This window comes from Dendropsophus ebraccatus, chromosome 10 (genome assembly GCF_027789765.1).
Source record: "Dendropsophus ebraccatus isolate aDenEbr1 chromosome 10, aDenEbr1.pat, whole genome shotgun sequence".
In the NCBI taxonomy this organism is placed as follows: Eukaryota; Metazoa; Chordata; class Amphibia; order Anura; family Hylidae; genus Dendropsophus; species Dendropsophus ebraccatus.
The window spans coordinates 11,101,913-11,218,946 of NC_091463.1; the positions used below are offsets into that span (position 1 = coordinate 11,101,913).

The following is a 117,034-nucleotide window of genomic DNA, read 5'->3' on the forward strand; positions in this document are numbered from 1 at the left end:
AGGGTCTTAGGAGGATTATAAAACTTTTTGGACAGAAGATACAGCACAGAAGTCAACAATATAGCAAACATTTTAACAGCTACAATGAATTTGCCCTTAGTACTGAGATAGGCGGGGATGAAGGTCAACCAAACACTAAAGAAGGTCAACATGCTGAAGGTAATGTACTTGGCCTCGTTGAAGCTGTCCAGTAAGTTCCTGGCCAAAAAGGTAACAACACAACTTACTACCAGGTTTGGTGGCCTTGAAAGCAATGACTACTATGATGGTTTTGGCTAAAATGCAGGAGATACATAGAGAGAATATAATCCCAAAGAGAAATTGTCTAACTGAGCAGGTCATCTTGACCGGGCAGTCAATGAATACCAAAGAGCAAAGGATGCAGAACATTAGAGACAGCAGGAGGACATAGCTGAGTTTACGGACACGGAAAGAAAGAGTTGCTGCACCTCACATCTATGGCTGACACTAATGCCTCTTGGCTGCATTTAATAGCCAATGCCAGGATGTTGGTATATAATTTGATCTAACCATATTGCCTCATGTACCACGTGCAGGCCCCCTGGTTCACAGTCCCTAAATCAACACTGTGTCGGTCAGCGACCGCTAACCCCGCAAAGCGAGCGTAAGCAAGGAAGAGAGGCCACAGAATGGCCCTGCAACCCCACTGTCACAGGACCAAACCCCAAGGGCCCCACCAAACCCAGCAGGCGCCACCGGCGAAAAAAGCGTCTACCAAGCAACACAAGTGTAAACAAGATCTTTCCACTCACCACTGCACCGGAGGTAAAATGGGAGAAACAGGAGGTACCATGTGTGAAGAGGTGTCTCCTGCTGATTGGGGTCACATGGGTCTTACAAGGAGGAGTGCTAGCCACTCAGAGGTAACAGCTTGTTCACACTTGTGTTGCATGGTGGCCACTTTCTCTACCGATGTTGCCTGCAGGGTTTGGTCCTGTGACATTGGGGTTGCGGGCCGTTCAGTGGCCCCCTTTCCTGCTTGAGCACGCTTTGCGGGGTTGGCGGTCGCTGACACAGTGTCACTGGCACCGTGTTGTTTGGTTAAGGGCTCATGTGTATCAGAGACCTGCACGTGGTACATGAGGCAATATGGTTTGATCAAGTTATATACTAACTTCTGATAATGGTTTTCAGTGTAGCTGAACAAGCTTTCGTATCGACTATGGGTGCGATGTACAGCCATTTCTGTCTCTCCAGGTTCATAGCTGAGGTTACGGTTGTTGGCTTTCACCACTGTCGTATTCCGAAATCTGATGAATACAATAAGCACTATCATGGTGGTGATGGAGAACATAATGGATAATAATGCCATAACTAGTCCTAAAGGCTCCTTATAGGAAAGGAACTCCACAACTTTTGGGACACATTTGGTTCTTTTGCTGTTTGGGCAGAAATCTTGTGGACAAGTGAAACAACGAGCAGAATCTGAACGATAAAGAGAAATTCAAGAACATTAGTTATTGAGAACAAGAAAATTATAGTAGAATGATAAAGGGGTTGTCTAACTGCATCTATTGGCCATAATGCTTTAAGTTTTATAAATTTCAATCAGATCAGGAGGATTATCCAAAGCAGAGAGATTCTTTATGGGGTAATATATGGTAGACACAACAAGCCTTGTGCTAAGCTGGCTATACAGTATATATAAGATAGAGGTCACCCTATGTGCATCTCCCCCGATTTACCCATTAATATGTATGCTCAACTGAATGTGTCAGGATTGAGCCTTTGCGCTCCTTGGTTCAGGCTGTGCAGTGGAGAAGGTGCTGAACATTGTCTGAATAGGGATCGTGTCATTGGCTGATCAAGTATTTAGGTTCAAACCTAAATTCATCGGGCACCGACCGCGCATCGCTGTGTGGAATAGCGATGCGCTGCGGGCGACTGACAATTTCACAAGAACCATGCTTTACCTAAGCATGTTGCAGGTCTTCTCTTGCGCTCCTTCTTCCTCACGGTCCCACACGCAGCAGCTTCAGTGCGGCCTGTCTTAGCTGACAGATCACTCAACCAATCACTGGCCAGGACCGCCACGGCCAGTGATTGGCTGAGCGGTCTGTCAGCTGAGACAGGCCACACTGAAGCTGCTGCTGCATGCGAGGCCGGGAGGAAGAAGGAGCGCAGGAGAAGACCTGCAACATGTTTAGGTAAAGTATTGTGTTTAAACAAAGGCTGCAAGGACATCGGTAACAATGTTTCTGCAGCCCTCGCTATACTATTATCGGGCTGTGTAAAAAGCACAGTAAACGAGTGCCGATCTAGCAGATCGGCGCTCGTTTACATTTATTGATAGGGCCCCCATCGGCGCGTGGAATAGGACCCTTAGGGTACTATTACATGGAACGATAATCGTCCGAATCGGCCCTATCTGGCCGATTATCGTTCCATGTAATAAAGACAACGATCAGCCGACGAACGTTGTCATCGGCTGTTAAAGTGAATGGGACATGAAAAGTCTGCTGGTGCACTTGCGCACCAGCAGCCTTTTCATTGGCTGGACCGCATCACATGGCTTCCAGCTTGCTTAGCCCTGATTCACTTCACTCACACTCGGAAGTGAGGGAGTTCCGAAGACCCGGGCTGGAGGTGACGATTCAAGTGGCGATCGTCACCGGAGGGATAGTGAGTATGAAGTGTGTGTCTGTATTTTTTATTTTTTTTTAGGTCCCGCTGGAGTTGTCCTTTAAGGTTACCTGGCCTCCAGCCCAGAAGATGGCGCTGTCATTGATCGAGAGCTTGCGATCTAAGTAATCATTAAAAACCCAGACTTTTGAAAATTGACGCCTGTTGTCTTCAAAATGCCAATTCATTATGTCAAAGTCTCCATAAATGTCTCCATTGGTGTCGAATAACACGTCTTCTCCAGCTGTATTCACAAAGTGAACCTTTCTCAAGTAATGAAGAAGCTGTTATTGGATTAAATAATTGTATTTTTTGATATGGAGTGCGCCAATGGAGTCTGCATAGGCTTGTATATGATAACATATTGTCAGCTAAAATCCAACATGAAATATGATGTTGGGGGTGCACAATGTATAAGGTAGGTACATATATCTCTATGGCCTATTTTGTAGCTTTTTTGTTCCCCTTCCTTTAGAAGGGACAATGGATTTAAGGTGTCTATACATTTCAACAACTGGACAATGCCACCGTCGATCCGTTAAAGTAAAAAAAACAAAGAGATGTACCTGATGGTAAATTTGCTTTAATAATTGCCTATTACTATTTCTAATTATGATACATGCTGCAAACAATCCTCATGGGCTCCCCATGTCAGCAATAGCTTTCACCCCCCAGATATCTATTGGAACCACCCAGGAAAGGTATCTCCTGTGTACACCGCTCTTATATCCTTTAGGTTCAGTTACGGAAATTTTACCGACTAGAATAGGCTGGGAAGGGGATCCAGGTCTTTTTACAGAGAAATTGTCTCGTTCTATAAAAACCTAGTAATATATCACCTAAACACGCAGAAGTATCCCCCACATATACAGCTCCACTGAGCATAACACATGAGCTCTTATTTCTGTTATTTCAGACCAGATTATCCTGATATGGGTCCAAAATGTGGGAGATCTTTGGGGTCTTCTTCCATCTCAGGCTTTTGGTTTGCAGTAAATGACCATTTCTAAAATATAAGTGGGCGTTCCACCTGACGTCCAAGAACAATTATTGGACAACCTATCGAAGAAGAAGAGGGTTGGGAAGGTGGGAGATGCAGCCTGTTGTATAACAGATAGCGCTGCCCAGTGGTAGGTGACCTGACCTGGTGCAGCCTTCAGAACATGCTGACCAAGGATTCTGCAGAAGTAGGAATTAGTCATTCATCTATATGTGTGATTTACCAGAATGAGGTTAGACCTTATATATGGATAACAAGCCGGGATGGAATTTCATGTCCATGCAATAATAAATTAAGAACCTGTTTGATATCTTTTTATTTCTTGAATTCTAAAATATTATACAATACTTAGGTGAATGTATGTCTACAATATAGGTCCAATTTACCAGGGAGCGGAGTCTAAGTGGGCCAGTGCCCACAGCAAGGTGAATTGGACTTTCTGCGGCCGGCTGGGACATGTAGGCAGGAACACAGCAGGACTCATGGCTGGAACCAGGACAGCAGTCATGGGCAGCAACCAAAGACAGCAGGAACCACAGACAGCAGGAACCACGGGCAACAGGAACTACGTGCAGCAGGAACTACATGCAGCAGGAACCACAGACAGCAGGAACCACGGGCAACAGGAACTACGTGCAGCAGGAACCACAGGCAGCAGGAACCACAGGCAGGCATCACAGGCTAAGCTGGGACCACACACTGGGAAATATGCAAAGGCTCCAAAAAGGGGGCCTTGTGCAAGCCCCCTTTTATAGGAGCAAGGCTGCAGCCAATCAAGGGCATATTGTCTCTTTAAATTCTGCAGAGCTGTTGCGTGTGCGCCCTAGGAGGCAGGGACACATGCACCGGTGAGAGAAGGAAGAACCAGGAGCGCGGGGAGGAGCCCTGCGAGGCCGAAGATAGGACAGCGCCAGGCACGTGGGCTCCAGCGCCGAAGATAACCAGGGAGCCGTGCCAACTTTGTGCATAGTGCGACTGCCCAGTTGACTGTCGATTTCCTGATTAGTATATCAGATACTTTTACTAAAGGAAGGAAAAAAATACAGAAGTCTGAATTATCAGGCTTTTATTTTTTTAACAAGCCTCAGGTCCTTTAGGGGAGGTTTAACAAGAGTCACACAAGGACAATCGGAGCAGTTGGCCATAGCAACCAATCAGGTTTTAGCTCTGATTTTTAAAACCCTTTAGAAAAAAAGTGCTTAAAGTGGTTATTAAATTTACAAAATCTATTATCAAATATAGTATTAAGGACTTAATGTAATAAAGGAGAGTCCCTTCATCTAATAAGCAGAGCATCTATAAAGAGTGTTTCCTCATCTGGAGGACATCCCATCGACACACTTCATAGGTTGTCCATTCATTCTAATGTAGACCATGTTGTACTCCAGATGGGCTGAAGAGAAAGTGAACAATGGCAGCAGGAACTATCTAACAAAACAGAATAGTTCAGACTGGCTGATCACTTGTGAATAGTCCCTATGGGTCCATTGCTCCTTTTTTTCCCTTGCACTTTACAGTTTTCTATCAGTCATCTACTATAAATATCCATCTGTAACTTGGGTATTTATTTATTATTATGTTTTATGTCTTTGACTTTAAATACTGTTTTGTGTTCATTGATGGCCTCAGGAGGATTATATAACATTTTGGGCCAAATATACAGCACAGGAGTCCAAAACTAGACAATAATATAGCAAAAATCTCAACAGCTACAATGTATTTGCCCTTAGTACTGAGATAGGCCGGGATGAAGGTTGACCAGACACTAAGGAAGGTCAACATGCTGAAGGTAATGTACTTGGCCTCGTTGAAGCTGTCCGGTAGGTTCCTGGCCAAAAAGGAAACAACAAAACTTATTGTAGCCAAGAAGGCCAAGTATCCTATAGTGCAGTAGAACATAACAACCCATCCCTCATTGCAGTCTAATAGGATGACACCACTAAGAACCTCAAAATTATGTTCTGGAAATGGAGGAAACCCTATCTGCCACACCAGGATAATAAACACTTGGACACTGGTGGATGTAGACACAACGAGGATGGCCGTCTTGGACCCAACCCACATCCTTAGGTTACTACCAGGTTTGGTGGCTTTGAAAGCAACGACTACTATGATGGTTTTGGCTAAAATGCAGGAAATACATAGAGAGAATATAATCCCAAAGAGAGATTGTCTAACTGAGCAGGTCAGCTTGACCGGGCAGCCAATGAATACCAAGGAGCAAAGGAGGCAGAATATTAGGGACAGCAGGAGGACGTAGCTGAGGTTACGGTTGTTGGCTTTCACCACCGGGGTATTCCGAAACCTGATGAATACAATAAGCACCATCATAGTGGTGATGGAGAACGCTATGGATAATGATGCCAGTACTAGTCCCAAAGGCTCCTCATAGGAGAGGAACTCCACAGATTTTGGGACACATTCGGTCCTGTTGTTGTTTGGCCAGAAATCGTGTGGACAACTGAAACATTGAGCAGAATCTGAAACGGAAAGAGTAATTAAAGAGAATTAGTCATTGAGAACAAGGAAACTATTGTAGACTAATAAAGGGGTTGTCTAGAGGTGGTCCCTGAGCTGCAGTAGATTTTAGCACTTGAACTGACACTGGAGGACCAGATGAGAGGGACATCTACATTACAGCTGGAGTGTTTGGGTCTTGGGTTCAAATCCAACCAAAGGTAACATGTGCAAGGGGTTTGTATGTTCTCCCCATGCGTGTTTGTGTGGGTTTCCTCTGGGTACTCCAGTTTCTTTCCACATCCAAAAATACTTAGATGGGTGAATTTAGATTGTGAGCCCTAAAGGGGACAGGGACCAAATTAATAAAAAAAATGTATGTGAAGTGCTGTGGAATCAGTTAGCGATATATAAATATATCAATTATTATCATACTATATGATCCTAAATTTTCTGTTAAACTTGCCATACATATAAGATAGCTATCAGCCTATATGTAAATGTATCATTCTTGATTTCCCGGTACACAACTGAATGTGCATGTGGTCTCAAAAGGGAGCGGGGAGAAAGAACCAACCAGACACCTCAACAAAAGTATTGGGCATAAAGAAACCCAACATGCTCGAGCGTTCTCTGATCTGTTCTCAGGAAAGTGTCAGTTGGCCAATGGTTGTCCAATCCACTGGAAATCACTGACTTTAATGTTTATGTCCATTATTATTGGTGGGATTAGTCAACAGACAGATGACAAATGGATGATATCATAATGGACTCACTTGTCTCAGTGGAAATCATTGACTCTGGGCACAGAACGCAGTCATAACAGCAGACGGGTTGACCTCTCCGGGGCATTTTCCAGTATCCTGGAGAACAAACATCACTGTAGACTGATACTGGTAACTGGAATAATATATCATAGTGTCTTTAATATCTTTTTAAAATATTATTATTTTAGAATGTGAAATATAGAAAATGTAAGTTACCTGTCCTCCAGCCCAGAAGATGGCGCTGTCATTGACTGAGAGCTTGTGATCTAAGTATTCATTAAAGATCCCAACTTTTGAAAATTGCCGCCTGTTGTCCTCAAAATGCCAGTTCATTATGTCAAAGTCTCCATAAATGTCTCCATTGGCGTCGAATGACACGTCTTCTCCGGCCGTATTCACAAAATGAACCCTTCTCAAGTAATGAAGAAGCTGTTATTGGAATAAATGGATATATTTTTGAGTTATGGAGTTTGTCAATGGAGTCTACATCGGTTTGTAAATGTGACTAAATTTACAAAATGTATAAAGATCTATATGTGACATATAAATATATTTAAATTTATATGATAATTTACCTGCCATGGTTGTAGGTCCTGTTTATTGGCACAAGATCCTCCATGGAAGGGTCCTTCACCAGGCCTGCAGTGCAGTAAGTGGTGGAGAGCGTGAGCAATGGCGTATACAGCATTGTGAGCCATGAACACAGATTGTGATGTTGGGTCATTGAATTCTGCCACGTCATTGGTCACCACCTTCTCCAGTCCATTACAGGTCTCATTAAAGTGACCTATTAAGGAGAAGATATTGACCTCAGACTCAGGCCACTTGCAGGTAAACAGCACCTCCCAAAAAGTTTTAACAAATGGCATCCTTGGGTATTTACTGGGATGGAAAGTCTGTAGGAAATTGGAAAAATTGGGAGGAATCTTTCTACTCCTTGCAATTCCTATGGTGCCATTAAGTATGGTCCACAACTGTTTCTCGATAGCATTTGTAGTATACCAAGCTTCGGTACCTATCCAGACTTTTTCAATGGGACTTTGTTGAAGGATGTAACGAAATATCAAGAAAATCTCTGGATTACTACAGTAGAGGATGACCACTCTGGCCGTGGATTGGCTGACAATTTCTACTGCCTTTGGAATGTTATTGTTTATGGAACTCATAAAGATTGTTTCCAAGAATTCAATGCAGATTCCACTCTTGATGGCTTCTTTCCTGAACTCCACAACTCCTTGTATAAAGTAATCTGCTGAAGAAGCAATAACTCCTATCCACGTCCACCTGAATTTCTTGCACAGTTCAATCAAAGCTTGAGGCTGGCTCCTGGTACTTGCAGTAGTCCTTGTAAATGATGGGAACTCAATTTTGTTACTCAAGGCTGGTAGAATGGCTACGTAACTGACCTGAGAATTTTTGTAGAAAGAAAAAACATGTATTATTGTGTGCTACTCAGGCAGGATACACACCAGGATTTGTGTTGAGAAGGCACGGATATGGGCCTTATTCAAGTGTTCAGTTCCCCTGCAGTGCCACCACAGGTGAATTGAAGTATAACCAGTAAACTAGTGACTTTAGTTATGAACATATCTCACAAGACAATCATTGATATCGCTATATCACAGTTTATCTTGCAGATATATTAGGTTGGCTGTTCACCTACTTGAGGAAACCTCCATAGACCGAGCACCCTCGCTATTGCCACTGATGAGCTTGAAACGTCTCCAATGATTGCGGGTACATCGGGCTCTGATCCACACTTGTAATTCGGGGTTTGGTTCTCATTACATGATCTAGTCTGAAACATGGCCTGAAGGGAAGCTGATTCAGAATAGCAAGTATCAAACATCTGGAACCCCAATGTGATATTGGGTAGGAGATTTGGGTTTTCATTCACTTCTTCAACAGCAAAAAGTAAAGCCAAGATGGACTTGTAGAAGTCTGCGCTGAACCTGAAATAGACATGTTTAGTTTAGTTGTGTACTCATTATATACCTGGGCATACTAGTATATATGGAGCATTGGTGTAGCACCCATAGATCTATATGGGGCATAAAGGCCTCTTTGCCACAAAAGAAGACGCTAGTATTAAATCTTCACTTGGGGCCCCTGAGCGGTGACCCACGTCACCAGTGTTTGGCCAAGCGAGGGGTATTTGCGTGTCAGAGAGCTGGCTGTACCTCTTAGCCAGGATCCCACCCTATCACGTTATTTTATTCTGCGTGACAAAAACACAGAACAATAATGGGGGGCTGCATTATTCTTTGTTGTGGGACCCTCTCTACCATGTACATCTCTGACTTTCTTTGAATAGATGAAGACCGGTACTCACGAATCACATGGAAGTGGAGGAGGTTGTATGGAGAAGGTGACCTCAGGCCGAGTAAATGATGCACTTGTAGGGGTGAGCATTCCCAGTATGATATCTCCTTTCTCTGTGTAATCGTCCATAGCTCGGATGGAGAGAGAACAGCCGGACGCGAATGTCCCAACAGAGGGAAACATCAGGGTCATAGCATAGAGGTGAAAATAGAAACGCATTGTGGACCTGGCAAGACAAACCATTTACAGCTATCAAAAAGTTGGAGAATCCGACACATTATCAGTATACGTTAGGGGACCACAGGCTCAGGACACGGGTGGAATGGGGGATAGTTTTTCAACTGCAGGAAAGTCATAGATTGGAGGAACAGATGGTTCTTGCACCCTCAAAAATTTTTTTTTGTTAACTTGCTTCTCACATCTTGAGCTCAAGAGGAAGTGGACAGTTGGTGTAAAACACCTTCTGATCACCTTCCGATCATCACTGACGGCAGCAGATCCTTGCTATATGAGTCATTTGCCTTTCAACATGTTGAAAGACAAACGACTGCAACGTGATCCTTGCCTTCTATTACACGGAACGATTATCGGGCGTATAATCGTTTCGTTTTAAGATTACTTGGCTAGCTTAAGACTTGTTTTAAATTAGCTAGTCTGTAGGGTCTTATCTCTCTTAAAAGAAACAAATATTGGTTAGAGGTGGGCTTGTTTTTTTAAAAAATTTTTTTATCTTTGCTTCTCCTATCAGATGCAAATTTTAAACAGAGGCTCTGCTGACCATGACTGGTCACAGGGTCAGACTGGGGCTCCTCAGCCACACAGGTGCATACAAAACAAAGTACATCTGTGCTCAAAAATTTCCAACTTTTTAAAGGACAAGTCCGGCCAAAAGTATTTTTTAATATGTTATTACATAAGGAAAGTTAGACAAATTCCTAATATACACTTATTACGGGAAATGCATGGAGTAAACAATGCCGCCAGTTCTAACCGTCACCCAGTTACCCACTGCTATCTAGGGCAGTGTGAGGTAGTAAGGCAGGGATATGGGTGGGGCTCCAGTCAGGGTCAATACATAACAATTACAGGTTCAACTCGTAATATATTCTCATGTGCTACATGTTTGTTTGTTTTTTTCAAATTTACGATCCCAACAAAAAGATATAAAAATATAACTGTAAATAACAAATCTATTATATATATATATACACATACACACTACGTACACTCACCAGCCACTTTATTAGGTACACCATGCTAGTAACGGGTTGGACCCCCTTTTGCCTTCAGAACTGCCTCAATTCTTGGTGGCATAGATACAACACGGTGCTGGAAGCGTCCTCAGAGATTTTGGTCCATATTGACATGATGGCATCACACAGTTACAGCAGATTTGTCGGCTGCACATCCATGATGCCAATCTCCCGTTCCACCACATCCCAAAGATGCTCTATTGGATTGAGATCTGGTGACTGTGGAGGCCATTGGAGTACAGTGAACTCATTGTCATGTTCAAGAAACCAGTCTGAGATGATTCTAGCTTTATGACATGGCGCATTATCCTGCTGAAAGTAGCCATCAGATGTTGGGTACATTGTGGTCATAAAGGGATGGACATGGTCAGCAACAATACTCAGGTAGGCTGTGGCGTTGCAACGATGCTTAATTGGTACCAAGGGGCCCAAAGAGTGCCAAGAAAATATTCCCCACACCATGACACCACCACCACCAGCCTGAACCGTTGATACAAGGCAGGATGGATCCAGGCTTTTATGTTGTTGACGCCAAATTCTGACCCTACCATCCGAATGTCGCAGCAGAAATCGAGACTCATCAGACCAGGCAACGTTTTTCCAATCTTCTACTGTCCAATTTCGATGAGCTTGTGCAAATTGTAGCCTCAGTTTCCTGTTCTTAGCTGAGCGGAGTGGCACCCGGTGTGGTCTTCTGCTGCTGTAGCCCATCTGCCTCAAAGTTGGAGGTACTGTGCGTTCAGAGATGCTCTTCTGCCTACCTTGGTTGTAACGGTTGGCTATTTGAGTCACTTGCCTTTCTATCAGCTCGAACCAGTCTGCCCATTCTCCTCTGACCTTTATCATCAACAAGGCATTTCCGCCCACAGAACTGCCGCTCACTGGATGTTTTTTCTTTTTCGGACCATTCTCTGTAAACCCTAGAGATGGTTGTGCGTAAAAATCCCAGTAGATCAGAAGTTTCTGAAATACTCAGACCAGCCCTTCTGGCACCAACAACCATGCCACGTTCAAAGGCACTCAAATCACCTTTCTTCCCCATACTGATGCTCGGTTTGAACTGCAGGAGATTGTCTTGACCATGTCTACATGCCTAAATGCACTGAGTTGCCGCCATGTGATTGGCTGATTAGAAATTAAGTGGTATCGTGCAGTTGGACAAGTGTACCTAATAAAGTGGCCGGTGAGTGTATATGTGTGTGTGTATATACAGTGGTGCCTTGGATTACGAGCATAATTCATTCCGGGATTGTGCTTGTAATCCAAATCCACTCTTAAACCAAAGCAAATTTTCCCATAAGAAATCATAGAAATGTAGACAATTGGTTCCGCACCCCAAAAATAATGATTTATTATTCTGAATAACATGTCAAACAGATGAAACAAACATTCAGAAACAGCAGAATCTGTGATATTATAAGTTACTGTACAGTAATGGAGAGGATGGGAAACACAAGGACTGACAGACACTGCAGGGAGCATGAAGGAATAAGCAGGGCAGATGTGGGCACATACATGCAGCACTCTCTGTCTGGGGAGAGAGAGGTTACGGCTATGGAGAGATTACCTCCACAGTCCTGTCCCCTGATGCAAGCCCCAGCCTGAAGTGGATCTGCTATGATTTGGAAGGTGAGGGAGATTTCCTGGGTCAGAGTACCGTGCTGTAGACGCCGCTATGCAGGCCATGCCCCTCCTCCACTCTCCCTCCCACCCAGTATAGGGAGCTCTTAAACCAAAGCAATGCTCTTAAACCAAGTCACAATTTTGAAAAACTGTGAGCTCTTAAACCAAAACGCTCTTAAACCAAGTTACTCTTAAACCAAGGTAGCACTGTATCCCTAAATATATATTGGAAAAAATTTGAGAGAACTTACAAGCAGGAAACTGAGGTGAGCCTGGAGCGCAGCCTGTGATGTCTTGATGCAATTCGCCCACAGTCCTGATATAGAGCGATTTAAAGGATCTAAGATCAGTAGGGAAAGTTGATCGTCGTCCTCAAGGAATTTTCCACCATATACTTAATATTCACAACAATTATAATTTCCAACATATAATCATGTCATTCAGCGTAATGGTTTAGAATATAATATAATTATTGCTGATGCCGAAATATCGTCCGGAACAAAGGATAATTTATCAAATATGTCTAAGAAATCATTCATCCCCCCTCCCAACAAAAAATATTTAAAAAAATAAAATAATAATAACAGTAAAGATAATATTTTTATTTAAAAATATTGTAATTATTAAATAAAAAATAGAAAATAATGCAGCCATGAAGGTGAACTGCTCCTCATTTAATAAGATATAAGATGTTGTTAGAAATATTAGAATTATATGAGAGGATACAGAAATGTATAGGCAGTAAATAGGGGACATATTCCTGTATCCTCTCACATAATACTAATATTTCTAATAACATCTTACATCATATTAAATGAGGAGCCGTTGACCTTCGTGGTTGCATTTTTTTGTATTTTTTTATTTAATAATTACAATATATTTCTATAAAAATATAATCTTTACCGTTATCATTATTTTATTATTTAAAACATTTTTTGTTGGGGGGGGGGGGGGGTTAAATAATTTCTTAGAAATGTGTAAATGGCGACTTCTGGTGCCGGCTAAAGTCGATCTTGTGTGCTTCACTCCCCGGCCCGATTCTCTTTTGGCTTCTATCATAGGTAGCTCACCATTCTTTTATTCCTTTACTTTTCTCTCTTAATGTTTTAAATGTTGATGATATGAAGAATATTTGATTCTTTTGCTCTTTAACGTGTGATGCGATGGATATGTAACATCTGAAGTAGAGATGAGCGAAAAGTCAAAAATTAGTTTTGTGAGACTCGTGAATATCTGGTCGAATTTGTGAACATTCGCGAATCACATGCAAACAAATCTCATTAAAACAGCCAAAATATAGTAGCTACAATAGTGGGACTATTATAGAGTCATGTTTTGTTCAACGGAAGTTGCTGTGACAGTGTCAAAAATCGAATTATGACAATTTTAACCCCTTCCCGTACGAGGACGTAACTGTACGTCCTCACGCGGGTGGGGGAGTTCAGAGCGACCCTGCTCTGAACCGCCGCGGTCCCGGGCTTAATGCCGCATCCGATCGCCGTGCCCACTAATTAAGTCTTTAGATGCAGCTGTCAAAGTAGACAGCTGCATCTGAAGACTTACTGCAGCTGTTCCCTGGTGTCTAGTGGGGAGATCGCCCCCCCCCCCCCCCAGTGACGTTGTCGCGGAGGAGCGATCTCCGCGTCTGGTGGCGGCCAGGGTCTGCGCCACAATGGCGCTGATCCCGACTCGGCATTCTATCCCTTTTGGCTGCAGCAGCCAAAAGCAATAGAACACTGATCTCATCGATCTATGCTGTATATCCTATACAGCATAGATCAGTGTGCATACACTAGAAGTCCCCCAGGGGGAATAACCCTAACCCCAGGGGGAATAACCCTAACCCCAGGGGGGAATAACCCTAACCCCAGGGGGACTTCTAGTATATGTATAAAAAAAAAAAAGTGTTATTATTAAGAAAAAGCCCCCTCCCCTAATAAAAGTTTGAATCACCCCCCCCCCCCCTTTTGCCAGGAGCTCTCTTGCTGATTGCCCTGGCAAGCAGAACTGGATCTGGGACACCACAGGAGATGGGGCAGAGAAAACATCCTGTCCTTGCCATTGAATGGAGGTGGCACTACCCTGGTATGACCCTTTAGATCATTGGCTACTGGGATTGGCTACTGCCTGCCGTGGAGCTGGAACTTTGAAGGATCCAGTCAACAATTCCAGCCTGGCTGGTATTCACCTGTCCACTTGGTGTAAGGGGCCTATTTCACGGAGAGATAATCGGCCCGATTCGGCTGATTATCGCTTGGTGGAACAGAGAAAACGATCAGCCGATGATCGTGTCATCAGCTGATCGTTTATTTAGGCCCAAACCTAAAATCATCGGTCACCCACCGCGCATTGCTGCTCAGACAATCACAGGCCGGGACCACCGCAGCCAGTTATTGGCTGAGCGGTCTGACAGCTCAGTCAGGCCGCTCCGGAGTTGATGCTGCGAGCGGGACCGGGATGAAAGCGGGGCAGAGGAGAAGCCCTGCTAGGTAATGTATGCTGCAAGGGCTGCAAGGACATCGGTAACGATGTCCCTGCAGCCCTCGCTAAACGATCATCGGGCCCTGGAATAGGCCCAGTCAACAAGCGCCGATCTAGCAGATCGTCGCTCCTTTACATTGTTGATCGGCCCATGGAATAGGGCCCTAACAGGGAGCTTAAATCTTCCTTCAGTCTGGTTTGGATCACCACTCCCACATGTCTGTGTTCCACTGGGACCACCTTGTGTGCCTCTTTGCCCACTGACAATGGCAATAGCCTTAAGAGGGCCAGATTTTTTTTAGCACACTTGGACGTATTGATGTTTTTGGTAATTTTAGGGAGAGCAAAAGAATTATTTTAATATGGGGGATAGTTCCACCACTTTTGCCTCACTAGATGAGACAGGCCACAGATGTAACCTAATGCGGAAGGGGGGGATAGAAGGGGTTGGAACGGATTTGATGGGGACTTGTTTGTGTTTTATGAGATTTTTGTGTTTTTACACTACAGCAGAAACTCCACTGAGCAGAAACTTCACCCTTAGCACCCACTGGTTTAATTGGACACTGGATTTAAGACAATCACACTCAGATACCAATGGGTTAACTTCACCTGCAGCATCGACAGACTTGTTGAATTGGACACTGGCTTTACAGCACCCACAGTAGGATACCAATGGGTCAACTTCACCCACACACCGACAGACTGGTTGAATTGGACACTTGCTTTACAGCAACCACACTAGGATACCAATGGGTTAACTTCACCTACAGCACCCACAGCCTGGATTAAATGGACGCTGACCATTTTCCCCACACACTGGAATAACTGGACCCACAGCACCCATTCACAATGGACTCTCTAATCTTATCCTCTCTCCCCTATTGCCGTGGCCCGGGGTTGCTAGGTGGTAACAGGAGGTGGGCTTCTGGTGTTTCAGCTGGGGCATGTGTCATGGTGGCCAGGCGTGGTGATGCCCACCCCTGCACACACTGGCACTGGGCTTTGTTAAGGATAGCACAAGTATGGGTGCAGGTGCAGGGGAGAAAAAAGTATTGAGTCCCGCACTTAAATAGAAGATAACTTTACTGTAGTTGATAACTTCAGTGCAATACAGGTGAATAACTTTACTTGGTGCAGGTACAATTGTTGGTAGTGCTTGAGGGAGTAGCTGAAAGTGGTAGTAAGAAGTAGAAGAAGTGTTGCTTGACTTAGAATAGGTTCAGGGACTGTCTTGCGGACCTTGCCTTTTTAGTGCTGTACTCTGCCGATATAGTGTGTAGAATAACTTGGTCTAGAAAAAGAAGTCCTCCTACTCATAGTTAGAACAAGTAGAGAATAAGACCGCCTTTTGCCAAACAAGTCCAGCGAGTGTCAGGTTTCTTAGCAGGCAGGCTTGAACTATGCGAAGCTAACTCCTCAAGATTACCCAAGAAGGCCGAGCTTGTATCAGTGGAATACGTCAACTTAGGCCCTTCCACGGTGCATCAATTTCTGACTCTGTAGATTGTCCTGAGTTTTAGAAGGATCCCCGGCGTAGGCAAGGTTAAACCCAGGTGACAATTACCCCACCTTTGGGCTTAGCACTGCATTCTAACTTTTATACAATTTCTACATATGTGTATGTCTATAGGTGCAATTTACCAATAGGGGTGAGACACATTGAGGAAGACCTTACCCGTCATGTGGCCCCAATGCATCACAGATTCTACATTGTACTACATAGATTCTCCATTGATTTCAAAGTACACCATGTTGTACTCCAGAGGTGCTGCAGAGGAAGTGAACACTGGCGGCCAACAGGGAACCTTCTAACAGAACAAAATTGTTAAAATTGCACAACCCCTTGTGACTGGAATGGTTCCTATGGGTCCATTGCTCCATTTTTCTCTTGTACTTTACAGTTTTCTATTATCAACCAACAATGAATACTAATACTCATCTGTTCCTTTAATATATTATTTGGCATTATGTTTTATGTCAGATTATACTGGTGTGGGACAAAGCATGGCAGACACAGGAGAATCATGGAGTGTGTCTGGTGCACCTAGTTTTAAATTAAGATTTAATAGTGGGGGTCCCTCCATTTAATATTATGTCTTTAAATACTGTTTTGTGTTCATCGACGGCCTCAGCAGGATTATATAACATTTAGGGCCGAATATACAGCACAGAAGTCCAAAACTAGACAAAAATATAGCAAAAATCTCCACAGCTACAATATATTTGCCCTTAGTACTGAGATAGGCCGGGATGAAGGTCGACCAGACACTAAGGAAGGTCAACATACTGAAGGTAATGTACTTGGCCTCGTTGAAGCTGTCCGGTAGGTTCCTGGCTAAAAAGGCAACAACAAAACTTATTGTAGCCAAGAAGGCCAAGTATCCTATAGTGCAGTAGAACATAACAACCCATCCCTCATTGCACTCTAACAGAATAACACCAAGTAGGACGCCATAATTACGTTCTAGATACGGAGTGAACTCTATCTGCCACACCAGAATAATAAGTACTTGGACACTGGTGGACATAGACACAACGAGGATGGCTGTCTTGGAACCGATCCACACCCTGAGGTTACTTCCAGGTTTGGTGGCTTTGAAAGCAATGACCACTATGATGGTTTTGGCTAAAATGCAGGAAATACATAGAGAAAATATAATACCAAAGAGCGATTGTCTAACTGAGCAGGTCAGCTTGACTGGGCAACCGATGAATACAAAGGAGCAGAGGAAACAGAATATTAGGGACAGCAGGAGGACGTAGCTGAGGTTACGGTTGTTGGCTTTCACCACTGTGGTATTTCGAAACCTGATGAATACAATAAGCACCATCATGGTGGTGATGGAGAACGCTATGGATAATGATGCCAGTACTAGTCCCAAAGGCTCCTCATAGGAGAGGAACTCCACAACTTTCGGGACACATTTGATCCTTTTGTTGTTTGGCCAAAAGTCTTGTGGACAACTGAAACAGCGAGCAGAATCTAAAAGATAAAGAGAAATTCAAGAGTATTAGCCGTTTAGGATTAGGAAACATTAGTGGAATGGTTGCTTAAAGGTGGCCCCCCATTCACTACCCTTGCTAATTGCCAGAGTGGAAAGTAACTAGAAAGCCAATCTTGTGCCTATGAATTTCCACCTCCTGGCGACATTTGAATAGGATGGGTGCATGCTCAGGGGCTATGGAGGGGGCTCATGAGCTAAGTCTGCTTCATACACAGTGGTTGCTTTCTGCTATCTGCAGCCAATGCTCATTGTCAGTATCCAGTATAAGAGTTATCTTTGATGTCATTTATTTGATCCCTTAGATGCCAAATTAAATATACACCATATTCAGATGGTTAGATGACAGCTCCTGGTCCTACCATATTTCCAGTTGCAGCCCCCACCTCCCCTCAGCAGTGCAATCATTGAGTGATGATTAGTTCCATGGAGCCAGGGGCTTCCCGAAGGTCTCTGTGTCTGCTATGTTAGATCAATGATCAATATAATACGTAAGTACTGCAGTGTACTGTATAAGCGATCAAGAAATTACATATGTAAGTCCCTTAAAAATAGGAAAGCCTAGTAAAAACATTCAAAACACCCTTCCCTTTTAATTTTTGAAGTAAAAAAAAAAAAAAAAACAATACCGTGGAAATATTTTAGCCAGAAATCAGAGGCAGATGCATTTTTGGTTGGACCTTTGCCTTTCGCCTTCAGTATCAGAGCTTTACTTCCACATGGTGTATGAAGGAGCTCGGCAAGGAGGTTGTTTGACTACCTCAAAGGACTAAGCAGAATAAATTTGGAGCCAATCAGCCTCTCTAGTAGCGTTACTTCATGGATAACTGTCTGTATTTGTCAGCATTGAGGACACAAGTAATCCTGATCAAATCCCCAACTCCATTTGCTGAAATGGAGCCTCCACCATTCTTTACTGTTGCCTTCAGACTCTCATTACTGTCCCGATCTCCAGCCTCTTAATGCACAACCTTCCATAAGTTTTCCTGCATAGTTTATTCCCTTGAAGGTATGGCTTATTGGCTATAATTAGAGATGAGCGAACCTGGAGCATGCTCGAGTCGATCCGAACCCGAACTTTCGGCATTTGATTAGCGGTGGCTGCTAAACTTGGATAAAGCCCTAAGGCTATGTGGAAAACATGGATATAGTCATTGGCTGTATCCATGTTTTCCAGACAACCTTAGAGCTTTATCCAAGTTCAGCAGCCATCGCTAATCAAATACCAAACGCTCAGGTTCAGATCGACTCGAACCCGAGGACCGCCTGAAAAACTAGGATACAGCCTATGGCTATGGCTTTATCCCAGTTTTCCAGGTTGTCCTCCAGCTGTATCCACCCTCTCCACGGAGCGGGCAGACAGCGGCAGTCAGAAGCAGAGAGTTCAGGTTCATACGAATCCGAACCTCGGCAGGTTTGCTCATGTCTAATCGCTACCTGTCCCGTCGGCACGTCCCACTGCTGATGCCCTCTTGTGAGTATTCCGGGGAAATGTCTTATTTTTCAGCGGAAAGGCTGCTCAGCCAATCACAGGTTGTGGCTTACTGCCTGATAATTGGGCCATCTAATAGGTCCAGTAAACGAGCAGATAGCGCTCATTTACTAAAATAATCAGCCCGTATTCGGCCAGTGTATTAGGACCCTAAGGGTCTGGTCTCGGCCAGTGTAATAGGACCCTAAGGGTCTGGGCTGTGAGAAATGGGCGGATTCTGGAAATTTTTTATTTTTTTTTAAGTGGAGGTGACAGGATTATGCAAGACCTTGGATATAGGGAGTAAAAGATTGATCAGAGTCTAGCATAACCCCCAGACATTGAGCGTGATGCCCAGGAACTATGCTAGTACCACAGACTAAGAGGGAGATGTCAGGTTGAGGTTGGTAATAGGGAGGGAATATGAGATGTTCAGTTTTAGAAAGGTTGCCACCACATTTCTCCAGTGTTGGCGCTGCAGTGTAACTGAGCACTTGTTGCCCAATTTATACAACTGATTACTAAGGTACCAAGCAGTGCCACATCCAGATTATTGTTGGAGATCCCTACCATCACACAGATATTGTCCCAAGCAGATGGCGTCTCTTATGCTGCCCCTGTGTTTTGCTCCCATAGACACATGCCTATACATTAGACATAACCCTACATTTTTAGCTGGTGGGATTAGAGAACAGACAGATAACGCATGAACATATGATAATGGACTCACTTGCTTCATTGGAAACCATTGACTCTGGGCACAGAACGCAGTCATAACAGCAGACGGGTTGACCTCTCCGGGGCATTTTCCAGTATCCTGGAGGACAAACGTCACTGCAGACTGATACTGGTAACTGGAATCATATATCATAGTGTCTTTGAGTTTTTTATTTTTTTATTTTATTATTTTAGAATGTTAAATGTAGGCAATTTGAGTTACCTGTCCTCCAGCCCAGAAGATGGCGCTCTCATTGATTGAAAGTTTTTGATCTAAGTATTCATTAAAGATTCCAACTTTTAGAAATTGCCGCCCGTTGTCTTCAGACTGCCAATTCATTATGTCAAAGTGTCCATAAATGTCTCCATTGGCGTTGAATGACACATCTTCTCCGGCTGTATTCACAAAGTGAACTCTTCTCAAGTAATGAAGAAGCTATTATTGGATAAATGGATGTATTTTTAGGTTAAGGAGTGTGCAAAACTGGAGTCCGTGGAGCCTCGGTTGCGAGTCTCAAAACACGGGATAGCCAGATATCTCTAGCCTGTTGCCACGGGGTGCCTCCATGATAGGGAGAGCACCACACCACCCTGATAAATAGCCCCTTAAGTCCCACTCGGTTGCGAGTATTGGAACATAAATAGGGAAACACCAGGGTGGCCCCTTTTTGTCAATGTCAAACTCAAGGTGCGAGTATTGCGATCATGACAAGGGCTTGCCAAGGCAGGCTTCCATCTACAGACAGCCGTTTCGGGGTTTTTGCCCCTCGTCAGTGTGGAGTAGGATTCTGGCTAGTTGGGGCAATATCAAATCGACCAACAAAACACAGTTATCACTGAACTCAAGGAGAACAGTGAAAAAAATTTCAATGAAGTACTCAATCAAGAGTCTCCACTGATGCCCCCGAAACGGCTGTCTGTGGGTGGAAGCCTGCCTTTGCAAGCCCTTGTCATGATCGCAATACTCGCACCTTGAGTTTGACATTGACAAAAAGGGGCCACCCTGGTGTTTCCCTATTTATGTTCCAATACTCGCAACCGAGTGGGACTTAAGGGGCTATTTATCAGGGTGGTGTGGTGCTCTCCCTATCATGGAGGCACCCCGTGGCAACAGGCTAGAGATATCTGGCTATCCCGTGTTTTGAGACTCGCAACCGAGGCTCCACGGACTCCTGTTTTGCATATTTAAATTTTTGGGGGCATCAGTGGAGACTCTTGATTGAGTACTTCATTGGAATTTTTTTCACTGTTCTCCTTGAGTTCAGTGATAACTGTGTTTTGTAGGTTAAGGAGTGGGTTGAAATGTATGAGGTAGGTATATAGATCTCTATGGCCTTATCTGTATTTCTTCCCTTTTGTAGAATGGAAAGGCAACAAGCTTACTCAAGCCTCACACAGCCCTGCGCTGTCCACCCAAATTGCCCCTCCCTCAGTGCTTACTGATGTGGGACCTTAGAGCGACATATTCATACACATAAGTGCCTCCTCTGTGCATCCCCCGTGTAGTAGACGGCCCCCTGTATAGGTTCTATACATGACATGTGGAGCGAGCATGAGTTATCGATGCACTAAATTCACAAGGTGCTATGTGAGCACAGAGGAAAACTAAATGAAGGAGATTGTTCTGCAGCACTGTGGACATATAGCTGTAGGAACACGTGTTTAGCAGAGACAGCTGCCCTGAGCTTTATGGGGAAAGCCATGATTTACCTTTCATGCACTGCAAAGATCATCTTTAGCAGGAAGACAGGCTCAGCTTGCATGCATACAGCTCAGGCTTTGTCTCGGGTTCTTAGCTTCCATACTGCACATAGCTCATGCTAAGCCCTGCACCCACTTTCTGTAATTTTCCTAGATGTTCCTAGCTGTTACTAAAGACAAATTTGCCCTAACAATAGGCAGTGGATAGCAGAGTGCTGAGAACACAAGTATGTTTGCTTACCTTATCAAGTAAATTGACATTTATGTTTTCTCAAATTACTTCCTCAACTGTGATGTTAGAATAAAAAATATTGGGGGGGGGGGGGAGGGGGAGGGCGGGGTTTAATATACCTGCCATGGTTGTATGTCCTGTTTGTTGGCACAAGATCCTCCATGGAAGGGTCCTTCACCAGGACTGCAGTGCAGTAGGTTGTGGAGAGCATGAGCAATGGCATAAACAGCATTGTGGGCCATGTACACAAATAGTGATGTTGGGTCATTGAGTTCTGCCACGTCATTGGTCACCACCTTCTCCAGTCCTGTACAGGTTTTATTGACGTGACCTAAATTTATGAAGTGGGTATTGACCTCAGGCTCCGGCCACCTGCAGTTAAACATCACCTCCCAAAAAGTTTTAACAAATATCATTCTTGGATATTTACTGGGATTTAAAGTCTGTAGGAAACTGGAAAAATTGGGTGAAATATTTCTACTCCTTGCAATTCCTATGGTGCCGTTAAGTACAGTCCAAAACTGTATGTCGATAGGAGGTATCGTGTACCAAGCTTCTGTACCTATCCAGACTTTCCCATTAACGTTTTCTTGAAGGATCTTATGAAATAGTAATAAAATTTCTGCAATAGTAGAGTAAAGGATGACCACTCTGGCCGTCGATCGGCTGATAATGTCTACCGTCTTTGGGATTCTGTTGTTGATGGGATTAAAAGTGACTATTTCAAAAAATTCTATGCAAATTCCATTCTTGATGGCTTCTTTCCTGAACTCTACAACACCTTGTATATAACTATCTGCTGAAGACGCAACAACCCCTATCCACGTCCACTCAAATTTCTTGCACAGTTCTATCAAAGCTTGAGGCTGGCTCCTGGTACTTACAGTAGTCCGTGTAAATGATGGGAACTCAAATTTGTTACTCAAGGTTGGTAAAGCGGCCACATAACTGACCTAAGAATTGTTGTAGAAAGAAAAATATATTATTGTGTGTTACTTATAGATATATGGACAGAGACAGCCGACCTGTTATGTTGATAAGAGGTAAAACCAATGGGACTGGGGAATGCGTCATATACTAATTTACTTACTCCTAACTTTTCCTCTAAACTTTAAGGTAAAAAGAAACAAAAGAACAAAAGAGTAATGTTGAAGGTAACAGGAAAAGGAAAAAGGATTAAAGTAGTCATCTAGATTTGGCGTATATCTGTAACGAAACACTGTTAAGGGGTTAAAGGACAGAACTATGAAACTTCATCACGGGATGTCTTGCTGCTATGACCTCCATTGGGGCAGAACCTAAGGCAAATGTTCAGCAACCCTGCACTGCCACCACAGATGGAATTAAGTATTTCATGGTGCATACTGAAATCAGTGGGCCACCCCTAATGCATAACAGATCATCTAGAGGTAGGGTGATGCTCTTTCTAACATACAGTGGGGAAAAAGTATTTAGTCAGTCACCAATAGTGCAAGTTCTCCCACCTAAAAAGATGAGAGGCGTCTGTAATTGACACCATAGGTGGACCTCAACTATGGGAGACAAAATGAGAAAACAAATCCAGAAAATTACATTGTCTGATTTTGTAAGAATTTATTTGCAAATTATGGTGGAAAATAAGTATTTGGTCAGTAACAAAATTTAATCTCAATCCTTTGTTATATATCCTTTGTTGGCAATGACAGAGGTCAAACGTTTTCTGTAAGTTTTCCCAAGGTTGGCACACGCTGTTGTTGGTATGTTGGCCCATTCCTCCATGCAGATCTCCTCTAGAGCAGTGATGTTTTGGGGCTGTCGCTTGGCAACACAGACTTTCACCTCCCTCCAAAGGTTTTCTATAGGGTTGAGATCTGGAGACTGGCTAGGCCACTCCAGGACCTTGAAATGCTTCTTACGAAGCCACTCCTTCGTTGCCCTGGCGGTGTGCTTTGGATCATAGTCATGTTGAAAGACCCAGCCACGTTTCATCTTCAATGCCCTTGCTGATGGAAGGAGGTTTGCACTCAAAATCTCACGATACATGGCCCCATTCATTCTTTCATGTACCTGGATCAGTCGTCCTGGCCCCTTTGCAGAGAAACAGCCCCAAAGCATGATGTTTTTACCCCCATGCTTTACAGTAGGTATGGTGTTTGATGGATGCAACTCAGTATTCTTTTTCCTCCAAACACGACAGGTTGTGTTTCTACCAAACAGTTCCACTTTGGTTTCATCAGACCATAGGACATTCTCCCAATACTCTTCTGGATCATCCAAATGCTCTCTAGCAAACCTCAGACTGGCCTGGACATGTACTGGCTTAAGCAGTGGGACACGTCTGGCACTGCAGGATCTGAGTCCCTGGCACTGGCGTAGTGTCTTACTGATGGTAGGCTTTGTTACATTGGTCCCAGCTCTCTGCAGTTCATTCACTAGGTCCCCCCGCGTGGTTCTGGGATTTTTGCTCACCGTTCTTGTGATCATTATGACCCCACGGGGTTAGATTTTGCATGGAGCCCCAGATCAAGGGAGATTATCAGTGGTCTTGTATGTCTTCCATTTTCTAATTATTGCTCAAACAGTTTATTTCTTCACTCCAAGCTGGTTGCTTATTGCAGATTCAGTCTTCCCAGCCTGGTGCATGGCTACAATTTTGTTTCTGGTGTCCTTTGACAGCTCTTTGGTCTTCACCATAGTGGAGTTTGGAGTCTGACTGTTTGAGGGTGTGCACAGGTGTCTTTTTATACTGATAACAAGTTTAAACAGGTGCCATTACTACAGGTAATGAGTGGAGGAAAGAGGAGACTCTTAAAGAAGAAGTTACAGGTCTGTGAGAGCCAGAAATCTTGATTGTTTGTAGGTGACCAAATACTTTTTCCACCATAATTTGCAAATAAATTCTTACAAAATCAGACAATGTGATTTTCAAGATTTGTTTTCTCATTTTGTCTCTCATAGTTGAGGTCCACCTATGATGTAAATTACAGACTCCTCTCATCTTTTAAGTGGGAGAACTTGCACTATTGGTGACTGAATAAATACTTTTTTCCCCACTGTATCTCCTCTCTAGCTACCTGAATCCCTGGCAGTTAGTTGAAATAGGAAACCCCATCACTGCCAACTGGTTGGATGACCCTTAATGCAAGCCCGCAATATCACAGTTCATCTTATACAATAGAAAAAATAATAATATTAATAATATGAGGTTGGCTGTCCACCTACTTGAGGAAACCTCCATAGGCCGAGCATCCTCGCTATAGCTACCGATGACGTTGAAACATCTCCAATGATAGCGGGTACAATGGGCTCGGATCCACACTTGTAATTTGGGGGTTGGTTCCCATTACTTGACATAGTCTGGAAAACTGCCTGAAGGGAAGCTGATTCTAAGAAGCAAGAGTCAAACATCTGGAACCCCAGCGTGATGTTGGGTAGAAGATCTGGGTTCTCATTCACTTCTTCAACAGCAAAAATTAAAGCCAGAATGGACTTGAATGAATCGGTGTTGAACCTAAAATATATAAATTTCTTGTTCTCATGTAGTCATCATATTCCTGGACATACAAGTAGCATGTGCTTAGGATTTATGGGGGAGATTTATCAAGACCAGCGTACTCGTAAGCTGGTCTTAAATAGAGTTCAGCCCCTATGTAGTCTGGCGGGACCTGTGCCTGCCGCACTCCGAAATAGGTGTAGACTTCTGCCATTATTTCCGTCTTGTCCCAGACTCACCGGGTCTCCATCAGGTGAGTGGGCTTATGCCACCGAAAATATGCAGACTTTGTGCAAACTGGGTGGTTGTTCTGTGGTGAACATCAGGGGTGCAGTTTATAAGTATACCCCTATATCTACCGTACAGATCTTAACATAAATACTCCTTCATACATAGTCCCAGACAAGCCAGGATAGGCAGAAACTTCAGAGCAAAATCAGGGACTAGAATAGCAGACCAGGTGGAGATGAAAGGGCCTCTGTATACATCAATCATTGAATAGAAAAAAAAAATGGTACTCACCAGTCACATGGACATGGAGGTGGCTGTTTAGTAAAGGTGGCCACTGGTTGAGTATATGATGCAGTAATATAGTGCATAGTGTTTGGTCCCTTGCTGCTACCCACAGTAAGCATTGTCCACCCCACCTCCACTGCCCCCAATAAACATATTGCCACCTGGTTTCCTGCTGTTGACCCCCCCCCCCCCCCCCCCCCCCAAGATCACAGCTGCACAGGGGTTGTCAGGAGAGGAGAGGGCTGATCTTATAGGGGAGGTCACAGGGTCACAGCAGCACAGAGGATGCCAGGAGAGGAGGATGCTGATCTTATAGGGGAGATCACAGGGTCACAGCAGCACAGAGGATGCCAGGAGAGGAAGATGCTGATCTTATAGGGGAGGTCACAGCAGCACAGAGGATGTCAGGAGAGGAGGTTGCTGATCTATAGGAGAGGTCCGAGCAGCACAGAGGATGTCAGGAGAGGAGGGCGCTGATCTTATAGCTGAGGTTGCAGGGTCCCAGCAGCACATAGGATGTCAGGAGAGGAGGGTGCTGATCTTATAGGGGAAGTCGCAGGGTCCCAGCAGCACAGAGGATGTCAGGAGAGGAGGGTGCTGATCTTACAGGGGAGGTCGCAGGGTCCCAGCACCACAGAGGGTGTCAGGAGAGGAGGGTGCTGATCTATAGGGGAGGTCACAGCAGCACAGAGGATTTCAGCTGGCCCCCTCTTCCCCCCTTATAGATGGTCCCCCTCTTCCCTATTTCCCCCTTATAGATGGTCCCCCTCTTCCCTATTTCCCCCTTATAGATGGTCCCCCTCTTCCCTATTCCCCCCTTATAGATGTGCGATGCCCTGGCCCCTGGGGGCCACTTCCGCAGTGCTGGTGTTATGAGCGGGCAATGACCGGGGCAGCTGCAGGGGTTATACTTGTCACGGTATAGGCCTGAGGGCGGCACAGCTGTAGGGCCGGTCTGTGGAATCTGCGGGTGGTGATGGGCATGCGATTCTTCGCTGCACTTAGTCAGGGCACCAGTTAGTGGGCACCAATGCCAGGGTTCAGTAACAGCGGTTTTATTATAGATGAGGTAACTAGTAGCAACAGTTCTGTCCGGTTGCAACCGGGTATATAGCAGGCTTTGACAAACAAGGCAGGAGCTGCATAGGCTGGGAGAACACGTGCCGGATGATGGGAGTAGGAGTATGAGAGAAATAGCGTTGCTGGGTGGATTAGCTTGAGAATAATAATTGCTGTGAATACTTGAAACGAGGATGAGAAATAACGGAATGACACCCAGATGAGAGAAGGAACTCCGGACACTTGAGCAGGCAGATACAGCCGAAGACTTGAATACAGCAGAGCACCTGATCCACACTTCTAGTGGTGAAGTGAGACCTGCGACACGTCCAACTCCTCTGAGGTAGGAGAGAGACGACACACACCCTCCTTGCTTGGAAGCAGGGGGAAGACTCACTTGTTAGCAGAAAGTTGGAGGTCACATGGTTGCCCCTGGCCAGAGCTAGTCGGCCATTGGAGGAACCATGGTTACAGGGCACTGGCACGGTCACGTGATCAGCAGCCTTGCATACCACTGTACAATGTAATAATACACAGGAATATATAAGAATATGCATGAGAATACACATAACGAGAGAATACCAGGGGAATACTAGCAGCAGTTGCAGTGCAAACAATTACCAGAACAGGCATTGACATAGCAATAGAAATGAGCACAATAGGAGTAGTAGTCTGCATGTTCTGGGACACTGCAGGTGGTCCCCCTCTTCCCTATTCCCTCTTATAGATGGTCCCCCTCTTTCCTATTCCGCCCTTATAGAGGATCCCCCTCTTCCCCCCTTATAGATGGTCCCCCTCTTTCCTATTCCGCCCTTATAGAGGGTCCCCCTCTTCCCCCCTTATAGATGGTCCCCCTCTTCCCCCTTATAGATGGTCCCCCTCTTCCCCCCCTTATAGATGGTCCCCCTCTTCCCCCCTTATAGATGGTCCCCCTCTTCCCCCTTCCCCCCTTATAGATGGTCCCCCTCTTCCCCCCCTTATAGATGGTCCCCCTCTTCCCTATTACCCCCTTATAGATGGTCCCCCTCTTCCCCCCCCTTATAGATGGTCCCCCTCTTCCCTCCTTATAGATGGTCCCCCTCTTCCCTCCTTATAGATGGTCCCCCTCTTCCCCCCTTATAGGTGGTCCCCCTCTTCCCTATTCCCCCCTTATAGATGGCCCCCCTCTTCCCTATGTGTGTCCTGCGTCCCCGGTGACAGGTTCACTTTAAACTGAGAGAAGTAGGATGGTCAACGTGGACCTTCTGCACGGCCCCCTCTTCCAGCTGGAGTGATGGTGTGGAAGACACACTGTCGCCGGGCCAGAGAGAAGATGGGACCAGTGTCAGGTCAGACTGTGCATTGGCACAGGTGTAGTGTCCCAGCACAGGTGTGACACTAAGTATTTATACATCTGAGCAAAATAACTCTGTGTAATAGAGACAATGGTCATCGGCTGATCGTTTCTTCATGCTCAGACCTAAAATCATCGGCCGCCGATAGCTGACAATTGCACAAACAGTTTGATCAGCACTCAGATCATCAAGCCCGTGGCTTTTGAGGCTGCTCCGCTGCGGGTGCTGTGAAAAAGCTGGATCCAATCCTGGAAAACTGAAAAAATTTCTCAGGATTGGAGGCAGCCTTTCCCGGCATCTTGTAAGGAGCGGCAGGGAGCGAAGCACTGATCAAAAAGAGCCCTTAGATTTGCGATTCACTTATATCTACAGTTAATACTTTACCAGTCCACGCCCCCGGTCTCCTTCTGCCAGTGATTGGCTGAGCGGCCTGTCAGCTTAGATAGACCGCTCTGAAGCTGCAGCATGCAGTGCCGGGACGCATACAGAAAGCAGGAGAAGACCGGAGCGAGGACCAGTAATGTATTAACTGTTTGGTCAAAGGCTGCATGGACATTTCTAACGATATCCGTGCAGCCCTTGCTAAACAATTATCAGGTCATGTAATAGGCCCAGTAGTACTCTTCTTTCTCATTCCAGGATCCTAAACCAATCTCAGTTTTACAAAAAATGGACAACCGCAGTGAAGCGTATTCCACTTGACATCCTATCCGACATCCAAGAACAATTATTGGACAATCTGAGTAAAAGAGGTTTGTGAAGCTTGGAGAAGCAGCCTGTTGTATAGCAGATAGCGCTGCCCAGTGGTAGGTGACCTGACCTGGTGCAGCCTCTGGAACATGCTGAGCAATAGAAGGATTCTGCAGAGGTAGGAATTAGTCCTTCATCTATATGTGTGATTTACCAGAATGAGGTTAGACCTTATATATATGGTTAAAGAGGATGTACCATCAGGTACATCCTCTTTAATATGACCCACGGATAGATCGGTCCCGCCACGGGGAAGCCAGTGCCGCGGTCCGTTTTTCAAAACGCGGCCTGGTTTCCGTGTATGGCGCCGTTCTATCCACGGGTACCGGGCCAGGGCTGAAGCACTAGAGGAGGGCTAGCCCACCCCCAGTGGGCGGAATCCCCCGCCCATTTATGACACGGCTACATTGATTTTAACGGAGCTGCGCCATAGAGTGGAGGGAATTCCCTCCCATTTGGGGCAGTCCACCTCACCTCCAGTGCTTTAGCCCCAGCCCGGTACCTGTGGATAGAACGGTGCGGGCTTCCCCATAACGGCGACGATCTATCTGTGGGTCATATTAAAGAGGCTGTACCTGATGGTACATACTCTTTAACAACCTGGGATGGAATTTGCTGTCCATGCAATAATAAATTAAGAAACTGTTTGATAGTTTTATACTTTTATTTTTAAATTCAAAAACATTATGCATTGCTTAGATATGTGTAGGTCTACAATATAGGTACAACCATTGGAAGTGATAAACATTTTGTGGCCTCTGACAAAAACTTTACCCGTCATGGGACCCCAACGCTTTACAGATTCTGACAGATCTTTTCCTAGGTCCTTATGGATTAGAAGTTGGGGGTGTTTTGGCACCCAGTATGCTAATGAGGGCATAGACTGTCAAGTAGGCACTAAACAAATTAATTCCCAGTGTGGGCCTAGAGATAAAAAAAAATCTCAAAATGTAAAGAAACCCCCTGGGAGTTTTAACATAAGTAGCACAAGAACAATTGGAGCAGTCGGCCGTAGCTACAATATCAGATGTCAGTGACTGATATGCAAACCCTGTAGAGAAAAAAAAAGCTTAAAGGGAACCAGTCACAACTAGCTTCTAATAGAGCTGCTAAAGTGTTCTCTTACCACACTTGGTGTGCCGTCCTGCTAGGGGTATAAAGGAGAAAACGCTGTAGGGAGAAAAAGTAGTCACTTGGGCGGAGCCGTCCCGTGACTAGTCCCGACCTAGATGACTAGTCCTGGTCCAGATGACTAGTTCCGGCCCCTATTCCTGTGATAAGACAATGTTTTCTCTTACATACACACTAGGAGGGTGGCACACAAAGTATGGTAAGGGAATGCTTTAGCAGCTGTATAACAGCAGCTCTAACCTGGTTATATACGTTATAGTTGTGATTGGTTCCCTTTAACCCCTTAAGGACAGAGCCTGAAATGGCCTTAATGACAGAGACAAATTTTATGAATATGACCAGTGTCACTTTATTCATTAATAACTTCAGGATGCTTTTACCTATCCGGTTGATTCTGAGATTGTTTTCTCGTGACATATTGTACTTTACATTTCTGGTAAATTGGAGTCGATACTCATAACAAATCTTTATGAAAAAAACCCAAATAATGTGAAAAAATGTGAAAAAATGCATTTTTCCAACTTTGAAACTTCTTTGCGTATACAGAAAGTGGTTATACCACATAAATTATATATTAAATAGCATTAGCAACATGTCTACTTTATGTTGGCGGTATTTATTAAACTATCTTTCATTTTTTTTAGACGATAGGAAGCTTAAAACATTAGCAGCAAATTTCCAAATTTTCAGTAAAATTTCAAAATCAGATATTTTTAGGGACCTGTTCAGGTTTAAAGTGTATTTGAGGGGCCTGTATGTTAGAAAGCCCCACAAAGCACCCCATTTCAGAAACTGCACCCCCCAAACTCTGCAAAAGCACATCCAGAAAGTGTTTTAACCCTTTAGGGGAGTCACAGAAATAAAAGCCAAGTGTGTAAGGAATTTGAAAATTTTAATTTTCTGTGCAGAGATTTTATTGTAATCCAATATTTTTCATAATTATAAACCTATTACCAGAGAAATGCACCCCAATAATTATTGCCCCGTTTCTGCAGTTTATAGAAATACCCCATATGTGGCCCTATTGCGCTATTTGACGCAACCACAAGCCTCAGATATAAGGGAGCGCCTAGTGAATTTCAACGCCTCCGTTATATTTGGTCATTTTTGACTGTACCACTTCAGGTTGGCAGAGGCTCTGGGGTGTCAAAACCTAAAAAACACCCCTAAAGGGACACCATTTAGAAAACTACACCCCTCAAGGAATGTAACAAGGGGTGCGGTGAGCATCTGGACCCCACAGGTGCTTCACAGATTTTCCCAACAATATGGCGTGAAAAAAGAAAAATTTATTTTTTACACTAAAACGTTGTTCTAGCCTTCAATTTTTCATTTTCTTAAAGGGATAAGAGGCAAAAAAAGACAAAAAATGTGTAGCGCAGTTTCTCCCGAGTACAGAAATACCCCACATGTGGCGATAAAGTGCCAAGGGGGCGCAGGACGAGCCTCCAAAGGGAAGGAGCGCCAATTGGCTTTTGGAAGCTGAATTTCACTGAAAAGGATTTCAAGGGCCATGTCGCATTTACAGAGCCCTCGTGCTGCCAAAACACTGGAAACCCCCCACAAGTGATTCCATTCTGGAAACTACACCCCTCAAGGAATCTAACAAGGGGCACAGTGAGCATATGGACCCCACTGGTGACGGGCACAAATGTGGAACAATGTGACGTGAAAGGGAAAAATTTCATTTTTTCACTTTCATGGCACAAATGTGCCCGTCATCAAGGGGTCCATATCCTCACTGCACCCCTTGTTAGATTCCTTGAGGGGTGCAGTTTCCAGAATGGGGTCACTTGTGGGGGGTTTCCAGTGTTTTGGCAGCAGGAGGGCTCTGTAAATGCGACATGGCGTTCATCATCCATTCTAGCCAAATCCAACCTCCAAAATCCAAATGGCGCTCCTTCCCTTCGGAGGCTTGCCCTGCGCCCACATGGCGCTTTATGTCCACATGTGGGGTATTTACGGACTCGGGGGAAATTGCTCTACACATATTGTGTGTTTTTTTCTCTTTTAACCCCTTGTGAAAATGATAAATTCAAGGCTAAACCAACATTATAGTGTAAAAAATGTAATATTTCATTTTCACGCCACATTGTTCCACATTTGTGCCCGTCACCAGTGGGGTCCATATGCTCACTACACCCCTTGTTACATTCCCTGAGGGGTGTAGTTTCCATAATGGGGTCACTTGTGGGGGGTTTCAACTGTCTTGGCAACACAGAGGCCTTTTGAATGCAACATGGCCCCTCGAAATCCATTCCATCCAAATCCAGCCTTCAAAAACGAAATGGTGCTCCTTCCCTTCGGAGGCTTACCCTGCACCCGCATGGCGCTTTATGTCCACATGTGGGGTATTTACGGACTCGGGGGAAATTGCGCTACACATTTTGTTTTTTTTTCTCCTCTTTTAACCCCTTGTGAAAATGATATATTCAAGGCTAAACCAACATTATAGTGTAAAAAATGTAATATTTCATTTTCACGCCACATTGTTCCACATTTGTGTCCGTCACCAGTGGGGTCCATATGCTCACTACACCCCTTGTTACATTCCTTGAGGGGTGCAGTTTCCATAATGGGGTCACTTGTGGGGGGTTTCAACTGTCTTGGCAACACAGGGGCCTTTTGAATGCAACATGGCCCCTCGAAATCCATTCCATCCAAATCCAGCCTTCAAAAACCAAATGGCGCTTCTTCCCTTCGGAGGCTTACCCTGCACCCGCATGGCGCTTTATGTCCACATGTGGGGTATTTCCGTACTCAGGGGAAATTGCTCTACACATTAGATGTTTTTTTTTTATCTTTTAACCCCTTGTGAAAATGAAAAAACATGACAAGATTAATGATTTAGAGTAAAAATTTTACAAAAATTACACTAAATGTTGGTCTAGCCTTGCTTTTTTTCCATTTCCACAAGGGGTTAAAAAAGAAAATGAACACAAAACGTGTAGGGTAGTGTCCCCTGAGTACGAAAATACCCCACATGTGGACATAATGTGCCATATGGGCACAGGGCAAGTCACCAAAGGGACAGAGCGCCATTTAGAGGCTGGAATGGAGGATGGAGGCCATGTCGCAATTACAAAGCTCCTGTGCTGCCAGGACAGTAGAAACCCCCGACAAGTGACCCCATTCTGGAAACTACACCCCATAAGGAATCTAACAAGGGGTGCAGTGAGCATATGGACCCCACTGGTGACGGGCACTTACGTAGAACATGTGCCGAGAAAATAAAAAATACAATTTTTTTCATTTTCACGTCCCAAATGTGGCCGTCACCAGGGGGCCATATCCCCGCTGCCCCCCTTCTTAGATTCCTTATGGGGTGTAGTTTCCAGAATGGGGTCACTTGTGGGGGGTTTCTACTGTCCTGGCCGCACAGAGGCTTTGTAATTGCATCATGGCATCCTCTAATGGGAATGGCGGCCATACCTATTTAGCTGGGGAAAAGGGACAATTCTAATTTATTTGGGGGTATTAGGCCAATTATTAGTTTATAAGGTTGGAAATGACAGGTGTCCATCAAATTCAACCTGTGTTGATCCAGAGGAAGGCAAAAAACCCTCTTAAGGCAGACGACAGTAGCCTCATCACAGGGGAAAAATTCCTTCCCGACTCCATAATGGCGATCAGAATAATCCCTGGATCAACGTGACCCCTGAAATAGACACATGCCTGCATCAGTCCGCCGGCGGGTGCCAGCTGCGGAATGCACAAAGGGTTATCCTTCGCCATTCCGCAGTGTGCACGTACCCGAAATCTGTAAGTGTACCCTAAGGCACGCTCACAGAGTTTGTAGAATTTCACGCCATACCGTCATCTCTTATTGGGACGGTACTGGCGGAAAAGATGTGTCTGGGGGGCAGCGTACGCTACGCTACCCCCAGATACGTCATTGGAGGATGAGGATGATGAGGATGAATGGAGGAACGAAGGACCCCCCATTCATCCTCACTGGCTGTTTCGGTGTCGGAGGTAATAATAACGTATCCCTCTGACGCCGAAAACACCCTGGGGGCCATCTTTATACGGGGATTGGTATATGGGGTATGTAGTGGTGTAGTGTCAAACTTTATTCAATGTAGTGTGGTGTAATGTAGTGTTTTTTACGTGTTTTTTTACAGTAAGTATAAAAAAAAAACCTACGCCAACAAAGGAGTTGCTGATAAATGCCGCACTTATGTGCGGCACTTATAAGCAGACCGTGGCAGTAGAATATAGAAAAAAAACACCCTACGCCAAAAAGGAGGAGTTGCTGATTAGCAGCGCACTTTCGTGCGATGCTGATCAACACTCAGCGGCGATAGGGTGCGGAAAATAGAAAAAAAAAAATTAAAAAAAAAAAAAAAAAAAAAAATTTCTACATTTGAACATCCCTGTAGCTGCTGATAAGTGTATTACACATATCAGCCGCTAGAGGGCAGCAGAGCGCAAAATACGGAAAGAGCCGACGCTGGAGCCGAAAATAGCCGAGAGAAGCCGAACGTGACGTCACGGAAGAAGCCGAAGACCCGAACGAAGACGAGGATGCCGCGAACCCGGAAGACGCCGATCAGGAGCCCGGGACAGGTGAGTAATGTACAAATACCTGCTCTGGACCCCTCGGCTACCTAGCTGAGGGGTCCAGGGCAGGTATTTACTATATTGTGGGACTCTGATCGCCGTGCCACCGGCCCGATCGCCGTGAATGGCCGGCCGGTACCGGCCGGCCGTTCACGGCGATCGGGCCGGTGGCACGGCGATCACCATTACTTTTTACAGTAATGGCGGTCGGTGCCGTCCTCGGACAGCACCGACCGCCATTTTTTTCCGGGTCATCGGGTCGCCGATGACCCGGAAAGGTTCCGATCGCCGCTATTGGCTGATCTGAATTGATCAGCCTATAGCGGCGATCGTAAGCACGGGGGGTGTTAACCACCCCCCGTGCCGTGAAGCTAAGATGGCCTGCTATGATTTATAGCAGGCCATCTTCCCCGACCGCTGTGTGTGAACACGCAGCGATCGGGGAAACATCGGGCGTAAATTTACGCCCTGATGCGCCAAGTACCAGGGCGCGAGGGCGTAAGTTTACGCCCGATGTCGTTAAGGGGTTAAAGGAGTTGTCAGGTTCACAAAATCCCTTTTTAAACATCGACCAACAGAACTGTTCAGACTGACTGACCCCTTGGGATCTGGATGGTTGCTATGGGTCCACTGCTCTATTTTTCTCTTGCATTTTACAGTTTTCTATCATCCACCAACTTTATATTCTATATTATACCACAAATATTATATTATTTGACATTATGTTTTATGTTTTTGACATTAAATACTGTTCGGTCTTCGGAGGATTATATAACATTTGGGCCAAATATACAGCACAGAAGCCCAAAACTAGACAATAATATAGCAAAAATCTCAACAGCTACAATGTATTTTCCCTTAGTACTGAGATAGGCCGGGATGAAGGTCGACCAGACGCTAAGGAAGGTCAACATGCTGACCTTGGGCTCATTGAAGCTATCTGGAAGGTTTCTGACAAAAAATGAAACAACAAAATTAATTATAGCCAAGAAGGCCAAGTATCCTATGGTGCAGTAGAACATGAAAACAGATCCTTCTTTGCAGTCTAATAGGATAACACCATCAAGAATCTCAAAACTACGTTCTACAAATGGAGGGAACCCTATCTGCCACACCAGGTTAATAGGCACTTGGATGCTGGTAGACATAGACACAATGAGGATGGCCGCCTTGGCAGGGCCGGCTCCAGGTTTTTGTGGGCCCTTGGGCGACAGAGCCTCGGCGGGCCCCTTTGAGGAGCAAATCATGGAGAGACAGGCGAGGAAAGATTTGCAGCAGAAGAAACATGCGGCTGCTGCATATCTTTCTCCTCCTGTATCTCCTGATCTCTGCAGTAGTCAGGACTCTGGAGGAATCAGACCCAGTCACAGGATTATATATATATATCATGCTGGTGCTGCAGTTCTCTAGTATACAGCTCCTTCTGTGTGTGTTTGTGTGTGTGTGTGTATATATATACACACACACAGAGCAGGAGCTGTATACTAGAGAACTAGCAGCACCAGCATTATATATATATATATATATATATATATATACATATATATATATATATATATATATATATATATATATATATTTATTTATTTATAATATGAACATGGTGAGACCTCTAGTTCTCCTATATTCAGGCCCTGCAGTGATATACAGTGTGTGTATATATATATATATATATATATATATATATATATATACACACACACACACTGTATATCACTGCAGGGCCTGAATATAGGAGAACTAGAGGTCTCACCATGTTCATATGATAGATAGGAGATAGGGAAATAGATAGATAGATAGATAGATAGATAGATAGATAGATAGGAGATAGGGAAATAGATAGATAGATAGATAGATAGATAGATAGATAGGAGATAGATAGATAGATAGATAGATAGATAGATAGATAGGAGATAGATAGATAGGAGATAGATAGATAGGAGATAGATAGATAGGAGATAGATAGATAGATAGATAGATAGATAGATAGATAGATAGATAGGAGATAGATAGATAGATAGATAGATAGATAGATAGATAGGGGATAGATAGATAGATAGATAGATAGATAGATAGATAGATAGGAGATAGATAGATAGATAGATAGATAGATAGATAGATAGGAGATAGATAGATAGATAGATAGATAGGAGATAGATAGATAGATAGGAGATAGATAGGAGATAGATAGGAGATAGATAATAGATAGATAGATAGGAGATAGATAGATAGATAGATAGATAGGGGATAGATAGGAGATAGATAATAGATAGATAGATAGGAGATAGATAGATAGATAGATAGATAGATAGATAGATAGATAGGAGATAGATAGATAGATAGATAGATACAGATATCTAGTTGTTTTGTGTATAGAGGTCCTGCTGTAATATATATATATATATATATATATATATATATATATATATCCTGCTGTAATAGATATAGATATATTACAGCAGGACCTCTATACACAAAACAAGTAGAAGAACCAGCACATACAGGACACTTAGTTTGCAGAGCCTACCTGCTGCCCTCAGGTCATGTGTCCGATCACATGACCCGTGACATCATCAAAGGTCCTTCAGACTCAAAGGTCCTCTTTCCTACTCGGCTGTAGGGAAGATTTGTGATGGAAGACAGGTGCTCGGGGGCCCCAGTATGGATCGGCGGGCCGCTAACTGTCACATGCGGCCTCTAGGGGCCCAGTCCTCTTTGTTACTACACTTTTTTTTCTTTTTTACTAACAAAAAAAATGTAGTAACAAACGGGAGTGGGCCCCTAGAGGAGCTGGGGGCCCCGGCATTTGCCCTACTTAGCCGGGTGCTGACGCCGGCCCTGCGCCTTGGACCTGACACACTTTCTTAGGTTAATACATCTCAAATGGGTTAATATAATCTCAAAGAGACACTGTCTAACTGAGCAGGTCAGCTTGACCGGGCAGCCAGTGAATACCAAGGAGCAGAGGAAACACAACATTAGGGACAGCAGGAGGACGAAGCTAAGGTTACGGTTGTTGGCTTTCACCACCGGGGTATTTAGAAACCTGATGAATACAATAGAGAACGCTATGGATAATGATGCCAGTACTAGTCCCAAAGGCTCTTCTTAGGAGAGGAACTCCACAGATTTTGGGACACATTCGGTCCTGTTGTTGTTTGGCCAGAAATCTTGTGGACAACTGAAACAGCGAGCAGAATCTGAAACGGAAAGAATAATTAAAGGGAATTAGTCATTAAGAACAAGGAAAACATTGTAGACTAATAAAGGGGTTGTCTAGAGGTGGTCCCTGAGCTGCAGTAGATTCTAGCACTTGAACTGACACTGGAGGACCAGATGAGAGGGACATCTACATTACAGCTGGAGTGTTGGGGTCTTGGGTTCAAATCCAACCAAAGGTAACATCTGCAAGGGGTTTGTATGTTCTCCCCATGCGTGTTTGTGTGGGTTCCCTCTGGGTACTCCAGTTTCCTTCCACATTTAAAAATATTCACATGGCTGACTTTAGATTGTTAGCCCTAACGGGGACAGGGACCAAATTAACAAAAAAATGGATGTGAAGTGCTGTGGAATCAGTTAGCGATATATTAATATTGGAATTATTATTATACTATATGATAGACACAATCCTAAATTTTCTGTTAACCCCTTAACGAGACAGGATATATTTACGCCCTGTGGCCGTCTCGGGGAGTTCAGAGGGGGGCCGCGTGGTGACCCCGCTCTGAACCGCCGGGGTCCCAGGTGCGGCATGTAGCCCGGGACCGCGGCTATTAGCAGGTTTGATCGCCATGCTCGCTAATAAAGTAATTAGATGCAGCTGTCAAAGTTGACAGCTGCATCTGATTACTTAAGCAGCCCGATTGGTGGTGGTATAGTGGTGGAGATCGCCCCCCCCCAAGGACATTGTCCCGGAGGAACAATCTCCGAGTCTGCTGCCGACCGGAGTCTGTGCCGTAATGGCGCTGATCCCGGCTTGGCACTCGGTTGCTTCCGGCTGCAGCAGCCGAAAGCAATCAAGTGCCTATCTCATTGATCTATGCTGTATTACTATTCAGCATAGATCTCAATGAGAGATCAGTGTGCTTATACTAGAAGTCCCCCAGGGGGGAATAACCGTGACCACAGGGGAAATAACCGTAACCCCAGGGGTAATAACCCTAACCCCAGGGGGAATAACCCTAACCCCAGGGGGAATAACCCTAACCCCAGGGGGGAAATAACCCTAACCCCAGGGGGTCTTCTAGTATAAGTGTAAAAGAAAAAAAAAGTGTTATTATTAGTAAAAAAAAAAAAACCTTCCCAATAAAAGTTTGAATCACCCCTCTTTTCCCATTTTATAAATAAAAAGAAATAAATAAACAAACATGTTCGGTATTGCCGCGTGCGTAATCGCCCGAACTATTAGTTTATCACATTCCTGATCTCGCACGGTAAACAGCGTAAGCACAAGAAAATCCCAAAGTGCAAGTTTGCGCATTTTTTGGTCGCATCAAATCCAGAAAAATTGTAATAAAAAGTGATCAAAAAGTCGTATATGCGCAGTCAAGGTACCGATAGAAAGAACACATCATGGCGCAAACAATGACACCTAACACAGCCCCATAGACCAAAGTGCTATAAGCCTGGGAATAGAGCGATTTTAAGGAACATATATTTAGTAACAATGGTTTGAATTTTTTACAAGCCATCACATAATATAAAAGTCACAGTGTATAATAGATATAGGGGTCGGCACTATACAATTCATGGATTAGCCCCATATGTCACAAAAATGCTCTGTGAATAACAGTCGCTATAGGTGGTGCATTACTCCAGTGAGAACAAGGTAGCTATTGTCCATAAACATGAAAGAAAGAATTCTGGGTGCACTCACCAATCTGTAGCAAAAAACGTAGTATCTTTATTCAAAGCATGTGCTTAAAATCATGGTTCCTGCAGGCGGAGGACGCCAAACACCCTCCACTGATGATTACAGCTGCTTCTTCAGATCCCGCCCCTTCAGTCACATCACTTCATATATGCATGGGTCATGACGTGTCAGAAGTAGGGCGTCACAATACATACTAAAAACAAAGAATATATAGGAAAATTATATATACAACATATGTATGCGTTTATAAGAACATACTAAGGTCAATACGGTCATTTAGACCTATATGTCCCTGCGCATTTGTAGCTAGTACCCAGCGCGCTTCGCATTGTAGTAACTTTTTATTCGTGTCTCCTCCCCCTTTGCATTGTACGAGCTGCAGCCCCATGAATTTTAAGTCTTTTACATTGCCTCCATGTTTTTGATTTACATGTTCAATTAGCCGTGGGGCTCTTTGTCCTGTGCGTAAAGATCTAAGATGCTCACTGAATCGTTTATTCATGGGGCGTATGCTTTTCCCTATGTAGTACATGCCACAAGTGCATATTATGGCATACACTACATATTTTGTTTTGCAACACATCATATCTTGTATATTGCGAGTGTATCCCCCCAAATTTACTTGTTTACATTGTTTAAAAAAGCGGCACCATTTGCACTTGCCACATTTGTGATTACCATATAATGTTTTATCTAACCAATTGGCAGATGTAAATGTATTATTCTTAATTTCCCGGTGCAGAACTGAATATGCATGTGGTCTCATAATGGAGAAGGGAGAAAGACACAACCAGACACCTCAACAAAAGTATTGGGCATAAAGAAACCCAACATGCTCGAGCGTTCTCTGATCTGCTCTCAGGAAAGTGTCAGGAGGCCAGCAGAAACATTAAATGGTTGCCCAATCCATCGGAAATCACTGACTTTAATGTTTATGTCCATTATTATTGGTGGGATTAGTAAACGGACAGATGACACATGGATAACATGATAATGGACTCACTTGTCTCAGTGGAAATCATTGACTCTGGGCACAGAACGCAGTCATAACAGCAGACGGGTTGACCTCTCCGGGGCTTTTTCCAGTATCTGGTAACTGGAATAATATATGATAGTGTCTTTAATATATTTTTTAAATTATTTTAGAATGTGAAATATAGAAAATGTACAGTAAGTTACCTGTCCTCCAGCCTGGAAGATGGCGCTGTCATTGACTGAGAGCTTGTGATCTAAGTAATCATTGTATTGTGATTATTATTATTATAATATATATATATATATATATAAATATGTTATTATTATTATATATAATCAATATATTGTTCTATGTGTCCTCCTTGCCTGACGTCACACTACGTCTGCAGAGGAGCGGGACTGGTTGCTGGGGGCCCGCCGATCGCGCACCCGCCAACCAGCCAGCTGTTTTATTTTTTTTGTCTGGCTGTGGCCGGGGCCTCACCACCCCCGGTCGAGAGGCATCAAGTGTACTCTTGATGGTGAGGGGTGAGTGAGAGCAGGCCTAGCCAGTTAGCTGTCAGCACCCGGGTTCATGTCTACTACATATCCCAGCCCCTGGACTCACTCCAATTTTTGGATGGGCTCACTTGCTTCCTCACTCACTTGTAATGGCTCTCTGTGTGCCGAATGCCATGCAGTGTCTGGCCTAGTTTTGGGGAGCCTCACTAGGTGTGCCTGCCCTTGCCTCCATTTTGCTGGCCTTAACTGGCATCCATGTTGACTACTGCTGGGCCTTTACTGGCATCCATGTTGACTACTGCTGGGCCTTTACTGGTATCCATACTGGAAGGCTGACTGGCTACCGCTTCTACCTTGTTCACTCTGTCCTCACCACTGTGCTGTGTCAGGCTGAATTTTTGGGTGGTTCATGATAAGCTACCTCTGTTTTAATGGTTCCCTGTGTTCTCAATGCCATGCTGTGTCAGGCTGAGTTTTTATGTGGTCTCTATGCCTACCTCTGTTTTAACCAGGTTGTTGCACAGAATTAGGCATAATGGTGCCATTAGGCAGCCTCAGAGGCATGCATACATGCTGCCCCTGCTGTTTCCTGTCCATTTCCGTTGTGTTTTCATGAATTTCTGAGGTTGACAGGTTTTCACACAACCTTACCTCTACCGAACTTGGGTCCCCTCAAAAAATGCTCGAGTCTCCCATGGACTTCAATGGGGTTTGTTACTCGAAACGAGCACCCGAGCATTTTAGTACTTGCTCATCACTACTCATGATCCTTGTCTGTGAAAGACTCTAGTTACCTAGTGTTTCTTGAACTAGCTATTCCCTCTGACTTGAACTCCTGATTACCTGACTTTTGGCTTTGTACTTATATTGACCGTCTGTTACCAACTAGGACCTCTATTCCCTTTTTGTGTGTTAGTCTTGTCTCTGTTTTGTGTTTCCACTTGGATCAGGTTAGGGATCGACGCCCAGTTGTCCGCAGCCATCTTAGGACTGTCGAGGCAAGCAGGCAGGGACAGCTGGGGCGGGTGTCAGTTCTAGGGCTGCACCTGTCTGTTGTCCTCCCAGACCCCTCTACCTGACAGATCCCTGGCGTAGGAAAGGTTAAGCGCAGGTGACAATTACCCCACCTTTGGGCTTAGCACTACATATTTAACAAAATGAATGCACCAACAACTGCAACAGTTGAGTATAGAAACCAGGTGTTGTTTTGAACGTTCTATTAAGGAAGTCAGATTTAATAGAGGAAAGTCCTTCCATCTAATAGTTGAAAGCATCTACTAAGATTGTTTCTTGATCCCTGGATAGTTCAGTGGATTTGGGGTTGGCTGAAGGATAGATATCAGAGGGTTGTTGGTAATGGTGTATATTCCGAGCAGAGACTGGTTACAAGTGGTGTGCCACAAGGGTCTGTTCTGGGTCCTATTCTTTTTCTTTTTAATATGTTTGTAAGTAACATAGGAGAAGGGTTGGTAGGTAAAGTTTGTCTGTTTGCTGACGACACAAAAGTGTGCAATAGGGTTGATATTCCTGGAGGTGTCAGTAATATGGAAAACGATTTAGCTTTGCTAGATAAGTGGTCCAAACAGTGGAAATTGAAGTTCAACATTTCCAAATGTAAAATAATGCACTTGGGGAGGAGGAATCCTCTATCCGAGTATCACATCGGCAGTACTGTGTTGAAAAAGACTTCAGAAGAGAAGGATTTAGGGGTAGTGATATCAGACAGCCTTAAAATGAGTCACCAGTGCAACCAGGCGGTGGGGAAAGCAAATCGTATGCTGGGGTGTATAGCTAGAGGTATAACCAGTAGGAAGAGGGAGATTGTGATCCCGCTGTATAGAGCTCTGGTGAGGCCACATCTGGAATACTGTGTCCAGTTCTGGAGACCTCATCTAAAAAAGGACATTGATAAAATTGAACGGGTCCAAAGACGGGCTACAAAAATAGTGGAGGGTGTGAGGCATAAACTATATCAGGAAAGACTTAAAGATTTGAATCTGTATAGTCTGGAGGAACTAAGGGAAAGGGGGGGTCAGGATTGAAACCTTTAAGTATGTTAAAGGACTAAATAAGGTTCAGGAGGGAAGTGTTTTTAGTAAAAAACTGAGCTCAAAAACAAGAGGACACAGTCAGAGGTTAGTTGGGGGAAAGATCAGAAGCAATATGAAAAAATATTATTTTACTGAAAGAGTAGCAGATACCTGGAACAAACTTCCAGCAGAGGTGGTTGGTAAATCTACAATAACAGAATTTAAACACGCATGGGATAGACATATATCTATCCTAAGATAATAAGAAAGAAAATACTAAAAGGGCAGACTAGATGGACCCAGTGGTCTTTTTCTGCTGACAATCTTCTATGTTTCTATCTTCTATTTGGAGGACTCTCCGGGTTCATGTACAAATAGATTCTCCACTGATTTCAAAGTACACCATGTTGTACTCCAGAGGCGCTGCAGAAGAGGTGAACACTGGCGGCCAACAGGGAACCTTCTAACAGAACTGTTCAAATGGCACAACCCCTTGTGACTGGAATGGTTACATGGGTCCATTGCTCTATTTTTCCCTTGTACTTTACAGTTTTCTATTATCGAACAACTATGAATACTCATACTCATCTGTTTCTTTAATATATTATTATTTGTCCTTATATTTTATGTCAGATTATACTGGTGTGGGACAAAGCATGGCAGACACAGGAGAAAGGAGTTTGTCTGGTGCATCTAGTTTTAAATTGAGATTTAATAGTGGGAGGCCCTCCATTAAATATTATCCCTTTGACATTAAATACTGTTTTGTGTTCATCGACGGCCTCAGGAGGATTATATAACATTTTGGGCCAAATATACAGCACAGAAGCCCAAAACTAGACAATAATATAGCAAAAATCTCAACAGCTACAATGTATTTGCCCTTAGTACTGAGATAGGCCGGGATGAAGGTTGACCAGACGCTAAGGAAGGTCAACATACTGAAGGTAATGTACTTGGCCTCGTTGAAGCTGTCTGGTAAGTTCCTGGCTAAAAAGGCAACAACAAAACTTATTGTAGCCAAGAAGGCCAAGTATCCTATAGTGCAGTAGAACATGACAACCCATCCCTCATTGCACTCCAAGAGGATAACACCAAGTAGGACGCCATAATTACGTTCTAGATACGGAGTGAACTCTATCTGCCACACCAGAATAATAAGTACTTGGACACTGGTGGACATAGACACAACGAGGATGGCTGTCTTGGAACCGATCCACACCCTGAGGTTACTTCCAGGTTTGGTGGCTTTGAAAGCAATGACTACTATGATGGTTTTGGCTAAAATGCAGGAAATACATAGAGAAAATATAAACCCAAAGAGCGATTGTCTAACGGAGCAGGTCAGCTTGACTGGGCAACCGATGAATACAAAGGAGCAGAGGAAACACAACATTAGGGACAGCAGGAGGACGTAGCTGAGGTTACGGTTGTTGGCTTTCACCACTGTGGTATTTCGAAACCTAATGAATACAATAAGCACCATCATAGTGGTGATGGAGAACGTTATGGATAATGATGCCAGTACTAGTCCCAAAGGCTCAGCATAGGAGAGGAACTCCACAACTTTCGGGGCACATTTGGTCCTATTTCTGTTTGGCCACAAATCTTGTGGACAACTGAAACATTGAGCAGAATCTGAAAGATAATGAGAAATTCAAGAACATTAGTCAAGAACAAGGACACATTAGTAGTATGTTAAAAAAAAATGGGTTGCTTTATGCTGTCTGCAGCCAATACTCATCTTTAGTATCAAGTATAAGAGTTATCTCTGATGTCATTACTTTAACCTCACAGTAAATAGACATCATATCCTGTCTAACCGATGACAGCTGCTGGTCCTGTTATGATTCCAATTGTAGCCCCCACCTCCCTTAAAGGACAACTCCCTCGGGACCCTCCCCCCCAAAAAAAACACAGACACCATACTCACCATCCCTCCGGTGACGATCGCCACTTGATTCGCCCACCGTCCGCCTCTCCGTCGCCGCCGTCCGCCGTCCAGCGATGTCTCTGACTTCCGGGTCCTGGGGATGGAAAAGGCTGCCAGTGCGCTTGCGCACCGGCTGCCTTTTCATTGGCTGTAGCGCATCACATGGCTTCCAGCAACCTCAGCCAATCAGGGCTGAGCAAGCTGGAAGCCATGTGATGCGCTCCAGCCTATGAAAAGGCTGCTGGTGCACATGCGCACCAATTCACTTTCTATGAAGACGCCGAAGAGGAAGAAGACCCGGACCACCCCCGCCTCTGACGTCGTCATCACCAGATGCCGGCTAGGAGAGGAGGACAGTGACGATCGTAATGTATACATTCTTTAACTTCTGGGGTGGGGGGGGGGGGGGTCGGGGTCCGAAAGCGGGGTCAGACCGGTTATTTAACCACATTACAAAGTTATATAACTTTGTAATGTGTGTTAAATAAGCTAAAAAAAAAATTTCGTGGGAGTTGTCTTTTAAGCAATGCAATCAATGAGTGGTGGTCAGTTTTCATGGAGCCAGGGGCTTCCTGATGGTCTCTGTGTCTGCGTCTATGTTAGATCTACCAATATGATCAACACAATAATACATTGAAGTACATAAGTACTGCGGTGTACTGTATAAGCCATTAAGAAACCACATATGTACTCCCATAAAAAGATACAAAAGCCCTATAAAAAAAACATTCAAAATACTTTGGGGGAAATTTATTAAATTGGTGTTCAGTAGAGTTAGCCCAGTTGCCCCTAGCAACCAATCAGATTCCACCTTTTATTCCTCACAGATTCTTTGGAAATGAAAGTAGGAATCTGATTGGTTGCTAGGGGCAACTGAGCCAGTTCTACTTTACACCATGTTTGATAAATCCCCCCCCTTTACCTCTTTAGTTTTTCAAGTAAAAAAATCTAAACATACAAACATTACCATGGAAAAGTTTTACTCTTCGCCTTCAGCATCAGGGCTTCCTTTACTTTATGAAGAAGTTTGGCAGGGAGGTTGTCCCACCATCTCAGAGAACCAAGCAGACAGGGCAGCTTCTGCCATGAGGCGGAATGAGGCGGCAGAATCTCGGGTCCCTGGGGGACAGCATGACTTACCTGAATTACAGGGCCCGGCAATCTGTGCACCTGCTGGCTCCCCCCTACCCCACAACACATGTGCGGCAGGCAGGAGCCGTGATGGGTAAGCCTCCTCTCATAGCTGCGGGCAGTTCTCCCGGCTATGACACAGAAGCAGCGGTGAGTTACTGGCACTAACCTGACAAATTGTCCTGGTCCCCGGAACAGCTCTGCACATCACTCACATTACTGCTCTTCGCACCTATTTGCGCAAATTCATCAGACTGCAATAATGTAAGTGATGTGCAGATGAGGCCGCTCAGAAGCCATCGGGGTCCCACAAACTCTACTTATCTACCTGCAAGGACCTGAAATGACCTTCCCAATGATGTCATCAGGTCTGTGCAGACAGTATACGGAAGATAGCATGTAAATAAGGAGGTAATAGTGAAACGGTAGGGGATGGGAAACAAGTATATATGGGGGGGGGGGCAATATAGGGGGACCATTATATGTAAAACAAGGAAACAGTTGGCCATAGGAGGCTCTATATTAGTGGCTCTTGGATGGTGGAGAAAAATGCCAACAATGTAAATTGCCTGTGTGCTTAGGGGTTAATAAAATCGTGCAATGCTTCATTTCTCCAGTGTTGGCGCTGCAGTGGAATTGAGCACTTGCTGACCAATTTATACAACTGATTACTAAGGTACCAAGCAGTGCCACATCCAGACTATTGTTGGAGATCCCTTCCATCACACAGATATTGTCCCAAGCAGATGGCGTCTCTTATGCTGCCCCTGTGTTTTGCTCCCATAGACACGTGCCTATACATTAGACATAACCCTACATTTTTAGCTGGTGGGATTAGAGAACAGACAGATAACGCATGAACATATAATAATGGACTCACTTGTCTCAGTGGAAATCATTGACTCTGGGCACAGAACACAGTCATAACAGCAGACGGGTTGACCTCTCCGGGGCATTTTCCAGTGTCCTGGAGGACAAACGTCACTGCAGACCGATACTGGTGACTGGAATAATAAGTCAAAGTATCTTTGAGATTTTTTTTATGTTATTTTATATTTCTAGCATGTTAAATGTAAGTAATTTAAGTTACCTGTCCTCCAGCCCAGACGATGGCGCTGTCATTGATTGAAAGTTTTTCATCTAAGTAATCGTTAAAGATCCCAACTTTCGAAAATTGCCGCCTGTTGTCCTCAAGATGCCAATTCATCATGTCAAAGTGCCCGTAAATGTCCCCATTGGCATCAAATGACACGTCTTCTTCGGCCGTATTCACAAAGTGAACCCTTCTCAGGTAATGAAGAAGCTGGTATTGGATAAATGGATGTATATTTAAGTCAAGAAGTGCAACAAAGGCTCATAAATTCTGATAAATTACTGAGATAAAATATTGTGATCTGAAAATCTATTTTACAGTACCATGTTGGGGGACGGGGGTTGAAATGTATGAGGCAGGTATATAGATCTCTATGGCCTTATCTGTATCTCTTCCCTTTTGTAGGAAGACAACAAGCTCATTCAAGCCTTACATAGGGGCGGATTAAATGTTTCCTGGGCCCCGCGCTGTGCACCCAACTTTTTCACCCCATTGTACACTGACTTAGGACCCAAGAGTGACGAGCTTGCTCACATTAGTGCACCCTCTCTGCATCCCCCGTTCAGTAGTTGGTTCCCTATGTAGGGTAGGTTCCCGTATAGAAGATGGTGCAATCTGTCTATTCCCCATATAGTAGATGGCCCTCTGTGTAGGTTCCCTTATAGTAGATAGCCTCCTGTGTAGTTCCCTTTTTGTAGATGGCCCCTGTGTAGTCTCCCTTTAGCATATGGCTCCTGTGTAGCTCCCTTTTAGTAGAAGTGTGGTGTCCTACCCGGGGGTTACTGTTATATACACCCTTTGTAAAAGTCTGTACTTATTGTACTTGTGTGGTGATGAAAATAGTATTAGAGTTTTGCCACTGGATGTCACTGTATTGTATATGTGTATTTGGAAGCTGAAGTGTATAAAGGGTTACTGTTTCTTTGTATGACACATGGATCTGCAGATCAATGGAAATCTGTTCGTCTTCTCTCCTATCAGCTCTCTCTTTGCTTCTTCTATTGCACTCTTTACCCACTCACAGCGCACGTTAGATGCCCTCGGAGAAGGAAGTCACATGGGTGTAGGAAGTGTAAGGGTCTTTCGTGGTGGACATCGTAGAGGAAGGCCGCAAGCTAGATAGCTCTCTACAGTGGTCCTATCTGGGCCCTGGCCCTCTGCCAGGTCCCCTACCCAAGTCAGTCTTAGCTAGAACCTCGTATGGGTAGGAAGCAAGACACAGCTCACAGTTTCTTCTCAGCAATGCTACACAACACTATGCAGTGCTAAACCTTCACAAGAGGGGACAAGTCAGAGACAACCTCAACCCACGCCGTGGACTAGGAGAGTCATAGAGCAGGACAGTATCCACAGACAGCAATAAGCTAGGAACTTATCCGTATAGAGCAAAGTGCATTAAGCCTATGAACTCTATCTAGTATTCCGCTCATCCCAGGTAACAAGGTCTGGGGCCTTGTGTCACCCACTAGGACTATTCAGCCAAATCTAGTGGGCATTAGGTGGTGTGAAGGCTAACAAAAGTTTAGTACACAGGCACAAGTATTCTTCTTCTTCTAAGTAGTTATCTACCTCATCCTCCAACATCCCGGCAGAGTACAGTACTACTTGGGTTGAGACTCTCATGACATCCTCCTCTCTGCTACTCTGCTTCTCTGTATTACTTAGTATGTTACTCAGTCGGCACGACTGTATCCTACACTGTATTTCTACTGCAGATTTGTTTGCTGTATTGTCAAGTATTTGTCTGGAACTATTGTCAAGTGTATTATCAAGTGCTTTATCAAGAGAAACCTCATCATTGTGTAACCTTGCCTCAAGCACGTACTTTCTAAGTAAAACAAGCTTATTTAAGACTCTGTGATCTTTTGCTTTCCATCGACACAGTATACTACACAGCCTTGGGACACTTCCCCTTTCTGTGGGTGGCAGTTCCAATAGTCCGGGAGGGTCACTATACCACTCTGGCCATCCGCGATCACACTAACACAAGGGACCCCGTAGCAACCCGGCAGGAGACTGACCACAGGGGAAAAAGGTACAACCGGCCTTGTAAAATAAAAGCAGGCGTGCCATCACACCTGTGTGCCTACTCGGCACTGGCGTCACAAAGTAGCACCCCAAGGTCCAGCTGTATCTCGGCCAACCACCACCGGAGTGAAGTCACACCTCACCACCTAGCAAGTGACCGGCAAATCCTCTGACACAACATCTACTGGGGGCTTCACCACAGAAGGCCCCCCTGTGTATCCCCCCCTCTTTAGCAGATGGTCCCCTTTGGAGTCCCAACTTTAGTAGATGGCCCCTATGTAGTCCCTCTTTAGTAGATAGCCCTGTTTAGTGGATGGCCCCCTATGTAGTTCCCCTTTAGTAGATGGCCCCCTATGTAGTTTCCCTTTAGTAGATGGCCCCCTATGTAGTTTTCCTTTAGTAGATGGCCCCCTATGTAGTTTCCCTTTAGTAGATGGCCCCCTATGTAGTTCCCCTTTAGTAGATGGCCCCCTATGTAGTTTCCCTTTAGTAGATGGCCCCCTATGTAGTCCCTCTTTAGTAGATAGCCCTGTTTAGTGGATGGCCCCTTATGTAGTTCCCCTTTAGTAGATGGCCCCCTATGTAGTTTCCCTTTAGTAGATGGCCCCCTATGTAGTTTCCCTTTAGTAGATGGCCCCCTATGTAGTCCACCCCTTTTGCTCATGGCTGTCTCTGCAGCTCCTCTAAGGTAGATAAATAAAAAGGAAAAAACAAGATTCACCTCCCACATGCTCCCCCTGTTGCTGCAGCTCTCTCAGCCTAGCTCTCCTCCTGTGTTATGGACGCTGCCTGCACCAGAAGTCGCAGACGCCTGTGAGGAGTGCCTACAGGTGTCTGTAACACTTGCTGCATGTGCAGAAAGAGAGAATAGGGCAGAACGGTGCCGAGAGAGCTGCAGTAATGAGGGAATGTGTGGGAGGCGAGTCTTGTTTTTGTTTTTAGATGGCCCTGCATACATACAGCTCAGGCTTTGTCTCTGTCTCAGGCTCTCAGCCTCCATACTGCTCATAGCACATGCAATGCCCTGCAACCACTTTTTATAATTTTCCTTGATCTTGCTGTTACTAGAGACAGAATTCCTCTAACAATAAGCAGGGGATAGCAGAATGCAGAAAAGTGAACTATATCTGCTTACCTTATAGAGTAAATTGTTGATGTTTTCTAGAATTTAGAGTTTAAAAAAAAACATCAGAAGAGTAATTTACCTGCCATGGTTGTAGGTCCTGTTTATTGGCACAAGATCCTCCATGGAAGGGTCCTTCACCAGGACTGCAGTGCAGTAGGTTGTGGAGAGCGTGAGCAATGGCATATACAGCATTGTGGGCCATGTACACAAATAGTGATGTTGGGTCATTGAGTTCGGCCACGTCACTGGTCACCACCTTCTCCAGTCCTGTACAAGTCACATTGACGTGACCTACATTTATGAAGTGGTTATTGACCTCAGCCTCTGGCCACTTGCAGGTAAACATCACCTCCCAAAAAGTTTCAACAAATATCATTCTTGGGTATTTACTAGGATGGAAAGTTTTTAGGTAGTTGGAAAAATTAGGTGAAATATTTCTACTTCTTGCAATTCCTATGGTCCCATTAAGTATGGTCCAAAACTGTTTGTCTATTGGAGGTATCGTGTACCAAGCTTCTGTACCTATCCAGACTTTTCTATTCATATTTTCTTGAAGGATCTCATGAAATAGTAAGAAAATTTCTGCAATAGTACAGTAGAGGATGACCACTCTGGCCGTAGCACGGCTGACAATTTCCATCGTCTTTGGGATTCTGTTGTGGATTGGATTAAAAGTGACTATTTCCAAAAATTCTATGCAAATTCCACTCTTGATGGCTTCTCTCCTGAACTCTACAACTCCTTGTATAAAGTAATCTGTTGAAGACACAACGACTCCTATCCACGTCCACCTAAATTTCTTGCACAGTTCTATCAAAGCTTGAGGCTGGCTCCTGGTACTTACAGTAGTCCGTGTAAATGATGGAAACTCAAATTTGCTACTCAAGGATGGTAGAGCGGCCATGTAACTGACCTGAAAAATATATATTACTGTGTTAGGCTGGGTTCACACTGCGTTTTTGCAATCGGTTTTTTTCATCCGTTTTTTGCAAAAAACGGATGAAAAAAACGGATGCATTTGTGTGCATCCGTTTTGATCCGTTTTTCCATTGACTTCCATTGTAAAAAAAAAATGGATCAAAACGGATCCGTTTTTTTTTTGACGGACACAAAAAGTCCGTTTCTTTTACAATGGAAGTCAATGAAAAAACGGGTCAAACCGGATGCACACAAATGCAAACGGAAAAAAAAAAAAACAGATTGCAAAAACGCAGTGTGAACCCAGCCCTACTTAAAGATACATGGGCAGAGACAGACTGACCTCTGATGTGGGTGAGGGATGAAACCAATGGGACTGGAGCATGCATCATCCTTTTGATAAAAAGAAAGAAAAAAAAAACAACAACGGGGTATTCAGTTGCGTTGGTGTGGGCACTGGGTGATCCTTAGCCAGTACCAGAGCTCGTTGGTTTTGTGATGACTAAAGTGATCTAGATAAAAACAGTATGTTTTACACTTTTCAGGCCTTCACTCTAACTCAAGGTCCCATCCTAATTGTTAATGGTAACATGGAATGGATAAAGAATTGAAGTAGTCACCTAGATTTGGCATATACCTGTAAAGAGACACTGTTGAAAGGGTTCTCCATATTGGACAGTTCTTTGAAACTTCATCTCATGATGTCTTGCTGCTAGGACCTCCAGTGAGGCATAACTTAAGACAAACGTTCAGTTCCCCTGCACTGACACCATAGCTGGAAATTAGGTATTTCATGTTGCTTACTGAAATTAAAGGGCCACCCCTATAAAGCATAGACCTAGCAGGTGATCTAGAGGTAGGCTGATGCTCTTTTTAGCTACCTGATAATCCCTGGCAGTTATGTGAAATAAGAAACTCCATCACTGAAAACTGTTTGGACCTCTGCCATGACCCTGGCTCATAGGACGACCCTTAATGCAACCCCCACAGTTTATATTATACAATAGTTTAAAAAAATTACGGAGATATGTCCGCCTACTTCCACCTACTTGAGGGAACCTCCATAGGCCGAGCACCCTCGCCATAGCTACCGATGACGTTGAAACATCTCCAATGATCGCAGGTACAATGGGCTCGGATCCACACTTGTAATTTGGGGTTTGGTTTCCATTACTTGACATAGACTGAAAAACTGCCTGAACAGAAGCTGATTCAGAGAAGCAAGAGTCAAACATCTGGAACCCCAGCGTGATGTTGGGTAGAAGATCCGGGTTGTCATTCACTTCCTCGACAGCAAAAATTAAAGCCAGAATGGACTTGTATGAATCGGTGTTGAACCTGAAATACATAAATTTTCTGTTATCATGTAGTCATCATATTTCTGGACATACAAGTAGCATGTGCTTGTGATTTATGGGGAGATTTATCAGTACTGGCATACTCATACACTAGTATTAAATAGAGCCGACCCCCATGCAGTCTGATGGATTTACTAAGAGGCGCATGTGTAGTGCCACGATAAAAGACATCTCTATTAAATCGTAAGTGACAACCGTGTTACAGGTAGAGCCTAAACTTATGCCTCTCTGCCCCCTGGTAGCCACAAGGTTAGTAGGCTTCAAAAGGTTTAATGTCTCTATTCTGCTCCCTATCACTCCATATGTACAGTGTTACATTGAGCACAGAAGGAAAACCCTTCCAGGGTAAAGAGAAGGCACAATAGGTGGAAACTTCAAAGCAAAAGCAGAAACAAGAATAGCAGACTAGGTGGAGGTGTAAGGGCCTCTCAGCCATAGTGTCCTGGGTGGAGTCACTATAATGGGAGGCCCAATATGATTTTCTATAGGATTCTTCTTCGTCTTCTATATACAACAGTCATTGAGTAAAAAAAAAAACCTGGACTCACCAGTCACATGGACGTAGAGGTGGCTGTTTAGAGAAGGTGGCGACTGGTTGAGTATATGATGCCCTAAAAGCATTGATCAAACCCAGTGTGATATCTCCTTTCTCAGTGTAATCGGCCATAGCTCGGATGGAGAGAGAACAGCCGGACGTGGATGTCCCAAAAGATCGGAACGTCAGAGTCATAACATAGAGGTGAAAATAGAGACGCATTTTGGACCTGGCAAGACAAACATGGTCAACATTCACAGATATCAAGAAGATGGAGGCTGCCGGGACACTGCTGGGAGTAGACTGGAGATTATTATACCTCATAGTGGTGCTGGCGCTTGATGCTCCCTGGAAAAACTCTATACTACAAGCAAGATGCTGAAAACCAACACAGATCGGACCTGAACCCAAAGCTTGACCACAATTCAGGGATGTTTAAAAGGTCAGTATGAAGTGAGAGCTGACTACAGAGACATAGACCCTGGTGGAATTGGCTCTATAGTCTATGGGGTTGTCTTCTGCAGGACCCCTGGATCTCATTACTGGAGCACAGCCTGGAGCACCCAGATACATCTCTGCTAATATACCTGAATGTACTATGTATTTATTCCTGTACATACAGTATGACAGGTAATATCTTCTCACAGGCTTTACTTTTCCGTTCCTGCCTGACATATTCTTTTTTTCTTGGCTTTCTTATGATTCGACCCTAAAATAATAACACTAAAGCGTAACTATCATTCCTGGTGACTTTTCAGGATGTGCAGTCCTGTGTATGTATATGAGGAGCAGGACTACTACTGGGCATTCTATCACGCCTATAAGCCATGTGTTGGTAATATTGACCACTATTGGAGCTTTCGTTATGGTATGAATCGGTGGTCAAAAACAGATGTGTAGACGACCACATTGAAATTAATGGGACAGAAAAAAACTGATGTGTGGGTGAGGCCTAACATGTGAATCCGGCGTTTTTTCTGGCCAGAAAGTCTGCAGGTTTGGGCAGGCTGTTTCTCGGCTCTCCCTGCTTCCTAGACTGTTTTACCTTAAGGACCCCATACATTATCAATAACTGTCGGCTAAATGGTCGTTCAGCTGTCAGTTGTCCTTTCTTCCTGCCATTTGTCCTCCCCTTACACGGGAACATTCGGCATGGCTGAGGGTTCCTGCATTCTTTATGAGGAGGGATAAGAGGTGAGGGCACTCTCACTGTGGCTTATCTTTCCCAAAATAAAAGAGTTGGACGGTGATTTTCCATCATGTCCGACCCCTGTCGCCACCAACATCATCTATATGTGGTTGCTCGGGAGAGCCCCATACACCTTAGATTGACGGCCGAAAAGGCTGCAAGCGGTGGGTTCAGCTGTCTTAAGTCTACGCTGTATGGGGACCTTTAACAATGAAGAGATAAGATGAGAAGGGGAAGGTGAGAGGCTTGTGAGTCCAGAAGGAAGCTCTTTTGCCTAATAAAATCTATGAGAGTTTTTTTTAAAAATATTCGCTTTTACTATTGATTTCTGCACAGTTGTTTGAGATAAAAGGTTACACTTTAAAACCTTACTGTCACCTAAAGTGTCACTGTCGTTTAAATTTTTTTTTTGCAGAAATCAATAGTACAGGCGATTTTAAGAAACTTTGAAGTCGGGTTTATTAGCGGAAAATTCCATTTTTAATCATGAAAAAGCAGTTTGAAGCTCTTCCCCCTGTCTTCATTGTTCTCTATGGAGACGGGAGGGGTTGAGGGAGATGAGGCACCAAAACAGGACAACAAAGAGTTAATTTACAGCTACATCACCAGGCTATCTCCTCTGAGGTCAGCACTGACCTCTCTGACCTCTGAATACCAGCTTTCACACAGTTTCTGATGTGTTATCCTTTGTTCTCTGCTGCCGACTAATCTCTCTTTCCTCCTCCCCCTCCCCTCTCCATAGAACAGACAGGGCCCGACTGATGTAAACCAGTCGAGATTTCCTGATAATGAGCAGTGAATGAGAAAGAGGAGGGGAGGGGGGGGGGGACCTGGGGAAAGTCTTTTTGAATGCAGATAGAGCCATATTTGCCTAATAAACCCAATTACAAAGTTTCTTAAAATCGCCCGTACTAATGATTTCTGCAAAAAAAATGAACTGACAGTGACACTTTAAAAAAATAAATAAATAAATGTCGCAGACATATGAAATATCGAGATCTGGGTGGTCAAATACACACGGATCGCTACATAAAGACATAAAGAACTTACTTCATACAGTCAGGGGAGCCCAGAGTGCAACCAGTGAAACTTTGATACACTTTGCCCATAGGGCGATACAGAGCGATTTATAGGATCTAAGGTCAGTAGGGAAAGATCATCGACCCCCTCGAGGAATTTTCCACCATATACTTAATATTCAGCATTATAATCTCCAACATATAATTATGTCATTCAGTGTAATTGCTTAGAATGTGATGTTGATCGCAAATAATATTGCTGACACTAAGCTGGCGCCCGAGACTAAAGATTGTTGAATTAAACCCCCACCCCCAATAAAAGACAAAATCTATCTGGCCTCTAAATAAAAATGTATATTTTTTAGAAAAATACATTTGTTTAATTTTTTTTAATAAATGGTAAACACAGAAAGTGATCATTTGTTCATCAAATAACATGGTATAATATGTTTTTTTTTACAAATACATAAACTTCCTGGTAGAAATGATGTATTGGGCAATGTACTGGTGACTGGCAAACATGACACGATGCACAATTTGCCCAGTTGACAGAATCTGAGAGAGGACACATCTCTAGACTGAGAGCAGGATGGTCAGCATGGACATACTGCATCCTCCCCCCCCCCCTTCCTGCTGGTGTGATGGCGTGGCACCCACGGAGGGCCATTGTCAGACTATACAGTGCTACAGCGCCGTCCCAGGATTACAGGACCATTCAGTTGTGTGTGCACCTTTAAGATGCACATGCAATTGTATGAGCGCAGGCGGCCAGGACTTCAGGTACAGGCAGTGTCTCTAACACATGCTGCCTGTGCTGAAAGAGAGGAGAGCCGCTCATAGCTGGAAATCAGCCGCAATAGCATTGAGGGAGCGTGTGAAAGGTTAGTTGTTTTTGTTTTTTTCATTCAGCCCTTTACTAGGGGGCTGCAAAGGTGATGGGGTCTTGGTGTCTTGGGCTTATATACTATAGGGGACTGCATGGGGGGCTTAGCTACTATAGGGACTGCATGGGAGCTTATCTACTATAGGGACTGCATGGGGGCTTATCTATTTTAGGGGACTGCATAAGAAGGATTATCTACTATAGGGCACTGTAGGGGGGCTTATGTACTATAGGGGACTGCATAAGGGGGATAATCTACTATAGGGGCTTATCTACTATAGGGGACTGCATTAAGGGCTTTCCTACTATAAAGGACTGTAGGGGGGGCTTATCTGCTATTAGGGATTGCATGGAGGAGGGTGGCATCTACTATATGTAGTCCGCTCAGAGGGGGACTGCACAGTGGAGGCTAGTACTATAAGGGGGCTGCACAGAGGGCGCCAGATACTTTATGGGAATGCATAGAGTGGGCCAGTTGCTATATGGAGACTTCACAGAGGGAGATATCTACTGTATGGGGGTTGCAAAGAGGGAGCCATCTACTATATGGGGGCTGCATAGAGGGGGTCATGAACTATTTGGAGGTTACACAGAGGGGCCTATTACTATATAGGGGATGCACTGAGGGAGCTATGTCCTGTAGGGGCTGCATGTAGTAGTAGTAGTGCCAGAGTTTGTTGTGTTAAGTATTTATGCTCAGATATTGCACGGCTGTAGGAACCATAGGGTTACTGTTTATTTGTGTGTCACATGGATCTGTATGCCAATAAGCGTTCTTTCTTTTTTTCTTGCCTATCTCTCTCTTTACTTCTCACATACGCACTCCTCATCCTCTCACAGCACACCTTACAGGGGCTGTAGGAAGGAAGTCATGGGTAGAGGAAGTGTAGTTGTTTTTTGTTGTTGGACACTGTAGAGGAAGGACTCAAGTCAAGGCACTCTCTACAGCAGTCCAGTTTGGCCCTGGCTCCTGCTAGGTCCCCAGTCCGCTGAACACCTTTTCTTCTAAAGTAACCTCACTCAACACTATGCAGTGTTAGACCTTCACTAGAATGGACAAGTCAGGGATCATCTCAGCCCACGTTGTGGACAAGGAGAGACACAGTGCAGGACAGTATCCATAAAGAAAGTAAAGGAACTGATCCGGATAGAGCAAAGTTGCTAGAAGCCTATGAACTCCATCTCACATCGCGGGTGTAAGCAGGGAACTCTCAGCATTTCGCTCATCCCAGGTAACAAGGTCTAAAGCTTGTGTCACCCTTTAGGACGGGTCACTCAACACTTGGGCACTAGGTGGTGCAAAGACCAAAGAGTCAAAACACAGGCACAAGTATTCTCTATCTCTTCTCAAGTATTCTTCTACATCTACCTCCGAAGTTCCGGCAGAGGACAGTACGACATTGAGTGGGGACTCTCCCAACATTCTCCTCTCTACTTCTCTGATGTACTCTTCTACTTCTAAGCACGCAACCCAGTCAGCACAACTGTATCACTCTCTACTTGCAATACAAATCTAGATCTTAAAGTATTAAGTGTCTTATCAAGTGTAAAGTATTATATCAAAGCAAAGCTGCTGCCTGCTGCCTGCTTCCAGTATCTTCAGAGTAAACAAGACTTTATTTATGCTAAAGAGACTCTTTAATTCCTCGTCAAGCACCAACACAGTATACACACACTCCTTGGGTTATCTCCCCTTTCTGTGGGTGGCAGTACCAATAATCCGGGTGGGTCACTATTCCACTCTGGACCACCGTGATAAATACCCAAGGGACCCCGCAACAACCCGGCAGTTCACTGTCCACAGGGGAACAAGGTATAACCGGCCCTTTAAAATAAAAGCAGGTGTGCCACCATACCTGTGTGCCCAACTGGCACTGGCATCACGACATTACATCACTGGGCACGGTTATATCTCGGCCAACCACCATAGAGCTGGCGTCAGGCTTAAACATCTGGCAAGTGACCGTCCGCACCTCCTCCACACCACCGGAGGGGTGCACCACACACATATTCCATATACCAGGCTGTTTGGGAACTAATTTTTTCCCACTATGATCTATAGTTTTTATTGCTACCATACTGGTATAGATGGGAATCTTAAAAGGTAATCTGTCACTAGGTGTCAGGAATGTGCCTTTGCGCTCCTCAGCTAGGGGCATGCAGTGCACAAAGCACTGAATCTTGTGTGAACAGGGCTCGGTTTATCTCGGTTATCTGTTCAGCCCCACCCGCTTTGCCTCTCAGTCTCTGGCAACGATAGAGTTACTCTGCCAGCTTGATTCCTGCAGCTGAACAGTGTGGTGTTTCCCTTGACAGGCAGGTGTCTTTACCAGTTAGGGTCTTTGTGGATCCCCAATGGGGATCTAGACTGGGCTCCTGGTCCTCATAAGTAGTAAGCATGGCCAGCAGCTAGTTGCTGGCTAATAGAGCAATCTAGGCTAAGCGTACTCTCTGATATCTGCTGTGTGTATCTCTGACCCTTGCCTGTTTCCTCTCTATCCTGTCTGCTGCCTGCCCTGACTTATAGCCTGTTCTCGTTTACCCAACTTGTCTACCGATTTCGTACTTTTGCTGCCCGCCGTTACCGACCCGGATTGTTGACCTAGGATTTATTGTGTTTGTTTGTCTGTTGCTTTTCTGTGTTTCACCCTATTGAGTATAGGGACTGCCATTGTGGTTGTCCGCAGTCACCTAGGACTGTCTTGTGGCAATTAGGCAGGGACAGTGAACAGGGTCAGCTTAGAGCTCACTGTTCATGTCTTGTTAGACTGCCTTTTTCCATACTCCATGCTGACACTAGGTTTATTCTGCCTTAAATGAGGGCAGCAAAAACTAGGGATAGAAATGCTGAACAGATTGGTGTATTACTTACCTCATTTTGTTCAGCCGTTCTCCTAATATGCAGGAGAATAGGATTCCTGCCGCACCCCTCCCCCGCCCTCCAGCTGCTAATTGACAGTTGACTGCCTATACACATGGATAGATAACTGCCAATCAGCAGCTGGTGGGCGGAGTTTTCTGCAGCACAAAGGAGCTCTAGAAAGTGCAGGGGGCACCAGGAGGATTGAGGAAAATCCATCCCAGGACATCAGTTATAGGAGTTATAGGAGGGTATAGATGTGTCTGTACATAGAGTATTTATATGTATGGGGGGCACGCCTACACTATGTAATGGCATTGTTCATGGTCTGAATCTTATCTCCCCGATATGTGTATTTGGGAGTCGGATGGTCCCTTTGACTTGCATTGTGAGACCGTCTCACATGACACATGGGAAAGAACACATTAATATAATGACAACATGGTAATAAGGGGTTTTATTTCCAACATGTCCGATTCTTCCAACTTTTGGGAAAAAAAACGAGAGGCCCCAATTATATTAAACATTCAGAAAGTCTTTCAAAAGTTCTGACACCATTTCTTCTCATTCTAGGTTTCTAAAAGACTTAGATTTAGCACACAAAAAATTGAGATTTAAATTGAGAATCGTCTATAACCTCGCCCATCCCTAGATGAAAGTCCTCCCACCTAGTAGGTAAGATTAAGAGCATCTACAAAGAGTTTTTCTTGAGCTGGAGGACTCCCCTGGATTCATGTACTACATAGTTCTCCATTGATGTTAATGTACACCGTATTGTACTCCAAAGCTGCTGCAGAGGAAGCGAACTTCTAACAAAACAGAATTGTTCAGACTGACTGACCCCTTGTGATCTTGTTGGTTCCTATGAATCCATTGCTTTATTTTTTTTTTTTGCATTTTACAGTTTTCTATCATCCATCAACTATAAATACTCACTATTATTTGACATTATATTTTATGTCTTTGACATTAAATACTGTTTGGTGTTCATCGATGGCCTCAGGAGGATTATATAACATTTTGGGCCAAATATACAACACACAAGCCCAAAACTAGACAATAGTATAGCAAAAATCTCAACAGCTACAATGTATTTGCCCTTAGTACTGAGATAGGCGGGGATGAAGGTCGACCAGACACTAAGGAAGGTCAACATACTGAAGGTAATGTACTTGGCCTCGTTGAAGCTGTCCGGTAAGTTCCTGGCCAAAAAGGCAACAACAAAACTTATTGAAGCCAAGAAGGCCAAGTATCCTATAGTGCAGTAGAACATGACAACCCATCCCTCATTGCACTCTAAGAGGATAACACCATTAACGACTTCATCATTCCGATCCAAAAATGGAGGGAACCCTGTCTGCCACACCAGAATAATAAGTACTTGGACACTGGTGGATGTAGACACAACGAGGATGGCCGTCTTGGACCCAACCCACATCCTCAGGTTACTACCAGGTTTGGTGGCCTTGAAAGCAATGACTACTATGATGGTTTTGGCTAAAATGCAGGAGATACATAGAGAGAATATAATCCCAAAGAGAGATTGTCTAACTGAGCAGGTCAGCTTGACCGGGCAACCGATGAATACCAAGGAGCAAAGGAGGCAGAATATTAGGGACAGCAGGAGAACGTAGCTGAGGTTACGGTTGTTGGCTTTCACCACTGTGGTATTTCGAAACCTGATGAATACAATAAGCACCATCATGGTGGTCATGGAGAACGCTATGGATAATGATGCCAGTACTAGTCCCAAAGGCTCCTCGTAGGAAAGGAACTCCACAACTTTTGGGACACATTTGGTCCTTTTGCTGTTTGGCCAGGAATCTTGTGGACAATTGAAACAACGAGCAGAATCTGAAAGAAAGAAAATCAAGAACATTTGCATGAGAACAAGGAAACATTAGTAAAATGTTAAAAAAAATTGTCTAGTGGTAGTCCACCTTTCACTACCCTTGTCTAAATAAAAGTAACTAGAAAGAGTCAAGCTTGTGTCTATAAATTCCAACCTCCATTTTGCTGGCACTAGTTCTTGTTTCCGTTGACATTATGTCCTTTTTGAACAGTATATTTATGTGCCAGGTGACCATGAAGTTGGCTTGGTGGTTGCACTGCTTTGATTTGCTCCCTATACCAGCCTGATATATAATGTAACATGCATCACTAGTCACAGCCTTAGGGACCACAAAACCTCTGACCACAACCAAAACTTCTGGGTGCACCCCTGAACCCTTAAATGTCTCTGTTGATAGAAAAGTAAAAGCGTTATAAGTCTTGATGGAGTATTAGTATAAGTATTGTTGGAGATCCCTTCCATCACACAGATATTGTCCAAAGCAGACGGGGTCTCTATGGAGTCAACATACATCCACTTTTATGCTTGCCATGTATTTTGCTCCCATAGACACGTGCCTGTATGGCAGGCGTAACCCTAAATTTTTGGTTGGTGGGATTAGCGAACAGACAGATAACACATGAACATATGTGTCAGGACAGGGGAGGTAGGGACAAGATACGACAGTGAGCCCTACAGCTAAGCCCACCCACTGTCCCTACCTACTTGCCTCAAACGGCCCTAGGTAGCCACGGACAACCAAAAAGGTAGTCCCTGCTCTGGTATTGGTGCAACAGAGAACGAGACAGACGAACAAACACAAAGGGAGAGTCAACAAGCCAAAGTCTAAACCAAACGGGCAACGTAGTACAATCGGATAGTCAAAGGTCAGGCGGAAGATCAGGTAACAGGTCGAGCAAGCAGAGGAACTAGGAAAGGGGATCGCAGGAATAGACAGGGGGAGCTGGAATCAGGGTATGAAGCTAAACAACCAGCACTGAGAGACTGGCTCAGCTTTTTTATAGGAGGATCAAGAGCCCGGTCCGGATCCCCATTGGACGGGCACTGTGATCCTCCAGGTTCAGGACAGTAAGAGGAAAAAGTAAATCAAAGGACTTGCTCAGCTGCAGCAATCAAGTCTAGCAGAGCTCTGAGTAACTTCTGCATTGCCGGATGCTGAAAAGCAAGCGGGTGTGTCACACAAAAGCATAACCAGGCCCAGTTCCCACCAGGCTTCTGCACATTCCTGACAATATGATATTGGACTCACTTGTCTCAGTGGAAATCATTGACTCTGGGCACAGAACGCAGTCATAACAGCAGACTGGTTGACCTCTCCGGGGCATTTTCCAGTGTCCTGGAGGACAAACGTCACTGCAGACTGATACTGGTAACTGGAGAAATATATCAAAGTGCCTTTAACATTGTTTTAAATTTTATTTTATTAGTACAATGTGAAGAATACAATGTGAGGGATTTAAGGTTACCTGCCCTCCAGCCCAGAAGATGGCGCTGTCATTGATCAAGAGCTTTTTTTCTAAGTAATCATTAAAGATCCCAACTTTTAAAAATTGACGCCTGCTGTCCTCAAAATGCCAATTCATTACGTCAAAGTGCCCGTAAATGTCTCCATTAGCATCGAATAACACGTCTTCTCCGGCCGTATTCACAAAGTGAACCCTTCTCAAGTAATGAAGTAGCTGGTATTGGATAAATGCATATATTTTCAGGTTACAGGATGCGTCAACTCAGTCTACAACTAATGTTGCTGTTTACTAGAATTACATCCTCAACTGTAATGTTAAAATGAAAAATATCTGGGGGATCATTTACCTGCCATGGTTGAAGATCATACTTGTTTGCACAAGATCCTCCATGGAAAGGTCCTTCACCAGACCTGCAGTGCAGTAGGTTGTGGAGAGCGTGAGCAATGGCATAAACAGCATTGTGGGCCATGTACACAAATAGTGATGTTGGGTCATTGAGTTCGGCCATGTCATTGGTCACCACCTTCTCCAGTCCTGTACAGGTCACATTGACATAACCTAAATTTATGAAGTGAATATTTAAGTCATCGTCGGGCCATTTGCACTTAAACATCACCTCCCAAAAAGGTTTCAGAAATATCATTCTTGGATATTTACTGGGATGGAAAGTCTGTAGGAAATTTGAAAAATTTGGCGGAATATTTCTACTCCTTGTAATTCCTATGGTGCCATTAAGTATGGTCCAAAACTGTTTGTCGACAAGAGGTGTGGTGTACCAAGCTTCTGTACCTATCCAGATTTTCCCATTAATATTTTCTTGAAGGATCTCAAGAAATAGTAAGAAAATTTCTGCATTAATACAGTAGAGGATGACCACTTTGGCCGTAGATTGGTTGACAATTTCTATCGTCTTTAGCATTCTATTGTTGATGGGATTATAAGTGACTATTTCAAAAAATTCTATGCAGATTCCACTTTTGATGGCTTCTCTCCTGAACTCCACAACTCCTTCTACAAAGTAATCTGCTGAAGACGCAATCACTCCTATCCACGTCCACCCGAATTTCTTGCACAGTTCAATCAAAGCTTGAGGCTGGCTCCTGGTACTTACAGTAGTCCGTGTAAATGATGGGAACTCAAATTTGTTACTCAAGGCTGGTAAAGCGGCTATGAAACTGACCTGAGAATTTTTGTAGAAAGAAAAATATTAGTTTCCTTGCACTGCCACCATAGGTGAAAGGACTGAAATCAGTGGTCTGCCCCAGGGGCTAAAGGTTCATGGGCCCTGGTGAATGATTGTAGCTCCCATCCCACCCATTCAGACGCAGTCAGGGGAATAATCAGTTATATCCAGTGACTAACAGGTGACATCTTAACTGATGGCAGTTGTTAATTTTCGCTTTCTTCTCCATTCAGTTCCAGGCCGCCCTGTAGACATCTTTTGGTCACATCTATGGCCATCCATGCAGAGTTTGTTGCCCAGGTGTTGCCCACTATTATCACCACACAATACCGCATATGTAATACCTGATCTGAATAATTGTGGCACCATGACCCATTAAAGGGATTGTCTAGATTGTGTAAAAAAACAAACAAACAGAATATAAAATATGGTATCATCATGTTTTTTTAATCTCTGGTGTCTGGTGCTGCCACACCGTTCCTCCCCGCCATCTTTGTTTACCTCATTTCAGGGATGATTTGCTGTATAACCTGTAGTGAATGACTAAATGTAATGACTGATAGTAGATGGCACAAAACCCCTGAAGGGACCAGAGAGGGAGCACTGGACATGGCAGAGATAAACCAGGTAAGGAATGGATAGCATACTGGAAAACGTAATGGTGTCACTGTACCCTGTAATGAACTGTAATTGTCCTATAATGTACTGTGTAACCATGCCCAAATGAACTATACCACTGTATTGTGCCACTGTCCCCTATAATTAATGTACTGTGCCAGTCTCCCCCTCTTGTATTGTACCACTGTCTCCTATAATATACTGTGCCAGTCTCCCCCTCTAGTGTTGTGCTAGTCTCCCCCTCTTGTACTGTGCCAGTCTCCCCCTCTAGTGTTGTGCTAGTCTCCCCCTCTTGTACTGTGCCAGTCTCCCCCTCTTGTATTGTGCCACTGTCCCCTATAATTAATGTACTGTGCCAGTCTCCCCCTCTTGTACTGTGCCAGTCTCCCCCTCTTGTATTGTGCCACTGTTCCCTATAATTAATGTACTGTGCCAGTCTCCCCCTCCTGTACTGTGCCAGTCTCACCCTCTTGTATTGTGCCACTGTCCCCTATAATTAATGTACTGTGCCAGTCTCCCCCTCTTGTATTGTGCCACTGTCCCCTATAATTAATGTACTGTGCCAGTCTCCCCCTCTTGTATTGTGCCAGTCTCCCCCTCTTGTATTGTGCCAGTCTCCCCCTCTTGTATTGTGCTACTGTCTCCCCTTCATGTTTTGTGCCAGTCTTCCCCTCTTGTATTGTGCCACTGTCCCCTATAATTAATATACTGTGCCAGTCTCCCCTTCTTGTACTGTGCCAGTCTCCCCCTCTTGTATTGTGCCACTGTCCCCTATAATTAATGTACTGTGCCAGTCTCCCCTTCTTGTACTGTGCCAGTCTCCCCCTCTTGTATTGTGCCACTGTCCCCTATAATTAATGTACTGTGTCAGTCTCCTCCTCATGTACTGTGCCAGTCTCCCCCTCTTGTTTTGTGCCACTGCCTCCACCTCATGTACTGTGCCAGTCTCCCCTTCTTGTTTTGTGCCACTGTCTCCACCTCATGTACTGTGCCAGTCTCCCCTTCTTGTATTGTGCCACTGTCCCCTATAATTAATGTACTGTGTCAGTCTCCTCCTCATGTACTGTGCCAGTCTCCCCCTCTTGTTTTGTGCCACTGCCTCCACCTCATGTACTGTGCCAGTCTCCCCTTCTTGTTTTGTGCCACTGTCTCCCCCTCATGTACTGTGCCAGTCTCCCCTTCTTGTTTTGTGCCACTGTCTCCCCCTCATGTACTGTGCCAGTCTCCCCCTCTTGTATTGTGTCACTGTCCCCTATAAAGTACTGTTTCATTCTCTCATCATTATTTCCTAATCTTTGGTTCTCCAGCTGTAGCAAAACTACAACTCACATCAAGAACTGACAGCAAGACATGTTGGGTTTGTTATTTTGCAACCTGAAGACACACTGGCTGTAGAACTATTACTCCCATCATGGACTGTCAATGGGGCATGATGGGGGTTGTAGCCCTTAGAATGATAATGCTCACCTCTCCAGGTTCCTGCTGAGCTCTGGCCTCTTCTGGTCAGGTCTGGACGCAGTGTAATGTAGGCGGAGCTAATCGCTCGGCTCCACATGACACAAGAGGAAATGCTGAGTGGCAGGACAAGGAGCAATCAGCTATTCACTTGTATAAGCAATTGCTGATACCATTACATAGGAGAGCATGGCTCACTGCAGGTTTTCCGAACAGGCTGTCATTTTCAGAGCCCATTTAAGAGAATAGCAGAATCGAAGCAAGTGATAAGTTATGCCACTGGCTGTCCTTATAATGCATAGACATAGCATAGTCAGCTAGAGGTAGGGTGATGCTCTTACTAGCAGATCTCCACTCCAGATACCTGAGTTTATCTTATACAGTAGTTAGGAAATGACAGTTATGAGGTCCACCTACTTGAGGAAACCTCCATAGTCCGAGCACCCTCGCTATAGCTACTGATGAGGTTGAAACGTCTCCAATTATTGCTGGTACAATGGGCTCGGATCCACACTTGTAATTTGGGGTTTGGTTCCCATTACTTGACATAGTCTGGAAAACTGCCTGAAGCGAAGCTGATTCAGAATAGCAGGAGTCAAACATCTGGAACCCCAGCGTGATGTTGAGTAGAAGATCTGGGTTCTCATTCACTTCTTCAACAGCAAAAATTAAAGCCAGAATGGACTTGAATGAATCGGTGTTGAACCTGAAATGTATAACTTTCTTGTTATCATGTAGTCGTCATATTTGTGGACATAATTTATGCGTCTGGGCCCTCAGGTAGCCAGAAGGGTGACTGGGCTTCAAAAAATTTACATTTTTGATCTGCTCCTTCTTACCCCATATGCACAGTGTTAGGGCGGGTTCACACTACGGAATTCTCGCGGACAATGTCTGCGGAATTCCGTCAGCTGTCCACCCGCACATCTGGGCGCCTTTCTGCCGACTCTATAGACACCATTCTATGGGCCGGCGTATTCCGCTATACGCTGAAAAGTGTCATGTCACTTCTTTGAGCGGATTGCGGAATACGCCGGCCCATAGAATGGTGTCTATGGAGCCGGCGGAAAGGCGCGTGCCCGTGCGGGCGGACAGCTGACGGAATTCTGCGGACATTTTCCGCGAGAATTCCTCAGTCCGAACCCACCCTTATTCAGTATGAGGAGGCATTGAGCACAGGATGAACAGCTTCCCAGTGTAAAGAGAACTGGAAGCAAGATGGGACGGACGTTCAAAAGCAGGGACAAGAATAGCAGACCAGGCGGAGGTGAAAGGGCCTCTGGGCTATTGTGTCCTGGGTGGAGGTGCCACAATGGGAGGCCCAATATGATTTTTGCTTTAGCACCCATTCTCTCCTATGTGTACAAATAACTGAGTAGATATAAACCCGTACTTACCAGTCACATGGACGCGGAGGTGGCTGTTTAGTGAAGGTGGCCATGGGCTGAGTATATGATGCAGTAAAAGGGTTGATAATTCCCAGTATGATATCTCCTTTCTCAGTGTAATCGGCCATAGCTCGGATGGAGAGAGAACAGCTGGACGTGGATGTCCCAACAGAGCAGAACGTCAAAGTCATAACATAGAGGGGAAAATAGAGACGCATTGTGGACCTGGCAAGACAAACATGGTCAACAATCACAGATATCAAGAAGACGGAAGATGCCGGGACACTGCTGGGAGTGGATTGCGGTTTATTATACCTCATAGTGATGCTGATTTTGTGAACCCTAAAAACCTCTATATTAGACGCAGGATTGGAAGAGAACTTATAATGGCTTATAATTAGAGATGGGCGAACCTGGAGCATGCTCGAGTCGATCCGAACCTGAACTTTTGGCATTTGATTAGCGGTGGCTGCTGAACTTGGATAAAGCCCTAAGGCTATGTGGAAAACATGGATATAGTCATTGGCTGTATCCATGTTTTCCAGACAACCTTAGAGCTTTATCCAACTTCAGCAGCCACTGCTAATCAAATGCCGAACGTTCGGGTTCGGATGGACTCGAACCCCAACCCGGTTCTCTCATCTCTACTGATAATGTTCAACCACCATGCAAGGAGGCCAGACAATTGATCACTGAAGGTCAATAGAAGGTCAGAATGAAGCGATCAGCAGATGAACGAGATATAGACCCTTGTGGAAAGCGATCGGCTCTATAGTCTATGGGATTGTCTCCTGCAGGACCCCTTCATCTCATTACTGGGACCAGATACAACTCTGCTAATATTTAGCTTTATTTTTGCCTTCCTGTTCTTATATTTTTTGGGGGAATTTATGATCCCTCCCAAAAATAATCACTTTAAAACATTACTGACGTTTATAAAAAAAAAAATTTGAAATGTCACACATGTATCAGAAGTTTTGATTGGTCGAGATCTGAGTGGTTGAACCCCCGCCGATGGCTAGAACTTACCTCAAACGACCAGGAGACTGAGGGGAGCCTGGAGTGCAGCCTGTGAGGTCTTGATGCAATTTGCCCCTAGTCTTGATACAGAGCGATTTATAACATGTACGGTCAGTAGGGAAAGATCATCGTCGTCCTCGAGGAATTTTCCACCATATACTTAATATTCACGATTATAATTTCCAACATATAATTATGTCATTCAGTGTAATTGTTTAGAATGTGATGTAGATCACAAATATAATTATTGCTGATGCCGAGAAATGCATGTATCTAAAAAAAAACTTCATTACATAGAAAATATATAATATAAAAAAAAGGATATATAAAAATAAAGGATATATAAAGGATATATAAAAATTTACCTTTTTAGCCATTAATGTTAACCCACTCTTCAATTATCATGGTGTTATATGTTATTACAACTACACTCATTGACAAAAAGAATGCACCCTGCTACAAAACTTACCATGCAGTTATGGTTACACCAGGGGCGGATACAGACTGCATAGGGCCCCTGTGCGAAAAATTTGCCTGGGCCCCCCTTCTCCCTTTGTTTCCCACCAACCTTTTCCACTTCGAGCTCCCCTACCAAATGTTCTACAAAATACAAAAAAACGGCAATTAGTGACTCACAGGTGATGTCTTCTTTGATCTGAGGCATCACTTTCCTTTTCCTCTCTATAACTGGCCCGGACCACCATGACGATTTCTTCCAGCTACGTTTCATCTCTTCAGAACCTGCCAGACAGACATCTCAGGCTCCGCATTTATACTTCAACTTCCTTCCCTTTCTCCTACCTATAGGATCCTATACAGTAGTAATTCCACTTATTGGTGTCATGTGCAGTAAAGTGAGTAGGTAGGATCCCCCATATAGTCATAACACTATCTTCTATGACCTCTCAATCAGTAATAACATCCCCTTTTATGACCCCCCCTTTCCCCCATATAGTAATAATGCCCCCTGCTGTGCCTTCCATATTGTAAAAATGCCCTCTGCTGTCCCTTCCATATAGTAATAATGCCCCCTGCTGTGCCCCCATATAGTAATAGTGCCCCTAGCTGTGCCCTATATAGTGGTAATGCCCCTGTTGTGACCCCTATAGTAACAATGCCCCCTGCTGTACACAGCCCCCATGGTGAAAGGAGGAGAAATCGGGGGAGGGGCCTGTCAACCCAGCGGATGCCGTTCAGTACAGGGGAAAGGATTACAGTGTGAGTGGTGGCGTCTTCTCCTGTCACAGAGGGAAACAAGTGAAACAGGTGGTGGCCCTCAGTGACAAGAATGGTGGCACACACACTGATTGTAACCTGCTACCAGGGCCTGGGACAGTGTGTGTGCCTCTGCAGGTGCTGGGCTGGGGCCCTGATCCAGTCCGACACGGATTATAGCGGCAGTGCATCCCCAGAAACTGCAGAGCCGCAGCTTCTAGAGATGCTGGTCGGGACCCCTGTGCAGCTAAACCAGCTGCACAAGCGGTATGTCCGCCAGTGGGTTACAGACGGACTCCTGCTACAAGAGGGTGAGAACGTACCTCCAATGCTGCCCTATAAAGAGGCTCACAAACTACTTTTGGGTAGTGTAACTCATGGTGAGAGATTGTTGACTGGTAGACATGACTCTACAATGTACAATTTGCCCAGTTGACAAGGCGACACATCATTGGGCTGAGAAAAGCAGGATGGTCATCTTGATCTAGACTGGTCTGAAGCAGTTCTTTGGAGGTATCAGGGGCAGTGCTTATATTTGAGCATGCATAGTGTCTCCTCCAGATTGTATGAGAAACAGATCCCTGATCTCAGGGAGACCGACCAAACGACAAAACTGCCGGCTGCTAGTGAAAGCGCTCAATGCAGTGAAGTCCTAGGTGCATTGCCCCCTGGGAAACATGAATATGCAAAAGAAGAGCCCGTGGAGCCTCATCAAAGAGTCTCGAAACACAGGACTAGCCAGATATCCCTCTGGGAAGGACCCAGCCAAGGGGTGGCTCCTGTAAGGAAACCACCATATTAAGTGGCCCTATAAGTCAAAATAATGACAAGGGAAAAACCAAGGCCAGGTAACCATCCACATACAGCTGTTTTGGGGTGTTGCCCCTCATCAGTGTGGAGCAGGATTCTGGCTAGGTGGGAGCAATGTCTAGTAGAGCCATAAGAGAAACAGATCACTGGGACTTCACTGCATTGAGCGCTTTCACTAGCAGCCAGCAGTGTTGTCGTTTGGCTGGTCTCCCTGAGATCAGCGATCTGTTTCTCTTATGGCTCTACTAGGCATTGCTCCCACCTAGCTAGAATCCTGCTCCACACTGATGATTCAACACCCCGAAACAGCTGTATGTGGATGGTTACCTGGCCTTGGTTTTTCCCTTGTCATTACATTGACTTATAAGGCCACTTAATATGTTGGTTTTGGTGGTTTCTTTACAGGAGCCGCCCCTTGGCTGGGTCCTTCCCAGAGGGATATCTGGCTAGTCCTGTGTTTCGAGACTCTTTGACGAGGCTCCATGGGCTCTTCTTTTGCATATTCATGTTTTCCAAGGGGCAATGCACCTAGGACTTCACTGCATTGAGCGCTTTCACTAGCAGCCGGCAGTGTTGTCGTTTGGCTGGTCTCCCTGAGATCAGCGATCTGTTTCTCTTATGGCTCTACTAGGCATTGCTCCCACCCAGCCAGAATCCTGCTCCACACTGATGAGGGGCAACACCCCGAAACAGCTGTATGTGGATGGTTACCTGGCCTTGGTTTTTGCCTTGTCATTACGTTGACTTATAGGGCCACTTAATATGGTGGTTTTGGTGGTTTTCTTACAGGAGCCACCCCTTGACTGGGTCCTACCCGGAGGGATATCTGGCTAGTCCTGTGCTTCAAGACTCTTTGATGAGGCTCCATGGGCTGTTCTTTTGCATCCTCCAGATTGTAACACTTCCTTATCTGTTCCGTCACCAGATTTATCACTGGTCCAGTATTTATGGTGGAAAAGATCTACAGGCCAAGCTCTAACATCTGTGGTGACTGTGCTGCAGGTTGTTATATAGAACCTGTATCCTCCATGTCCAGCTGTATCTCATTGTGTATCCAAGTTACCAGTGCCTAAATGTATCTCTCATCCAACTCAGAAGTGTCCAACTCAAGGCGGCGCTGTCAAATTTCACTACCTAGACTGTGCCATGTGCTCTCCTGCCCTGGTGTGTATAACCCCTGCAGGAAGGAGCCCTGCCCAATAGAAAGTGCAGGGACCACCGGGAGGAATTAGAGGACCCCCTTCCAGGACATGTCATGGTGAATATAGAGGGTACAGATGTTTCTGTATGTGAAGTATAGTATAGATGCGACGGGGGACAGCGGTGAGCGTTGGTGGCGGGACCGGACAGTTGCGGCAGGGCAGGTCAGCGACATTCCGCCTCATGGCAGAAGCAGCCCTGAGTGTATGTGTTGAGTCTGTCTGTATATACAGTGTGTGCTTTTGTACATACATAGTATGTATTTAGTGCACATATATATATTTTGTATGTGCAGTTTATGTATAGCTACGTGTGTATCTTAAAGTATTCGGCCTGTGTATTCACTGTATATATTTGGGGGCACAGCTGGTGACATCACATTAAGCCAGTATATTGGAGGTTACCATGGCGCACCTATTCATCTTAATGAACAGAGCATAGAGGGAGAATATGGCGCAGTCTCAAAGTGGAAATACCCACTGTTGCCCATAGCAACCAATCACAGTTTAGCTTTCATTTTAAAAGAGCTGAGCTGTAATTGGTCACCATGGGCAACAAAGGACATTCCTATTGGTTTTGCAGCTAGCAATTCAGGTTAGTGGAGGATATTCTTCTGAAGTGTTTGTGTGTGGGCGGTGGAGGGCTCAGAAAGCCACATTGCAGAGTTCACCCATGATTTATATATTGTAAATGGTGACAATACAAGTAATTTTGGGGAAAATTAGATTAAATTCCTACACGGACAGGCAGGGGCGTAGCTAATGACTCCTGGGCCCTGGTGCGAGAGGTCAACTTGGGCCCCCTTTCACGACCAAGTGATGCTACTGATATATATATATATATATATATATATATATATATATACACACACACACACACACACATACACACCAAGACAGATATTACCAATAACACCAGCATATAGGAAGAGAAAATACTATCACCATACATATTACCACCATACTGTTACTGACCAAATCCTGTATACTGAGACCAATATTGCCAATAATACCAGTATATAGGAAGGATATATTACCGCCACACCACAACCATCACCACCATATTGTTACTGACCAAATCGAGTATACCAAGACCAATATAACACAGTGCCAGTAAGAAATAATACCACCACATAGTGACTAATAGCACTATATATTGACTGACAACGCCACATACTGACTAACAACACCGCATACTGACTAACACCACCGCATACTGACTAACACCACTGCCGCTACTGAATAACATCCACTGTACACAGATCACTATCACCGCATCCAGTCATATAGAGGTACCCAGCTCTACACAGGCTCTATACACCATATACATTACACTGCAGTTATATCAGGTGACTCACAGGGTCCGTCTTCTCTGATTGGAGTTCTTCCCTTTTCATCTTCTTCTCCATCTGTCCTGGGCCGTTATGAGAACTTCTCCGAGCCACAAATCCACAGGATCTGCCAAACATATTAGGCTCCTCACTCTGGCACCATCCTCATCTCTATACACACTGCACATCTGTATTGGCCCCTTTACGCCCTCATTTAGTGGGTAGGCTGATCTCTGTGACCCCCTAATAATATATGCCCCCTCTGTGTTGTCCCCCTTATAGATGGCCCCCTCTCCCCCTATGTTGTGCCCTTATAGATGGCCCCCTCTCCCCTATGTTTCCCCCCCCTTATAGATAGCCCCCTTCCCCCCCTTATAGATAGGGTGAGGGGAAGGATGGTGGTGGTGGTGATAGTGAGGAGGATGATGGTGGTGAGGAGGAGGAGGATGATAGTGGTAGTGGTGGTGGTGGGGATGACCACAACCCCTTATAGATGGCCCCCCCTCTTCTCCCCTTATAGATAGGGTGAGGAGGAGGATGGTGGTAGTGAGGAGGAGGATGATGGTTGTAGTGAGGATGATGGTGGTGGTGGGGATGACCACCCCTTATAGATGGCCCTCCCTCTCCCCCCTGCCTTTTAGATGGCTCCCCCTCCCCTATAGATGCCCCCCCTCTCCCCCTGCCTTATAGATGGCTCCCCCTCCCCTATAGATGCCTCCCTCTCCCTTATATATGCCTCCCCCCTCTCTTATAGATGGCTCCCCCTCCCCTATAGATGCCTCCCCCCCTCTCTTATAGATGGTTCCCCCTCCCCTATAGATGCCTCCCCCTCCCCTATAGATGCCTCCCCCCTCTCTTATAGATGGCTTCCCCTCCCCTATAGATGCCCCCCCCTCTCCCCCTCCCCTATAGATGCCTCCCCCCTCTCTTATAGATGGCCCTCCCTCCCCTATAGATGCCTCCCCCCTCTCTTATAGATGGCTCCCCCCTCCCCTATAGATGCCCCCCTCCCTTAAAGATGCCTCCCCCCTCTCTTATAGATGCCTCCCCCTCCCATATAGATGCCTCCCCCCCTCTCTTATAGATGGCTTCCCCTCCCCTATAGATGCCCCCCCTCTCCCCCTCCCCTATAGATGCCTCCCCCCTCTCTTATAGATGGCCCTCCCTCCCCTATAGATGCCTCCCCCCCTCTCTTATAGATGGCCCCCCCTCCCCTATAGATGCCCCCCTCCCTTATAGATGCCTCCCCCCTCTCTTATAGATGCCTCCCCCTCCCCTATAGATGCCTCCCCCCTCTCTTATAGATGGCTTCCCCTCCCCTATAGATGCCCCCCCTCTCCCCCTCCCCTATAGATGCCTCCCCCCTCTCTTATAGATGGCCCTCCCTCCCCTATAGATGCCTCCCCCCCTCTCTTATAGATGGCTCCCCCTCCCCTATAGATGCCCCCCTCCCTTATAGATGCCTCTCCCCTCTCTTATAGATGGCTCCCCCTCCCCTATAGATGCCTTCCCTCTCCCCCCTCCCCTATAGATGCCTTCCCTCTCCCCCCTCCCCTATAGATGTCTCCCCCCTCTCTTATAGATGGCTCCCCTCCCCTATAGATACCTCCCCCCCTCCCCTATAGATGCCTCCCCCCTCTCTTATAGATGGCTCCCCCTCCCCTATAGATGCCTCCCCTCTCCCCCCTCCCCTATAGATGCCTCCCCCCTCTCTTATAGATGGCTTCCCCTCCCCTATAGATGCCTCCCCCCTCCCCTATAGATGCCCCCCTCTTCCCCCTCCCCTATAGATGCCTCCCCCCCTCTCTTATAGATGGCCCCCTCTCCCCTATAGATGCCTCCCCCCTCTTATAGATGGCTCCCCCTCCCCTATAGATGCCTCCCCCCTCTCTTATAGATGGCTCCCCCTCCCCTATAGATGCCTCCCCTCTCCCCCCTCCCCTATAGATGCCTCCCCCCTCTCTTATAGATGGCTTCCCCTCCCCTATAGATGCCTCCCCCCCTCCCCTATAGATGCCCCCCTCTACCCCCTCCCCTATAGATGCCTGCCCCCCCTCTCTTATAGATGGCCCCCCTCCCCTATAGATGCCTCCCCCCCTCTCTTATAGATGTCTCCCCCTCCCCTATAGATGCCCCCTCTCCCCCCTCCCCTATAGATGCCTCCCCCTCTCTTATAGATGGCTCCCCCTCCCCTATAAATGCCCCCCTCTCCCCCCCTCCCCTATAGATGCCCGCCTCTCCCCCCTCCCCTATAGATGCCTCCCCCCCTCTCTTATAGATGGCTCCCTCTCCCCTATAGATGCCTCCCCTCTCCCCCATAGATGCCTCCCCCCTCTCTTATAAATAGCTCCCCCTCCCCTATAAATGCCTCCCCTCTCCCCCCTCCCCTATAGATGCCTCCCCCCCTCTCTTATAGATGGCTCCCCCTCCCCTATAGATGCCCCCCCCTTCTCGATGGCCCCCCTCCCCTTCGTGCAAGCAGATTTAAAAAAAAAACAAACCACACACACAACTCACCTACCCCGCGTTCCCTCGTCGAGCCTCTCTCCTTCTGCAGCCTCCGGTTGATGCGCGGCTGCCGGAGGTTTCCCGTCCTATCCACGGCAGCGCACGCATCAGAGAGCTCCCTGTACGCCTGGGGCCCTGACTTCCGGTACAGAAAGCGTCTCTAACGTGCGCTCCCCGCGGGCCCCCTCTTGTGGCGGGCCGGGTTGCAGCGGCGACCACTGCAACCCTGGTAGTTACGCCACTGCGTACAGGTCATGATAGATGGGGACGTATAGTTATATCTGCTTATATACAGACGTCAAGTAATGCATGATTACATTATTACAGCTCTCACCCTATGGCTATGTTCACATATTGTCTTTTTTTGGCTGTTTAACAGCATTTTTTAAGATGGGAGTCATTTTGAGACAGTTTTTTTTATAATGACTGTATCGTTAGTTGTATAATCACGTCCATCACCATAAAATAACAGCCGTTATTTGGCCTCAAAATGACGCCCGTAAAGATGGCCAAAAAAAGACAATTTCCAAACAGAGCCTATAAGCGTTAAAGAAAACTATCATGTGGAGGAGCGCAGACGTGTAAGTACCTGACAGCTGCCTCCTGAATGTAACACCCTTTCCTCCTCCCTTTAGCTTGTCATCATCAGCAGTGGGTCAGTGCTTAGTGTAACCCGCTCATTGCTGGGCTGCTGCATCTCTAATATCTGTTTACATAGCACCTTACAAGGCCAGTGCATCAGTAACCCCTTCTACCCCACATGTCATCTATAGTGCTGTACTGTAAATCATCCCCCAGCATAGTGCAGCCTGGAATATGCTGAGCAACAGAAGGATTCTGCAGAGGTAGGAATTAGTCATTCATCTATTTGTGTGGGATTTACCAGAATGAGGTTAGAACTTATAAATAGTTAACAAACCAGGATGGAATTTGATGTCAATGCAATAATAAATCAAGATATTTTATATTATTTTATTTCTTAAATTCAAAAATGTTCTGCAATTGTTAGGTATATGCATGTCTACAATATAGATACAACCATTGGAGGTGAGACCTGTGGCCTCTAACCAAAACTTTAGCCGCCATGTGGCCCCAACGCTTTATAGATTCTGACAGTTGTTTTCCTGGGTCCGTGTTTACGTAACGCACTTTATGGTAAAACTGACATGATATCTTTATGCTATCGATCAGTATGAATACAGTGATATGCAGGTTTACATAGTGTTTGTGATGTTTTACTATTTTTATTAACAGTAAAAAAAAAATTGATTTAAAATGGCCCTATTGTAACTCCTAAAGCGCTTTTTTATTTTTATTTTTTTTTTTTTAATCACCTACAGGGCTGTATGGGTTGTCTTTTGTGCCATGGTCTTTAGTTTTTTATTAGTATCACATTTTTATAGATCAGACGTATTGATTCCTTTTTTTACATTTTTTTTTATAAAATGTAATAAAAAATCAACAATCCTGGCATTTTTGTTACTGCTTTTTAACCCCTTAAGGACAGAGCCAATTTCGATTTTTGCGTCTTCGTTTTTTTCTCCTTGTGCTTAAAAGGCCATAGCAGTTACATTTTTCCACCTAGAAACCCACATGACCCCTTATTTTTTGCGTCACTAATTGTACTTTGCAATGACCGGCTGAATTTTTGCATAAAGTACACTGCGAAACCAGAAAAAAATTCAAAGTGTGGTGAAATTGAAAAAAAAAAAGCATTTTGTTTATTTGGGGGAAATGTGTTTTTACGCCATCCGCCCTGGGGTAAAATTGACTTGTTATGCATGTTCCTCAAGTCGTTACGATTAAAACGATATGTAACATGTATAACTTATATTGTATCTGATGGCCTGTAAAAAATTCAAACCATTGTCAACAAATATACGTCACTTAAAATCGCTCCATTCCCAGGCTTATAGCACTTTTATCCTTTGTTCTATGGGGCTGTGTCAGGTGTCATTCTTTGCGCCATGATGTGATCTTTCGCATATACGACTTTTTGATCGCTTTTTATTACAATTTTTCTGGATTTGATGCGACCAAAACTGCGCAATTTTGCACTTTGGGATTTTTTTGCGCTTACGCCGTTCACCGTACGAGATCAGGAATGTGATTAATTAATAGTTCGGGCGATTACGCACGCGGCGATAGCAAACATGTCTGTTTATTTATTTATTTGTTTACTTTTATTTATAACCTGGGAAAAGGGGGGCGATTCAGACTTTTATTAGGGGAGGGGGCTTTTTATTGACAAGAACACTATATTTTTTTTTTACACATATACTAGAAGCCCCCCTGGGGACTTCTAGTATATACACTTTGATCTCTCATAGAGATCTCTGCAGCATAGATATGCTGCAGAGATCCATGAGATCAGCACTGGTTTGCTTTTGGCTGCTGCAGCCGGAAGTAAACGAGTGCCGAGCCGGAGATGGTGCCATCTTGGAGCGGTCCCCGGCCGGCTTCAGAAACGGAGATCGCTCCTCCGGGATAACATCCTGGAGAAGCGATCTCCGCCACTAGACACCAGGGAGACGCTGGATCCGGTAATCGGATGCAGCTGTCATGTTTGACAGCTGCATCTGATTACTGTATTAGCGGGCACGGCGATCGGACCGTGCCCGCTAATACCTACGGTCCCGGGCTACAAGCGGCACCCGGGACCGCCGCGGTTCAGAGCGGGGTCGCTGTGCGTCCCCGCTCTGAACGCCCTTACCGGCAATAGGGCGTACCTATACGCCCTTTGTCGTTAAGGGGTTAATTGCAGTGTATTTGTTACCGCCATTTGCCATGCACGAATAATATTATTTTATTTTAACAGACAATTACACATGTTACGTTATAAAATATACAGTGGTGCCTTGGATTACGAGCATAATTCGTTCCGGGACGGCGCTTGTAATCCAAATCCACTCTTATACCAAAGAAAAGAAATCATAGAAATGCAGATAATGATTTATTATTCTGAATAACTTGTAAAACAGATGAAACAAACATATAGAAACAGCAGAATATGTGCTATTATAAGTTACTGTACAGTAATGGTGAGGATGGGAAACACAAGGGCTGACAGAGACTGCAGGGAGCATGAAGGAATGAGCAGGACAGATGTGGGCACATACATGCAGCACTCTCTGTCCGGGGAGAGAGGGGTTACAGCTATGGAGAGATTACCTCCACAGTCCTGTCCCCTGATGTGAGCCCCAGCCTGAAGTGGATCTGCTATGATTTGGAAGGTGAGGGAGACTTCCTGGGTCAGAGTACAGGGCTGTGGACCCCGCTATGCAGACCATACCCCTCCCCCACTCGCGCTCCCACCCAGTACAGGGAGCTCTTACACCAAAACAATGCTATTAAACCCAAGTCACAATTTTTAAAAACTTTGAGCTCTTAAACCAAAACGCTGTTAAACCAAGTGACTCTTAAACCAAGGTACCACTGTATTAATAAATTTTATTATTTTTATGTGTTTTATTTATAAAATGGGAAGATGGTGATTTAGACTTTTACTGGGGGAGGGGCTTTGGCATATTTTTAAAAACATTCATTTATTTAAACCTTTTAAGTCCCCCTAAGGGACTATTACCTACATAGATTGCATTCACTGATCATTGCTATGCCATAGCATAGCAAGGATCAGTGATATCTGTGATCTTCTGATAGAGCCTGCCTGTGGCACACTGTATTAGAAGTGTGAGACCTCTGGCAGTCAGACAATGCGATGAGAACCCCGCAGACACACTGGTCGGTAAGTGACAGAATCTGCTCTTGTCTCTTACATTTAAAGGCTGCGGCGTTTAAGGGGTTAATGACGGGCAGCCACATGATCGCTGCGGCCTGTCATTGACAGTGAGGGCCCAACCGCTATGAAGCGAGCTAAGCTCCTGAGCTCACTTCATAGACCGGTACCCCGGCGGGGCATACATGTACGCCAGCTTGCGTTAAGGCCCAGCCTGTGGGAGTTGCCAGGATTACAAAATCCATTTTTAAACATCCTATTAAGGAATTCAGATTTAAAAGCGTAAAGTCCTTCCATCTAATAGGTAGAATTGAGAGCATCTACAGAGAGTGTTTCTTGATCTGGAGGACTCCCCATGTACTACATAGATTCTCCATTGATATTAATGTAGACCATGTAGTACTTCAGAACTGCAGACGACATGAACACTGGCGGCCAACAGGGAACCTTCTAACAAAGCAGAACTGTTCAGACTGATTGACCCCTTGGGATCAGGATGGTTGCTATGGGTCTATTGTTCTATTTTTCTCTTGCATTTTACAGTTTTCTATAATCCGTCAACTAAAAATACTATATTATACCATAAATATCATATTATTTGACATTATGTTTTATGTTTTGGACATTAAATACTGTTTGGTGTTCATCGATGGCCTCAGGAGGATTATATAACATTTTGGGCCAAATATACAACACAAAAGCCCAAAACTAGACAATAATATAGCAAAAATCTCAACAGCTACAATGTATTTTCCCTTAGTACTGAGATAGGCCGGGATGAAGGTCGACCAGACACTAAGGAAGGTCAACATACTGAAGGTAATGTACTTGGCCTCGTTGAAGCTGTCCGGTAGGTTCCTGGCCAAAAAGGCAACAACAAAACTTATTGTAGCCAAGAAGGCCAAGTATCCTATAGTGCAGTAGAACATAACAACCCATCCCTCATTGCACTCTAAGAGGATAACACCATTAAGGATGTCATAATTACGTTCTAGATATGGAGTGAACTCTATCTGCCACAGCAGGATAATAAGCACTTGGACACTGGTGGACGTTGACACAACAAAGATGGCCGTCTTGGATCCGACCCACATCTTCAATTTGCTACCAGGTTTGGTGGCTTTGAAAGCAATGACTACTATGATGGTTTTGGCTAAAATGCAGGAAATACATAGAGAAAATATAATCCCAAAGAGAGATTGTCTAACTAAGCAGGTCAGCTTGATCGGGCAGCCGATGAATACCAAGGAGCAGAGGAAGCAGAACATTAGAGACAGCAGGAGGACGTAGCTGAGGTTACGGTTGTTGGCTTTCACCAGTGTGGTATCCCGGAACCTGATAAACACAATAAGGACCATCATGGTGGTGATGAAGAACACTATGGATAATGATGCCAGTACTAGTCCCAAAGGCTCCTCATAGGAGAGGAACTCCACAACTTTTTGGACACATTTGGTCCTTTTGCTGTTTGGCCAAAAATCAAGTTGACAACTAAAACATTGAGCAGAATCTGAAAGATACAGAGAAATTCAAGAGCTTTACCCATAGAGAACAAAGAAATTGTAGTAGACACTTCCAGTGTCTTCCTATCTTCTCCCCGCTCCCTGAAGCTGTTAGTGCAACCTTTGTCTCAAGAGCATAAGCACTATACACCAGAGAGAGGCTCTCGCTATCTACACCACCACTTCTACTACTACCATCCACATCCTCTCTATTACAGTCCCCTCTCTACACTCTGGCCCACTGCACCAATACGGCAGACACAACCCTAAATTTTTAGCTAGCGGGATTATTGACCAGACAGATAACACATGGAAATATAATAATAGACTCACTTGTCTCAGTGGAAATCATTGACTCTGGGCACAGAACGCAGTCATAACAGCAGACGGGTTGACCTCTCCGGGGCATTTTCCAGTATCCTGGAGGACAAACGTCACTGCAGACGGATAATGGTGACTGGAATCATATATCATTGTTTCGTGTCGTTAAAAATTTTTTAAAATGTTATTCTTATTTTAGAATGTGAAATGTAGGAAATTTGTTACCTGTCCTCCAGCCCAGAAGATGGCGCTCTCATTAATCAAGAGCTTTTGATCAGCGTGATCATTAAAGATCCCAACTTTCATAAATTGCCGCCTGTTGTCCTTGAAATGCCAATTCATTATGTCAAATTCTCCATAAATGTCTCCATTGGCGTCGAATGACACATCTTCTCCGGCCGTATTCAAAAAGTGAACCCTTCTCAAGTAATGAAGAAGCTGTTATTGGATTAATAAATTAACTGGTCATACTGTGATGAAATATTTTGTTCTTTAAATTCATATTGAGTTACCATGTTGGGGGAAAGGGGTGCAAAGTATGAGGTAACTGGAGGCAGCACCTAGTCGTCTATATACTACTGGGGGCAGCACACAGGGGGTCTATATACTGCTGGGGGCAGCACATAGTGGTCTATAGTACTGGGGGCAGCACACAGGTGTCTATATACTACTGGGGGCAGCCCCCAGGTGTCTTTATACTACTGGGGGCAGCACACAGCTGTCTATACTACTGGGGGCAGCACACAGCTTTCTATACTCCTGGATGCAGCACACAGGGGTCTTTATACTACTGGGGGCAGCACACAGGGGGTCTATACTACCGGGGGCAGCACACAGGGGTCTATATACTACTGGGGGCAGCACACAGGGGTCTATATAGTACTGGGGGCAGCACACAGGGTGTCTATACTACTGGGGGCAGCACAGAGGTGCCTATATTATATAGGGACCTTACTACTATATTGGGGCACAGAGCATACCTAATTATTAAGTGGAATCACAGAGGGGTGTAACTACTAAATAAGGGCACAGAGGGGGGTAACTACTATATAGGGGTACAAAGGGGTGTGACCACTATATAGGGGTACAGGGGACCTTACTACTATATGTGTTGGAGCCTAAAATGTTTCTCTGACAGCCGGGGAAAGACTTAAAGGTGGCCCAGGCTGGATGGAGAGAAAGAGTAAATGGATGTAACTGCACTCTATTATAGGGTTTGTAGTGATAGTGGTCATAGTGTGGCTGTGGGCTCTTAATACAGTGTGGGGGCATTTTCAGCGCATTAAACTGTGTGTGGAGCTCTGATTCTGATATCGCTGGGTTGTGTGGGGGGGGGGCACTCTTGAGGGTTGTGCACATACATCTGCTTACCTCTTATAAAGTAAATTGAAGTTGATGTTTACAAGAATTACTTTCTTAGGGTGCCTTCACAACTACCGGATCAACGGCGGATCTCACTTCTGCGGATTCAAAGCGAGAACCGCTGCGGATCCGGTACCATTGACCCCCTATGATAGCACATACTTGCAGCGGGATTGACATCCCTCTGTCAGTATGTGCTTTAACCCCCCGCTGCCCGCAGCCCCGCCGCCCGAATCTACCATCCCCGGCTGCATCAGTCTATCCCCGGCCGCATTAGTCTATCCCCGGCGCATCCCCCCCATCCCCGGCCACATCCTTCAGCCTGCCGCCGCACGCATCTCCGATCCCCGGCGCATCCCCCCATCCCCGGCCACATCCTTCAGCCCACCACCCCCTGCATCTCCGAGATCCAGCGCATCCCCCCATCCCCTGCCACATCCTTCAGCCCGCCGCCGCCCGCATCTCCGATCCCCGACGCATCCCCCCACCCCCGGCCGATTTCCGCAGCCCGCCGCCAAGAGCATACAGTACCTGCTCGGCGGCGCGGCTGCAGTGAGGCTGGCTGCTCCAGTCCCGCTCAGATCAGCTGAGCGGGATTGGAGCCGGGAGACTCCATGCAGCCGCGCCGCCGAGCAGGTACTGTATGCTCTCGGCGGCGGGCTGCGGCCGGGGATGGGAGGATGCGCCGGGGATAGACTGATGAGGCCGGGGATGGGGGGATGCAGCCGGGGATGCACACGGCGACAGGCTGCTGGATGCGGCCGGGATGGGCTAATGCGGCCGAGTATGGTCTGATGCGGCCGAGGATGGTAGATTCGGGTGGCAGGGCTGCGGGAAGCGTGGGGGTAAAGCACATACTGACAGCGGGATGTCAATTCCGCTGCGAGCATGTGCTATCATAGGGGGTCAATGGTACCGGATCCGCAGCTGATCTTGCTACGAATCCGCAGAAGTGAGATCCGCTGTGGATCCGGTAGGTGTGAAGGCACCCTTAAAGAGAATAAATCACTTAGATGTTGCTGGTAACGCTACATGTGTCCCCTGTGTTTTGTAGATGACTAGCTCCCAGCTCTCTGGATGTCTTGCACGCCATAATAAAATACATAGTTTTAGTGGTTGAAGGATCTACAAAACACATGGGACATGTGCACATTTTTGCACACGTTCTGGGCGCTACTAGTAACATTACCAGCAAAAGTGATTGGTTCTCTTTAACTATGTTAAAATGAGAAATATTAAAAGGATACTTTACCTGCCATGGCTGTAGGTCCTGTTTATTGGCACAACATCTTCCATGGAAGGGTCCTTCATCAGGCCTACAGTGCAGTAAGTGGTGGAGAGCGTGAGCAACGGCATAAACAGCTTTGTGGGCCACATACACATATTGAGATGTTGGGTCATTAAATTCTGCCACGTCATTGGTCACCACCTTCTCCAGTCCTGTACAGGTCTCATTAACGTGGCCTACATTTATGAAGTGGGTATTGACTTCAGCCTCTGGCCATGTGCAGTTAAAAAGAACTCCCCAAAAAGTTTTTACAAATATCATTCTTGGGTATTTATTGGGATGGAAAGTCTGTAAGAAATTGGAAAAATTTGGCGGAATATTTCTACTTCTTGTAATTCCTATGGTGCCGTTAAGTACAGTCCAAAACTGTTTGTCAATAGGAGGTGTGGTGTACCAAACTTCTGTACCTATCCAGACTTTGCCCTTAATATTTTCTTGCATGATCTCATGAAATAGTAATAAAATTTCAGCCTTATTACAGTAGAGGATGACCACTCTGGCCATTGATTGGCTGACAATTTCCATTGTCTTTGGGATTCTGTTGTTGATGGGATTATAAGTGACTATTTGAAAAAACTCTATGCAGATTCCACTCTTGATGGCTTCTCTCCTGAACGCTACAACTCCTTCTACAAAGTAATCTGCTGAAGATGCAATAACTCCTATCCACGTCCACCCGAATCTCTTGCACAGTTCTATCAAAGCTTGAGGCTGGCTCCTGGTACTTACAGTAGTCCGTGTAAATGATGGGAACTCAAATTTGTTACTCAAGGCTGGTAAAGCGGCTATGAAACTGACCTGAGAATTTTTGTAGAAAGAAAAATACATTATTGTATGTTACTTATAGATATATGGACAGAGACAGCCCGACCTCTGATGTGGGTGAGGGATTTAACCAATGTGGCTGTACCATCCTTTACCAATTTATTTGCTCACAACTTTTTTCCCCTCTAAACTTTTTGGTAAAAAGAAACAAAAAACCCCCAAGGGTATACAGCTGGATTGGTGTAGACATTGGGTAATCCTACCTAGATTAATATGTTCTACACTTTTCTGATCTCCACTGTTAACCAAAGGCTTGTCTTAATCTATAGTAAACATGAATCAATGTTACTTTATTATAATGTAACATGGGAGGGATATCACAGCATGTCTTGCTACTAGGACCTCCAGCCATCACCGATAATTTAAAGGGGTAGTGCACCCAAAAAAAATTTCTTTCAAATCAACTGCTGCCATGAAGTGCCAGAGATTTGTAATTTACTTCTATTAAAAAATCTCAAGCCTTCCAGTACTTATCAGCTGCTGTGTGTCCAGCAGGAAGTGGTGTTTTTTTTACTGTCTGACACGGTGCTCTCTGTTGCCTCCTCTGTCCATGTCAGGAACTGTCCAGAGAAGGAGCAAATCCCCATAGAAAACCTCTCCTGCTCTCCAGACTGGAAATAATACCACTTCCTTCTGGGCATACAGCAGCTGATAAGTACTGGAAGGCTTGAGATTTTTTAATAGAAGTAAATTACAAATCTCTGGCACTTCATGGCAGCAGTTGATTTGAAAGAAAAAAAAATTTGGTGCACTACCCCTTTAAGGGATAGTCTAAGGGAAGTGTTCAGTACCCCTGTAGTGCCACCACAGGTGAAATTACATTTTACATGGTGCTTACTGAAACCAGTGGGGTTCCAAATAATGCATCAACATGGCAGATCATCTAGAGATAGGATGATGCTCTTTCTAGAAGATATCCACTTCATCTACCTGGTAACCCTCTAGCAGATACATAAAATTAGAAACTCCATCACTTCAAACTAATGGACCTCTGCTATGACCCTGGCTCACAGGATGACCCTTAAGGCAACCCTGCAATATCACAGTTCATCTTATACAGTAGTTAAAAATTCTTTACCTACCTGAGGAAACCTCCATAGACTGAGTACTTTTGCTATTGCCACTGATGAGCTTGAGGCATCCCCAATAATCGCGGGTACAATGGGCTCGGATCCACACTTGTAATTTGGGGTTTGGTTCTCATTACTTGACATAGTCTCGAAAACTGCCTGAAGGGAAGCTGATTCTAAGAAGCAGGAGTCAAACATCTGGAACCCCAGCGTGATGTTGGGTAGAAGATCTGGGTTCTCATTCACTTCTTCAACAGCAAAAATTAAAGCCAGAATGGATTTGTATGAATCGGTGTTGAACCTGAAATGTATTAATTTCCTGTTATCATGTAGTCATATTCCTGGACATACAAGTAACATGTGCTTAGGATTTATATCTACTCTATGGATCTTAACGTAAATACGCCTCCATGCTTAGACCCCTACAGGGCAGTATTACTTAGGTACCATAAGGATATGCGGTCTGTTTTTGTGCAGCTGCACGTTCATACACAAATCTGTATTATAGCTATGTATAACATCCATGTTGAATGGAGCATTGATACAGCATCCACATATGTATATGGGGCACAGCAATATAGGGTATAGAGGTCTCAAATGCATCCATGTCCTAGTGTTTAACTGAACCCAAAGGCCCCCATTATAGAAGACATCAAGATCACACGGTAAGTGGGTACCCTGCTACAGATTCTACACCGGGACCCTGGACTCTAAAGTTATAGCTCTGGACCCTCAGGTAGCCAAAGAATGAATAGGCTCCGAAAAGGTTCAGCTTCTGCCCCTTATCACTGATATGTACAGTGTTACTCAACAAGAAAAGACATCAAGCACCGGAGGAAAATCCTCCAGGGCTAAAAAGAAAGCAAGATTGGTGAAAAAGAGCAAAAGCAGGGACAAAAATATCAGACCAGGTGGAGGTGAAAGGGCCTCTAGGCCATAGTGTCCCAGGTGGAGGTGAAAGGGCTTCTAGGCCATAGTGTCCCAGGTGGAGGTGAAAGGGGATCAAGGCCATATAGTGTCCCAGGTGGAGGTGAAAGGGCCTCTAGGCCATAGTGTCCCAGGTGGAGGAGAAAGGGCCTCTAGGCCATAGTGTCCCAGGTGGAGGAGAAAGGGGATCAAGGACATAGTGTCCCAGGTGGAGGTGAAAGGGCCTCTAGGCTATAGTGTCCCAGGTGGAGGTAAAAGGGCCTCTAGGCCATAGTGTCCCAGGTGGAGGAGAAAGGGGATCAAGGACATAGTGTCCCAGGTGGAGGTGAAAGGGGATCAAGGCTATAGTGTCCCAGGTGGAGGTGAAAGGGCCTCTAGGCTATAGTGTCCCAGGTGGAGGTAAAAGGGCCTCTAGGCCGTAGTTTCCCAAGTGGAGGTGAAAGGGCCACTAGGCTATAGTGTCTCAGGTGGAAATGCCTATTCTGATTTTTGCTTTAATACCCTCTCTCTTCTATGTGCACCATTCATTGAAATGGAGCTGATGGGGTATAGGGAGGGGGAGGGGAGGCAAAGGGCTGGTGTTGCTAGACCCTGTTGCATGGTTGGGCTCTTCCAGGGCTTTAATCCTACTGATTCTCCCTTGTTTAGGCAAGCCAGCTGTTAAAATTACCATCTAAGAACGAAAACATGCAACTGCTTTCCCAGTTTTGTAAGCTTTGTATTAGTACTCACCAGTCACATGGACGTGGAGGTGGCTGTTTAGAGAAGGTGGCCACTGGTTGAGTAAATGGTGCACTAATAGGGTTGATGAATCCCAGTATGATATCTCCGTTCTCAGTGTAATCGTCCATAGCTCGGATGGAGAGAGAACAGCCGGACATGGATGTCCCAACAGAGCGGAACGTCAGAGTCATAACATAGAGGTGAAAATAGAGACGCATTGTGGACCTGGGAAGACAAACAGGGTCACTATTCACAGATATCAAGAAGATGGAGGCTAACATGACATTGCTGGGGGTGGATTGGAGATTATTACCTCATGGTGATGCTGGTGCTTCCTATAGCCTGGAAAAGCTCTATATTAGAAACAAGATGCTAAAAGCCAACACAGATCGGACATCCTAGTGGCTTACAATGTTCGATCTTCATACAGGAGGCCAGATGAAAGATCACTGAGGATTTTTAGAAGGTCAGAATGAAGGGATTGGCCAATGAACGAGACCCAGATGGGAAGCGATTGGCTCCAAAGTCTGTGGGATTGTCCCCTGAAGGACCCCTGGATCTCATTACTGGAGCACAGCCTGGAGCAACCAGACACAACTCTACTAATATTCCTGAATTACTATGTTTTTGTTCCTGTACATACAGTATTAGGCCATGTTCACATGGCGCAAGAGACTGGCCGCTCCGTAACCCAGCCGGGACACGGAGCGGCCGGTCTCTGAAAAGGTAATCCTGGCCGGTACCGCAGTACTGGCCAGATGATCTTTCGGCCCGCAGAGTTCCACAGCACACTATGAAGCAATCGGCCAGAGCCGCGTGCTTCATAGTGTGCACTGACAGAGCTTTTTGCGGCTGCTATTCATTGAATAGCGGCTGCAAAAAACTGACATGTCAGTTGTTTGGGGCGCCTCTAGGGTTCCCAGCCAGAATGTATTCTATGTGTATACGCGCCAGCCGGGACCCCATAAACAGCAAGCCAACCTATTTTTATGTATTAACTACGGCCGTTGTTGCAATCAGCAACAACGGCCGTAGAAATAGGAAAAAAATAAGTTGTGTGAACATAGCCTTATAGATTAAGCTTGTAGTATCTTCCATGTACTTTATTTTTGCCTTCCTATCTGATTTCTTGTTCTTTTCTTGGAATTTATGATCCCACCCTAAAACAAGAACTTAAAAAAATTTCTGTCACTATTCGAATGTCAAAAGTTTTCATTGTTAGGAGTCTGAGAGGTCAGACCTTTACTGATGGCTACATAAAGAACTTACCTCATACTAGCAGGAGGAGACTGAGGGGAGCCTGGAGCGCAGCCTGGGAGGTCTTGATGCAATTCGCCCCCAGTCTAGATACAGAGCGATTTATAACATGTACGGTCAGTAGGGAAAGATTATCGTCGTCCTCGAGGAATTTTCCACCATATACTTAATATTCACAATTATAATTTCCAACATATAATTATGTCATTCAGTGTAATTGTTTAATTTTGATGTAGATCACAAATATAATTATTGCTGATGCCGATATGTTGCCCAAAACATAGGATCAAAAAATGTATAAAAAGTATAACTTTTTTTTTAACATAAAAATGCATTTGTCTAAAAAACATTGATGGGTATATAGAGTGTATTTATAGTATATGGTTGGGTATATACAGTGTATGCTTGTGTATATACATAGTATGTAAAGGGCATATATATATATATATATATATATATATATATATATATATATTGTATATAGTATATGCAGTTTTTGTGCATGTGTGTATATAGTATATGTGTATGAACATTATATGTATTTCAATGTAGTGTGTAAAGACTATATACTGTATATGTACTGTATGTGTGTATATACTGTATATGTTGTTCTGTTCATGTGTTTGATATCTACATGTGTGTATGTTAGAATATAATATTGGTTGGGGTTTGAATCTTCAGACCCTGACCAGTCACTAGATCAGTCTCTCCCGGCTATGTTTTTCTGAGAGTGAGATGGTCCCATAAACTTTATTTGAGACTGTCTTGGTCACATGACATGGAGCGGGGAAAGGACACATACTATAATGATAATATAATAATTGAGGTGTTTTATTTCCAACATGCCCCATTCTTCTCTTGATCTAAATCAATTTTTAGGAATGACTTGAGAGCAGTGGTGCAAGAGGTCAATTTGACCCCCCCCACCCTTTCCAAGCGATGCTATTGATAGATAAATAAAATCTCAAGACTGATATTACCAATACCACCAGTATATAGGAAATATTATAACCACAAATATTGCCGCCATACTGTTACAAACCAAATTCTGTATACGGAGACCAATATTGCCAAAATTACCAGTATACCAGTAAGGGGCAAATATTACCGCCATACCGCAACCACTACCATATTGTTACTGACCAAATCCAGTATACTAAGATCAATAAAACACAGTACCAGATTACAAGTAACAAATATTACCACCGCATACTGACTAACACCACCACATACTGACTAACCCCACCGCTGCTACTGACTAATACCACCACATACTGACTAACCCCACCGCTGCTACTGAATTATTCCACCACATACTGACTAACCCTACCGCTGCTGCTGCTGAATTATACCACCACATACTGACTAAGGCTATGTTCACTTACGTAAAATTGCCCTATTGTATACACCCCTGTGAACACTGCCTCTACTTCAATGGGATCCCGGCCAGAGCTTATACACATCGTATATGCTCCGTCCGAAATCCCGTGCGGCGCCGCAAATAACTGACATGTCAGTTTTCTGCGTCCGCAATTCAGTGAATTGCGGCCGCAGGAAACCCTGTCAGTTCACACAATGAGCTTCATTGTGTGTTGTGGAAGGTTCTGATGCGGGGGCGCGCTCTGATGCGCCTGCATCAAAACTCTACGGCCAGAAAGATCATCTGGCCGGTACTACAGTCTCATCTGTAGTGTGAACATAGCCTAACACTGCAGCTGCTACTGAATAATACCACCAAATACTGACTAACACCACCACTGCTACTTTCTTATACCACCACATACTAACACCACCTCTGCTATTGACTAACACCACCATATACTGACTAACACAGCAGCTGCTACTGAATAAAATCCACTGTACAAAGATCACTATCACATACAATCTCATACAGTCACATAGAGGGAGACCCAGCTCTACGCAGACTCTTTACACCATATACATTACAGTGCAGATAGATTTAGTGACTCACAGGGGGACGTCTTCTCTGATCAGAGTTTTTCCCTTTTCATTGTCTTCTCCATCTGTCCTGGGCCGCTATAAAAACTTCTCTGAGCCACGAATCCAAAGAATCTGCCAGACAGACGTATTAGACTCCTCACTCTGGCACCATCCTTATCTCTCTACAAACTGCACATCTGTATTGGCCCCTTTACACCCTCCTTTAGTGGGTAGGCTGACTCTATTTGACCCCTCCCCCCTTGTAGTATATTCCTCTCTCTGTGTGGTCCACTATAGTACATGCCCTATTGTATACACCCCTGTTTGGTCCCCCTTATAGATGGCCCCCCATGTATCCCCCTTATAGATGCCCCCGCATGTGTTATCTCTCTTATAGATGCCCCCCATGTATCCCCCCTTATAGATGGCCCCCATATATCCCCCCTTATAGATGGCCCCTATATATCCCCCCTTATAGATGGCCCCCATGTATCCCCCCTTATAGATGGCCCCCTGTTAGCCCCCATGTAATCCCCCCTTATAGATGGCCCCCAAGTTTCCCCCATATAGATGCCCCCCCCAGGTAATACCCATTCTCGATGGTCCCCCCAGGTAATGTCCCTTCTAGATGGCCCCCCCAGGTAATACCCCCTCTAGATGGCCCCCCAGGTAATACCGCTTCTAGATGCCCCCCCCTCCCCCCGGTAATACCCCTTTAGTCTGTGCAAAAAAAATCCAAAACAACAACACAACTCACCTGACAACTCGCTCCCCCACCATGTCTCTCTCCTCCTGCAGTCCGGTCTGGCTGTCAGCTGGCGCGCGGCTCCCTGGCTCTGTCCTGTCCCCGGCAGCACAAGCATCAGTGAGCTCAGTGTGCGCACTGGGGATGTTTCTTCCGCCACGGGGGCGCTTGTTATAGACGCACCCTGCGCCGGAAGTACTTCCCCGGTGCACACTGACCTCTCTGATGCTTGTGCTGCCGGGGACGGGACAGAGCCAGGGAGCCGCGCGTGGGCTGGGGGCCCGTCCCAGCCAACCTCTTGTGATCGCAAGCAAAATCCTGCTTGCGGTCACAAGAGGAAATGGGAGGGGGCAGTGCGGTGGCAAGGGGGGGGCCTCAAACATAGTCCCCAAACATATCAGACAGTCAGAAAGTGTTTCCAAAGTTCTGACACCATTCCTTCTCATTCTATTATCTCACCTTTTCTAAAAATGACCTCTGTGGACAACTGCAGTAAAGCGTATTCTACCTGACATCTCACCTGACATCCAAGAACAATTATTGGGCAATCTTCTCAGGAGTAGAAGAGGTTTGTGAAGCTTGGAGAAGCAGCCTGTTGTATAGCAGATAGCGCCGCCCAGTGGTAGGTGACCTGACCTGGTGCAGCCTGGAACATGCTGAGCATTAGCAGGATTCTGCAGAGGTAGGAATTAGGCAGGTTGCATGCATGGTATATACCCTGGCACTTGTGTGCCGCTCTGCTTGATGCCCGCTATTCCCATCAAACAGACATGATGGAGGAAGGAAGGAGGCCAGGGACGTCTTAGTTTGGGGACCTTTTGTCCAGTGTCAGACTGGGGTACCTGGAGCCCACCAATATAGAACCAGTGAGACACGACATGCTGACCCGCTCCTTTCCTGGATTCATCTGTATCTGTGACAAATCCCTCCATTTATACAGCTCTCAGGGTATGCTGGGAGTTGTAGTTTCTGAGTGGACAACCCTATAATAAATGACTGAGTGCAGAGGTTCCTGGTGGCTGCAATCTGTGGGTGACATCAGCCCTGAAGGTTCATCAATACATCTGTCTACAGCCGCAGTTATTTTAGGATTGTACTGCTGTGAGCTTCTGGCCTGTGATAGAGGCAGTGTGTGCCGGAAGCTCATCGGACCCAAAGCTGCACAAACACCCTGCCCCGCCCCCCCTGCAGGTGCCGCCCCCCGCAGGGCGCCGCCCTAGGCACCGGACCACGGGTGCCTAGTGGCAAATACGGCCCTGTATATATGGATAACGAGACGGGATGGAATTTCAATAATAAATCAAGAAACTGTTTTATATTTTAATCCTTTTATTTCTTAAATTTAAAATTTTTATACAATTTTTAGGTATATGTATGTCTACAATATAGATACAATTTACCATTTGGGGGTGAGAAATATTGCAGAACACCTGTGACCTCTAACAAAAACTTTACCCATCATGTGGCCCCAACCCTTCACAGATTTTGCTATTTATTTTCTCTATGTCCTCATACATTATCAGTTGGCATTCAATATGGTAATGAGGGCATAGACTGTCCACTAGCTGGTCACCAACGCTCAGTTCTTAATGGAGAGAGCTTCAGATTTCATTATCCAGCAACTATAAATCTTTTCGTTTTATATATTATTCGTCATTATGTTTTATGTCTTTGACATTAAATACTGTTTGGTGTTCATTGATGGTCTCAGGAGGATTATATAACATTTAGGGCCGAATATACAGCACAGAAGCCCAAAACTAGACAATAATATAGCAAAAATCTCAACAGCTACAATATATTTGCCCTTAGTACTGAGATAGGCCGGGATGAAGGTCGACCAGACACTAAGGAAGGTCAACATGCTGAAGGTAATGTACTTGGCCTCGTTGAAGCTGTCCGGTAGGTTCCTGGCCAAAAAGGCAACAACAAAACTTATTGTAGCCAAGAAGGCCAAGTATCCTATAGTGCAGTAGAACATGACAACCGATCCCTCATTGCACTCTAAGAGAATAACACCATTAGGAACGTCATAATTACGTTCTAGATATGAAGGGAACTCTATCTGCCACACCAGGATAATAAGTATTTGTACACTGGTGGACATAGACATAACAAGGAAAGTTGTCTTAGACCCAACCCACATCCTCAGGTTACTACCAGGTTTGGTGGCTTTGAAAGCAATGACTACTATGATGGTTTTGGCTAAAATGCAAGAGATACATAGCGAGAATATAATCCCAAAGAGACACTGTCTAACTGAGCAGGTCAGCTTTATGGGGCATCCGATGAATACCAAGGAGCAGAGGAAGCAGAATATTAGGGACAGCAGGAGAACATAGCTGAGGTTACGGTTGTTGGCTTTCACCACTGTGGTATTCCGAAACCTGATGAATACAATAAGCACCATCATGGTGGTTATGGAGAACGCTATGGATAATGATGCCAGTACTAGTCCCAAAGGCTCCTCGTAGGAGAGGTACTCCACAACTTTCGGGACACATTTGGTCCTTTTGCTGTTTGACCAGAAATCTTGTGGACAAGTGAAGCAGCGAGCAGAATCTGAAACATAATGGATCATTTAAGAAAATAACTAACATACACAGTGAATGCCGGCCTCGGACTTGCATCAGATTTGTACTTGATGTTGGTCATTTAACCCCCTTGATGCAGTCAGTAGTGACCACCCCATCTGGGTTGTTAGATGACAGGTGACGGTTCTGTCTTCTCCTGCAATGCAGCCACACAGTGCTAATAAGGTACCATAGAAGATAAATAAAGGCAGTCATTACAAAGCACAGTGAGTTCTGCAAAAAGCAAATCTGTATTCAGTTGTGTTGATGGAGAAGTAAAAAGGTTATAGATGTTAAAAGGTCCAGAAGAAAAAATGAAGTTTGCGGCTGCCAGAGGTAGCCAAGGAGCTGGAAAACAATAATGTTGGCTGCCTGATACAGTTTACGTAACCTCCAATGGTTTTAATGGGAGTTCCGTTAATGGCTCTTCTGTGTGCATAACATCTACATACTTTATGCAACCCCCATTAATGTCAGAGAAGGTTAAACAAATTGCATAGGATAGCTGATATTGCAGCTTTCTCCTCCAGTTGCAAATAAGCCAGAGGGGGGCTGGGAAGCAGTCTGATCATTACTAGAAATGAGCAAGTAGTAAAATATTCAAAAGCTCGAATTTTGATTTAAATACACTGCAGTGCTCGACATTAAAATATGGAAACCCACTGAAGTCAATGAGAGTTGCATGCTCGTTTCTTGGAAACCTAAATTTGACCTCTTGGAGGCCATCAAGTCCACAAAGACACCTCAGAAAATGATTCAAACACCTCTGGAGTGCAACTGGGACAGCAGGGGAAGCATGCCTGGGAGCATCTAACATGTCCTAGTGGCAGTATGAGGCCATTTTCACACAGCCGGTGTCAGAGAAGATCGACAGGGCCGTATTAACAGCTGCATGCCACATGCATTTCTCTACATGTAGAAAGATTATGTGAATTTCGTTTTCATGGTTTTTTACTGCTTAAAAGAAACAAATTTCAACATTCAATCAATGATTAGAGCAGCCTGCATATTGTCTGAAGGAATTCTCATCACAGGATTGGTAGATTGGTAGGTAATAGATCCAGGCATCACATTTAACACAGCCATGCCAGACCTGCCCAAATACCACCATACTGTGGCTGGATAACACTGCCATACCAGACCTGAACAATACCACCATACTGTGACTGGGTAACACCACCACACCAGACCTGACCAATACCACCATACCCCCAGCCCCCCACCCCCCTTCAAAAAGACACCAGGTTTACTGGCAAGTCTGAACTGGAGGTGGGAGACTTAAAAAAAAAAGTTGTTTCTTTCCCCCTGCTCCCTGGTGCTGCCCCCCCCCCCAAGGTGCTGCCCTAGGCACCGGACCACGGGTGCCTAGTGGTAAATACATCCCTAGCTATCGACAAAACTGGATTATGTGGATTACTGGGTGGTGGACAGGTGACCGGAAGCGTTATCTGCTATCTATTTGATCACCTGTTCGCGCTGCTCTGGCTTCCACAGCGGTGTACCCCACCGCCCGCTTAACTGGCCGATGAAACCAAGAATGCTGGCTCAGCATAATCCTGACTGCCTATTTGCTTTAGTCTTTACTCCACCTTATGCCCACTAGACTCGGTCTAGACCTTGATACCTGTGATGAGCGGAGTGCTGAGAGTTTCCTTGCTGACACCCATGCTGCGAGACAGAGTTCCTAGGCTACTTGCAACTTTGCTCTGTCCGGATCAGTTCCTGGCTCTGTGGCTCTAGTATGGATACTGTCCTGCATTGTGACTTCTCCTTGTCCACGGCGTGGGTTGAGGTTATCTCTGGCTTGTCCTCTCTCAAGAGGTTTTAACACTGCATGGTGCTTTGGAGTGTAACTAGTGAAAAAGTGGGTAGCAGTGTGGTGTCTTGTATCCTTCCCATGTGGGGTACTGACTAAGACCAACTCGGAAGTACGGGGACATAGCAGAGGGCCAGGGCCCAGATAGGACCACTGTGGAGAGCTGTCTAGCTTGCGTCTTTTCTTCACAATGTCCAGAACGAAAGATTGCTCCTCCCCCACCAATGGGACTAACTTCCCCTACAGCATGTATGGTGCGCTGTGATTGGGTGAAAGAGTGCAATAAAAGAAGAAAGAAGGGAGATGGGAAGGGAAAGGGAAAGAAGAAAGTAGAAATCCTACTGGTCTACAGATTCTGGTGACACATAAACACAATAACCCTTTGCGGTCCTTCAGCTGTGCAGCTTCCACATATACATATGTAATACAGCGAAATCTAGTGGCTAACTTTTAATACTACTCTCACCATAATAAGAATACAAAAAGTACAGACTTTTGCTACGGGTGTATATAACAGTAACACCGCTAGTGGGACACCACACCTGTCTGTCTAAGTAGCTGATTCTATGTAGTCTATGCACTGTATGGATGGAGCTATATGCTTTGTGTAGCAGCCCTAAGAAGGGCTTCTGGGGTCTTTCCTGCCCAAAATCTGTGAAAATCCTTACTGTCCAAGATCTATCCCTCAACTTGTCCTGCAACAATTAGAATGTAGGCGCAAATACATCCAGTGAAGCCTATTCTTCACAGTAAACAGCATCTGCCTCTCTGTGAGAATAAGCAGCTGATGTGCTGGTAGCCGGCCTATTCACTGTCTATTAAGAGCTGTATGCTGTGCTGTGTATTGTAGTAGCCCTAAGAAGGGCTTTTGGACTCTTGCCTGCCTACAATCAGCTAAAATCCATCCCTACACTGTCCCTACTCCAGGATCTCTCCCTCACTAGGTTCAAGATGGCATTTGATATCGAACAGCAGGAGCTGAGCTCTTATAGCTGGGGGTCACATGAGTAAGCCATCCAAACAATGTAGACACTGCTATCACAATGCCAGCGTGCTCCTAGTGCTTGTCACAGCCTCCCTGCATGGTTATTGGCTAGGAAAAAGTTTCAACCTTGGTGGGAGGAGAAACAAATTTTGACTGCGTTTACACTGGGATACTCGAAAACGAATACATCGAATAGTGTAATATTCAATCAAATAGCTACTCAATCAAGTACTACTCATCTCTAATCATTACGGTACCAAGCCGGGGGGATCCAGGTTCTTGCTATACATCTTTACTATTAAAAAAAAAAAAAGATATTGTTCAAAGCAGAGGTCTTCTTTATGGGTCTAACAATAAAATTTTTGTTAGCAGAATTGAGAAACAGACAGATAACACAAGAACATAAGATAACGGACTCACTTGTCTCAGTGGAAACCATTGACTCTGGGCACAGAACACAGTCATAACAGCAGACGGGTTGACCTCTCCGGGGCATTTTCCAGTATCCTGGAGGACAAACGTCACTGCAGACCGATACTGGTAACTGGAATGATATATCATAGGGTCTTTGAAATTTCTTCAAATTTTATTAAAAGTTTATTAAATTTATTTTTGTTGATTTAAAGTTACCTGTCCTCCAGCCCAGAAGATGGCGCTGTCATTGATCAAGAGCTTTTGATCTAAATAATCATTAAAGATCCCAACTTTCAAAAATTGATACCTGTTATCCTCGAAATGCAAATTCAGTATATCAAAGTGCCCGTAAATGTCTCCATTATTGTCAAATAACACTTCATCGCCAGCTGTATTCATGAAGTGGACTCTTCTCAAGTAATGAAAAAGCTGTTATTGGAATAGATTGATATATTGTTAGGTTAATAAGTGCGTCAATGGAGTCTACAAAGGCTCTTAAATTAAAATACATTTACCATCGTAACCATTGTAAAATATTGTGATTTGAAAGTCCATCAGAGGGGCCGGTGTTTCCAGGTCCAGTTGCATGGTGACAACTGGTGAATTCTCTGTTGTTTGGGTGAGCAAGCTGTTTAAATCACAGGCAAAAGAACATCTCTGAACAGAGAAATTGTCACTTAGGGGGGGCGGCGGGAGGAAGGCCCAGGCTGAACATTTGCAGCAAGGCCCACAAGGCCTTAGCTATGTCCGTGCCTTAAAACATTCCCGTTGTTTTAAAAAAAATTATAAAACCTGCCTGATTTTTGTTAAATTACCATTCAGGCTATGTTCACACTATGTAAGTTTCCGGCCGTAGCGCGTTCCGTGAATAAGCGGCCGGAGATTTACGTAGTTTGCGTACAATGGAAAGTATACGATCTATGGCTGCACAGTTCACACTACATAAGAACTTACGCCCGGATCGTATGCGGCGCCGTAAAAAATGAACCAGACCATTGTTTCAGGACGGAAATGCTGTAACTTACGCCCGTAGCGTAACATGCGGTCCCGTACGGAGTGGTGATTTCTTCAATTTTGCACTTTGATTTGCCAATCCAAAAGGTTCTGTGGGGTGTCCGAGGCTAGGCGAAGACATCCAAGTAAAAGACCGCTGTGAGATCGCTACGTATGGCACTCGGGAAGCATAAGTAGACTACGGGCGTAAGTTTGCGGACCGTACGTAGCCGGCCGCAACTTACGTAAATTCCCGGCCGGAGTTTCACACGTATATGTCCGGCCGCGTAAAATATGCGGCCGGACATATACGTAGTGTGAACATAGCCTCAAAGTGACTGAAAAAGTGCTCTCTGCTTATTGAGTATGCAAAAGAGGAGTCCGTGGAGCCTCATTGAAGAGTCTCAAAACACAGGACTAGCCAGATATCCCTCCGGGAAGGACCTAGCCAAGTGGCAGCTCCTGTTAGGAAACCACCAAATCCACCATATTAAGTGGCCCTATAAGTCAGTGTAATGACAAGGGATAAACCAAGGCTAGGTAACCATCCACAGACAGCTGTTTCGGGGTGTTGCCCCTCATCAGTGTGGAGCAGGATTCTGGCTAGGTGGGAGCAATGCCTAGTAGAGCCATAAGAGAAACAGATTGCTGAACTCAGGGAGAACAGCCAAATGACAACACTGCCGGCTGCTAATGAAAGCGCTCAATGCAGTGAAGTGCTAGGTGAATTGCCCCCTGGGAAACATGAGTATGCAAAAGAGGAGTCCGTGGAGCCTCATTGAAGAGTCTCAAAACACAGGACTCTCTGCTTATTGAGCTCCTGAGGGTGAGCCCCTTCACTGTGCACAACTGTTTTTCATTCACTCCATTTCAGGAGATTGGACCAGAGCTTGACTGTTTGCCAGTAGTATACACATAAGGCCTTGTTTCCCTTACTTCTCTGGCAAATTGCAGCACAGCATATTCTTCTCTGCTATGCCATGACATTGTTCAAGAGGAATTGCACTGGATTGAACTCTGTTTTACACTGTACACTACTATAGATGGCATTTGGGGGTAGAAGAGGGTCACTGATTCACTGTGTTTGCAAGGTGATCTGTCAGCAGAAAGGAGGGAAACAGCAGCATCACATCAAAGAATATGTTACACTAAGCACCAAAGTGCTACTATCGGCTTCTGATTCCCGCTGTATGCAGCCTCCTTGAACAGGTTGGATACAGCCTAAGGACCACCTGGAAAACTGGGATACAGCCTATGCCAATGTCTGTATCCCAGTTTTCCAGGCATTCCGTAAGGCTGTATCCACCCTGTTCACGGAGGCTGCAGACAGCGGGAATCAGAAGCCGATTTATACGAACCCAAACCTCGGCAAATTCACTCATCTCTACTGCTGAGAGACGACGGAGAGGAGGAGATGACACAGGAACACTGAGGACATACAGCAGCAAGTACTCTACTATATACAAAAGAAACAGTTGTCCTGGACCCTATGCATGATGGGAGGGAGGTGCTGATTTACTTTCAGGACACAGTGAAGCAGCCAGACTGGTTCCCCTTGCAGGTATACAGCCTAGGCTTTGTCTCTTTTTTTACGCTCTTCTCTTCCATTGATATTACTAGAATTGCTTCCTCAACTACTATAATGTTAAAATATAAAATATTAAGAGGCAAATTTACCTGCCATGGTTGTAGCTCATGCGTATTGGCACAAGATCTTCCATGGAAGGGTCCTTCACCAGGCCTACAGTGCAATAAGTTGTGGAGAGCGTGAGCAATGGCATAAAGAGCATTGTGGGCCATGTACACATATTGAGATGTTGGGTCATTGAATTCAGCCACTTCATTGGTCACTATCTTCTCCAGTCCTGTACAGGTCTTATTGACTTGTTTTAAATTTATGAAGTGGGTACTGACATCAGCCTCGGGCCACCTGCAGGTAAACAGGAACTCCCAAAAAGTTTTGGTAAGTGGCATCCTTGGGTATTTACTGGGATGGAACGTTTGTAGGAAATTGGAGAAATTGGGGGGAATCTTTTTATTCCTTGCAATTCCTATGGTGCCATTTAATACCGTCCAAAACTCCTTGTCGATAGCAGGTATAGTGTACCAAGCTTCTGTACCTATCCAGACTTTCCCATTAAGATTTTCTTGAAGGAGGTCGTGAAATATTAGTAAAATTTCTGCATTACTACAGTAAAGGATGACCACTTTGGCCGTTGATTGTCTGACAATTTTTACCGTCTTTGGGATTCTGTTGTTGATTGAACTAAAAGAGATTATTTCAAAGAATTCTATGCAGATTCCGTTCTTGATGGCTTCTTTCCTGAACTCCACAAATGCTTGTACATAATTATCTGTTGAAGAACCAATAACCCCTATCCACGTCCACCCAAATTTCCTACACAGTTCTATCAAAGCTTGAGGCTGGCTCCTGGTACTTACAGTAGTCCGTGTAAATGATGGGAACTCAAGTTTGTTACTCAAGGATGGTAGAACGGCCATGTAACTGACCTGAGAAAGACAAAATATTATTATGTGTTACCTTTGGAAACATGGGCAGAGAGAACCTGTCCTCAGATGTGGGTGAGGAATGAAACCAATAGGACTAGGGAATGCATCAACCTTTACTCATTTACTTACTCCCAACATTGTTCTCCTCTAAACTTTCCACAGACGGCCATGTGCCATCTAATAGAGGCTGGAGGCCATGTGCCATCTAATAGAGTCCTAACCCCTGGAAGATTCTTGAAATAAGAAACCCTATCTCAAAGTGGTTTTACCTCAGCTATGCCTCATAAGATGTTCCACAGTAAACAATTGCAAAGCCAGCCCTGGCTGTTGGCTTACTTGAGGAAACCTCCATAGACCGAGCATCCTCGCTATTGCTACTGATGAACTTGAAATGTCTCCAATGATCGCGGGTACAATGGACTCGGATCCACACTTGTAATTTGGGTTTTGGCTTCCATTACACGACATAGTCTGGAAAACGGCCTGAACAGAAGCTGATTCAGAGAAGCAAGAGTCAAACATTTGGAACCCCAGGGTGATGTTGGGTAGGAGATCTGGGTTCTCATTCACTTCTTTGACAGCAAAAATTACGGCCAGAATGGACTTGTATATTTCTTTGCTGAACCTGAAATGTATATATATTTTTTTTGTTGTCATATATTTATATATCATATTACAGGAATTACGAATAGTATGTGCTTAGGCTTTATATTTACTGGGAAAACCTTATTTTCAGTTTTAACCATAAAAATACACCAGGTTCAGACCCTAAGGGCCTTATTACACGGAGACATAAATGGCTGACAACTGAACTAACAGTGAATGCATTACCTCTTCGCGCTCCCGATCTTTTCCTGCTCTCTGCATGCATCCCGGCGCAGGCTGTTGCTTCAGCGCGGCCTCTCTGAGCCGATAGGCCTCATAGCCAATCACTGGCTGCGGTGGTCCCGGCCATTGATTGGCGGAGAGGCCTGTCAACTCAGAGAGGTTGCACTGAAGTTACAGCCCACGCGGGGATGCATGCAGTGAGCAGGAGTGTGAAGTGTGGAGAGGTGATGCATTCACTGTTTAGGCAAGGGCTGCACGGACATAGCTAACGATGTCCCTGCTGCCCTTGCTAAATGATTGTAATAGGCCCAGTAAACAAACAGCGCTCGTTTACAAAATTGATCGAGCCTGTATAATAGGACCCTTAGGGGGCAGTATTAGAACATGATGCTAGAGGAGACATATATTTCAAGTGTAAAGAGAACTTGAGGCACAATAGGAGGAAGCAGAGACAAGCAGACCAGGTGGAGACAAAAATGCCTCTAGGACATTTGGTTCTAGATGAAGGCACCATAACGATTTTTTGCTTTAGCACCCTTTCTCTACTATGTATGAAGAGATAAAACCTCATACTCACCAGTCACAAGGACGCAGAGGTGGCTGCTCAGTGAAGGTGGCCATGGGCTGAGTATATGACACAGTGATAGGGTTGATCAATCCCAATATGATATCTCCTTTCTCAGTGTAATCGGCCATAGCTCGGATGGAGAGAGAACAGCCGGACGTGGATGTCCCAACAGAGCGGAATGTTAAGGTCATAACATAGAGGTGAAAATAGAGACGCATTGTGGACCTGGCAAGAAGAACAAGGTCAACATTTACAGCTACCAAAAAGATGGAGGCTACTGGGACACTGGGCTGCTGGGAGTGGACTGGAGATTATTAAACCTCATGGTGTTTTCGCATGGAGGGGCTCCGTGCAGTCAGGATTGATGTAGAGGCAGTGCGCCTCTACATAAATCCCCTGAGCTCTGGAGCTGCAGGGACATTTGTAAGCCTGGCGTAAAAAACATCGGACTTCATAAATGTCCCCCCTGGACCCTAAACAACCCAAACTTTTAAATAACAAAACATTCATATACAAACACAGAGAGAACTTACAGTCAGCGGAGCCTGGAGCGCAGCCTGTGAAGTCTGGATTCATCTCTAGTCCTGATACAGAGCGATTTATAGTGTGAACGGTCAGTAGGGAAAGACTATCGTCGTCCTTGAGGAATTTTCCACCATATACTTAATATTCATAATTATAATTTCCAACCTATAATTATGTTATTTATCATAATTGTTTAAAATTTCATGAGATTGCAAATATAATCATTGCTGATGCCGAGGTGATGTCCGGATAATTTAATGACCCAATAGATTAAAAAGATTGGTGCACCCAACCCCCCCCTCCAAAGAAAGAATTAATTAATTAATAAATAATAATAGGTTCAAAACAATAATAATAATTTTCATAGATAAGAAAATTAAACCTTAATACATAATAAAATTTTAAAAATTGTAAATTAAACTTTTTAGCCAAGCTTTTAGGAGGTGTTGGGGCAGTGGTTATGTGAATAGGCGCCAGATGACCCAGAGAGACACCAATAAAGAGGATCATCTAATCGGCCAAAAAGCTCAAGAAACTCCAACCATTACCATGTCTACCATCCAGATCCTGGCAGCACCTTTATTACCCCCGTCTCTGCCCGGACCATCTCCTAGTTCTTAGCAGAAGGAAATTTGGTCCCACGGCGACCATTATGTATTCTGCCTATAACAGCAGCCTCTATGTCTATGTAGTGGACTGCTATAGACTGTGGCCGTATCATCTGTAGTGAGGAATCTAGGTTCTGTTTAAAGGGGTTGTCCGGCGCTAAAAAAAAAAAAAGGGGCCGCGTCATCAGCCGCTCAGCCGCGATTGGCTGAGCACAGTTATGCTCAGCCAATCGCGGCTGAGCTTCGGATGACGCTGCAGAGGTCGGCCGGCACTCGGGAAGATCCGCCGGCCGCCCGAAGAAGACGTCACTGCTGAGGATCAGAGACCGTGGTCGGCACGTGACAGGTATGTATAGCGCACCACACCTCCGGGTACACGGGTGGGGGCGGTGGGACACGGGGAAGGGGGCCATTCACAGACATAACATACATTACAAAGTTGTATAACTTTGTAATGTGTGTTATTCTGTGAATAATTTTTTAGCGCCGGACAACCCCTTTAAGATCGGATGATGGTCGGGTTGGAATATGGAGCCTTATGGTGAGCGCTTCAATCCTGACTGTGCTGTGTAGGGCCCAATGCCCTCTGCTGGTGGTAAGGGATGTGGGAAGGGAAGGACACACTGCTCTCTGCTGGTGTGATGATGTGGAGAGGACACATTGCCCCCTGCTGGTGTGATGATGTGTGGAAGACACATTGCCCCCTGCTGGTGTGATGGTGTGAGGATAACTCTTTGCCCCTGCTGGTATGATGATGAATGAGCTATTTAGCACAGTGGTCACCCCTAGTAGTGAGATGAGGACACTGACAGTGATATGTACAGGCCATCCTGCATATGTTGTCTTTAATGGCACTGCTTTTTTACAATAGCCTTGGATCCCCACTTGTAATTTGGGGGTTTGGTTCCCATTAAATGACATGAAAAACCACCTGAAGGGAAAGAGGCAAGAGTCAAACATCTGGAACCCCAGCGTGATGTTGGGTAGAAGATACGAGTTCTCATTTAAAAATTTAAGTCAGGATGGACCTGTATATAACAGAGTCGAACCTAAAATAATAATTTATTGTTATTGTATATTCATTATATTCCGGGACATACAAGTAGCATGTGCTTAGGATTTATATGTACCATACAGATCTTATTATAAATTCTACTCATAAAAATAGTCCTCCACTCTCAGACCCCTAGAGGGCAGTATTGTAATATGTTGCTGCCACAAAGATCTTTAACCTACCCTTGTGAAGCTACAAGCTCTGTATGATAGCTATGTATAATGCCCATGTTGTAGGGAGCATTGATACAGCATCCACAGAGGTATATAGGGCACAGCAATAGGAGGTCTGGAGGTATCAATCATATCCCTGCCTTAGTATTTAAGAGAGTCGAAAAAACACCAGTATAGCAAATGGTAGATGGGGACCCTGATGTAGACAGAGCCTAAAGTTATACCTCTGGCCCTCAGGTAGCCTAAGGGGTCATGGGCTTCTCTGATCGGTGTCACCCCATATGTACAGCGTTAGGCTATGTTCACACAACGTATGTTTTCGTAAAAGTACGGTTGCAACAACGACGTACTTTGTACGAGAACATACGTTGCCTTGCTTTCTATGGGATCCCGGCCGGAGCATATACACATAGGGTGTTAGTATACGGGCCAATGGGTGCCCGATAATAACTGTAAACGAGCGCCGATCTGCTAGATCGGCACTTGGTTACTGGGCCTATTACACGGCCCGATTATCGTTTAACAAGGGCTGCAGGGACATCGTTACCGATGTCCTTGCAGCCCTTGCTTTTACTTTATACATTACCTATCCAGGCTGCAGGGCTCCTCTTGCGCTCTTCTCAGCGTGTCCCGCGAGCTCCAGCTTCAGAGCGGCCTGTCTCAGCTGACAGGCCGCTCAGCCAATCACTGGCTGTGGCGGTCCCGGCCTGTGATTGGCTGAGCAGCCTGTCAGCTGAGACAGGCCGCTCTGAAGCTGGAGCGCGCGGGACCCAGGGAAAAGAAGACCGCAATAGGAGCCCTGCAGCCTGGATAGGTAATGTAAATCATCAGTATCCGGCCGCACACTGCAGTCGGCGCCCGACAATTATAGGTTCAAACCTATATCAACGATCAGCCGATGATCGTTATCAAAAGTTATTTATTTTTCCTGTTTTTAAAATATTAAACATACGCTATTTTGTGTGCGGTATAAATAACATGACTATTGTATTCTCTGGGTCACTACGCTTATAACAACACCAAATTTGCATAGTTTTTTTTTTTTTTTTTCCTTCTACCACTTTGGCACAATAGAAACTATCTTCCTGGAAAAAATAGTAAAAACTGTTGCCACATCACATGATCCATAGCGTTCCTATCGTTTGCACGACAGAGCTGGTTTTGGGCTTGAGTTTTGAGAGAACATATATTAAACATGTATAATTTTTATGTTTTTTTTGGTGGTTTTATGTAACGGTATATTATATATGGGGAATGTAATGCATTTTTATTAGAGATGAGCGAACCTGGAGCATGCTGGAGTCCATCTGAACCCGAACGTTCGGCATTTGATTAGCGGTGGCTGCTGAACTTGGATAAAGCGCTAAGGCTATGTAGAAAACATGGATATAGTCATTGGCTGTATCCATGTTTTCCAGACAACCTCAGAGCTTTATCCAAGTTCAGCAGCCACCGCTAATCAAATACCGAACGTTCGGGTTCGGATGGACTCGAATCCGAACCCGGTTCGCTCATCTCTAATTTTTATTATTGGGGGTCTGGGGGGGGGGGGGTTTAATATGTTTTGGTGCAAACTTTTTTTTATCTTTTACACTAGTGTACACCAAGCAGTGATCTTTTGATACTGTAGTGCAGTGTATTGCCTATGGGCCCTTGCATACTGAGGAAATCAGGCAGATAACTTGCCATGTAACTTCTTTAGGTGGACAGCAGAATCCAACCATCCAACCATAGCAAGTTATCCACATGACTTCCTCAGTGTGCAAGGGCCCTATGTCAGCGTTGAGCTGATAGTCGGTCTACACAGCCATGCCTCTGGCATATGCATGGCCTCTGGCATATGCCTGGCCTCTGGCATGGCTGTGTAGAGGCTTCACATTTGCCCTTTACAAGGCCCTGGGATAGCCATGACGCTGATCGAAGGCCCGGCCCGAGGCCCAGGACTACCGATCAGGTCAGTATGCCAGCACCCGCCACCAGAACCCGTTACATGCTGCTGTCATGACTTTACAGTGGCATATAAAGGGTTAAAACTACCCGGAACAGTAACTCGACACTTTGGGTAGTTGCAGCAGAAGATCAGCTGTCACATTGTCCCCGCCATACAAAGCCGACGGGGACAGAATAAAGCCCAGTAGTGACCGCCGTAAATAGCTGATACGCCGGTCACTAAGGGGTTAATGTTTTAGCTCAGTGATAGGTTTTCCAGAATAATATCCTGCTCTGGCTATGACATTTTTTTCAAGATCTTCTATAGGCTGCAAAATGTCAGAAAAAAACATTGATTAAAGATTGTACGAATATCAAGATACCTGAGTACAGAGAAGTACAGTACAGGCCCCAACATGGCTGCAGCTTACATCTCTGTGTCCTCAGGAGACTCATAGGTGATGGAGATACATGGCAGAGTACAGAGAAGTACAGTACAGGCCCCAACATGGCTGCAGCTTACATCTCTGTGTCCTCAGGAGACTCATAGGTGATGGAGATACATGGCAGAGTACAGAGAAGTACAGTACAGGCCCCAACATGGCTGCAGCTTACATCTCTGTGTCCTCAGGAGACTCATAGGTGATGGAGATACATGGCAGAGTACAGAGAAGTACAGTACAGGCCCCAACATGGCTGCAGCTTACATCTCTGTGTCCTCAGGAGACTCATAGGTGATGGAGCATCATGTGATCTGTGACCTACTCAGCTACAGGACAACCAATAGGGAGAATCAGTTCACTCAGTCAGCTATGAACTATGATATCAGGAGGGTCATGTGATCAGGAGGGTCATGTGATCTGTGACCTACTCAGCTACAGGACAACCAATAGGGAGAATCAGTTCACTCAGTCAGCTATGAACTATGAGATTAGGAGAGCCATGTGATCAGGAGGGTCATGTGATCTGAAGAATTAATCACATAAGACAGAGCTCAGCAGTGACACATGTGGTAGGTATAGGTACTGACCCATAGTGAATGTATGAGGGAGCCGATCAGTGACCTACTGAGCTATATGCTAGAACCAATCAGGAGTCTGGTTCAATCACATGTATATAACTGAGCTCAGCAGTGACACCTGTGGTGGTTACAGGTACTGACTATGGTGAATGTGCGAGGGGGCAGAAAAGCTGCAGGTAGTATATACAGTATATATACAGCACAGAGTGAGGATACAGGAGCCAGTGCTGGCAACAAGACTGGAGCTCTGGGCTTACAAGATGGCCGCACTGCAGGTGAGCTGGAAGAACATTCTCTCACACTCACACATGGGCTGTGTATTGTGCAGTGTCATAGTTTTTATTTTTTTAATTAGTATTTTCTTGGATGTTCTGTGTTTGATTACTTTCATTTTCCAGCATAGGGGACCAATCAGCTGACAGTGTAACGGTGATAGAGCTGGGGCTGCTGGGCTGGACTCTCTGCTGCCCCCTGGCTGCTGGGCTGGACTCTCTGTCGCCCCCTGACTGCTGGGCTGGACTCTCTGTCGCCCCCTGACTGCTGGGCTGGATTCTCTGCTGCTGGGCTGGACTGCTGGGCTGGACTCTCTGTCGCCCCCTGGCTGCTGGGCTGGACTCTCTGTCGCCCCCTGACTGCTGGGCTGGACTCTCTGTCGCCCCCTGACTGCTGGGCTGGACTCTCTGTCGCCCCCTGGCTGCTGGGCTGGATTCTCTGTCGCCCCCTGGCTGCTGGGCTGGACTCTCTGCTGCCTCCTGGCTGCTGGGCTGGACTCTCTGTCACCCCCTGGCTGCTGGGCTGGACTGCTGGGCTGGACTCTCTGTCGCCCCCTGGCTGCTGGGCTGGACTCTCTGTCGCCCCCTGGCTGCTGGGCTGGACTCTCTGTCGCCCCCTGGCTGCTGGGCTGGATTCTCTGTCGCCCCCTGGCTGCTGGGCTGGACTCTCTGTCGCCCCCTGGCTGCTGGGCTGGATTCTCTGTCGCCCCCTGGCTGCTGGGCTGGATTCTCTGTCGCCCCCTGGCTGCTGGGCTGGACTCTCTGTCGCCCCCTGGCTGCTGGGCTGGACTCTCTGTCGCCCCCTGGCTGCTGGGCTGGATTTTCTGTCGCCCCCTGGCTGCTGGGCTGGACTCTCTGCTGCCCCCTGGCTGCTGGGCTGGATTCTGTCGTCCCCTGGCTCCTGGGCTGGATTCTCTGTCGTCCCCTGGATGCTGGGCTGGACTCTCTGTTCTCCCCTGGCTGCTGGGCTGGACTCTCTGTCGCCCCCTGGCTGCTGGGCTGGACTCTCTGTCGCCCCCTGGCTGCTGGGCTGGGCTCTCTGTCGCCCCCTGGCTGCTGGGCTGGACTCTCTGTTCTCCTCTGGCTGCTGGGCTGGACTCTCTGTTCTCCCCTGGCTGCTGGGCTGGACTCTCTGTCACCCCCTGGCTGCTGGGCTGGACTGCTGGGCTGGACTCTCTGTCGCCCCCTGGCTGCTGGGCTGGACTCTCTGTCGCCCCGTGGCTGCTGGGCTGGACTCTCTGTCGCCCCCTGGCTGCTGGGCTGGACTCTCTGTCGCCCCCTGGCTGCTGGGCTGGATTCTCTGTCGCCCCCTGGCTGCTGGGCTGGATTCTCTGTCGCCCCCTGGCTGCTGGGCTGGACTCTCTGTCGCCCCCTGGCTGTTGGGCTGGATTCTCTGTCGCCCCCTGGCTGCTGGGCTGGGCTCTCTGTCGCCCCCTGGCTGCTGGGCTGGACTCTCTGTTCTCCTCTGGCTGCTGGGCTGGACTCTCTGTCGCCCCCCGGGTTGCTGGGCTGGACTCTCTGTTCTCCCCTGGCTGCTGGGCTGGACTCTCTGTCGCCCCCTGGCTGCTGGGCTGGACTCTCTGTCGCCCCCTGGCTGCTGGGCTGGATTCTCTGTCGCCCCCTGGCTGCTGGGCTGGATTCTCTGTCGCCCCCTGGCTGCTGGGCTGGACTCTCTGTCGCCCCCTGGCTGTTGGGCTGGATTCTCTGTCGCCCCCTGGCTGCTGTGCTGGATTCTGTCGTCCCCTGGCTCCTGGGCTGGATTCTCTGTCGTCCCCTGGATGCTGGGCTGGACTCTCTGTTCTCCCCTGGCTGCTGGGCTGGATTCTCTATCGCCCCCTGGCTGCTGGGCTGGACTCTCTGTCGCCCCCTAGCTGCTGGGCTGGATTCTCTGTCGCCCCCTGGCTGCTGGGCTGGGCTCTCTGTCGCCCCCTGGCTGCTGGGCTGGACTCTCTGTTCTCCTCTGGCTGCTGGGCTGGACTCTCTGTCGCCCCCCGGGTTGCTGGGCTGGACTCTCTGTTCTCCCCTGGCTGCTGGGCTGGACTCTCTGTCGCCCCCTGGCTGCTGGGCTGGACTCTCTGTCGCCCCCTGGCTGCTGGGCTGGATTCTCTGTCGCCCCCTGGCTGCTGGGCTGGATTCTCTGTCGCCCCCTGGCTGCTGGGCTGGACTCTCTGTCGCCCCCTGGCTGTTGGGCTGGATTCTCTGTCGCCCCCTGGCTGCTGTGCTGGATTCTGTCGTCCCCTGGCTCCTGGGCTGGATTCTCTGTCGTCCCCTGGATGCTGGGCTGGACTCTCTGTTCTCCCCTGGCTGCTGGGCTGGATTCTCTATCGCCCCCTGGCTGCTGGGCTGGACTCTCTGTCGCCCCCTAGCTGCTGGGCTGGATTCTCTGTCGCCCCCTGGCTGCTGGGCTGGGCTCTCTGTCGCCCCCTGGCTGCTGGGCTGGACTCTCTGTTCTCCTCTGGCTGCTGGGCTGGACTCTCTGTCGCCCCCCGGGTTGCTGGGCTGGACTCTCTGTTCTCCCCTGGCTGCTGGGCTGGATTCTCTGTCGCCCCCTGGCTGCTGGGCTGGATTCTCTGTCGCCCCCTGGCTGCTGGGCTGGATTCTCTGTCGCCCCCTGGCTGCTGGGCTGGATTCTCTGTCGCCCCCTGGCTGCTGGGCTGGATTCTCTGTCGCCCGCTGGCTGTTGTTCATTTGCCAGTGAACTAAATCTTTTAGGTCAGTTTAAATATTAGTTCTTTTTGAACTGATCATTCATGAACTCCCCGTCATTACTCTGGGTCATTGTGTCCCCGGTGAAATCACCATAATGGGGGGCCTTTTCTGATTTTTGCTTTAGCACCATTTCTCTTCTGTGTACACCATTCACTGAGTAGATAAAAACCAGTATTCACCGGTCACATGGACGCGGAGGTGGCTGAGTATATGATGCACTAATAGGGTTGATGAATCCCAGTGTGATATCTCTGTTCTCAGTGTAATCGGCCATAGCTCGGATGGAGAGAGAACAGCTGGACATGAATGTCCCAACAGAGCGGAACGTCAGAGTCATAAGACCTGTCATGTCCGAAGTGTCACCATGCTCCGGCCGACTTTTGGCACATGATATGGTCTTGCCCAGATAAAGCCAAATTTTAGACAGAGGTGACTCAGCTCCTGTCTAATGTAGTTTCAGCCTCCATGCTTCTGGATCCCTTAGTTTTTCTGTTTGGGCAGTTAGATGAGGAGGAGTGGGCTCACCACCTTTATATTATGTTACGTGGCCAGGAAGGTCATTGCTATGCAATGGATTGATCCCTGTCCATCCACCTTAAGTATGTGGAAGCAACCAGTTAATGGCATCATATCGTATGAGAAGGGTGTCTATCTTCATGCCGTGGCCCAGGGCGGCGGTCACTATGGCCTGGAGTGGTAGTACCCACCACCAGACACATGGGCACTGGACCTTGGACCACTGGACCCACGTAGTCAAGCGTAAGTTTAGCGCACTTTTGCTTTGCTGGGGATCATTCCCTCTTCCTTTCCTTTGGGGGTGACTCAGGCCCGGACTGGTAATCTGGCAAGGCGGGCAAATGCCCGCTGGGCTGGCCAGATTACCAGTCCGTGGGCCGCATAATGAAAAAAATAAATAAATAAAAAAATCACCGCTGCGGCCCGCTCCTGACGTGCTCCTCCAATCCAATCAACGTGGAGCCGCAGCGGCCCCTCGTTGATTGGCGGAGCACATCAGGAGCGGGCCAGCCGGGTCCAGATGAGAGGGCTGCGGTGGCGGAAGGGGGCTGCGGTGGTATGTCTTCCCCCAAGTGCCGAGAGCCGCAGACGTGCCGCGCGCAGGCACGTCTGCAGCCACCTACACCAGGCCCCCAGCGGTGACGTCACTTCCCTGACGCGCCGCTGAGGACCTGGAGAAGAGAGAGGAGAGCCGCCGCCGCCGTGGACGGAAGATCCAGCCGAGGAAGAAGCTGCTGGGAGCGAGGTGAGGTGAGAATGTTTGTTTGTTTTTTTTGTTTTTTAACCCCTTCATATGTGGCTGGCCATGGGGGGGGGGCTGTTCTATATTGGAGGGGGATGCAGGGGGCTATTCTATACTGGGGGATGGACAGAGGGGGCTATTCTATATGGGAGGGGAATGCAGGGGGGCTATTCTATATGGGTGATGGACGGGGGGGGGCTATTCTATATGGGAGGGGGATGCAGGGGGCTATTCTATACTGGGGGATGGACAGAGGGGGCTATTCTATATGGGTGATGGACGGGGGGGGCTATTCTATATGGGGGAATGCACAGGGGGCTATTCTATATGGGAGGGGGATGGACAGGGGGGGCTATTCTATATTGGAGGGGGATGCAGGGGGGCTATTCTATATGGGTGATGGACGGGGGGGCTATTCTATATGGGAGGGGGATGGACAGGGGGGGGGCTATTCTATATTGGAGGGGGATGCAGGGGGGCTATTCTATATGGGGGGATGCAGGGGGCTATTCTATATGGGAGGGGGATGGACAGGGGGGGCTATTCTATATTGGAGGGGGATGCAGGGGGGCTATTCTATATGGGAGGGGGATGCAGGGGGGCTATTCTATATGGGGGGATGCAGGGGGCTATTCTATATGGGAGGGGGATGGACAGGGGGGGCTATTCTATATTGGAGGGGGATGCAGGGGGGCTATTCTATATGGGAGGGGGATGCAGGGGGGCTATTCTATATGGGAGGAGGATGCAGGGGGGCTATTCTATATGGGGGGATGCAGGGGGGGCTATTTTATATGGGGGTAATATACAGGAGGGGGCTATTCTATATGGGGGTATGCAGGAGGGGGGCTATTCTACATGGGGGGATGCACGGGGGAGCTATTCTATATGGGGGAATGTACAGGGGGGCTATTTTATATGGGGGGGATCTACAGGAGGGGGGCTATTCTATATGAGGGGATGCAGGGGGGCTATTCTATATGAGGGATGGACAGGGGGGGCTATTCTATATGGGGGGATGCAGGGGGGGCTATTCTATATGGTGGGATGCAGGGGGGGTTATTCTATATGGGAAAATGCACAGGGGGGCTATTCTATATGCGGGGATGCAGAGGGGCCTATTCTATATGGGGGGATGTACCGTGGGGGGGGGGCTATTCTATTTGGGGGGATGTATAGATGAGGATGTTGCTGGAGCAAGAAGCCTAAAATGTCTGTCTGGCAGATCCCGTGGAGAGGAGTCATGGCCAGAGAAGCCTTCATGATGGCCGGAGCCAGATGGAGAAGAAAAGGAAAAGTGGATGTCTGGTCATGCAGAGAAGACGCCTACTGTGAGTGACAGGATGTAATTGCACTATAATCACTAAGGGTCCGTTTACACAGAAAGATTATCTGACAGATTATCTGCCAAAGATTTGAAGCCAAAGCCAAGAATGGATTTAAAAAGAGGAAAAATCTCAGGCTTTCCTTTATGACCTGATGTCTGTTTATAGTCTGTTTTTGGCTTTGGCTTCAAATCTTTGGCAGCTAATCTTTCTGTGTAAATGGTCCCTTATAAGGTCTTCAGAACATTTATACAGCTGGGATCTACCTCTGTATCAGGGGTGTCACACTTCGGCCCTCCAGGTGTTGCAAAACTACAATTCTCATCATGCTTTAGCTGTCCAGCCATGATGGGATTTGTAGTTCTGTAACAGCTGGAGGGACAGAGTGTGACACCTGTGTTCTGGGAGAATATTGGTCTTTATATAGTGGCTGTTATTTGGTGCCAGTATAGTGGTATTATCCAGTCACTGTATGCTGAGGGTAGTGGGCATGGTGTGATGGTATAGTGGTATTGTCCAGTCACTGTATGGTGAGAGTAGTGGGCATGGTGTGATGGTATTACTCGTATTATTGGTAATATTAGTGTTTTATATAGTGGATTATATTCAGTCACAGTGTAGCGGTATTAGTCATTATGTGGTGGTAATGGCTCATGGTGAGGTGGTATTATTTGTTACTTATATACTGGTAGTATTGGAATATTGGTAGGTTTGCTTAGTAACAGTGTGGCAGTAACGTGTACAGTATGGGGATAATATTTGCTTACTGGTGTTATTAACTATGACAGTATTATCATGCACAGGAAATTCTTACCTATGTTACCATTATATATGCTAAAATTTGTCCTGGGGCCCTACTTAGATAGGTAGATAGGAGATAGATAGATAGATAGATAGATAGGAGATAGATAGATAGATAGATAGATAGGAGATAGATAGATAGATAGATAGATAGATAGATAGATAGATATCCAGTAGGAAATGGCTATCTAGCAGCTTATTATGTAGCTTTGATTACACATGAGATCACAACCAGCAGACACATTATGATAATTAAACCTTACTACTTATACCGCCATTATATGGAGTGCAGATTTAGTGAGGATAAAAGGGATTTAAAAAATATAGTAACTTTTGTCCAAAAACAGCACCACCCTGTCCTCAGACTGTGTGTGGTTTTACAACTTGGCTCCATTCACTTAAATGGAACTGAGCTGCAATACCTCACACAAACTGAAGAAGAGTCTGGCGCTGTTTCTGGAAGAAGGTGGCCATGTTTTTCTCCTATAAAGAATCTGTGAGGTCCATACCAGGTCTAGGGCTGTAGATCTCAGCAGACAGGTTTGAGGAGATATCACTGACAGGACCTTTAGTCCAGTGTAAACTTATATAATTGTCCTATTCATTTCCAACTAAAGTTTCACAACAGCAGCCGCAGCAGCAGCAGCACCCTATGCGTCCATCAGTCAGAGCAGGAAGGGGCGGGGCAGAAGGTGCTGCTGTGGTTCCACCTCTCTGACACTTCAGCTGGTAATGAAAAGAATGATTATAGAGGTTTACACTGGACTAAAGATCCAGTCCCTGATCTGTACGCTGGGATCTACAGCTGTGTACCTGGAATAGACCCCACAGGTTCCCTTTAAGGGCACGTTCATACCTAATCCAATGCGGATTTGATGCTTCTGATTTAATCAGTTGAAATGAATGCATAAATATGCCACATCAAATCCGCAGCAGATCATGTTATATCATTATTTTTAGGTGCTGATGGTGGGGTTCACATGTATAAGGGAGTAGTGGGGACATGGCTAAATAAAGCAGAATTGAAGCAGTATGTGGGCTGCTGGGGTTTGATTGCCAGGGCTGATTTTAAGTCCCAGTCTGGCCCTGCGGTGACTGTACTGACTTAGAAAATCCACGGCATAGACAAGGGTGGTTCTGTTTCCCGGTTGGCCCACTGCTAAGATCTAGCAGCACATAACTGCTGTAGTTTCTCTCTAGAAAACAGTTTTTTGTCTCTTCCCTGTTCAGAACTAGACTATACTAACCAGGAAACCCCTATCTTATATAGGGCCGTGTCACAGGAAGAGTAGGTGTGAGACTGTGGTGTACACAGTGTAAGCACAGTTATACAAACAGATAAAACATAGCTTGAGTTATTTTATCTGGGTGCTATAAAGCTTAGGAAAAGACCTGTGGTGGGACACACAGGGGTTAACTACTTCCCCTACTTCCACTACAACACGTCAGTGGTAGTTATAAGGTTCTTGATTCATTATGGACTTGCAGGTTTCCTGGTATGCCAAGAACTTCCATCTTGTGGCCCGCGCATATTGCACATGATGGCAGTTTACCGAGCAGCATAATTGCTTTCTACAAATGTTTGTTGCTGTTCCTGTTGAAAAAAAAGGTCATTTTGGACGTGGCAAAACAAACAGGGTCACCATTCACAGCTACCAGGAAGGAAGATGGTGGCTGTTGGGACACTGATGGGAGTGGACTGAAGTTTATTATACCTCACGGTGGTGCTGATGTTTCTGGCCTGTCTGTTCCCCAGACCTGAATCCCATTGAGCACATCCGGGACATCATGTCTCGCTCCATCCACCAATGTCATGTTGCACCCAAGACTGTCCAGGAGTTGGCGGACGCTTTAGTCCACTTCTTGGAGGGTGCCCTCAGGAGACCATCAGCCACCTCATCAGGAGCATGCCCGGGCCTTGTAGGGAGGTCATACAGACACCTCATCAGGAGCATGCCCGGGCCTTGTAGGAAGGTCATACAGACACCTCATCAGGAGCATGCCCGGGCCTTGTAGGAAGGTCATACAGACACCTCATCAGGAGCATGCCCGGGCCTTGTAGGGAGGTCATACAGCCACCTCATCAGGAGCATGCCCGGGCCTTGTCGGGAGGTTATACAGACACCTCATCAGGAGCATACCCGGGCCTTGTAGGGAGGTCATACAGACACCTCATCAGGAGCATGCCCGGGCCTTGTAGGAAGGTCATACAGACACCTCATCAGGAGCATGCCCGGGCCTTGTAGGAAGGTCATACAGCCACCTCATCAGGAGCATGCCCGGGCCTTGTAGGGAGGTCATACAGACACCTCATCAGGAGCATGCCCGGGCCTTGTAGGAAGGTCATACAGACACCTCATCAGGAGCATGCCCGGGCCTTGTAGGGAGGTTATACAGACACCTCATCAGGAGCATACCCGGGCCTTGTAGGGAGGTCATACAGACACCTCATCAGGAGCATGCCCGGGCCTTGTAGGGAGGTCATACAGACACCTCATCAGGAGCATGCCCGGGCCTTGTAGGAAGGTCATACAGACACCTCATCAGGAGCATGCCCGGGCCTTGTAGCGAGGTCATACAGACACCTCATCAGGAGCATACCCGGGCCTCGTAGGGAGGTCATACAGACACCTCATCAGGAGCATGCCCAGGCCTTGTAGGGAGATCATACAGACACCTCATCAGGAGCATGCCTGTGTCTTGTAGGGAGGTCATACAGACACCTCATCAGGAGCATGCCCAGGCCTTGTAGGGAGGTCATATAGACACCTCATCAGGAGCATGCCCGGGCCTTGTAGGGAGGCCATACAGACACCTCATCAGGAGCATGCCCGGGCCTTGTAGGGAGGTCATACAGACACCTCATCAGGAGCATGCCTGGGCCTTGTAGGGAGGTCATATAGACACCTCATCAGGAGCATGCCCGGGCCTTGTAGGGAGGTCATACAGACACCTCATCAGGAGCATACCCGGGCCTCGTAGGGAGGTCATACAGACACCTCATCAGGAGCATGCCTGGGCCTCGTAGGGAGGTCATATAGACACCTCATCAGGAGCATGCCCGGGCCTTGTAGGGAGGTCATACAGACACCTCATCAGGAGCATGCCCGGGCCTTGTAGGGAGGTCATACAGACACCTCATCAGGAGCATACCCGGGCCTCGTAGGGAGGTCATACAGACACCTCATCAGGAGCATGCCCTGATGTAGGGAGGTCATACAGGTAGGTGGAGGCCACACACAATACTCAGCCTCACTGTCACTTGGTATAAGGACATAACATCAGGGTGGGGTCAGCCTGGAGGGTTTTTCCACTTTCATGTTGTGTGTTACTCTAAATCCAGGCCAGCGTTGGGTAATACAAGTGATTTCCATTGATAATGTTTGTGGGATTTTGTTGTCAGTACATTCAGCTTTGTACAGGACGAAGTATCACTCAGAAGATTCCATTCATTCAGATCTAGGAGGTGTTATCGGAGGGTTCCCTTTATTTTTTTGAGCAGTGTATATGGTATTTGACATTTTTTTCCCCTGATTTCGTTCATAGAGTTTGTCTTTTTGATTTCTTAAAAGTATATACAGAAATGACGGAAAAAAAATTAAACAGTCCTAACATGTGAGACTAGACAATAATATAGGAAAGTCTCTAGCTCCTATGTATTTGCCCTGATATAGGCAGGAATGAAGGCCATCCAGACACTAAAGGCCCTATTACATAGAGCGATAATCTGCCGAATGAGATTATCACTCTATGTAATAAAGACAACCATCAGCCGAACAGTGACCAGTATGTTTTGGTCCTGACCTAAAATCATTGGCCGCCAACCGCGCATTACTACGTGTAATTCATGGCTCCATGTAATAGTGATGCATGGCCGACGGCTGATGAATGTGTAAAGAAAATAATAGTATATACATACCTCTCCATGCTCCCTGGTGTCTTCCTGGCTTCCTGATGTCAGTGAAACTTCACAGCCGGCC

General features: G+C 45.7%; 6 protein-coding genes across 6 annotated transcripts; all 6 read right to left on the minus strand.

The window, feature by feature from the left end:
* Nucleotides 1–5,224: 5,224 nt before the first annotated feature.
* Nucleotides 5,225–16,231, minus strand: LOC138766354 (extracellular calcium-sensing receptor-like). The gene is made up of 7 exons (XM_069943930.1): nt 16,191–16,231; nt 9,200–9,415; nt 8,531–8,819; nt 7,443–8,273; nt 7,084–7,296; nt 6,877–7,000; nt 5,225–6,123 (listed from the first exon to the last, which is right to left on the minus strand). The coding sequence occupies exons 1-7, from the start codon at nt 16,229–16,231 to the stop codon at nt 5,225–5,227; spliced, it is 2,613 nt and encodes an 870-aa protein (XP_069800031.1).
* Nucleotides 16,232–16,639: 408 nt separating this feature from the next.
* On the minus strand, nt 16,640–35,744 carry LOC138766355 (extracellular calcium-sensing receptor-like). Its single transcript, XM_069943931.1, has 7 exons — nt 35,418–35,744; nt 25,384–25,454; nt 24,874–25,162; nt 21,792–22,625; nt 19,963–20,175; nt 19,753–19,876; nt 16,640–17,532 (listed from the first exon to the last, which is right to left on the minus strand). Exons 1-7 carry the CDS (start codon nt 35,742–35,744, stop codon nt 16,640–16,642), a joined length of 2,751 nt encoding a protein of 916 aa, XP_069800032.1.
* A 7,871-nt stretch (nt 35,745–43,615) lies between these two features.
* Nucleotides 43,616–58,489, minus strand: LOC138766356 (extracellular calcium-sensing receptor-like). Its single transcript, XM_069943932.1, has 7 exons — nt 58,356–58,489; nt 53,012–53,227; nt 52,155–52,443; nt 50,267–51,100; nt 47,031–47,243; nt 45,793–45,928; nt 43,616–44,514 (listed from the first exon to the last, which is right to left on the minus strand). Exons 1-7 carry the CDS (start codon nt 58,487–58,489, stop codon nt 43,616–43,618), a joined length of 2,721 nt encoding a protein of 906 aa, XP_069800033.1.
* A 1,415-nt stretch (nt 58,490–59,904) lies between these two features.
* LOC138766357 (extracellular calcium-sensing receptor-like) lies at nt 59,905–67,333 on the minus strand. Its single transcript, XM_069943933.1, has 7 exons — nt 67,227–67,333; nt 66,921–67,136; nt 65,941–66,229; nt 62,614–63,447; nt 62,268–62,480; nt 62,051–62,174; nt 59,905–60,803 (listed from the first exon to the last, which is right to left on the minus strand). Exons 1-7 carry the CDS (start codon nt 67,331–67,333, stop codon nt 59,905–59,907), a joined length of 2,682 nt encoding a protein of 893 aa, XP_069800034.1.
* A 12,008-nt stretch (nt 67,334–79,341) lies between these two features.
* Nucleotides 79,342–87,573, minus strand: LOC138766358 (extracellular calcium-sensing receptor-like). Its single transcript, XM_069943934.1, has 8 exons — nt 87,492–87,573; nt 87,062–87,101; nt 86,758–86,973; nt 85,111–85,399; nt 83,168–84,001; nt 80,779–80,991; nt 80,566–80,689; nt 79,342–80,240 (listed from the first exon to the last, which is right to left on the minus strand). The coding sequence occupies exons 1-8, from the start codon at nt 87,571–87,573 to the stop codon at nt 79,342–79,344; spliced, it is 2,697 nt and encodes an 898-aa protein (XP_069800035.1).
* Nucleotides 87,574–92,354: 4,781 nt separating this feature from the next.
* Nucleotides 92,355–110,019, minus strand: LOC138766359 (extracellular calcium-sensing receptor-like). Its single transcript, XM_069943936.1, has 7 exons — nt 109,850–110,019; nt 101,389–101,604; nt 100,320–100,608; nt 99,150–99,983; nt 96,696–96,908; nt 96,486–96,609; nt 92,355–93,253 (listed from the first exon to the last, which is right to left on the minus strand). The coding sequence occupies exons 1-7, from the start codon at nt 110,017–110,019 to the stop codon at nt 92,355–92,357; spliced, it is 2,745 nt and encodes a 914-aa protein (XP_069800037.1).
* Nucleotides 110,020–117,034: the final 7,015 nt, after the last annotated feature.

Bases quoted from the DNA above. Each gene is read 5' to 3' on its own strand.
- LOC138766354 (XM_069943930.1), bottom strand. From the start codon at position 16,231: ATGACGGGTAAGGTCTTCCTCAATGTGTCTCACCCCTATTG. The intron at 9,416-16,190 runs GTAAATTGCACC...TTGTCTTGCCAG, and splicing joins AATGTGTCTCACCCCTATTG to GTCCACAATGCGTTTCTATT. The intron at 6,124-6,876 runs GTGAGTCCATTA...TTTCCGTTTCAG, and splicing joins AATGATTTCCACTGAGACAA to ATTCTGCTCAATGTTTCAGT.
- LOC138766355 (XM_069943931.1), bottom strand. From the start codon at position 35,744: ATGATTTGCTCCTCAAAGGGGCCCGCCGAGGCTCTGTCGCCCAAGGGC. The intron at 25,163-25,383 runs GTGAGTCTGGGA...TATATATTTTAG, and splicing joins ACTCACCTGATGGAGACCCG to GTTCAACACCGATTCATTCA. The intron at 22,626-24,873 runs GTAGGTGGACAG...AACAATTCTTAG, and splicing joins GCCTATGGAGGTTTCCTCAA to GTCAGTTATGTGGCCGCTTT.
- LOC138766356 (XM_069943932.1), bottom strand. From the start codon at position 58,489: ATGCTTACTACTTATGAGGACCAGGAGCCCAGTCTAGATCCCCATTGG. The intron at 47,244-50,266 runs GTAAATTACTCT...ATCCAATACCAG, and splicing joins AGGACCTACAACCATGGCAG to CTTCTTCATTACCTGAGAAG. The intron at 44,515-45,792 runs GTAAAACTTTTC...ATTATCTTTCAG, and splicing joins CCTGATGCTGAAGGCGAAGA to ATTCTGCTCAATGTTTCAGT.
- LOC138766357 (XM_069943933.1), bottom strand. From the start codon at position 67,333: ATGCTCCAGGTTCGCCCATCTCTAATTATAAGCCATTATAAGTTCTCT. The intron at 66,230-66,920 runs GTAAGTACGGGT...TATACATTTCAG, and splicing joins CCTCCGCGTCCATGTGACTG to GTTCAACACCGATTCATTCA. The intron at 63,448-65,940 runs GTAGGTGGACCT...AAAAATTCTCAG, and splicing joins GACTATGGAGGTTTCCTCAA to GTCAGTTTCATAGCCGCTTT.
- LOC138766358 (XM_069943934.1), bottom strand. From the start codon at position 87,573: ATGAAGCACGCGGCTCTGGCCGATTGCTTCATAGTGTGCTGTGGAACT. The intron at 85,400-86,757 runs GTGAGTACTAAT...AATACATTTCAG, and splicing joins CCTCCACGTCCATGTGACTG to GTTCAACACCGATTCATACA. The intron at 80,241-80,565 runs GTGAGTCTATTA...TGTATCTTTCAG, and splicing joins AATGATTTCCACTGAGACAA to ATTCTGCTCAATGTTTTAGT.
- LOC138766359 (XM_069943936.1), bottom strand. From the start codon at position 110,019: ATGACAGGTCTTATGACTCTGACGTTCCGCTCTGTTGGGACATTCATG. The intron at 101,605-109,849 runs GTGAATACTGGT...TCTTCTTGCCAG, and splicing joins CCTCCGCGTCCATGTGACCG to GTCCACAATGCGTCTCTATT. The intron at 100,609-101,388 runs GTGAGTATGAGG...TATACATTTCAG, and splicing joins CCTCTGCGTCCTTGTGACTG to GTTCAGCAAAGAAATATACA.